The sequence below is a fragment of the Amblyomma mixtum genome, chromosome 10, assembly GCF_055824585.1.
Source record: "Amblyomma mixtum isolate Tamu chromosome 10, ASM5582458v1, whole genome shotgun sequence".
Lineage (NCBI taxonomy): Eukaryota > Metazoa > Arthropoda > Arachnida > Ixodida > Ixodidae > Amblyomma > Amblyomma mixtum.
The window spans coordinates 37,113,884-37,258,062 of record NC_143021.1 but is presented as its reverse complement, the minus strand read 5'-3'; the positions used below and the strand labels follow the sequence as shown (position 1 = coordinate 37,258,062).

The window sequence follows — 144,179 nt, the reverse complement described above, 5'->3', positions numbered from 1 at the left end:
TAAAACAACTCAGCGTGTAAAAAAAGTGAATGCAAAAATACACTACTTTTGCGCAAAATTCACAGGAAGTGCACTTAAATTGCCACAAGTGCATGGCCAATTAAGGAAAAAAAAACAAGGGCAAAGGATGGAGGCGCACAACAGGAACACAGGACGACGCTGTGTTCTGTGTTCCTGTATTCTGTGTTCCCAGTTCTGTGTCCCCGTCTTTTGCGCTGGTTTTCTTTCTACAATCGTGAACCAATTAACTCGCCCAGCTCTCCACTCTACTGGACAAATAAGGCATCAAGCTTCACAGTGCATTAGTGTTATATCTTACGCTACATATTTTCGAATTGTTTTTGCTCGGCACACACGTCTTTCATTTGCTTAGGAAGAAAGCAGCGCAGTCAAGAAAGTTACTCCTTCCTGCCAGCGAAAATTTAAAAAATGCGGTTTTTTCAGCGCCAGTATAAAATCTTTGCATGCTGACGGCATGTTGAAATTTTCGTTAATGCACCGTAATAATTATCTCATGAAGCCCCAGCTCTTGTGGCCCAGGACGAAGAGTACGATGATTTATGGCAATATTTGAAGTGCATTTATGAACCAAGTTCTTATTGCTCTAACGTTCTCCGAAGCAAATAAAACTGAAAATTGTGATAATTTTGATAATGCTTTGTGGAGCTAATACTACCAGGACGTGGTAAATAAACAAAAAAAAATTCTTTGATAAAGGCCTGTACGCTGCACTTGTGCTGCTCATTTATTTCATGCTGTCCATTTTCTCAGTGCAGTGTCTTCTTTGATAGGCGTATTTCTGGCTCATTACATACTTTGCTTCGGTTCACAATTCTTCTTTTAGCGATATTTCATCCACTTTCCTGCCATGATCTCTATTCAAACGTAATTTGTGTAATTTTGGTTTGTCCGGGCTCCTGCAATGTTCTAGTATATATGAATGATGTGAAGACCTGTTTCAAGCTATTGCACTATTATTCAGTCTAACCTCCTCGATCACGATCACCTAAGCCTTTCCTTATCTGTTGCCATACTTTTTTATGGAAACACTTAAAAACAAAGCACCATGACCTATTTCAGTATTGTTTTATTTGCCGATCTAATTTTTTCGAAGTTAACACGGAATACCAATTCCCCTTTAAGGTCCCCGTTCTCGTCTCGAAGTCGCGAATTTTTAGATGTGCGCTCAGTATTCTCGTTAGTACATTTGTGCTCACAAGGGACTAAAACAGCCAACGCGGCTAATACGCTAGATTTAATCCTGACAAATCGATCTGACATAGTCTCACCTATTACATACCTGCCAGGCATCAGCGACCACTTGCTAATGCACTCTGACATTAATCTAGCCACTCCGAACACTAACAAAAAGAAAAATAATAATAATACGTAACTACAACGGAGCAAATTTTCAGGCGATAAATAATGAACTATTTTTTTTATCGATGCTTTCCCATAGCTTTGGTGTCCGCAGCATTCAAACCAACTGGAGCATGTTCACAGCTATAGTCACCCAACTCACAGAACAATTGTGCTCACAAGGGACTATAACAGCCAACGCGGCGAATACGCTAGATTTAATCCTGACAAATCGATCTGACATAGTCTCGCCTTTTACATACCTGCCAGACATCAGCGACCACTTGCTAATGCATTCTGACATTTATCTAGCCACTCCGAACACTAACAAAAAGAAAAAAATAATAATACGAGACTACAACGGAGCAAATTTTCAGGCGATAAATAATGAACTATTTTTTTTATCGATGCTTTCCCATAGCTTTGGTGTCCGCAGCATTCAAACCAACTGGAGCATGTTCACAGCTCTAGTCACCCAACTCACAGAACAATACACTCCTGAACGCACTGCCACCACCCACTCAATAGCTCCCTGGTGTAATAATCACATTAAACGTTTATCTAACAAAAAGAAAGCCTCTACCGCATCGTAAAGTTCTCGCCAACTAGTGAGTGTTCGGACTTCGTATTCAGCGGCTTCCAACATGTATGGTCAGGCGCTCAAAAGCGCTAAAAGCACTTCCACTCACATGTAACCACCAATGGCAAAAATTCTGGCGGGTCATTAATCCTTCCACTGACGACAGTTTTGCGTAATCTGACCTGTTAGGCGACCCCATCCCTTCCGAGGTTTGCGTCACGATTCTTAACCGCGCAATCACTGACACCCATATCTGATGTATGCATATACCTACAACTCACCACTTCAACTATGTTTTCATGCCACCTATAACTGTTGCTCCTGCTGGTGTGAATAAGCTTATTGATGGACTCAGTGTTCATTCCGCTCCGGGTTATGACTGCGTTACTTAAAAAGCACTGCAGCTTATTCGCACATTATACTAACCAAACTTTTCCAGCATTGACCAGTCAACGCTGCTACTGAGTGGAAGATCAGAAAGGTGGTTACAGTCTACAAATCCGGCAGCAAAGCATCCCCTATTAATTATCGTCCAATATCCCTTACCATTACTTGACCCAAAATGTTCAAAAATATAATATTCACCAACCTTGTTAACTTCCTTTCATTGAACAACTTTTTTATGTCAGCGCAATATGGTTTTCGAAAATCTTACTCTTGCGAAACGCAGTTGATATAGTTTACACATGCATTGCACTGTATACTAGACCTACCATCACTAACTGACTGTATATTTCTGGATTTTTCGAAGGCTTTCGACGATGTATGTCACAACCTTTTGGCTCACAAACTAAAACATCTGAATATTGACTGTAACTTATTGAAATGAATTGAAGGCCTACTTAATCGCTCACAATAAGTTTTTGCTAACGGTTACAACACCTGTTTTACAGAGGTGTCTTCCGGAGTTCCACAAGGATTAGCTCTTGGACCCTAGCTACTGTTCCTGATTCAACATTAATGATCCCCGCTCTCTTATGGATTCTCATATTCACCTATTCGCTGATGTTTGCGTCATTTTTAGAGAAATAACCAACACTAACAACCTTACATTACTTCAGTCAGTGGCGGTCACAGAGAGTGGTTTTAGGGGGAGCGGACAGACTGCTGTATATAAAAAAAGAAAAAATAGAAACAACAATTTTTTATTTTATTCGCACAAAATTTTTTTTGCGCTTTGTTATTGAAAAATAAATGGCGAAAGGTATAGACATTATACCATTACTCAATCTTTGAATGTTAACGTTTACGCGAGCAATATTCATTTCGATACCAGGGGAAACGAGTTGACGTCTGAGATATCCCGCCACGACATGTCCACTAAGGTCAAAGCACCTGCCCGGACATTTCACCGGTGGGGTTAGCGGCCTTCATTTCTCAGTTCTGGGAAGTGGCTTTGTTCCGCCCTCAGTCTCCTCCTTCAAGGCGGCTGGTCGGCGCTCCTTGTCAAGCCAGAAAGGGATGGTCCCCTCGCTGGCGTCGCAGTGTCCCATGGTGGGATAAAGACATGAATGGGTGGCTCCCTTCCCCCCCTCCCCCGCCGACGAGGTTGCTGGCCACCGCAACCGCAGGTGAATGGCACCGCCGTCGCCGCCGCGCCGGCGGCATGGCCAGACAACGGTGGCGGCAAGGTAGGAACACGATTCCTCGACAATCACAACGAATTGAGCTCGTATAACTATCAACGTGTAGAACGTGGCATTGTGTGAAATAAGACAGCCGCTAACAAGGTGAACGTACAAAGCAGGGGACTACTTGACGAGACCGCCACTGACTTCACTGCGAAGAATGGTGAATGCAGCTATATATGAACAAATGCAAAGTCATGCGTGTATCTAGAAAAACTTCCGTCCCACCTCACTACTACATCGATAACATTTCGTTGGAATCAGCCTCATCATATAAGTGCATCGGCATCCACATTACTTATATCTTAACTGGTCTCTTCATACCGAGAGCATAATTGAAAATGCTAATCGCATGCTTTGCTCTTTACGTCGCAACTTCTTTAACGTTCCTTCCAATTTGAAACTATTGCTTTATCAAGCACTAATACGATAAAAATTCGAGCATGCAACACGTGTATGGCACCTTGCTCATGACAACTTCATTAATGATCTTGAGCTGGTGCAAAATAACTCTGTGCGTTTAATCCTTGTTAACTACAACCGCACAGCGAGTATAACTACTATGAAGTATAATATCTGCCTCCCATAACTGACATCGCGTAGAAAATTGTTTCGTATCACCCTGTTCCACAAGCTGTACCATCATCCCGCTCTTCGTGATCACCTCATCCCCCATACAATTTCTGTATCCCGCTGCATTGATCATGATCACAAAGTCGGAAGTATGTCATGCAACAGAAAATGCTGCTCGCAGTCATGGCTGCCGCGAACCTCATGCGACTGGAACCACCTTCCCGCAGAAGTTGCCGGCACTGAAAATTATGAGCAGTTCCGCGTAGCACTAGCTAACATTGTATATTCAGGTGCTGTTTAATATTCATGTAATCAACTGTATTTTTCTCTCAGTTTTCGTATATTTACCATTCCCCCTGAGTAATGCCACTGGCCTTGAGGGGTAACATAAATAAATAAACAGAGTATTATGCAAGCCTCTTACACAACATTCACTAATATTTCTTTCTTTCTGTAATAACGATTTGTAGACAGCCTAAAGACTCATATTTCACTGACGTTAAGGTTCATTTTTCGCAGTCACAGTTCCATACTGTAGAGCGCAGGACAGCGCTTGTGCTGCATCGTTCTTCTTCTGTGTGTGTCATTGTAGGCGCTATTGTGTATTTTCTCAAGTACCATGCACCATGTACCCCAAACTTCTTTCATATTAGCAGTTGCAAATTCAAGCCTTCTGCAGGATTTGAAGGAGGCCCAAGGAGCCGAGGACTAATTTTATGCATTTGTAAATGTAAACAGCTAATCTATCTGTACTATTGTAACTTGCATTCTCTTTTTTGCTTTATGTGCTGTTTTTATATTTCGTGCCATAGTGCTGAATGTCGTAATTTTTATATGTATTATAGTGTAAATTGATACTGTATGTCTGCTGTCAAAGTGTTTTCTTTTTCTTTACTGTAATGCGCGATTGTAATGTTTATCTCTTATATTGTTTGGTGTACTTTCCATGTTCTTTTAAAGTACGAACTTGTTTTTCCTACGTTCAAAACTCATCTAATGGTCCCATGGGCCTTATCAAGCTGTGTGCACAGCTTTTAGCCCAGGGTGACCAGCCAGATTTTTCTGGTAAATAAAGTGCATTGACTGATTTATTAATTCATTGATATGCAACTTACAAATGATTGGAAATGAGGGGAACATGTGCACAGGGCGGAAAGCGCGTGGTCTCCCAGGAAACACTGAGCTGGCCCCGAGAAGGGCCTTTAGCAAGGACGACATCCGTTTTGTGCCTCTTCACTAAGCAGCGACGACACTGCGTGCGCAGTCCTCGTTTTGCCCGAGCTGTCGGAGCAATCCTTGTTAAAAAAAACACGAGGGAACAAAGTCGTGCTGTGTATGCAGATGCGATCGCCTCGTGGTTCCATTCACGGCGAACAATCATCCGGCAATCCCGGCTTTTTCGAAGGATTCAGGAAACGACTGAAAAGAACAAAAGTAAAGAGCGAAGAAAGGTGCACTGCTTACAGGTTAGAACACAAAAAAAAAGCAAAGCTAGGCGCTGCACTCGGTTAACCCATTCAACGAGGCGTGGCGTGAGCTTTAAATCCGATTTCGACAAGGCATGAGAAGTCGCTAAAGAGGCAAAGGCACACTGCACTGGATGAATGATATAGCTAGACTAAGCGCAGGTCATAACTTCTCTAAAGCCACACTGCACTCGTTTAACCCTGCAGCGAGGCCTAGCGCGGGTTCTGATGTCTGGCGCCGATTTCGACAAAGAGAGGGAACACGGCCGCGAGATTGGATGTCCGCAATCTTCCAGGAAGCAATGAAGCGGCCCTGAAAAGGGCCGTTTGGAGCAGCTCTTCAACGTCAACCTACAGCGGCGTGGCGGCGAGCAGTAGGCCCTAAAGAAACTGTTCATTCTAGCTTTTTCTGACTTGTAATCTGGCAACCTATGTAACCTATACTGGCTCGACAAGGAGCAGCCTTACGGCAATAAACACCAGTCGTTGCTTATAACTCGAAACAATAGTGTCGTCATTTGTGCGCGTCTCTAAGTTTACACAAATTTATGGTGCCGAAACCCGGGACTAAAGAGCTGCAACGATCCGTAAACAGCAAGGCCATCAAGTCTTGGCGGGACAACGAATTCTGGGCCATCACCGCAACGATCCTTGGAGGTGAAACCACCTCCGACTGAAGATTCCAGGAACGAGGCCAATAGGAAAGCCACGCCCGACGCTCTAAAACGAGGCCTGGAGACGCCACACCTGAAGCCAAGCTTGGCGCTAAGACGACGACCGACACTACACCGAGGCTGAAATGGAACGGCTGAAGAAACGAGGAGCTTTGAGATCCCAGGTGACAAAACTGATTTCCGAGGGGGATTCATCGCTAGAGGCGCACGCTGACGAAAAGGCTCTGAACATACTGTCAGCGAGGCTTAGCGCCCTTCAAATACAGCTCAACGAGGTGGACGCTGCTATCGAGCCACTTGTGCCTGACGAAGAAGCCGAGGAAAACTTCACGCGTACAATCGCGTACAAAGACAGAATCGTCACCTACGCTGCAAAACTCAGCCAACATGCCGAAGCTAAGCGAGCGAACGCCAGTCCAGGACCGGATGCTACACGGGCGCCTCGCGACGGTAACCGGAGCGCTGCCGGCTCAAAGGTCAGGTTGCCGAAACTCGAGCTGCAACGATTCAGCGGCGCCGCCACGGAGTGGCAGCCCTTCTGGGAGCAGTACCAGCAAGCGATTCACAGCAACGATGCCCTTTCCAACGGCGAGAAGTTCTTATATTTGCAGTCAGCGCTCACTGGGAGGGCTGCATCAGCGGTGGCCGGGATTCAAGCTACCGGAGCCAATTACAACACTGCCATCGAGCTCCTAACGGAGCGCTTCGGACGCACAGATGTGCTAATCCAGGAGCACCTCACCCAACTGCTGGACCTCCCGACGGTACGAAGCGAGCAGGAGGTAAGGGACCTACGTCGACTCTATGACCACATGCAGCGCAACATAGCCGCTCTCACAGCGCTTGGCGTCAAAACAGACAGCTACGGCGCAATACTTGCCTCCGCGTTGCTAAGAGTGCTGCAGTAAAGTTTCACAGGTTCGCTATCTTCCTTCTTTGCACCAGCGGTGCCCCGCCAGAGACGGTTTATCTAACTCGAAGACTGAAACGTTATCTTCGCACCAGGGGTGCCCCGTCAGAGACGGTCTTGTGATCAGTTCAGATGCAGGGATAAAGGGAATACTTATGTACAGTTTATGTACAACAATTTACAATAGATACAAGTTTAGGCACTCGAGACATTAAGCAGCAAAAGGACAAACAACAAAAAGGGAGGAACTGGCTAATACTAGGGGAGGCCCCTACTCGGCATGGCCGAAGATGCATAGCATCTCACATTAGCGCAGAACCCCGCTTCCCACTCCGGTGCCCGGTTTTAAAACCCTAAAGGCCCGGCCCACATTTCGTAGCACCCAATCATTCTACATTCTTCATATCCTTGGCTAATGGAGAGCATGGTCAGCCCTCCAACTACCGTAGGGTAACACCCTTTCCAGAAAAACAAACGCACGGTCGTGCCAGCATGTGCGGAGTAGAACGTTCTCTCTGTTATGTATACCCACAAACACAACTAGGCTTCCCATCTTGTGGCGCCATCTCTACGTGGCCACCTCGTCCTAACAAGGCTCCACAGCCAGCGCCACCTACGTAACAGCAACCCAAGCAAATCCTGAATAAACCTCAGTTCCTTTTCTGTTCACAACTGGGCTGGTCCGTGTCGTCAGTCTCTCCGACAATAACCAAACATAACATGGTGTCAGAATAACCTAGAACCCCGTAAATATGGCCAGTGTGTTTCTGCAACCACCTCCTCACTTCGAGCCCGGCGACAACCCGCACCAAGCATGGGAGGACTGGAAAGACGCCTACAACATCTACGAACTCGCATGTGAGTACGCCAGCAAGCCTCCCGCTACTCGCAAGGCCCTACTCCTCCATGTGCTCGGGCCCCGCGGCCGCCGCGTCGCCCCGACATTCCCCCCTCAACCTCCGAGCGCCGACGGCGCCCAGACGCCGGATCAAGTTACGTACCTCCTCGAGCAGTTCGACGCTATGTACAAGCCATACAAAAACGTAATACAGGCGTCGGCTGTCTTCAACAGCATGCAACAAAAAGAAAACCAGCCGTTCGACGACTTCGTAACTGACTTTCGGAGGCAAGCAGAAAAATGCGCGACTTTGGAGAAAAGGCAGAGAGGCTCATAGGGGACCGCATCGTTGTCGGAATTAGAGACACAGCATTGAGGGAGCGACTTTTCCGTGAACGGGACCTCACGCTTGACAAGATAATTACGACATGCAAAGCAGCAGAGATTTCTAAGAAGCACGTAAAAGACTTGCAAGAGCCCAAGCTTGAAGTGCAAGCCATAAACAATCAGAAAAGATGGAACTCGTCAAAAGAACCAGCTTTGAGGATCCCGCATTCGATCCCGAAGCAGAAGCAGCAACGCGAATGCTCGCGCTGTGGAAAAGCGCACAAGCCGCGAGCCTGCCCCGCTTACGGTCACAACTGTTACACCTGCGGCAAATTCGGGCATTTTTCGAGCATGTGTAAACAACGCCAACGAGGCAGCAACTCCTCAAGTCAGCGAATCGGGCTCCTTGAAGGTCCTCAGCAGCAGGGTCAGCAACAAGAATTCTTCCTGGAGACCCTCGACCTCCTCAACGTAAACACTGCCTCAGAATGGTTCGAAACAGTCTGCGTGAATGGTCACAGCATCGGGTTCAAGTTAGACACCGGCTCCGACGTGAACATCATGCCCATGCATCAAATCAGAAACTGGCGTATGCAACCAGACATGAAGCCGACGCATGCACGAGTGACGACGTACAGCGGGCAGGAACTTCCTATAGATGCTGAATGCCAACTGCAATGCTCAGCGGGCGAAAACTCCTGCATCTTGAATTTCCTCGTCGTCAACCAGCCGTTAAAGCCAATCTTAGGCGCCGACGCATGCAAGGCATTGCAGCTCATCAAAAGAGTACAGCCGCAGCGAACAACTGTAGCTGCATGCACAGCAACCCAGACCACAAGGAACGTGCTCGACGACTTTTCTGATGTATTTGAAGGCATTGGGAAATTGCCTGGGGTGTACTCCATACAACTGAAAGAAGGAGTGATTCCTACGGTGTCAGCTCCACGCCGAGTACCCTGCGCAATAGAGCACAAAGTGAAGGCCGAGCTGCAACGCATGGAAGAAAACGGCATCATAATGAAGGTGACAGAGCCATCCGAGTGGGTTCACCCAGTTGTCATTATTCACAAAAAAGATGGCAACGTAAGGCTGTGTTTGGACCCTCGCAACCTGAACGCAGCTGTGAAAAGACAGCACTATCAGGTGCCAGTCCCTGAAGAGTTGTTTTTTCTGTTCTCGATGCTAAAAGTGCATTCTACCAGCTGGTCCTAGACGAGCCAAGCTCGCGCTTGTGCACTTTCACGACGCCCTGGGGACGCTATCGTTTCCTTCGGGTTCCATTCGGCCTTGCAACAGCTCCTGAACTTTTCCAACAAGCCATAGACAGGGTGTTTGAGCAGCAACTAACTGTCAAGCCCTATTTTGGCGACATCCTTGTGGCATCAAGAAACCTTGAAGAACATGCGGCCGACCTGAGACAGGTGCTGACCATCGCCAGAGCCAACAATCTAAAACTTAATAAGGAAAAGCTCCAGCTGGCTTTGACGTCCATTACATACCTTGGACACCAACTATCATCCCATGGGATTGCTCCAGATCCAGCGAAAGTGACAGCCGTCGAATCTATGCCACTGCCAACAAACAAGCAAGAACTACAGAGATTTCTTGGAATGGTTACCTACTTGACGAAATTTATTGCCAACTTTTCGGAACTCACAAGCCCTCTTCGTGAACTACTGAAGACGGATGTTCACTGGCACTGGACGCAACAACATACCGACATCGTCAAGCTCGTGAAGTCAAGGTTGATTACGGCACTCGTGCTGCGCTATTTTGATCCATCAAAGCCCGTGACAATTTCTACGGACGCCAGCTCCTACGGAATGGGATCAGTCTTACTGCAAGAAGGCAGACCCGTGGCCTACGCTTCAGCAGCTCTCACAGCCACCCAGCAGCAGTATGCGCAAATCGAGAAAGAACTGCTAGCCGTCGTGTTTGCGTGTGAAAGATTTCATTACTACACGTTCGCACGAGAAGTGACCATACAGTCGGATCACAAACCTCTGATTGGCCTGCAGAATAAGGACCTGAACAAAATGTCACCCCGACTTCAAAGGTTACTACTGCGCCTCCAGCGGTACACCGTGACTTTGACTTACGTTCCGGGAAAACAACTAGCAGTTGCAGATGCCTTGTCAAGAGCTCCCGATGGGTCAACAAAATGGAAACAGCAGATCACGACCCCGGACTTGACGTTTCAAGTTTGGTTCAAGCAACTCCTGGCAGACTTCGCGAGATTGCTGAGGAGACATCACGAGATTCGACTCTTCAAACAGTAACCAAATACATCAAAGAAGGGTGGCCTCAAAAACTCGCACAGGTAGACAACAACGTCAAACCATTCTACCATGTGAGAAGCGAGCTCTACACAACGGAAGGCTTCGTGTGCTACGGCCAACGCTTGGTTATACCAGCCGCATGCCAGGCAAATGTACTTCGCACGCTCCACCAAGCACACCGCGGAATCGTTGCGTGCAAGGGTTTGGCAAGCCAGAGTGTGTATTGGCCAACTATAAACCAAGACATCGAGACTTTGGTCAAGAGCTGCTACATATGTCAATCACATCAAATTGGCAATCCACACCAGCCTCTATTGGACCGAGCCCTTCCAGATCAACCTTGGCAACAACTCGCCATGGACTTCTTCCATCTGCAGGGAAATACATACCTGCTTATTGTCGATTATTTTTCCAAGTATGCAGAGGTCCGGCAGATGAGGACAACCACAGCAAGTTCGCTGATACAGATACTGAAGGAAACATTTGCCAGGTTTGGCATTCCAACGACAATCGTATCTGATCAGGGACCTCCCTTCGACAGCGACGAGCTCAGGAAGTTCTTCCGTGATTGGGACGTGACACACCAGCCGTCTTCTACCTTGTACCCTCGTAGCAATGGCCAAGCGGAAAGAACAATACAGACCATCAAGGCAATGATGACTAAAGCAGCCGAGGAAGGCAAAGACCTAGCAGTAGTGCTCCTCAACTACCGCTCCACACCAATACCAGGAGCAAAATCACCGGCTGAACTCCTGATGGGTAGAAAGCTTCGCACATTCCTACCAACACTACCAAGTGCCTTGAAACCAAGCTTTCCAACTGAGGCTCACCAGAATCTTCTGCAGGGAAGGCAGAAACAACAACACAAGCATGCTGACCTGCACACAAGAAACCTTCCCCCGCTTGTTCCTAACCAACCCGTATGGCTCCGAAATACCCGCAACTGGCAAAAAGCCACCGTGGTAAACGTGGGCCCAGAGCCTAGAAGGTACACTGTGAAAACAGACACCGGAGGCATCCTTGTAAGAAATCGAATCCACCTGCGACCTCGAATGGCGGAACGTCCTACTGCCCAAACTTCGCCAGAAGACTACGAGGTAATCGATTCAAGCACTCCTCAACAAAACCCAGAATATCCGGTCCTTCCTCCCCAACCACTTCAAGTACCTCCTCGCCCACCTCATACTACTCGAGCAGGAAGAAGGATCAAGCCTCCTGCACGTTATCCAAGCACAATCAGTGACTTCAGATAACCAGGATATTCCGTGTGCAACCTTCTCAATTTTCGTTAAAAAAGGGCGTGTTATGTATACCCACAAACACAACTAGGCTTCCCATCCTATGGCGCCATCTCTACGTGGCCACCTCGTCCTAACAAGGCTCCACAGCCAGCGCCACCTACGTAACAGCAACCCAAGCAAATCCTGAATAAACCTCAGTTCCTTTTCTGTTCGAAACTGGGCTGGTCCGTGTCGTCAGTCTCTCCGACAATAACCAAACATAACACTATCCACCACAAAATAAAAATAAAAACAAACACAAATACACATTCGTGCCAGAACGTGCGCGAATCGGTTCCGCGGGGCGGGCGGACACCCGTACTTCCCGGCGCGTTCGCGAGCGGCCGCGTTCCAAGAAAGGAGACGCTCCGCTTTGAGTGCCCCCAGCCGCGTTCCAATGACCCCCGCGAACGCTACCGATCCCTTACACGCCCTTCCCAAGATTCTACAAAGGGCTCAAATGGCACTTTTAGAATTACAAACAAAAGGGATCGGTGTCTGACATGAAACTACCCTTCGGGTGACATAACAAACAAAACGTACACATTCAAATGCGCGTTTCACACCTGTAAAACCAGCGCATTCACCGAAGTCCAAGCTGTCGCGCTGCGACCAGTTGCACCAACAAAACCAAAAACAACAAAATGCACACGGGCACCAACACAACATCACGCAAAATGCACACTTCAATACACACAGTGGCATGCCTGCCGTGCGCCGTAACACAGCGTCCAAGTTGGTGCGTTGCACCCAGTTCACCAGCATGCACACCCGCGTCCTGCTCGACACACACACCGACACTCGCAACTAGAGCGTTCAGTAGCACTCGCACGACGTCCGTAAGTGGCCACATGAGCCTCCTTAGTCGCACCGAGCGTCCTTGTGTGCGTTCGAGCCACTACGCGTCTCAACACAATTAACACCTAACTGCCACTCGGCTCATTAGGCTGGTGCCACAGCGGGGCAAGAATTCAAAAATGCTGCCCTCCAGGATCGAAAACAACGTCCTGATCCTCGATAAGTCCAAATCTTTGACCATGCGACGCCCCTAAGGGAACGCTCTCTCCGGCGCACCAGTACGAACAGCGTACTGCGTAAGGAACATTAGCCTTGTCCAGTCTAACTATAACAGTGCGGCCGGCTTTGCTACATCTAATTTGACATACCGCAGCCCGGAGCGTACTGTTCCTCGAACCGACTTTCAATTTGAAAGCCACGCCCCTGCCTCCTGTTGCTTCGCCTCGCTTGGAGCCATTTGCCCCGTTCCTGCACGGGCATGCAATGAAATTTACGCTCCCTGTATTATAGGCGCTTGCCGATTTCGTGGCATTATATAACTCTGAGGCTACCTGCGCTCTTTCGCAGCCACTTAATCCTAATTTGCCTTGTGGCAAGTCGCCACGAATTTCCCTGTCCTCAAATGAAAGGACTTTGCCATCAATACTGCTACGTGGCGCTTCATGCCACATGCCTGGCACAGTGTGCCGCTGCGGCAACGTTTGACCTCCTCCTATCTCTAGCTCGCCAGTCTGACGTCTGTCGTCGCTGGTCGTTTCACGCTGAACCGACTGCTCTTTTTCGCAGCCCGCTTGAGACCGCGTTTTTGGAATTAAAGTGATTTCCAACAATCCTGAACTCGCGTCCGCGTCCCTGGTGTCATTTGGGGTAGAGCTAACTTGCGCAGCTGGATCGTCGGAGTGCGCGTTCACCGCCTCTAACACCGCGACGCTGCGTTCCGTCAGGATACTTTCTTCACGAGAGATTCCAGTTTCGCGGAAAGCTGGCTCTCTTTTTACTTCTCTCTGGCTGTTTTCTTTTCCTGTGCTTGACAGGCTTACGCCTTTGCCTTCCAGCACTGGCGACCTCTCTGCTCGGGACTCGGAGCAGTTCTCCCTGGCTAGTTGGCTAGCTCTCCTAGACTCCTTGATCTTAGAAATCTCGAGCTCTACCTGCTGGCGTCTGGCTTCGATTACCTTCAAGACATACTTAACCTCCTGAGGTTCTTCCTCACGAAGCAGCGCCTTTCCGCCATTCACTTTCGCGAGTTGAGCCTGAAGGTCCGCTAAGCGCGCCTTCGCTAACTCAACCTGGTACCTCACATCGAGTGAGGGCCGGCATGGATAGCCCTCCATACCGCCGTCTGTACTCCTCAACTGTCCTACCGGCTCGAACACATGCACAGGGACGCTAACAATGCGACGAAGGAAACTCACAGTTTCGATGCATCGATCCGCATTGCCAGCTCCTTGGCGTCGGACTCCACCGCCACTTTCACCGCATGCTGCGATGAGCTGTCGGACGCCGCTGGTCCTGTGCCCGCTGCTGTCGCCTTGCTGCGCGACGCCGGTGACTGTCGAGTTATCGACGCGCTGCTTTTCTGGACCGTATGCAGTCCCGCGTCGCTGTACTACTGCCGTGGTCCTTGCATCCTTGCCGCCGTCTCTCCGCAGGTCCGTTCTCGAACGCTGACCTGCTACCTTGTCGTCGCCTTTCTCCCTGCCTTCAAGTCTTCTTCCTGCGCCGTCTTCCGATGGCCGCAGGATCCTGTCGACTGCGCCAGTAAAGTTTCACAGGTTCCCTATCTTCCTTCTTTGCACCAGCGGTGCCCCGCCAGAGACGGTTTATCTAACTCGAAGACTGAAACGTTATCTTCGCACCAGGGGTGCCCCGTCAGAGACGGTCTTGTGATCAGTTCAGATGCAGGGATAAAGGGAATACTTATGTACAGTTTATGTACAACAATTTACAATAGATACAAGTTTAGGCACTCGAGACATTAAGCAGCAAAAGGACAAACAACAAAAAGGGTGGAACTGGCTAATACTAAGGGAGGCCCCTACTCGGCATGGCCGAAGATGCATAGCATCTCATATTAGCGCAGAACCCCGCTTCCCACTCCGGGGCCCGGTTTTAAAACCCTAAAGGCCCGGCCCACATTTCGTAGCACCCAATCATTCTACATTCTTCATATCCTTGGCTAATCGAGAGCATGGTCAGCCCTCCAACTACCGTAGGGTAACACCCTTTCCAGAAAAACAAACGCACGGTCGTGCCAGCATGTGCGGAGTAGAACGTTCTCTCCACCACAAAATAAAAATAAAAACAAACACAAATACACATTCGTGCCAGAACGTGCGCGAATCGGTTCCGCGGGGCGGGTGGACACCCGTACTTCCCGGCGCGTTCGCGAGCGGCCGCGTTCCAAGAAAGGAGACGCTCCGCGTTGATTGCCCCCAGCCGCGTTCCAATGACCCCCGCGAGCGCTACCGATCCCTTACAGCTGCCAAGCGACCTTGTAATGAATTATCACAAGCGTTGTTCAGCAGAAAAGCGGAAGGATATCCTTTGCATTGCAAGTCTGCAAGAATTTCTAAAAGAGGAAGTTGAGAGCAGGGAGAAGGCGGTGCAAGTTGGTCATCGGGAAAGCAAGAACATTTTAATGCAAAACCACGATTCGATAATGAAAAGCCCAGAGCTTCAAAGATTTCGGCGGCATCGCTCTTTTCCGCCAGTGATCTGAAGCGGAATGAGCCCTGTGCATTTTGTGCCGGCAAAGATCACGTGACCAAAGAGTGCAAGACCTCGCTTTCTCTCGAAGAAAAGAGACGGGCATTGCGTCAGGCAGGCCGATGCTTTCACTGTTCTCTCAAAGGGCACACGTCGAAACAATGTCGCAACAAAGGAGTGAAGTGCAAGATATGTGGCAAAAGGCATTTAACTCAAATGTGTGATCCTGCGTGGAAACCAGTTAATAGCTCAGCAACCGAACTGCATTCATCTACAGGGAAGAAGAGCGACAAGGCTCCCACTGTGCTGCTCCAGACTGCTGTAAGCATTCGGGTCTCCCCCTATCTCCGAACGCCTAGCGCCAGCTAAGCGATATCACGAGAGCTAGAAGGTGAGAACCACGGCCACCTGGATCGGCGCGCGCGCGTGACCTGAGTGACCCGAGCGGCCGCGTGAAAACGGAGACGGGACTGGAGAGAGGGGGGCAGAGAGAAAGAGGGGAGCAGCAGGGAGAGCGACTCCGAGCGTCATGTGATGGAGATCATGTATCCGAGAATTGCCTTGAATAAACGTGTTCAGTTGGAACGGGTGTGGTCGATCAAGGCGACCAGCGACTGACATGGCGACGAGGATTATTTAGCGAACCTTCAAGCGAACCTTCAAGCGGACCTTCAAGCGGACCAACGGCAGCCGAAAACGTTATACTGAACTCCGAGCAAGTGAATGAGAAGCTGCAAGTGCACCAGCAATGGCGACCGGCGGGGAGAACGCTTCAAACCCGAGAATCTCAACGCCGATACCGAACGAAGCTGGAAACGGCACACGGGAGTTGCAGACAAAAAAACCTCGGACCCCGGGTATTTTCGGAATGCAAACGCCGCTTAGAAATCCATCGGAAATCGGACTGTCGACAACGCCAGACGCACCTCGTACAGAAACAACGATGCAATCCGGAACTATAAGTGCAACGACGGAGCTCGCTGTGCTCAACACTACGTTACAGATGATGGCTCGACTCCTGGAACGGCAAATGACATCATCTAACCTGCTGAACGACAGAACGGCGCTGCAAATAACAACAACGCCTGATTTGACAGGAACGCTACCGACTTACTCCGGTACTGAAAGAGAAAACTTTCAAGATTGGAAGACATCAGTGGAGTCGATGCGAGATCGTTGTTGGTGGACCGATGCAGCAACTTTGAATGCAGGAATATCACGACTCCGAGGGCGCGCATCATCATGGCATCAAACCACAGGCAACCAGTACAACGACTGGACAACCTGGGTATCAGCGCTAAAAGATGAGTTTGACAAACCACTAGTCTTCTGCCAGTGGGTTGCCTCAGTTGACGCAAGAGCGCAACGAGAAAACGAAAGCATGACCGACTACATGTACGCCCGGCTCCAACGCATCAAACGTGGCACATATGGCCTTTCCGACGACGATGTGGTTGACTGGCTCATTCAGGGAGTGCAACAAGACAGTGCGAAGCCCATGCTCGCTGCCTTCCACGATCTCCGCCGCGGAAGAATTAGTGAGTTCTTGCACTACGTTCAACAGCTTGATCGACGAGATGCTGGACTATCGCAGGATAACACCAAACACCAAACCTCCCCCAAGACTTCAAAATTCCCTGAAAAAAATTCGGTGGAAGCCCCGAGTGCAACGTACCCGAAGACCCAACGTCTACCGCCAGACACCTGCGCAAGATGCAGAACGAAGGGACATCGAGCCAAAGATTGCCCCCAACCAGACACGAGGACCGAAGAGCAAAAGAAGTCTGCAGCGCGCCGCAGAGAAGCAAGAGCAAGCGAAGAGTACACCAACTGCATTGTCAAAGGAGAATCACCAGGAAAACTAATTCTCCTACCGGCAAAAATCAACGAGATCGAAACGTCAGCGCTCTGGGACACTGGTTCAACAGTCTCCTTAGTGTCTCACGCATTCGCCACACAGCACAACCTCGAAGTGGCACCAGAAAAAGGCATTCTCCTCAAAGGACCTTTCGGAACATCCGACATACCAGTAGGCGTCACGCAAGCACGCATCACGATCGGGAAAACCTCAGCAACAATCGAGGTCAAAGTCGTAAAGGACCTACCCTACAACGCAATTGTGGGAACCGATTGGCGCCAGTGCGTACCATATGACTACATTGAACGATGCGCAAACGGCATTCACAGCTTGGAATGGATTCCAAAGGAGATCGTGAGGGGAGCAGAAGAAAACGTCGTTCCGCAGAAGCTACCGCCCAATCGGACGAAAGGGACAAATACGACACCGACCGATGACAAAACTGTCGAACACTCCGAAGCGACTAATGACACCTGCATATGCCCGACATCAACGACATGCGGAGCAGTCACGGACGTCACAACTGTAAGCAGCAGCAAAGAACTTCCATCCCGTGAAGAAATCGTTCAGCTCATCACGCAAGTGAAACCTGAAGACTTCACCACAGATGAAACAGGCAGGTTTCAATCCATTCTACTTGACAACATTGGAGTGTTCACAAACCCGGAGAATGACCTCGGACTGTGCACTCACGTGGAACACACAATCGAGCTCTCCGACGACAAACCCATTCGCATGCAGCCGTACACCGCCAGTGAAATCAACAAAAAGTTCATACGGCAACAAACGCAAGACTGGCTGAACAAAGGGATCATACGTCCATCGAAATCGCCTTATGCATCACCCGTCATCGTGGTTGAGCAACCTCATCACGAATCAACTCCTAAACGACTGTGTGTAGACTATCGCTTCCTGAATGCAAAAACTGTCAAACACGCATATCCGATGCCGAAAGTGGACGCAGCAGTCCGCAAAATTTCTGGATCGCGGTACTTCACAAAAATTGACGTGAAAAAGGCCTTTCTGAACATTCCGCTTCGTGAGGAAGACCGAAAAAAAGCCGCATTTGTGACAGAAGATGGTCACTATGAACCGACTCGTATGCTCTTTGGACTATGCACGGCACCCTCAACAATGCAGAGCGTAATGAACGAAGGTCTAAAGGCGCTGATGGACAAAAACCAAGTCATCGTCTACATGGACGACATCTGTATCTTTACGGACACGTCGGAACAGCACATCAAGACGGTGAGTCAAGTGCTGAAAACTCTACAGAACTTAGGACTCAGAGCAGACTTCAAAAAATGCCTATTCGCAGTGCAGTCCATCCCTTTCCTTGGTGCGATAATATCCCGCGAAGGAGTAACAATCGATCCGGGAAGAACCGCAGCTATATCGGGATATGGCAAACCGAACACAAAAACCGAAGTACGATCTTTCCTCGGGCTGACATCGCATCACCGAAAGTATATAAAGGACTATGCGAAGATCGCCAAACCCCTGACAGAACTAACGAAAAAGGACTCCTTGATAACGTGGACTACTCAATGTCAAGAAGCCATGGACAAACTTAAGGAATGTTTGATCAAAGCACCCATACTAGCTACCTTCGACCCATCACTTCCAACCGAAGTGCATGTCGACGCTTCATACACGGCATTTGGTGCAGTCTTGTCCCAAAAACATGGAAACGAAACACGCATAATCGAATATGCAAGCAAGAAAGTGCCGGAATCGGATAAGCACAAGCACTCAACAGAGCTTGAAGCAATTGCAGTGCATTGGGCCGTCACCGACAAGTTTCACCATTACTTACAAGGACTCGAGCACTTTGACATCTACACGGACAACTGGGCTGTCTCGCACATTATGTCAAAGAAAAATCCGAACAGACGTTTTGCACGCATTGTGCTTGACCTGATGTCTTACAACTTCAGCATCCGCCATACATCAGGAAAGACAAACGTAGTGGCCGACGCCTTATCAAGAACGCCTGAAGACGCGCACGGAGTTTTCATTCTCATAGCCGAGGATGATCGACTGAACAAAGCGCAACGAACCGATCCGAAACTTGCATCAGTCATTCAGCAAACGCAGCAGCCGCAGGCAAGCAAGTCACAGTACAAGCTTGTCAACGACAGACTCGTACACGTGACGAATAACGGAGAAAAGGAGATTCATCGCATTATAATACCCGAATCGCTGAAACAAGATGTACTCCAATCGTACCACGACAACGACGGTCATGGCGATGTTACTCGGACACTGTCTAAAATACAGCGACGCTACTTCTGGGAAAACATGAAGAACGAAGTTGAAAACTACGTGAGAGGATGCGAAACCTGCCAAAGATTCAACTCGCAGACGGGAGTGCAAGCTGGTTCACTAAACCCCCGTATGCCATCCTCCAACCCATTCGAAACCATCGCAATGGACCACGTTGGACCCATCAATTCCCAGGACTCCAACAAATATTTTATAACCGCTGTTGACGTGACAACGCGATTCATTGTAACACGCGCCGTACCCGATAAATCAACGGAACATGTACTACGTTTTGTCGAAGAAGACATCGTTCTCACGTTTGGAACACCGAAGACCGTGATAACGGACAACGACAAAGTTTTCACGTCAAGAGCTGCAAAGAGATACTTCGCCGAGAAGAGCATCACGCACGGCCTCACAGTACCTTACGCTCCGGAAACAAACGGTCTTGTCGAAAGAGCAAACGGCAAAATCTTGTCCGCACTGCGAAAAAACGTGAACGGCGACATCGACCACTGGAGCGAATACATGAGAGAAACAACATTTCAGGTGAATAACCAGCCTCACTTTGGAATAAAATTCTCTCCATTCGAATTGCTTTTCAACTACGTCCCACGCAAGCAACTGGTCAACGAAATGAACATCCCGCAAGACCCAACTGACGACATCGAAGCAAAACGTGCGCAAGCCAATGCCACATTAACGGCCTATCTACGCAAAATGAAACGGACGCACGACGCTAAACACCGCCTATCCAATTTCGAAATAGGTGACGAAGTATGGTACCAAAAAGGAGCAAGAGATGCCAAGCTGGGACCTCTCTACGACGGGCCATACAGAATTCTTCATGTAAACAAAGACACGATTGCGATCGCTAAGGAAGAAAACGGCTACGAAGGTACCCGACTTGCCACAGCTAGACAACTGAAGCACTACCATGTGCAAGACAGCGCGGTGACACCATCGCCTGAACTACAGAAAGCACAAGAATCGTTCACGCAAGACTCGCCGCGCTCAAGATAACTCGAAGAGGCACCGGAAGACTGTTCAGATCGCCGAACGCGCCTAAGGAAACCGCCTAAGTGGCTCGAAGATTATATTACCGAATAATACGCAGCAGCGACAGGGTCTGCGCCATTGCGAGGACGCAATGTTTGGGAGCCCGGTCGTGTAAGCATTCGAGTCTCCCCCTATCTCCGGACGCCTAGCGCCAGCTAAGCGATATCACGAGAGCTAGAAGGTGAGAACCACGGCCACCTGGATCGGCGCGCGCGCGTGACCTGAGTGACCCGAGCGGCCGCGTGAAAACGGAGACGGGACTGGAGAGAGGGCGGCAGAGAGAAAGAGGGGAGCAGCAGGGAGAGCGACTCCGAGCGTCATGTGATGGAGATCATGTATCCGAGAATTGCCTTGAATAAACGTGTTCAGTTGGAACGGGTGTGGTCGATCAAGGCGACCAGTGACTGACACTGCTCAAGTATGGGCAGAGGGACCGCAACGAAGCACTTTAACTCGTCTCCTGTTTGACGGGTGTAGCCAGAGGAGTTTTGTGACCGAAGAGCTCTCGCACCAACTCCAGTTAGAGGTTGTGGGAGAAGAAGACATCACCATTTACCCCTTTGGAGGAGCCGGAAACGTTATTAAGCAGAACCGGAAGCGTGTCCGCGTTTGGCTTAGAAGTCAGTGAAACCGAAAGCAACACTCTATCGAAGCTTTAGAGATACCCGAGATCTGCTCTGACCAGCTGACTCTTCCCGAAAAGGTCATCGAAGGAGTTCAAGCAGAGATAAATGAGCTTGCAGATGTAACCGTACCACCAGGTCATCTGACGAGAAAAGGCATCGGCATTCTTATTGGTTCTGATTATTATTGGACTCTCGCATCTGGCCACGTGCGAAAACTGCAAGGTTCATTAATGGCACTGAAGACGGAATTCGGCTGGACATTGCAAGGTCCTATTCCTTTTAGTAGTTCGACCGCTAGCTGTTCATCTGTGGCTGTGCTGCGTGCCAGCATGAGTGACGAGGCCCAGTGTCTTTCAGCTGACCATAAGTCGTTTTAGGAGCTTGAGAGCATCGGCATTGTTGAGCCTGTTGCCCAACAAAACGAAGACAACGACATCATCAAAGAATTTGCCTCATCTGTCAAGCTTGTTGACAGGCGCTACGAAGTCGCCCAAGCACAGACTTGTCTCATAAGTCAGGTGCAGCGGGAGGCCTTCGGTGAAGAGCTGCAGTGCGTACGTCGCGCATCACGCTTGCCCTGCAGCTCTCCGTTGCAGGATCTGAGACCTTACTGCGATGAGGACGGAGTGCTAAGAGTTGGGGGACGTTTGAGTAATGCTGGCCTCTCCTACAACATTACGCATCCAATAATCCTGCCTGCCGGTCATCATTTCACCGAACTTTTAATAACCGCCAACCATCGCCGCCTTCTACATGCAGGCGCACTTGAGACTCTAACAGAGCTGAGGGAGCAGTTTTGGATAGTTCGGGGAAGACAGATGGTGAAAAGGATCATGAAGAAATGCTTGATTTGCAACCGTTTCAACAGCTGCCCTGCCACGGAGCCAGTTGCCCCTTTACCTCGTGACAGGGTAACCCAAGCTCCACCATTCGAGGTGACAGGCATTGATTTCGCCGGGCCGTTGAACACAAGGGATCAAGGCAACAAGAAATCATACATCGTCATCTTCACATGTGCAGTTACCCGCGCAGTGCACCTAGAACGCGTGACTGCAATGTCTACGCCCAATTTTCTGATGGCATTCAAGAGGTTCATTTCCAGAAGAGGAGTCTGCCGAGTGATATTTTCGGACAATGCTAAGACGTTTCAGCGCGCTTCGAGAGACCTGAAACGGCTGTGGGCAACGCTGCGTGGCACAGAGATACGAAGTTATTTCTCAGACCACCAGATAAAATGGAAGTTTATCGTTGAGAGAGCCGCCTGGTGGGGCGGATTCTGGGAGCGAGTGGTTCGTTCAGTGAAGACTTCTCTGAAGAAGGTTTTAGGCAGCAGCTTCTGCACTTTCGAGGAGCTCGCTACAGTCTTGTCCGAAATCGAGGCCGTGATCAATTCAAGACCCCTAACCTACGTATCCGCAGAAGCTCACGAGCCGGAGCCACTCACTCCATCCCATTTTCCCGTGGGAAAACGTTTAACGTCCTTGCCCCCGGGCTGTAGCACCGAGTCAACGACATCAACACCGGGTCAACTAACTCGTCGCTGGCGATATCATCAAAGTTTAGCTGATCACTTCTGGCGCAGGTGGCAGAAAGAGTACCTCACAGGACTTCGCTCCGCTCATTTTGCTGTGCCAAGCTCATCTAGTGCCTTGAAGAAAGGAACTCTTGTGCTAGTTCACCAGCCTCATCTGCCAAGACAGCTGTGGAAAACCGGAGAAGTGGTGGATGTGCTCGTCGGACGGGATGGGTACACTAGAGCCTGCATGGTGCGCCTACCTGGTGGGACCATCCTAAGAAGACCGATCCAGTTGCTGTACCGCATGGAGACTACCCACGAATGATCTGAAGCTCATTCCGGGGGGAGTATAAAGAAACTGTTCATTCTAGCTTTTTCTGACTTGTAATCTGGCAACCTATGTAACCTATACTCGCTCGACAAGGAGCAGCCTTACGGCAATAAACACCAGTCGTTGCTTATAACTCGAAACAATGGTGTCGTCATTTGTGCGCGTCTCTAAGTTTACACAGGCCCAGCGTCCGGCGAACAATGACATCGGCTTCCGAGAAGCATATCCAGGGAACGATGCTGCAAAAAAAAAGTTTCGTTACAAGCACCGCAATTTGGTGAGTCCTCAATGCACGAGAAAACTTGCGACAATGTAGTTCAGTCCTTACCTCGGGGTTGAGAATGCGCACGCCCGACAAGCGCGTCAGCGTGGCTGTCAAACGGCGGTCCTCAAAGCGCGCTTGATGCGGATCCTTGTAGTGCCGCGGCAAAAACTTTAAATACGAGCACGACACTAGCCACGTGCTCCTAGCGAAACAGCGAAAGCCGCAAGCAAAAACTGCACAGAAATTTCAGCTGGCTGTCGCCGACGAGCGCACCACGCACGAACGCCATATCTGCACACGCCACGAAACGAGCGCGCCGAGGATCACGAAACGAATGCCCGCTCACCACGCACGCGCGGCGCGGCGGGTGCACCTAGCGATTCCCCAGGCGCTCTAGGGAGAGGTCGAGAAAGGCGCGCTGACGCCACGTCCGGTTGAGAACGAGGGCGAAGTCAAAAAACGTCACGGAGAAGCGCATCCCATCGACCAATCAGCGTTTCCAGCCTGCCTACCCGCAAACGCTTCTGCAGGGCGTCCGCTCACAAGCGTTTGCGGGTAGGCAGGCTGGAAACGCTGATTGGTCAAAGAAATATGACGTCATACGCGTGACGTCATAGGTCACGTGATATTTAATGACGTCATGTCCGGTTGGGGACAGGCATGTTTTCCTTAGATTTTTCCCCGCCACCGCTCCTCAGCGGACGGGGCTGCTCGTGTTGGCTGCTCGCGAGGAGCCGAGAGGCGAGGAGGCAGCGTGCACTGCAGCGTTGCCTCCTCGGCGTGTCCCCGTCATGTCTTTCGACCCGCCGCGGTGGCTCAGTGGCTATGCCGCTCGGCCGCTGATCCGAAAGACGCGGGTTCGATCCCGGTCGGGGTGGTCAAATTTCGATGGAGGCTAAATTCTAGAGGCCCGTGTACTGTGCGATGTCAGTGCACGTTAAAGAACCCCAGGTGGTCGAAATTTCCGAACCCCTTTCACTACGGCGTCCCTCATAGCCTGAGTCGTTTTGCGACGTTAAAACCCCAATAAACCATAAACCCATGTTCTTCAGTGCGCGCGCGAGATTAAAAAGCGCACCTGTCGCGCTGCGCTGTCACACTGCATGCCTGCTTCCGTGCATTTCTTGCGGACTCCTTTCAGTCATACTTAGCTATACTATTGACCAAAAGGCTTCTTAAACAGTTATTTCAAGTTTTATTGCTATGTATAAAGAATATGTTTGTAGCAGGTGCGTGAGCCCGAACAAAAGAAAACTTTTTATTGCCCTTCAGTATTCCTGCTTATCGAGACTTGAGCATTTATATGTTGCAGTACAACTTTTTTCAGGCATCACAACTGATGTTTTGATGTGTTTGGTAAATATTCATCTTCAGACATTTCATGTCTGTTGGGTAAAAAAAAATATACGAAATAATACTTGACTGCATCAATTGTGACTGAGGCAACTAGCATCACGTATAGCATGCTCTTGAAATTCCTCTAGCTGTTGCACAGAAGTCTGTAATTGACTTCATTGTAGCTTCATACTTGCACCATTTAAACTCTGCACGTAGCTCTTTTTTCACAAAAGGAAATGTGATTAGGTTTCTGAATAGAGCTGTGCACGGGCCGCAATTTCGAACCCGCGCCTGGCCCGGGACCCAACCTACCGACAGGAAGCCCGGCCAGACACTGAAGGACCCTGAACACGCTCGTGCTCGGCCCGACCTGCAAAGCGGCGACGACACAAAAAGAGAATTTCAGGAAAATGAGTTTATTTCAATGACATTCAAATTTTGACCTCGCATTGCAGATCACAGTTTGGGATTATACACAAGACACAACGCATAAAGGTATAGATTTATCACTCTAAATATGCAAGTTGTTCATTGATGATGGCTTGATCGAAACAAGAGCGGCGCTCTTTCATTACGAATCCTGCGGCGCTGAAATTTTTCTAGCTGCTTGAATTGGTGGCCGCAACGGCTAATACTTTCATAGCAAGAAGAGAAACGCTTGAAGTACGAAGGGGAATGACAGACGTGGTGTCGTAAGCCATGGATGGCGTGCCACGACACGGAGACTTTTTGACTTCTCAGAGGATAAGTGAGCAAATAGCGACAGGGCAGCGCTATCCTGCGAATGCCGATGTGGCCGCGACGTCCCTGCTTCTACTATTCACGGGAAGGCACGGTGCTGTGTTCACTTCGCTGACAAGCGATTACGGCGAAACGCAGCACTGCGCCAGAATAGTACGAGCTGAGCCGTAGTGGAGGCGCCAGTGACATTCTTCTAATGCCATTCATGTGGTGCCCCCCCCCCCCCCCCCTTCGCTCTCGCCCGCGACTATTGTCCGTCTCCCCGGCCGGAACCTGCCGGGTAGGCGGACAAGAGAGAAGGCTGCCGGTTCTGCGGTGCGCTGCGAGTGGCGAGTGGAAGAATTTAACCTTTTCCCGATGTGCTGGTGCAGCGCGACTCCGTGACCCCGCGACCTCGCGTGCGCCGTACGCAGCCCTGCCTCCGCTTCCCAGAACCATCCTTTCTTCTTACAAGGCGCCCAAAACTGGTTGTTTTGCCCCAACCTTGGTATTTGCTAGAACGAAAAATGCGTTTCCAGCCCCAGCTAGCTTTTTATTTTAGCGTTTGTACTATCCTCCCGTCCTTGTACATTCCCTCCTGGATGGTCTAGACACAAATCTATTCCTGCTGTGCATGCAAGACGCCCAGCGCACCACAGCCATATTCGCACTTCCACATATATGATACATGCTTTGCCCAACTTAGAGAGAGCCCTGCGCGTTTGGTTGTGAGTAACACCGTATGGCGCGTAATGCATTCCCATCAGGCAGAATTAAAATATGAGGAAATTCATCGCAAGATATATTTCCTTGTATTGTCCAAGTAAATTACTTCTATACTAACTCCTCCGTTCTGAAGTGACCAAAAGATAAAACAACTCAGCGTGTAAAAAAGGTGAATGCAAAAATACACTACTTTTGTGCAAAATTCACAGGAAGTGCACTTAAATTGCCACAAGTGCATGGCCAATTAAGGAAAAAAAAACAAGGGCAAAGGACGGAGGCGCACAACAGGAACACAGGACGACGCTGTGTTCTCTGTGTTCCCAGTTCTGTGTCCCCGTCTTTTGCGCTGGTTTTCTTTCTACAATCGTGAACCAATTAACTCGCCCAGCTCTCCACTCTACTGTACCAATAAGGCATCAAGCTTCACAGTGCATTAGTGTTATATCTTACGCTACATATTTTCGAATTGCTTTTGCTCGGCATACACGTCTTTCATTTGCTTAGGAAGAAAGCAGCGCAGTCAAGAAAGTTACTCCTTCCTGCAAGCGAAAATTTAAAAAATGCGGTTTTTTTCAGCGCCAGTATAAAATCTTTGTATGCTGACGGCATGTTGAAATTTTCGTTAATGCACCGTAATAATTATCTCATGAAGCCCCAGCTCTTGTGGCTCAGGACGAAGAGTACGATGATTTATGGCAATATTTGAAGTGCATTTATGAACCAATTTCTTATTGCTCTAACGTTCTCCTAAGCAAATAAAACTGAAAATTGTGATAATTTTGATAATGCTTTATGGAGCTAACACTACCAGGACGTGGTAAATAAACAAAAAATAAATTCTTTGATAAAGGCCTGTACGCTGCACTTGTGCTGCTCATTTATTTCATGCTGTCCATTTTCTCAGTGCAGTGTCTTCTTTGATATGCATATTTCTGGCTCATTACATACTTTACTTCGGTTCACAATTCTTCTTTTAGCTATATTTCATCCACTTTCCTGCCATGATCTCTATTCAGACGTAATTTGTGTAATATTGCTTTATCCGGGCTCCTACAATGTTCTAGTATATATGAATGATGTGAAGACCTGTTTCAAGCTGTTGCACTATAATTCAGTCTAACCTCCTCGATCACGATCACCTAAGCCTTTCCTTATCTGTTGCCATACTTTTTTATGGAAACACTTAAAAACAAAGCACCATGATCTATTTCAGTATTGTTTTATTTGCCGATCTAATTTTTTCGAAGATAACATGGAATACCAACTCCCCTTTAATGTCCCCGTTCTCGTCTCGAAGTCGCGAATTTTTAGATGTGCGCTCAGTATTCTCGTTAGTGCATTTGTGCTCACAAGGGACTAAAACAGCCAACGCGGCTAATACGCTAGATTTAATCCTGACAAATCGATCTGACATAGTCTCACCTATTACATACCTGCCAGGCATCAGCGATCAGTTGCTAATGCACTCTGACATTAATCTAGCCACTCCGAACACTAACAAAAAGAAAAAAAATAATAATACGAGACTACAACGGAGCAAATTTTCAGGCGATAAATAATGAACTATTTTTTTTTATCGATGTTTTCCCATAGCTTTGGTGTCCGCAGCATTCAAACCAACTGGAGCATGTTCACAGCTATAGTCACCCATCTCACAGAACAATACACTCCTGAACGCACTGCCACCACCCACTCAATAGCTCCCTGGTGTAATAATCACATTAAACGTTTATCTAACAAAAAGAAAGCCTCTACCGCATCGTAAAGTTCTCGCCAACTAGTGAGTGTTCGGACTTCGTATTCAGCGGCTTCCAACATGTATGGTCAGGCGCTCAAAAGCGCTAAAAGCACTTCCACTCACATGTAACCACCAATGGCAAAAATTCTGGCGGGTCATTAATCCTTCCACTGACGACAGTTTTGCGTTATCTGACCCGTTAGGCGACCCCATCCCTTCCGACGTTTGCGTCACGATTCTTAACCGCGCAATCACTGACACCCATATCTGATGTATACATATACCTACAACTCACCACTTCAACTATGTTTTCATGCCACCTATAACTGTTGCTCCTGCTGGTGTGAATAAGCTTATTGATGGACTCAGTGTTCATTCCGCTCCGGGTTATGACTGCGTTACTTAAAAAGCACTGCAGCTTATTGGCACATTATACTAACCAAACTTTTCCAGCATTGACCAGTCAACGCTGCTACTGAGTGGAAGATCAGAAAGGTGGTTACAGTCTACAAATCCGGTAGCAAAGCATCCCCTATTAATTATCGTCCCATATCCCTTACCATTACTTGACCCAAAATGTTCAAAAATATAATATTTACCAACCTTGTTAACTTCCTTTCATTGAACAACTTTTTTATGTCAGCGCAATATGGTTTTCGAAAATCTTACTCATGCGAAACGCATTTAATATAGTTTACACATGCATTGCACTGTATTCTAGACCTACCATCACTAACTGACTGTATATTTCTGGATTTTTCGAAGGCTTTCGACGATGTATGTCACAACCTTTTGGCTCACAAACTGAAACATCTGAATATTGACTGTAACTTATTGAAATGAATTGAACGTCTACTTAATCGCTCACAATAAGTTTTTGCTAACGGTTATAACACCTGTTTTACAGAGGTGTCTTCCGGAGTTCCACAAGGTTCAGTTCTTGGACCCTAGCTACTGTTCCTGATTTAACATTAATGATCCCCGCTCTCTTATGGATTCTCCTATTCACCTATTCGCTGATGTTTGCGTCATTTTTAGAGAAATAACCAACACTAACAACCTTACATTACTTCAGTCAGTGGCGGTCACAGAGAGTGGTTTTAGGGGGAGCGGACAGACTGCTGTATATAAAAAAAGAAATAGAAACAACAATTTTTTATTTTATTTGCACAAAAATTTGTTTGCGCTTTGTTATTAAAAAATAAATGGAGAAAGGTATAGACATTATACCATTACTCAATCTTTGAATGTTAACGTTTACGCGAGCAATATTCATTTCGATACCAGGGGAAACGAGTCGACGTCTGAGATATCCCGCCACGATATGTCCACTAAGGTCAAAGCACCTGCCCGGACATTTCACCAGTGGGGTTAGCGGCCTTCATTTCTCAATTCTGGGAAGTGGCTTAATTTGTTCCGCCCTCAGTCCTCAAGGCGGCTGGTCGGCGCTCCTTGTCAAGCCAGAAAGGGATGGTCCCCTCGCTGGCGTCGCTGTGTCCCATGGTGGGATAAAGACATGAATGGGTGGCTCCCTTCCCCCCCTCCCCCGCCGACGAGGTTGTTGGCCACCGCAACCGCAGGTGAATGGCACCGCCGTCGCCGCCGCGCCGGCGGCATGGCCAGACAACGGTGGCGGCAAGGTAGGAACACGATTCCTCGACAATCACAACGAATTGTGCTCGTATAACTATCTACGTGTAGAACGTGGAATTGTGTGAAATAAGACAGCCGCTAACAAGGTGAACGTACAAAGCAGGGGACTACTTGACGAGACCGCCACTGACTTCAGTGCGAAGAATGGTGAATGCAGCTATATATGAACAAATGCAAAGTCATGCGTGTATCTAGAAAAACTTCCGTCCCACCTCACTACTACATCGATAACATTTCGTTGGAATCAGCCTCATCATATAAGTGCATCGGCATCCACATTACTTATATCTTAACTGGTCTCTTCATACCGAGAACATAATTGAAAATGCTAATCGCATGCTTTGCTACTTACGTCGCAACTTCTTTAACATTCCTTCCAATTTGAAACTATTGCTTTATCAAACAGTAATACGATAAAAACTCGAGCATGCAACACGTGTATGGCACCTTGCTCATGACAACTTCATTAATGATCTTGAGCTGGTGCAAAATAACTCTGTGCTTTTAATCCTTGTTAACTACAACCGCACAGCGAGTATAACTACTATGAAGTCTAATATCTGCCTCCCATAACTGACATCGCGTAGAAAATTGTTTCGTATCACCCTGTTCCACAAGCTGTACCACTCTTCGTGATCACCTCATCCCCCATACAATTTCTGTATCCCGCTGCATTGATCATGATCACAAAGTCGGAAGTATGTCATGCAACAGAAAATGCTGCTCGCAGTCATTCCTGCCGCGAACCTCATGCGACTGGAACCACCTTCCCGCAGAAGTTACCGGCACTGAAAATTATGAGCAGTTCCGCGTAGCACTAGCTAACATTGTATATTCAGGCGCTGTTTAATATTCATGTAATCAACTGTATTTTTCTCTCAGTTTTCGTATATTTACCATTCCCCCTGTGTAATGCCACTGGCCTTGAGGGGTAACATAAATAAATAAACAGAGTAATATGCAAGCCTCTTACACAACATTCACTAATATTTCTTTCTTTCTGTAATAACGATTTGTAGACAGCCTAAAGACTCATATTTCACTGACGTGAAGGTTCATTTTTCGCAGTCACAGTTCCATACTGTAGAGCGCAGGATAGCGCTTGTGCTGCATCGTTCTTCTTCTGTGTGTGTCATTGTAGGCGCTATTGTTTATTTTCTCAAGTACCATGCACCATGTACCCCAAACTTCTTTCATATTAGCAGTTGCAAATTCAAGCCTTCTGCAGGATTTGAAGGAGGCCCAAGGAGCCGAGGACTAATTTTATGCATTTGTAAATGTAAACAGCTAATCTATCTGTACTATTGTAACTTGCATTCTCTTTATTGCTTTATGTGCTGTTTTTATATTTCGTGCCATAGTGCTGAATGTCGTAATTTTTGTATGTATTATAGTGTAAATTGATACTGTATGTCTGCTGTCAAAGTGTTTTTTTTTCTGTAATGTGCGATTGTAATGTTTATCTCTTATATTGTTTGGTGTACTTTCCATGTTCTTTTAAAGTACCAACTTGTTTTTCCTACGTTCAAAACTCATCTAATGGTCCCCTGGGCCTTGTCAAGCTGTGTGCACAGCTTTTAGCCCAGGGTGACCAGCCAGATTTTTGTGGTAAATAAAGTGCATTGACTGATTTATTAAATCATTGATATGCAACTTACAAATGATTGGAAATGAGGGGAACATGTGCACAGGGCGGAAAGCGCGTGGTCTCCCAGGAAACACTGAGGTGGCCCCGAGAAGGGCCTTTAGTAAGGACGACATCCGTTTTGTGCCTCTTCACTAAGCAGCAACGACACTGCGTGCGCAGACCTCGTTTTGCCCGAGCTGTCGAAGCAATCCTTGTTAAAAAAAAACACGAGGAAACAAAGTCGTGCTGTGTATGCAGATGCGATCGCCTCGTGGTTCCATTCACGGCGAACAATCGTCCGGCAAGCCCGGCTTTTTCGACGGATTCAGGAAACGACTGAAAAGAACAAAAGTATAGAGCGAAGAAAGGTGCACTGCTTACAGGTTAGAACACAAAAAAAAACAAAGCTAGGCGCTGCACTCGGTTAACCCATTCAACGAGGCGTGGCGTGAGCTTTAAATCCGATTTCGACAAGGCGTTAGAAGTCGCTAAAGAGGCAAAAGCACACTGCACTGGGTGAATGATATAGCTAGACTAAGCGCAAGTCATAACTTCTCTAAAGCCACACTGCGCTCGTTTAACCCTTCAACGAGGCCTAGCGCGGGTTCTGATGTCTGGCGCCGATTTCGACAAAGAGAGGGAACACGGCCGCGAGATTGGATGCCCGCAATCTTCCAGGAAGCAATGAAGCGGCCCTGAAAAGGGCCGTTTGGAGCAGCTCTTCAACGTCAACCTACAGCGGCGTGGCGGCGAGCAGTCGGCCCAGCGTCCGCGGCGAACAATGACATCGGCTCCCGAGAAGCATATCCAGGGAACGATGCTGCAAAAAAAAAATTCGTTACAAGCACCGAAATTTGGTGAGCCCTCAATGCACGAGAAAACTTGCGACAATTTAGTTTAGTCCTTACCTCGGGGTTGAGAATGCGCACGCCCGACAAGCGCGTCAGCGTAGCTGTCAAACGGCGGTCCTCAAAGCGCGCCTGATGCGGATCCTTGTAGTGCCGCGGCAAAAACTTTAAATACGAGCACGACACTAGCCACGTGCTCCTGGCGAAACAGCGAAAGCCGCAAGCAAAAACTGCACAGAAATTTCAGCTGGCTGTCGCCGACGAGGGCACCACGCACGAACGCCATAGCTGCACACGCCTCGAAACGAGCGCGCCGAGCAGGCGCCGAGGATCACGAAACGAATGCCCGCTCACCACGCACGCGCGGCGCGGCGGGTGCACCTAGCGATTCCCCAGGCGCTCTAGGGAGAGGTCGAGAAAGGCGCGCTGACGCCACGTCCGGTTGAGAACGAGGGCGAAGTCAAAAAACGTCACGGAGAAGCGCATCCCATCGACCAATCAGCGTTTCCAGCCTGCCTACCCGCAAACGCTTCTATGACTGGAGGTTTGAGGCGTGTATTAGCCAGTTTTCCGTTTTTTGGACCAAAATTTCAGGTAATTATTGAGGCTCCTACTGCATGTTGGTTGCGTAACGAAAGTATTTTTTTTAGGTATTCAGCAAGGTTCCAGCAGCGGCAAACACGGATGGCACATGCGGCAAGTGAAAGTAAGTGGCAGTCGGTAGTCCTCGCCTGGTGTGTGAGCCGTGTAGCGTGATTTCTAGCTTTTGAAGTAATTTTAGCGGCGGTATTAAAGTTCAGTGACTGATGCTGGCTCAACATGAGCAGAAGCTTACTGGGGGCCAGTATATTAATCTGGTGACAGCATAATGGCGACGGTGCCGAGGAGTACTGCTTTCAGGCGTGCACGCCGAGAGGCACGTCGTGATATTGAGCTAATAGCATCGGCTGCTGGCGATGGTGTTGCATACGACCCTTCCTGATCCGTGTACTGCTGCAAAGTCGCAAGAGCAACTAGATCCTAGCTCGTCGCATGTTCCGTGCCTTCAACATTCGATTGAATATGCGCCTAAATTTCCTGTTCTAATTTTGATTTGATTTATTGGTTTGTTTAGGTTGAACGTCCCAAAGCAACTCAGGCTCAGAGGGACACACCGTAGTGAAGGGCTTCGGAAATATCGACCACCTGGGGTTCTTTAATGGGCACTGACATTGCACAGTACACGAGCCTCTAGAATTTCACCTCCAACGAAATTCGGCCGCCGCGTCGTGGATCGAACCCGCACCTTTCGGGACAGCAGCCGAGCGCAGTAACCACTGAGCCGGGGCGGGGCTGTTTTAATTTTGTATTCTGTTTATAACTGTTGCATGCGCACAGATTTTCTTTTATTGGTTTGTAACCTAGATATATATAGTATTGAAGAGAACTATTGCAATTTCATTTGAACTATATATGTTGTTAGGGGCATCCAAAAAATGAGGTCATGCATGTTTTTACATATGAATTTTTTGCTGGCGAGGGCCAAATCTGCCCCTGTGTCATATGGACGTCTCATAATGGACGGCATATGCATGTTTTGTTGTACCACCTAGGGACACCCCACAACAGCATGCCAGCTGCCTTCAATATGATAAAAACTGACTATAGCAATAGAGTTCCCCACTGTTAACTTGAGAAATGCTGATTTTATTTTCTTGGTCTCATTTCAAACCTAATTCTGTTTTGATCTAGAGAAATCACATGACTGTGCAAGATGGAGACACTGCAAGAGAAAAGACATCTCGCATTCTGCGAAGTATTCGAACATCTGAACTGGCTCCTAGCTACAGCTGGTATGGTGCCAAGGGAAGAACAGGCTCTGTGAGCTGAATACATGCAAAATCATGTGCAGTAAGTATTATTTGGAGGAAGCTATTTCAAATCTTAAAGGAGCACAGATATAAAATTTTAAACTCAAATAAGTGATCCGATCTGTGTCCTGGGCACAAAGGGTTTTACTATTCCAAATTCTCTGATTTCACTGATTCCACATGCCAAAAATCATTGACAGAGGAGCTGTTAGCCAATGCTGACATCTGTCATCTATATATGGACTGGTTGGCAGAGTCGCTAGCAAAACATGGGGTAAGTCCTAACCATGCCATCACATGATGCCATAATGGACTCCAGCACTGGCATTGACCTGACAGAGACCAAAAGTACGCATATAAAACATTTTAACTGTTCACACTGTGGACTAGATATTTAAGCTTATTTCCACGATTAATAGGCTTTTACGTCTCATTAAAAGCAGAAAAATGAACACCTCAAAACACTGTGTCTGTATCCCTTTAAGACTTTGAATATAAATCAGATCACAGAATCAATATCTACATTAAGTGTTTATAATTGAATTTGTAGGCCTTGCTAGGATTGCGTCAAGACCAGTGATATTTGCTTCGAGAAAAAAAGCCAAATTTTCATTGTTTATTTTCAATCCTACTGCTTCAAGTTTGAAAACGTGATAATTTTGGCTCATACTAACCAGACAAGCTAAACAAAATTAATGAAGCCTATTACACACATTGCGAAGGAAGGTCTATGTGCACACCATCCATGACCTTGCTCTAAATAATGAGAAATGCCTGAGAGGAGCTGTTAAAGCTGTGTTAGTGCTTCCTTTATGTGAGTTGTTCTGTTACATGTGCTGTTATTAAAAAATAAAATTCAGCTGTGAATCAGCATGCCCCATATATTTGAATAAAACTATTTTAGCCAAAGCTTTGTGTTTTAAATCACTGTGCAGCATAATCCAGGCCTGTGTTCTAACTTTGTGTTGTTTTTACTATAGCATCGCTCTCGGCCGTATGCAATTGGCCGAAATGCCAGAAGCGGAGGCTGGTTCTGTTGCGGCTATGAGGCACTGCTTCTGCTTCTGGTATTTTGGTCAGTCATGCGTGACCAGTAGCGACACTTTTGAAAAGGACACGAGGTTATATTGGGTCCTGGCCAAGGAAAAAATAAAAATAGTGACGTCCTATTGCAGGCCTGCGAAGGTCATAAAAATGTACTCGTCAGACATCCGAAGGACTTCTTTCGGCGTTTCACTTCGGATGTTTTCAGGATTTTTTCGGGACATCCGCGGGATGTGCGTAAAGTCCTGCCGCGGACTTCCCAAGGACGTCCTTAGGATGTAGGTGTGTTGTCTGGGAAGTTAAGCTACAGCTAAGCCAGCAGACCCTTTGAATTGCTCACCTCTCCCAAAACGGCACTTCGGCCGTCGGCACCAAGCACGGCTCTTGGACTCACCCGCTTGTCAAGTAATTGCACCCTCTCATAGGTTTGTATGCTTTAATTCCTTGGCCTGCCAGCAAACATAAGCCGTGCACAAGGTGGGCCTCGATACCGGTGAATTCAACGCGCGGCAGCAGTCCTGTACGTCGCACACCGCGCCGGCGCCTCCACTTTCCTACGGATCAGCCTTTTCACAAACTGGAACCTTTTAAGCGTGCCCGCTCTTTTCTGCTTCGCGCAGTTCACGGAATATTCACTCAGTGTTTCGGGTCGGACAGAAGTTATCTCCGGTGAGACGCGAAATACACTCACATTTCACATATCACCATGCAGCTATTTAAACGCTGCGGCTGGCTGCGACAGCCGCGCGCGCGACCACCAACATGGCGAATGCCGCGCCGGCCGATAGCGCCCCTTGCGGATGACGTCATGTGAATACCTCCTATAACACATTTGACGTCATATAAAAAAAAACAGAAGAGGGAGGAACGCGCGCGCTGACAAGAATAAAGGAAAAAAAAGAATGAAGGAAAAAAGGAAAAACAGGTAAAAACTACGCGCGCTTACAACAGCCGAAGTTGAGCAGTTCCCCCTAACATCACCGAAGGGGAGCTGACGCATTGCTCCCCCTCGGTGCGACGAAAACGTCATTTACAGCATTCCGATCAGCTGCCAACGAACTTACGTAGGGCAAACGTGAAGATGCCTTAACAAGAGGATGCGGGAACACGAAAGATCATGTGAACAACTTGCAAAATCCAGGAATCTGGCACCTCATTGCGCACACTGTAAATGCACACCCTTACCCCCTTACACACCCTTGCACACCCTTACAGGACCGCGTCTGTAAGCTTGATGCTGGATCACGATTACATTTGCCATCTATGGTGGTGCGACGTCATGGGACTTTACTTCACCGGCTACGGCTTGGCGTTGCCTACACCAAACACTATCTTCACAAGATCGGCATCGAAAGTAACCCAAATTGCGCACAGTGCCACACTCCAGAGACTATTGAACACCTTCTTTGCGAGTGCCCGAACTATACTGCTGCAAGAAGAACATTGGAGGTGATCGTGAAACAACTGGACTCTCGCCCTCTCTCTGAGGAAACTCTTCTGGGCGCCAGGACGAGACGTTCTGATTGGTGGCGTGTGATAAAGGCCCTGCTCAACTTTTTGTGCGAAACAAGCCTGGATACTCGTCTGTGACTGTCTGTGCGCAACCTACATGGTTAATGACGTGTCGGTGTTTGTGTTGCAGACACCAGTTTTATGAGTTTTATGTGCGTGTACTAACAGCGATGCGAGTGCCAGCCAGTGTGGTGTGTGTGTGTGTGTATAGACATCACCCGGCCGTGAAACTCATTGTATTATGCCATCAGCCTTCATTCGCACTTTCCTTTTCCTCCTCTTCCCTCTCCCCTGTGTGGAGTAGCAGGCCAGGGCCATGTTACCACCGGGCGACCTCTCCACCTTTCCCTCATTAAAGTTCCTTTCTCTCTCGCACACCCTTGCTAAAAAACACCAAGGTATATTTAGAAGTACAGAAAGGTGGGCAAGTTGGTTATGGTAAAACAGCGCGGAAAAAACACGAGGACGGAACAAACACGACAACACGAGCGCTGACTTTCAACTGACGATTTATTACGCACATGTGTACATATTAGCATTCCCGCCAAACACTAAAGAGAACAAAAAACACTGCATCATCACTGAAAATACTAAATCTACATATCTACAAATGCATGCTCCAAAAAGGTGATTTCGCGGTTAGCCAGTGATAATGAGGGCTTACTAATGCATGCTGTACCCCCTTTGTCAATGTGATATGCCTCTACTATTTCCCTTACTATCTGATCCTTATGTTTGAAGATGACGGATGTCTGATGAAGCAATGGGGCGCACGTGTGCTCGGGTTGCCTGCAGTGAAGCGCCAAATTCGAACCGGCTGCCTTGTCCAAATAATTATGGTGCTCCCTCAGGCGTTCGTTTAGACATCTCCCAGTCTGGCCAACATACCACCCACCGCAAGAAAGGGGAATCTTATAAACAACACCCTCTCTAAGTGTGCTGTGGTACAACCACCACCGATCCTCCTTCCTAGTAGGGCCTCTCGCTTCCGCTGCACAGCTCGGCAAATGTTGCACCATAATTCTTTGGACAAGGCAGCCGGTTCGAATTTGGCGCTTCACTGCAGGCAACCTGAGCACACGTGCGCCCATGCGTGCGCCCCATTGCTTCATCAGACATCCGTCATCTTCAAACATAAGGATGAGATAGAAATAGTAGTGGCATATCACATTGACAAAGGGGGTACAGCATGCATTAGTAAGTTTAACAGAGTACACTGTAGGGCCAGTTGGTCATACATAATCTGAACGAACAAACGTAGCGTTTGTTCCTGTCCTCATCTTTCTGTGTCCTGTTTTAAATGCTACGTTTGTTCGTTCAGATTATGCATTAGTAAGCCCTCATTATCACTGGCTAACCGCTAAATCACCTTTTTGGAGCATGCATTTGTAGATATGTAGATTTAATATTTTCAGTGATGATGCAGTGTTTTTTTGTTCTGTTTAGTGCTTGGCGGGAATGCTATATATGTACACATGTGCATAATAAATCGTCAGTTGAAAGTCAGCGCTCGTGTTGTCGTGTTTGTGCCGTCCTCGTGTTTTTTCCGCGCTGTTTTACCATGGATACCACGGTAATAGGTAGGGCTAGAAATAGACGGCAACGAGAAATTATCGAAGCTTTTGCAATGCACGTTGCTCCAGATAAGCAATGCATCAGCTCCCCGTCGGTGATGTTAGGGGGAACTGAATTAACCTACCTCATGAACAGTAATCTTCGGCTGTTGTAAGCGGGCGTAGTTTTTACCTGTTTTTCCTTCATTCTTGTCAGCGCGTGCGTTCCTCCCTCTTCTGATTTTTTTATATATGACGTCCAATGTGTATAGTCATGTTTCTATTGAGATTAAACAGTTGTTAGAAAGCGCTTCGTCCTGTGTGTTAGTCCCTTTTCCGTGTTCTTATAGCGCTCACCAATTCCTTCAAGTTTGTTCTATAAACCAGTTCGCCACGGCGCGCGCAGCCGAGCTCCACAGCCACTGAGACATTTTTGTTTTCTTTATTGCACCATTCAGCCATCGTAAGGGGTTTTATTTAGTACCTGTTGTCTGAGACGACAAACGCTTACAAAAGAAAGTGTTGCACTGCCCACTGTGGTGACTCAGTGTTTAGGTTTATTCGGCGTACCTGGGATCGAACTCGACCGCGTTTCTTTGCAGGTGAAACGCAAAAGGCACCCGTGTGGTGTGTGATGCCATATGCACATTAAAGAACTCTAGTTGACCAAAATTATTCCCGAGCCCTCCACTATGGCATAGGTGTATCTCTTTCTACTTTCATTTCCTTCCTTCCCTTACGGCGCTGTTGAGGTGTCCATCAAGAAGTGAGACTCGCCATTTCCTTTCCTCAAAAACAACCACCACAATGCTGTTAGGTCGTTTATTTCATATATTTGTGGTAAATGACACAAAGAAAGGCAAGGCATTCTCAATCGGTGCCTAAAGGACTATGCACAACTAATTTTATTGCATTTGCTCCTTTCAAATGATGCCCTAGATATTAGAATACATGGATCATCGTGTGGTATATTCAATTACGGCCGCTGAATAATTTAGAAGGGAATTTATTCTCTCATGCTGATTCAGTTTCATCAGCCGACACAAACGCTGATACGTTGTTTTGGCTCGATCATTACTGCATATAAACCAGCCTGCTTCAAAAGCTAGAGTTACAAGAAACGACACAAATAACAGTTATATTGATTTTTTCCTGCCTCACGTAACCTATATATGTCACAGCCATCGTTCTGTTCTGTTAATGAAACCGAACTAGTGTCAAGAAGAAAGTCGAAAGGCAGAACAGCGCAATTGCTACACATGGACAAGACAGACGAGACACACACACAGCGCTGTGTGTGCCTCGTCTACTTTCTTGACCGTGTGTAGCTTGCACTGTTCTGCCTTGTGATGAACCAACTAGACCGCGATGTGTTATTCAAGAAATTCAAACAAATTATTTATTGGCCACAGGCGAATTATTACAACAGGGTGCTCCATGTATACCAATGTCGAAAGCATCGTTTGGAGGAAGAAAACACGCAAGCAAAAATTTGGTACCTATCGTCCTTTATCGCCATGATTTGATTAAAACCATACGCAAACATGCAAGAGGGGAGTAGTGATAACTCAAGATTTCTCATAAACCTGGCGTACAGTGTTTTAGAACTGGCGCTAGTACATTGACTTCATTCAATTTTTTTGTTGTCGCACATACTGGGTGCCATTTTTGCACTTTCCACGCAGACAGCTTCGGATGGGTAAACCTATGCGCTAGACCATCTCATTTTGTTTGAAAAAACAAAACAAAGTATGCGGGGTTGCCAAAGAAGTGGGACTGAACGAAGTCCTGAACCGGTTCAGAACGGCTCCTTTGAATAGTTCCAGTCCGGGTTCTGTTCAAAGTTGGTGAAAAAAAAAAAAACATGGGTTCGGTTCGGCTCCGGGTGAAAATCGGGTTCGGCTCCGGTTTCGAGATAAGGTTCGGTTCCGGTTCGACACTCTCTCAAGAGCAAAAAACGATGGTGTTCCAGAATTATGGGGTCTACTACAGCAGAAAATGTACAAAGTGAGGCATAATTTTGTTCCCTCAAGAATATTAACCGGTGGATAAAGCAGAAGTAATCCATGGTTTACAAAACAGTTCCATTGTCTCACTCGAAAAAGACAGATGTTATGGTATTTTTAAAAAGAAGCCGGTCACTGAAAACTTGAATAAACTGCAGGAAATAACACGGCAAGTAAAACCGGCTATACGGGCAGCTAAGGATTTGTTTTCCGAATCATTTCATACAAGGCTACAAGAAAACCTGAAAGTGTTTTGGAAGCACTTCAAAAGAAATGGAAAAGATAATCTTTCGATACCGCCTTTGTGGCTGGATGATAACTGTGTGCACGAAGACGTCGTTCAAGCTGAATCTTTCAGTCAGTACTTCAGTTCCATTTTTATGCCAGTGATGGAGCAGGATGACTCAAGTGGGCAGGTTGCCAACATAGAGATAACTGATATGGTGGTGGTGGTGAAAATCATTTATTTAGTATTTTACAGAGGTGCTCGGGGAGAGGCCCCTAGTGGGTCTCACCGCCTACAATACTAGGCGGAGTCCCTCATTCCGGGACCCCGTTGGTCATGACCGCTACACAAGTCCGCCGAACGAGGGCCTGTAGGGCCGATAGTTCCTGGCAGCTGAGCAGGGCCTCCTCCCAGTCCTCTCGGGTAGGGGAAGGGGTGATGGGGGAAGAGAAGGATTTTTTCTGCATGCCCAACCCGTGTGGAAGGTGTCGGCCACCTCCCCGCAGAATGAGCAGTGGCCATCAAAAGAAGGATTAAAGAAGGATTAAAGGTCGCCAGCTTTAGCCAGTCCTTTCATAGGAACTGCAGGGTATCGCCGGTGTTCGTCACGATAGTGCTCAGTAATGTCTTTAAAAGAAAGAAGAGGGCTGTGATCTGGTTGATATGGAAGACATTGTGGTCGGAACATATGTGGGACTGAGGCGTTCCAGCGGCAATTGAGTACTTCAAAAGGGCCGGACAGATTGACAAATAAGTTTGTACAAGCTGTGCGTGCATTCGCTTGCATGTTCTTCAAGATAATTTTCGCTGTGGGAGGCATCCCTGCCAAGTGAAGTGCGAGCGTTGTGCATAAAGCAGGTGTTCTAAACTACTGCCCTATATCGATGACACGTGTAAAATATTAGATCGCATTTTGTACACAAGTGTTGTCGCGTATCTCAATGTGGACTCATTACCTAACACTCGTCAACACGGTTTTCGGAAAGGGTTGTCCTGTGTCACACAACTCACTCAATTTGCACACGAATTAGCAGATATGCCTTGGACAAGTGGCTCTCAGTGGACTGTATGTATCTTGACTCAGAAAGCATTCGATACTGTACCCCATAATTTGCTTAATCAAAAAATGTATGCTGACAATATTAATCCTCAAGTAATATACGTTGGGTCGAGAATGCTTGTGATTAACAACCCAGTTTATTGTTGTGATCTCAAGCGGCATATTTGTGTTCCGATTGACCCTCTTGGTAACACAAGCAAAATGAACGGGTTTCATTTCATGCAGGATGACGCGATGGGTAGATGCTCGAGTGCTGCCTGCGGCAGTTGATGACACAGCACGGCAGGATAACTCGCATCACCCGTCTTGGGCCCACCACTATTCTTAATTAAAACTCTAATTTGGGCGAGTTGGTTCATAGCTTGAAAGGAATATGAACTTGCGTGAAAGATGGGACGTAAACAAGGAAACACAAACGACATGTGTTTCTCCTACATTGGGCACTGTTCTGTTCACTCGGAAGACTGGAACCAGCCATCACGTGCGTTAATTTTATTGCCAGCACGGTCTGCCCAGCAAGATTTCTTACATATTGCATCCAAAGGAAGCAAACACCACTGGAAGTTGTGCCTTGTACATGTCGTTTGTGTTTCCTTGTTTTCGTCCCGTCTTTCGCGCAAGTATGTACTCCTTTCAATACTATTCTTGCCTTACGTTAATGACTACAATGATGGAATTGAATCCCATATGAGGCTGTTTGCAGGTGCTTTACAGGACAATCATTTCCGAAATGGACAGAATTCAACAGGATCTAGACAAAATATTGTCATGGTGCGCAAAATGTTGTATGAAACTTAACCTGCGTAATACTTGTTGGGGGGCTAGTTGGTGCATGTTTCCAGAAAAGGGTTGTAGAGCCGAAAGGGTTGTAGCGCCTGTCCCGTCTAGCTTGCTGTGTGTCGTCTGTTTCGGCGCCACAACCCTTTTCTAGAAACTTAACCTGAACAAAACAGTATATATATATATATATATATATATATATATATATATATATATATATATATATATATATATATATATATATATATATATATATATATATATATATATATATATATATATATGGTATATACACAAAGAAGAAACCCTCAAATTCGAACCTACACCCCAAGTAATTCTTTGTTAAGCCATGTATTTGAGTGCAAGTATCTAGGTGTGTATTTTACCCCAGAGTTAAACTGATGATGATGAATTTTTATGGCACAAGGGCATCGGCGGCCAAAGAGCAGCACCAGGGCACAAGGTGTTTTCAGTAACACCATCTGCCTGGCTAGTTGGTTGCGACCCATGTGTACCAGCAGCGCAAACACAACACAGGAAGAAGAAGGAGAAGATAGCTCAGAGCGCTGAACTTCCAACTTTTATTTGAACAAAACTGAACCTGCACTTATATACACACACCAGGTAAAATCCCACCAGGGGGGATAATCAAGGCGCGCGATCGAATTGGGACCACCACGATGTCCAGGGCATCAAAATCAAAAAGATAACTAGAATCGCACTATACAATGAGTTCCAAGGTATTTTCGTTTACTCAAGGTAGTGTCAAAGACCCATTTCCCAAACATCTCACCCTGAATAAGCCGAGCAAAGCTTGCACCCATTGGTGGGTGGGGACTGAACCCTCCCCCATGCAAGGCGGATGCTCAAACCACCACTGCGGTGGAGTTAAATTGGCACGGTCATGTCGACTATACTGTAGCCAAGGTGGGTCGTGCATTGGGCTTTCTTCACACGAAATTTCCCATTAGCCTGTCGGGATCTGCTTTATACGACCAGTATGTAAGATCGGTCCTTGAATATGCCTGCACTGTTCGGGATCCACCAGCTCTACAAGATAAACAAAAATAAGAGCGTATACAGAACATGGCTGCACGCTTTGTCACTGGAAACTACAAACGGCAGTGCAGCAGTACAAGAATAAAACAAGAATCAGATTGGAAGATGCTGGACGTTAGACGATGAAAATTACAACTAAAGTTATTTCATAGTGTATATCATTCATTGGCAAAGATAGATAAGAGATAAATGTATTAAAGGACTCTCTTAAACATGAATGCTTTTAAAATAGCGTTTGGAAATGTAAAACCAGCAGCTAGCCAAAGACCCCTGTAGTCTACTGTAGTCTCGAGCCCTTGCTAAGTGATTCTTCACATGCCGCTGATTTGTAGTATAAAAAATTGGCGGGGGCTTAGGTTTGGTTAAGCCTGGTAGGTTGCGAAAGCAAAAGCGCAGCGCCTCCAACTGAACGAACGCAGTGCGCCGCGTCTACAGGTCATGCGTGGCTACCGGCCGCTGCTGCGCGACGCTTCAAAGCATCTTCGGTAATTGTTTTTATATTTTGTTTTTGACGTTGTTATGACTGAGAGAAAGAAAACATAATTTACAGCTGGTATGACGTCACCGCGGCAGTAGCGTCACAGGTGCGCAACACGGCGTACCTGCCGCCGGGCTATCTGAAGGAGCGAGTTGGTTGCCCATATTCACTCTGCTAAAGGTCAAACGAAACGACGGCCGGGTCACACGAAGGCTTGAAAGTGCGAGTAGTATTGCTTTCGCAATAAAATTGCAGAGAGATATTTCGGACGTGATTAATTTTTGTGGAAAACCTGTTCCCTCCTTCTTTCGACGCGGCCGACCCTCTTCATCGCCGTGTGTCAGGACAGCACCAGCTGTGCGAGCAGGAAATCTCCTTCACGGGACGGGAGCGCCACCTCCAAGGAGCTCCGCAGAGCTGGTGAGAGTCTCTTCGGGCCAGTGACGCGAGTGGTTGCAGCCGCATGCTCTCGTCACCTCCCCCAGCTCAGGGATGGCTCTGCCCCAAGAATGCGGTGTGCACGAGAAGCCGCCATTGTCGGCACATTTGCCGCCGATATCTCTAAAGTTGCGCCCCTGCCCAGCCGGTAAGACAGAAGCCGTTCTTACGTAGCCTTCTACCTCCGAGGAATGCCTCGTCGATGTTTTGTAGCTAGCTGGCTCACTCTATGTATTCATCATCATCATCAGCCTGACTACGCCCACTGCAGGGCAAAGGCCTTTCCCATGTCTTTCTAACTAACCCTGTCCTTCGCCAGTTGCAGCCACTGTATCCCCGCAAACTTCTTAATCTCATCCGCCCAGCTAACTTTCTGCCGTCCCCTGCTACGTTTGCTTTCTCTTGGAATCCACTCCGTTACCCCTAAGGACCAGCGGTTATCTTGCCTTCGCATTACATGCCCTGCCCAAGCCCACTTCTTCCTCTTGATTTCAACTAGGATGTCATTAACCCGCGTTTGTTCCCTCACCCACTCCGCCCTCTTCCGATCTCTTAACGTTACACCTATCATTTTCCTTTCCATAGCTCGCTGCGTTGTTCTTAACTTAAACTGAACCCTCTTTGTTAGCCTCCATGTTTCTGCCCCATAGGTGAGTACCGGTAGGATACAGCTGTTATATACTTTTCTCTTCATGGATATTGGTAAGCTACCATTCATGACCTGAGAGAACCTCCACCCCATTCTTATTCTTCTAGTTATTTCCCTCTCATGATCCGGATCTGCGGTCACTACCTGCCCTAAGTATACATATTTATTTATTTATTTATTTATTTATTTATTTATTTACCCTCAAGGCCTAGGAGGCGTTACAGCTTACTTTGGTTTTCTTACTTTGGTTTTCTGCATGTTAATTCTTAGCCCCACCGTTCTACTCTGCTTGTCTAGCTGATTGATCATGCTTTCCAGTTCTTGTCCTGAGTGGCTTAGCAAGGCAATGTCATCAGTGAATCTCAAATTACTCAGGTATTCTCCATTAACTCTTATCCCCAACTGTTCCCATTCCAGTCCCCGGAATACCTCCTGTAAGCAGGCAGTGAAGAGCATTGGAGAGATCGTGTCTCCCTGCCTGACACCTTTCCGTATTGGAATTTTATTGCTGTATTTATGGAGAACTATAGTAGCTGTGCAATCGTTATAAATATCTTCCAATATTTTCACATAACACTCTTCTACACCCTGATTCCGCAATGCCTGCATGACAGCCAAGGTTTCCACTGAGTCGAATGCTTTCTCGTAATCAATGAAGGCTATATATAGGGGCTGGTTATATTCTGCGCATTTCTCTATCACCTGATTGATAGTGTGAATGTGGTCTATTGTCGAGTATCCTTGACGAAAGCCTGCCTGATCATTTGGTTGACTAAAGTCCAAGGTTGTCCTAATTCTATTAGCGATTACCTTAGTAAATACCTTTATTCAGCAATACTTATTCAGTGAAAGCGTAATAAATAGCATATGAGTGTTCACACAGCCCCTCCGCGGTTAGTGAGCGGAAATGCTGCATCCGCGGAGTGGAAATGCACGGCTGACCCCCCTATTTCCTCATTTTACAGACCTCCCACAGAGTCAGTGCATAACCGTGGATGAAATGGTGGACGTGTAGCTCTTAGCAATCGCAAGTACGAAAGCCAAAGCCAACAGAGCGCTTGCTTTGGACACACTGATAGTTATCTCTTATCTTGTCACTTTAGTCTCTATTTCAGGCCCTCCATATGGGAAGCACAGCGCTGTTCCTGTGACACAGGATCCCTAATTATAGGTTGCCTAATGTAGTTGACTTGTTCTATTGTACCCATCAACAGCATACGTTAATTCTTGAACTTGTAAGAATTTCCAACATATTCTAGGTTTCCAAATAGTGCCACCCTGCTTTGGAGCTCCAATCAAATACTAGTGCATTATTTGCTTTGATGCACTACAATGCGCTCGTACATCCCGACCAGATAGTGAGGCACTGACTTTGCTCAAAAGAGAAAACCTCGAAGCGCTGTTCTGACTGCTGCCCTGTGGAGACCTCTGGAAACAAGCTGACCAGGTGCAGATCAACACAAAGGGCAGAGTGGAGTCATGGAGGATGGGCCCTGGGAAAACACGCCCACACTGGCAGTGGCCCTGCCTGGTGGTGCTGGTCTCAGTAGTGACGCCATGCTTCCCTCAGGCAGACAGAGGCCCACGGGTGCGGGGTAGTAGTGCCCACCACGCACGGCACCCAGAAGACACAGCTAACTGTGGCACATTCCAAACTGCCACACAATACATGGTACACATAGTGCAGCAAACACGTTGCCCCATATTTTAAATAAGTTCCAAACTGCAAAAGTTGTACTTTCACATGCATGCTGCCAAGTTATATGTATTTATTTATTTATTTCAAATACCTTACAGGCCCATTGGGCACTGTGTAAGGGGGCGAAAAAAAATAAAATACAGTGCATTAATAACCAAAGGAAACAAAAGGAAACATACGATCATGATAAAAAAGAAATAAATCTATACAGTGCATTAATAACCAAAGGAAACAAAAGGAAACATACGATCATGATAAAAAAGAAATAAATCTATACAGTGCATTAATAACCAAAGGAAACAAAAGGAAACATACGATCATGATAAAAAAGAAATAAATCTATACAGTGCATTAATAACGAAAGGAAACAAAAGGAAACATACGATCATGATAAAAAAGAAATAAATCTATACAGTGCATTAATAACCAAAGGAAACAAAAGGAAACATACGATCATGATAAAAAAGAAATAAATCTATACAGTGCATTAATAACCAAAGGAAACAAAAGGAAACATACGATCATGATAAAAAAGAAATCCTATCAGTGCGCAAAAACCTATATCGAAAGCCTGTGTGCGGCAAAACACAAATTCTTTTCAGTTGACCTTCTCAAAATCCTACAGTCCAACCCCAACAAATTTTGGCGTATTCTCTCTCCTAGGTCTCGGCCGAACCAAATAGAACTCATGGGAACTGATGGTGACCCAGTGGACCTAGATCAGTGCGCTACCGTACTGAACCAATATTTCACATCGGTTTTCACTCCCACACACAACTCTACCACCTCACTTCCACCAGAAACTTCACCGGTTACGATGCGTAAGATACTGATTAATCCCGACGGTATCAGCAACCTCATTGATTCTCTTAAACTGTCTTCCTCGGCTGGGTGTGACCACATCAACAGTAAGTTATTAAAAAACACATCATCAACCTCGTCCCAGATATTAGAATTAATCTTCACCCAGTCTTTGCAATCGGAGGAAGTCCCGGATGATTGGAAAGTTGCCCAAATCATTCCAGTCTTTAAAGCAGGTGACCGCAAATCAGCCTCTAACTACCGTCCTATATCATTAACCAGTATCCCATCCAAACTTCTCGAGCACATTATATCCACGAACCTAATGGCACATCTAGAATCTAACGACTTCTTTTATCCTCACCAGCACGGTTTTAGGAAACACCTTTCATGCGAAACACAGCTTGCCGAGTTCATACATGACTTACTCGAATCTATGGACAATAACCTTCAAGTAGATGCCATGTTCCTCGATTACTCTAAAGCATTCGATCGCGTCCCCCATAACCACTTACTTCAAAAGCTTTCATTGCTAGGAATTCCCGCCAACCTAATCCACTGGATCGAAAATTTTCTTTCAGGACGCAAGCAGTTCACTTCCGCAAACGATAGCCACTCACCCTTCACCAGCGTAACATCAGGGGTCCCTCAAGGCGCTGGACTGTCACCGCTTCTATTCCTCATTTACATTAATGATCTCCCTTGTAACATAAACTCTAATTTACGGCTTTTTGCAGATGATTGCGTCATATACAGAGTTATTGAGGCGGCCAATGATTCATCTTTACTGCAAACCGATCTTAACACACTCGCGTCATGGTGTAATACGTCCCTCCTGTCGTTAAACATTAGCAAGTGCAAATCTATGTCTTTCACGAGAAAACGCACTATGAATCCGCATCAGTACAGCATTGGTTCACTTCTTGTCGACCCCACATTATCATACAAATATCTTGGCCTCCACCTAACACCATCACTATCATGGGTAACCCACATTCAAAACATTTGCGCAGAAGCCTCACGCACACTCGGCTACTTACGACGTAACTTGAAGGACGCATCCCCTGAAATAAAGAAACTAGCATACATGACATTCATTCGCCCGAAATTAGAATATGCGTCATCCATTTGGCATCCATCGCAAGCTTATCTCGCCGCCGACCTCGAAGCCGTACAGAACCGCGCCATCCGCTTTATAACATCTTCCTATTCAAGAAAAACCAGCATCACTGCACTGAAACAGTCCGTCTCCATTCCATCGCTCGTGTCACGCCGCATCATATCTCGCCTCTGTCTTCTGCATCATTTCTATTATCATCCGCGCTCACGCCACGCAAAACTAGAACCCCCCCATAGGACGTCTAGCCGCTTGAACCACAATCATAGCATCGCTCGCATCAACTGTCGCACGTTAGCACTCAGTTCTTCTTTTTTCCCGCAAGCAATAGCTCTATGGAATGCCCTGCCAAACACCATTGTATCATGCACTAATCGCAAATCATTCCGTGAAATACTAAAGGACCATTTTTCGTGAGTGCAATCTTTTCAATTATATGTTGTGCTTGAGACAGACAAGTGTCCTTGCTTTTTTCATTCCTTAGCCTTTGTTTACTCATGTGTTAAATTTTTTTTTACTTGTTACATATTGTATAACCTTTTCGACGCCCCTTACCTGTTGTACATCTCTATTCCTTTTCAATGTTATTTTTTTTTCTTTCTTTGTAGTGTTCTTGTCTTGTTCGTACAAATCTTGAGTTTGCTCCCCCCTTATGTAATGCCCTCGGGCCTTTAAGGGAAAAATAAATGAAATGAAATGAAAATCTATACAGTGCATTAATAACCAAAGGAAACAAAAGGAAACATACGATCATGATAAAAAAGAAATAAATTTATACAGTGCATTAATAACCAAAGGAAACAAAAGGGGAACATACATCATGATAAACAATATATCAACAAATTAGTAGAGAAGAAGAAACGACGTGGAAATAACAACAGGAAAAGAGAAAAAAAAAGAATATGTGGCACAAAATAAAGCACTACAATAAAGGATAATGAGCTCACCGAACATATACACGATGTATGTGCTACTTTATAGATTCATTGCTTCTTTATCTCTTTCATTTCCGTATAGTGTTGACCTCATTTGAGTAACCAAATTCCTGTTGTTCGATGACGTGTACTTTTCTGTTTCCTTTTTTGTTACCATTTTTTGTTGTACACTTCATTCCTTGTCATTTTTCTAATAATACGCAGAACCATTTTTGATAACTGTTGTTTGCATTTTGAGATGCTACTTGTGTAGAACATTCATAGGCTACCTGCTGCCCTGCAATGTAGGGGCCGAGGGGCACGTCAAGCCACAATTTCTGGCTTTTTTCCCCTCGGCCCTCACCATGTGTACGTGGGAACAAATTGAAACTGAAGGGAGCTCCCCCCCCGGGAGGAGTGGAGGTCTCGCACTGAGACTCTGCCCAGAGGTGGGCAGCGTCCTAATTCACTGGGTATGCCTGGACGAGCTCCTTGGGCCCCTTGGCCACCTCGTAGGCCCCCTGGATGAGCTGGCCCCCTTCGAGGCCCCCGGAGGCCCAGCGCTGCAGCTGCCGGGCACTCGCCACCAGCCGCGAGAGGGCCACTCCCAGGGCGGCCGGCTGGACACCGCCAAACAGCGAGCTCATGCACAGCACCGCCTGCACAGTAGTAGTCATTGGTTTCATCAACACCATCTGGAGAGACAGACCGTGCGCAAATTACGCCCTAAAAAAAAAAACTCTACCGAGTTCATAACGTGCAATATGTACCTAGGGCCCCTCGTTTTAGGGTTTTATTTTTGCCAGAACTCAAGGGGGGGGGGGTTAAAAAAATCAGGCCATATTTTTCGAGCTTAAATAAAGGTAAACATCAGGTTATTCAATAAAAGAATCCGTAGTTCGGGTTTTTTCCAAATAATTTTTTGCACGACAAGACAGTTTGTTTTTTTGCTAGATATAAGATGCACTATTTTTTGCTCATTCTTCCATAAACAACATGGAAATTGCAGGCACCTATAAAAATTATTGACCAAGTGTTATTCTTTTCAAGTCTATTAGTAATATTTTTTTGCATACATTACAAATCTCTTGAGGAGCACTCCCAAGTGTCAGCAAGACTGGCCTGTCTTTATTTGTACAGAGCAGACATTCAACATCTCAGCAACCATTTTAAACGAGCCCGGTCCTTGGAACAGGGTGTCCTGAATCATGGATAGCACTTAATACAGTGATTCCGATAAGATTTGTGTTCGGTAGCTATGTTCTGGCCTCTTGCTTTACACCCTTTCTGAACTCATCCTCAAATGCAATCTCCAGTTGACCGTAGGCACATCTCTGCAACAAGCACGAGACATCCACAAATTTTTTTTGCAGTGTCTTCAGCTTCGTGACCTAGAAAACCAACATTATTAGAAGGCTGATTTTTGGCGTCTAACCTGATTTTCAAGAAACACGTTCGGGGCGCAAAAGTATTGTGTGAAATTGGGTTTTACTCGAAAACGAACGAATCTACAGCACAGTCCACTTAAACGGCATTGAGAAAAATCGACTGTTGGGCGAGCTGGTGCATGACTCAATGATACAAGGTACAAGAGTGAGACATGGAACAAAGCCAGACAATCCAATCGTTACAACCGATCATTGTTGTACCTGGACCGGCAGAACAAACACACATACATATTCCCACAAGCCTGTAGGTATTGCCCCATGCATTTAGCCAGCGCGACCCGTGCTCCTGTCAAGGACGCATGGCGCCTTGAACGGTAAGGTACTTGCGCGAAGATGACGGGACAGGAACACACACGGAGCGCATGTCACACTGCTCGATTCGCTGAGCGAGCCCCTACCGCAGGAGCTCCCATCAAAAGATAAACACGCAGCCAGCGATGTTACAGGCCCACAGCATCTTGGCGTGTTGCCAAAGCAGACAGCACAAGACACCCCAAGAAAAGCCAGCACTTGAAAAAAAAAAAGTAAATTCTCAACGACAAAAATGGATATCACCTCATGCTTAGTCGATGTCATTTTTAGCCATTTCACCAACACAAAAACGGGCAGAAACAACGGAAACTATACTTCTTCCCATGACTACAACCAAAGGCAGAGCTGAATCGTTTTCGTTAGCCTCCATGTTTCTGCCCCATAGATGAGTGCCAGTAAGATACAGCTGTTGTATACTTTTCTCTTCAGGGATATCGGTAAGCTACCATTCATGATCTGAGAGAACCTGCCGTATGCGCTCCACCCCATTCTTATTCTTCTAGTTATTTCCCTCTCATGATCCTGATCTGCGGTCACTACCTGCCCTAAGTAGACATATTCCCTTACTACTTCCAGCACCTCGCTACCAACTGTGAACTGCTGTTCCCTTGTGAGACTGTTGAACGTTACTTTGGTTTTCTGCATGTTAATTTTTAGCCCCACCGTTCTGTTCTGCCTGTGTAAGTCATTGATCATGCTTTGCAGTTCATCTCCCGAGTGACTTGGTAAGGCAATGTCATCAGCGAATCGCAAATTACTTAATAACTTTTCAGGAGGACACAGGGACGCAATAAAGAAGCAGATAGGGACGAGCGCTTACTATCAGCAGGCTTTATTCGACGTAGACCGTTCATATACCTTCTCTTTACCCAAGCGCCACTGTGCGAATCACAAGCACGTGGGTACCAGAGAACACAAAAGAAATCCAAAGGCAGACGATTACAGAAATCTATCTAAGAAAACCATTTCAGATCGGCGAAGTATCACAGATGAATCACTGATGCAGTTATCTCCTTTTTTTCTAATGTAATAGGCTTCCACCAGTTCCCATTCAATCTGATCGCAGCTTCTCAACAATACTCCACAGTCCGATAAGCGTTTGGGAAAACAGGCGACCTTATTCTGCTTAGTGCATTTTTGGCAATGGTCCGGGAGATAGGAGCCAGTCTTCTTTAAAGCAGAATAAGGTCGCCATTTCCATCCCACACTTCTTCATTCTCCGCGTCCTCTCTACCCTTAGCAAAAACTAATACGTTTGGAATATACGGAGGTCTATTTAAAATGTATTTTAAACATATTTTGTATTCATGAATGCACTAAAAATATGTAGGAAATACGTTTCTGAGATTTCATGCTTGGTATTCGAAATATATTTTTAAAATGTGCCAAAAATACCTCACTTAAAGCATACTTCGAGCACTTTTCAAATACATGAAAAAATATGCATGCAGTTTTAGCATCTTGTCAGTGTATTAAAAGTGTATTTTCGGAAATATGAAATTAATTCATCGAAAGTATACTTCAATTCTAGAAAACGGGCAGCCCTTGTAAACGTATATGTATGCAGTTTTAACATCTTGTCAATGTATTAAAAGTGAACTTTCGTAAATATGAAATTAATTCATCCGAAATATATTTCAATCCTAACAAACGGGCAGTCCTTTTAAACGTCTTTGCACACTTCTAGCTGCCATGAACAGTCGAGTGCTCGAAATCGTGTTTCGGGAAATGGCATTTGCGTGTCGTCAATGTATTTGAAGTGTACTTCCGTAAATACGTAATTAATTCGTCCAAAGAACACTGAAATTCTAGCAAATTGGCAGTCCGCATTAGCATATTTGCAGCGCACTACGAGCTGTCGTTGAACAATTTAATGCTCAAAATCGAGTTTCGGGACATCGCATTTTGGTGCTGGCCATCTATTTAAAGTGTACTTTCGTAAATACGCAATTAATCCGTCTGAAGTATATTTAAATTCTAACAAATGGTTTGTCCGCGTAAACATATTTGCATTACACTTCAAGCTACCGTGGAACAATCTAGGGCTCGAAATGACGTTTCAGCGAAGAGTGAAAACTTTCCCTTTCTTGTCATCCTTTCGTTTATGGTAACTTCTAGCAGGAAGGTGATCACCACTTATACCCCTGCTACACGGGCGCTTCGAATGCCTTCCAGCCGAATGTCATCTAACGATGCTACATGTGTTCTGTCTAAGGGAGTGCTTGAAGATAATATTACGCCAATGAATATTAACCGCGTCAGCATGAAATTTCCCCGGGAGTGCGCCGATGAGGACGACTGCACTCATACTGTTGTTTACATCGCTTGTTTACATAACATAAAACGCAATCTGCGCTTTGGTTCTAATAAACAATCTGTTTTCTTTTTTACTGGTTGTACTCGTGATTGTTTACGCAGTGCTACAATGTGTGGGAAGCGATGATGCGATCGCACGCCTGAGAAAGCCGGGTTGTTGGCATCGCGCAGGACTGGCGCTTCTCGCTTCTTGTCCCGGCTTTCTCCGACGTGACCAGTACTTTTTTTTTAAACTACTTTATCCAGAAGTATGTATGGCGACTGTTCGCTTTAACTGAAACGGCCTAACTTGTTACCCACAAGCTAGCGACGGCGACGACTGCTGCTGGCCGTAAAGCACGGCTCGGCAGTCTAGGTCACACCGGCGATTCCCGTTCATCGTACGCGTGCCCTGCGATGTAAGCAATAGTTGATTTCAGGTCACTGTTGCCAAAACTACACCTGGTGACCATTTTCATTCGCTAAAGCTTGTGATTCGCTCTTCACAACCGCCGAAATCACAGATCCAACCCTGCGAACTCGCTGGGCCTAGTCGTCGCGGAAGGGAACAGAGCCGTCGTCGATTGAAACTGATTTGGCAAGCGCTTATCGCTGGTGAGTGTTCAGGTATGCACACGTGAAATATAGCCGTTCGTTTCGCTCATTTAGAAGCGCGAGCATGCACACACCGCCGCCTCATCACCGTGCTCACGCTCAGCCGCCGACAAGGCTGACCGTCCGCCGACCGGATTCGTCGGTGTCGTTGGCCTGAAAAACGTGTCCCTCTAGAATCATATTATAGTAAACTAGATATTTCACTATAATTACATGCTGTTGTTCAGCGTGATATATACTGTCGTTGTCGGACTAGTGTGACCGCCGTCGTCGTCGTCGCTGTACACTGAAAACGAGCTGAGGCTTTCGAATGCGTTTCGAAAGTGTCGTGCAGCACCGCGGCAGTCCATCGAGTCCGAATGTCATTCCTATTCTCGAATGCCATTCCACTCAATGTCATTCGAACATTTCCGTGTGAGAACGTGATAGCATTATACCAGCAAAAGCGCCTTGGGTACTTCTGGGTCCGAATAAGCCAGCGGAAAGAACCCCGTGTGGCAGGGCAGACCGGCTCCCTTACACGCCCATGTATCTGTTGGTTGACAGTTCGACTCCTGACCTGTGCCTGACGCAAGTTTCAACTAGCAATTCCGTTCTCAATTAATCCCAGATTCGAACGCGACCAGTAGGGTACTTCTGCGATAATTTGGAAGCCCACAGTATTTGCGCAAAAAAAGGTATCACCGTGCAAAATAGTGCGTCGCTTTCGCTGGGTATATATACGGCAAGCCAAGTATAGCGCTTGTCGTAGGATTTGTTGTTTGCTGTGTCGCTGTCGTCTTGGTATGCTGTATGTAGGTATCTGCCGTTCCCATTCAATCACGTGACCTTATAATATCAGACTCCTGTTGATTAATGATAAATACCCGTGTACGATTTGTTCTCCAGTTGATGAATTAACCCGTGTCATTCCATGGAGCCGCCCAGTAGACTTTTTTTTAAGCCCGAGTAAACACATTTTTAATGTATTAAATGTATATTTTTAGTATATTTCTAATGTATATTTTTATTATATTTTTAATGCATTATAAATATGCTAAGCGAGCAAAAATGTACTTTTCACGTATTTTTAAGAACGTTTAAAATATTATTCCTAGTATACTTAGAAAGCATTCGTATTGCAGTTTAAGCATAGGGACAAAAAAATGCGAAATAAATATGAAATTAATGCAATACGTTTGAAATGCATTTTTAGCACATCCTCTTTTCGCTAAGGGTATTCATCACTTTCAGATACGCCTGACACGCCTTCCATGCTGGTTGACATTACCCTGCTTGGCCGGCATGTCAGGGCATGTCAGGAGCGGCTGTCAACGTGTTGGACAAATCGCTGGTTGCCAACGCCCCCCCTCCCCCCATCTGCTTTTTCCAAAACCTGGCTCTTGGCCTTTAACGGCACCCCGGTGGAGCAGGTCGGCCGTGCCACCTCAACGCTGCCTCATCTCGACGACATGCTGGACCAACTGAAAGGGGCCCACTATTTTTCCACCTCGGATCTACTCTCGGGCAGCTGGCAGGTGTCCATTCACCCTGACAACGCTCAAAATACTGCGTTTGTGACGCCCGACAGCCTTTACCAGTTTAACTGCATGCCCTTTGGTCTGCAGTTTGCCAATAATTTGAATGCAAAGATTGCACGCTGGTCCCTCCAACTTCAAGAGTACGATTTCATGACAGTGCATCAGCGTGGCTCAGCCCATCAAGATGCTGATTTCCTGTCTCACTAACTACCCTTGTTCTGTGACCGCCTTGACTGCGCAAATGCAAGATCCTGACATTGACACCATAATTCACTCCCTCAGCAACACTGCCAGCCCACGCCACCGCAAACTGCATCGGATCTAAAGGGAGGAGAATGCCCTTTTGAAATCCAAGGTTTGACGAAATCTCGCCTGGTCGGGTGAATACATGTTAAAATTAAAGAGGCCTATTGTCATCTGTTATTGACTACACCTTTTTGGTCGGTGCCTCTTTATTTTTAGAATGCCCTTTTATATCATGTGAAGCGGCTCCATGGTCGAGCTCCCGTGTGGTTGCCAGTGGTGCTGGAACCACTGCGATCGCTCCCACGGTGGGTCACCTTGGCTGCGGCAAGACCTATGAGCGAGTGCCAGGGCGATTTTGGTGGCCTAACATGTTCAGGGACGTTAAGCAACACACGGCATCCTGCCAGTCATGCCAGTATAGGCAGCCATCCACACGAGTTCCCAAGCCACCTCTGCAGGCTTTTTCGCCTCATCACGGACCATGGCAGCTGCTTCATGTCACATGAGTTTGAGCGAGCCCTCCACTCTTTCGGCATTGTGCATTCCACTACGTCCGTCAACCATCCGCACCGCAATGGCCTCATGAAGCTGCGTCAACCGTACCCTAACAGATATAGTTGCGTCCTACGCCACTCCGCCCCACACAAACTGGGACCGTTTTGTTCCTGCTGAGACTTTCGCTGTCAACACTGCGGCGCAGGAAACTACACAGGTGGCGCCATTCTCCGTCGTCTGCAGCAGAACGCCCTCCATCCTCCTCGACACAAAGCTGGGACTGTCCCACCCTACTGCATCCCACCTGACTCCACCCAATGGCTTCGCTGCGCCAGCCTCGATGCCCAGCGCAACATTCTCACGGCTCATGCGCATGCACAAGCGGTCAATGAGGCCGCTCCACCACTCCCCTCCTTCCGACCCGGCGACTTTCTCCTCGTTTGCCGCACCATCCGCGCTACTGGCCACGCCGGAAAGCTTTTGCCCCAGTACCACGGCCCTTATCGTGTTGTGGCCCAGCTCGGTCCCATGACATACCGTCTCGAAGATCTGCCCAAGCATGACCCACGCGACAGTGCATCTCGTTCTTCCGCAGCATGTGTCACACATGAAGCGCTATGTCTCCGGAGCCCGCAATAAGCCCGACTTGGCTACCAGGCCCCGCTCGTCGGTTGCAATGACTCCTGTCTCCAAGCCTTCCTCACAGCAGCGTACCACCCCATAACGGGGACTGTGTCGCAGGCTCTTCCTGCACTCCCGACATTCCTGATGTGTGCCTGCGCGAGGTCCAGAGCTCGGAGGCCGGTGGCCAGCAGAATTGAGACAGAGACAACAGACAGTGCGTGGTGCAGCAGACACTAGCTGCTTGCAGGGCACACCCCTCACGTGCGGCGACATCGTATCACTGGAGCACTTGCCACTGAAGAGAAACCTTCCCGTCGCTTTTGGCTAACGCCTTGAAGAGCGCCCACAGCAGCACCGGTCCCACTGGATTGAGATCCGCCTCCCGTGGGACTGCATCGCTTCGGGACCTCATGGTAGTCGGACGGCCTCCCCGGACTAGGATTTTTGTTCTGCCATTCCCTGGGTAGTCTGTGCTTTTGTGTCCGAGTGTGTCCGGGCACATGTGGCCCTCCTCCACCCCCTGGCCAGTGGACAGATGTAACGGACAAAGAGGAAGAGGCCGTGCCGCAGCAGGAGGACAAAGCGCGGGGGCCACCGTGTGTTCGAGGTAACGAGCGGCAGTTTTGCTGTCTTTTTGTGCCGACCCCCACTGCAACAGTATGAAGGGTGGCTAGTTTTCCCAGCAGAATCTCCCCTCTGCCCTTCAACAGATCTGCTGTTACCTGATCCTCAGCCGCGGCCAGGATCGAACCTGTGTCCTTTGGGTCAGCAGCCCGAAGGACGCGAGTTCGCAGCAGGCGACATGCTGGACGCCGGTGTACTGTGCAATGTCAGTGCACGTTAAAAGAACCCCAGGTGGTCGGAAACTTCCGGAGCCCTCCACTACGGCGTTCCCATAGCCTGAGTCACTTTGGGATGTAAAACCCATAAGTCAACCAACCAACCAATCAGCTGCTTTACCCCTTTGCATTTCCTCTTTCATTACTGGCGGGATGTCCCATAGCTGTGCGCTACTGCTTCTCTCATCAATGTTCTGATTACATTGTCTACTATATAGGTTTGTATAGAATCCTTCGGCTACTTTAACTATCGTATTCATATTGCTAATGACACTGCCCTCTTTGTCTCTTTTCGCATACATCTGGTTTCTACCTGTGCCTAGTTTCCTCTTCAGTGTCTTTAGGCTACCTCTGATCTTTAGAGCATGCAGGATTTTTCTCCATGTTAAACTTTCTTATGTTGGCTATCTCACACTGATTTATTAACTTTGACAGCTCTGCAGTTCTATTCTGTCTGGAGGGTTGGGTGCTTTCATGCTTCGGCGTTTCTTAATCAGATCATCAATGGTACATATTCCTCCAAGAATGCGCCCATGACGACAACTACATCTCGGCGCTATTTTTGTTTACATATATCTGCATCTGTATACAGGAAGCAATTGCACATTAGTTCAGCACGAAATGCAAGCTGTGTTCTACTTTGTTTAAACAGACTCTTCTCTTTTGTGCTGGTTGTGCATTTATGCTACGCTTGGGTGGAGTGTTTGCCTGATTTGGTCAGAACTGATCGGAATTCTTCATTGTCTGTGGTGAGAGCAAGCCAAAACTGCGAGCTTTGCAGCAATCATGCCAGTGGTGCCATCTTGCACTCTGCCATGCAGGGAGGCTGCAAAGAAAAGGTGTGGGGAGAGGGCCATGTGGGTGCAACAGCGTTTTTTGCGTTTTGATAAAATAGCCGAGAAAGCACTTTTAAACCAAACGCAAAGCCACCCCCCACCCACCTCCTTGCGTTTTGACACAGCCTCAATGGGAGAGTGCTCATTCCTCTGGCGAGCACAGATGGCGCTACCAAATGCCACCTTTGTGCAAATTTTGAGCTATTTTGTGCAAGTTTTGGGCCGAGGAAGGTTTTTTTTTTTCCAATTTTCTCTGACTGACACAACAGTCAGTAGTCGCTTATTCACAGTACAGAGAAGGTGTAGACAAGAGTCTGACCGATGTGAAAGTTTCGCTTGGCCGTCGATGCTGCATGGCTGGTGCATCAGCCAGAGCACACTGGCCGATCAGCACAGCGAGTCGCCCACCTGGTCAATGCCGTGATGCCACTACTATTCCCTGATGTCATTCCCACAGCCCTATGTCTCAAACTGTCGTGCTAGTGATGGGTCTCGATCGTGAGAAGGAGCATTTAAGGACTCCTTGGAGCTGAATTACAATATATTTTAAGTGTCGGCTGCATCCAACACTTCATGGTCATGGATGACTGTACATACAGAGGAAGCCTATAGCAGACTGAAGTTTTGGCTGGGGCTATCCAGCGGTCTGACGAGTGTGGCTGACGACACCAGCTGAGGAGGAGGAGTGCCCCACCCCTGACCTACCTGCAGGATGGCGTGGGTGCACGGCAGAAAGGCGTCCTGCTTGCCCTCCTGGGCACACACCAGCAGCTCCTGGATGCAGCGGGTGATCCGCTCCGTCTGGGCCAGCACCTCCTGGTAGGTGGGCAGCTGCTGCTGCTGCTGCTGGGAGCTGCACAGGAGACAGACCCATCTACTACTACTCCCTCCCGTGGGGGAGGAAGGGTGCAAGTACACCATCAACGGGAGCCCCCTGCGTGATGTCATTTTAGTGCTCTGGTCATTGGAACAGTGAAAACTGCCGTAAATCCAAAGAAAGTGCTCAGACTTAAATCGAAGTTGAAAGAGTAAAAGATTTCTGTCTCTGCCTTGCCACTTTACATGCCAGAGAAAAAAAAAAAACCCATAGAATTCGCTAAGCCAACCACACCAGAACAATCATTTAAACTATGCTATAACAAGCTTCACTTAAAGAGCATATGTTACATGTACTGTCCAGCAACCGACAGCATCCATGATTAAGACATATATGTCGAGTGTGCATGTCACAATTTTTTTTCATAGCCAAACGATTCGCAGAACAACATCACCGTCCTCTCCACAAACATACGCAGCGCCATTTGAAATCGCAATGAACTGTCCTCCACTACTGGCGCTACCTGCACTGATATCGTTATCTTAACAGAAACGTGGCTAAATCAATCTGTTTGAAACGAAGAAATTTTCGTACTAAAAATGCTTCTTGGCATTTCGCTGTGATCATTCCTTCCGGCAGGGAGGTGGGCTTTTGATTGCCCTTTCTGATAACTTGGAATGTTTGCAGTTTCATCAATGTTGACACTTGGCTCAAATTCATCTGTGTTCAAATCGGTGTTTATCAACAATCTAATCAAGGGTTCGACAGAATCCTGTCTGGCGAGGGAGAGGCATAGTGGTAAAATAAAACATACACTCGCCAAAAGATGGTTTTTTAAAAAACTTGACGTTTCGGGACCCCTACGGGTCCCTTGTTCACAATGAAAGATGGGCGGAATGGGCCGCTGCTTATATGCGCACTTTACAGCGCAGTCAGTGGGCGTAGTTATCCGGGAGATTACCCTTCGTCCTGTTAATGACATGATCCGTGGTCTGTATATAAAAAGATTCTAAAAGCAGTCGTGACGATGTGGGTTTCATGGTATCTAATATTGTGGCGTTCTCCCAGTCAATGGCCAGCGGGTTCGATGAGGTGCGACATTTGTTGACGTCGTTCTTGTGTTCTCTTAATCTTCTTCTGAAATCGCCTGATTCACCAATTTATGATGCATCGCAGTTTTTGCAGGGGATTTTGTACACCACTCCGGGGAAACGTGGGCGCTCCAGACGGTCTTTTACATGACAGAGCTGTTGTTTCAGCTTGCTGGACGGCACGTGTGCAATGCGCACGCTGTATTTTGAAAATATCCGTGCCAGAGCCTCACTTGTCCCCCGGGCGTAACGAACGCTCGCGCGCGCTTCTGTTGTCCGATGAGTCGGGGCTCGGCAGGTTGCAGAGAGCGACTCTGTTCGTTGTGCAGCAGTTGTCGAGGAGAGCCATTCTTCTCGAGGTCGACGCGGACTTTTTCCTGCTCGGAACAGCGCAGACCGGGACTGGAGCAAAGACGAGTTGCACGGTTGTATAGAGCTGACGCGACGGAACGTTTGTGGCCAATGGGGTGGGCGGATTGAAAATCCCAATGTGTGTGGGTTTCCGGAAAACAGTAGTGGCAAGACCATCGGGAGTGCAGAGAACAAGGACATCAAGAAAAGCAATCCTTTCGGAAACTTCTTCCATTGTGAATTGAATTTTCGGTTGAAAAGAATTTAGGTGGTCCAGAAACGGTTTGGCATCCTTGCGGGGAATTACACAGAAACAATCGTCCACATACCGCAAGAAGAGCTTCGGACGAGTACGGAACGATTGCAGGGCCGAATTTTCAATAGATTCCAGAGCGAGGTTGGCACAGGTTACGGATACCGACGCACCCATAGCCGTGCCAAAGATTTGCCTGTAGAACTCGTTGTTGAAAGTGAAATATGTGTTCTACAAACAGAATTTCAGGAGACGGCACAGATCAGCTGTTTCAAAAGCCGTTCGGGATGGCAGTGATGCGTCTTCTTCCAGTACCCGCTCGCAGCATTCGACAGTGAACTGAACAGGAACGCATGTGAACATGGATTTCACATCAAAAGAAACCATGATGTCATCGTTGTCAACCGCCACAACCTTAAGCTTGGTAACAAAATCAGCCGAATCTTTCACATATGTCAGTGTTCGTGCAATGAAGGGCCTAATGACTTGATGCAGATACTTGGACAGGTTATGCAATGGCGAACGCGTGAAATCAACAATAGGCCTGAGAGGCACGTCCGGTTTATGAATCTTCGGTAAGCCGGTAACGGCGCTGAGCCGTTGTGGCATACCAATTTGTAGTAAATGTACTTCTTTGAAGGAGGGACAAACTTGAACACATCGGTTAGCAGTTTTTGAAGCTCTGCTTCTACTTTTTTCGTGGGATCCCGGTTCAGCTTGGCGTGTGTTAGTGCATCCTGCAGCAGGTCGGACATCTTTGAAATACATTGCGTATGGTCTAATATCATGGTTGCGTTTCCTTTGTTGGCCGGAAGGATTGCTATCTTTCGATTGTTCTTCAGACTCTTGAGCGAAATGCACAGGAACGCATGTGAACATGGATTTCACATCAAAAGAAACCATGATGTCATCGTCGTCAACCGCCGCAACCTTAAGCTTGGTAACAAAATCAGCCGAATCTTTCACATATGTCACTGACATATGTGCATGCATGCTTCTCAGAAGTGGGTAAAGTGCTGGGCATGCGCTCCCCCCAGGTTTTGCAAAAATCTTGGTGACACCTTAAATACCGTTAGCAATAGATTTCCTAATCTTCTGTTTGGCGACTTCAATCTTCCTGATATTAAACTGGTCATGCACCAGTATTACCGCAAGTGACAGCCAATCACTGTCTGCTCCGACTTTTCCTTGGCACAGGCAGTTATTATCCAGCCAGCAAGTTTCCGCATCTAATACATTAAGACCTATTGCTAACAAATGCACCACACTTCATTTCGAACACCAGATACCTGCCGGGAATACGTGACCATTCGCTACTTGCAGTCATATGTTGAATTCACCATCACCCAAGAAAAAGAAAATTATATACCATTATGAGCGTACGTTGTTGGGCTAGTCGGTCAATCATGGTGAATACAAGGGGGGTAGTGCGCACAAAAAGACAAGGACAAGAAGATAACACAACAAGCGCAGACTCGCGACTAACTTTATTTGAAAACACGACACTCCTTTTATAGTTTCAAAACTGTCACATCACAGACATGTGGAAACCAAAAACCTGTTTTCATTCTGATACAGTTTGATTGAAAGGTCACTTACGCAGTCTTTGCCCTTCTGTTTGATGCAAAACGCCTCCGCCAACTCACGCGCCACCTGGTCACAGCTCCTCCTCAAAACTTTTGTATCTGTCAGCAAAGGCAGGCAAGGGTTATTGCACGTAGCATCCGGGCATGCGCCACAATGCAGGGGTAAATTCGACCCTGTCCCTGATTTCATGGAAAGCTGGTGTTCCCTTAAGCGCTCATTCAGACATCGGCCTGTCTGACCGATGTATACCCTGCCACAGGTGAGGGGAAACTGGTAAACGACACCCGTCTGGCACCTGACAAAACGAGTGGCATGACGCTTCTCGCAGTCCGCTTTCCTCTTCCCTCCGGACATGACCTGAGGGCACAATGAGGCCAACTTGCATGGGGCGGTAAAAACTACCGGCACGCCGTAGCTTTTCGCCACGTTCTTCAAGTTGTGGGAAATTCTGTGAATATACGGTAGAACCGCTGGCCTCATTTCCTTAGAACGGCCACTATCCCGGCACGTCCTATTTTTCAGTTTGCGCAGAAGCTTCTCTGCCACTGCAACAATGATTGAAGCAGGAAAACCAGCCTTCGTCATCCTAATTACCTGATTATTGAGGCTCTCGTGCACCAGGTGAGCGCAAGACTTAGACAAGGCGCCCTGCAGGCAATAGGTTCCGATAGCTCGTTTAACATTCTTGGAATGTGCTGACCTGAACGGTAACAGGTCTTTCCGTGCACGTGGTAAGTACATCCAGCAAACGTGATCTGGTGTTAAAGTCAGGTTAATATCTAAAAACTGTAGCTACCGGAACATGACAAGCTACAGTTTTTAGATATTAACCTGACTTGGGCTAGTTGGTAGTTCCGAAATGAGGCTCCGAAATGAGGCTCACTTCGGAGGCTTGCCATATCAAGAAGCTAGGTAACACCTGCATCAGCAGCCCATCGATAAATCTACTATCAAAGGAACTTGCGTATCTTAATCAGTGACGTGCCTTTCTTTAGTCAAGTTGTGTGGTTGTGCGGTATCTTTCTCTCATGCCTATTTTGTGTTTTTACTCGTGCCATTTCATATATATGCTGCCTCACCTGTAGCAACAAACCATTTGGTTGTTAGTCAGCGCTGGTGTTTTGTCCTTCTCTTGTGTCTCGTCTTTGATTGCGCTGTTTTTCCAATTCGGAAAACAACCCTGTCCTCCCCCATTAGACTGTTGGAGGAGGAGAGCATGTGTGGTGAGTGAGGGGGCTTCTTCTAGCGCTTCTTGGCAACTCAAGCGTGCTGACTTGGGAGAGGTCTCTGCCACTAGTCTCGCCCCGAGTCGGGGCAGAAACAGCCAGGTCCCGCACAGTTGCTGGATAGCTGCAAGCGTCCACAGGAGGCCCAGCGGGGACTCCTTGGAATCGAGGGCAAAGGTGGTCACCGTCACTGAGAGAGGCTGATTGACCTCTCTGATTGCGGTGGCACCGAACGCAGCGGCCTCCGCTAACAGCAGTATTCATACTTCGCAGGTTAGTTGGGTTTTTCTGTAGTTTTCCTTGCAAACTACCTGCCCCGCCACCGCCGCTGTTGCTGAAGTACATTCTGTGTGTCTTGCATCTTTTGCTTTGTTACACATGGCTGCAAATGACTCCTGCTTGGTTTGCAATGAGCTGCTACCGGAAAACGGCACGTATCCGATGTGCTGTGAATGTGCTTACGGTTATCACTTAGGATCCTGCTCCGGAGTTTCTAAAACTGCCTTTAAATCTAAAAGTCTCGCAGATAGGAAGGAATGGACGTGTCAAACATGCGTCATTCTATCGGCTCGAGGCACTGCATCACCTAGGAAAGAAAAGCCGGAAAAGGAACCGGCCTTTCAGGACGTTTTACTACAGATAAATAAGAAGCTGGCAGAAATAACGGAGATAAAAGCCAAGGTCGAGACACTGCTGCAAATTAAAGAAACTGTAGACAGAATGGAACATTCTGTTCAACATATGTCTGAGAAGTACGATGAGGTACTTGTAGAAATGAAACAGCAGTCAGCTGAAATCGCAGTTCTTCAAAAGAGGGTGGAAAAGGTTGAGGCTACTAACACCGGACAGGAAGTTCAGGAGCTCAGGCAAGAATTGAACAGCTTAGAACAATACAATAGGCGACTGAACTTGGAAATTCATGGCTTGAAGCACGATAGTAATGAAGACCTGCTTGGTAAACTAAATGCACTGGCAAATGAACTAGAACTTCCTCTGCTGTCCGAACATGAGCTCGATGGCCTGCACAGGCTGCCCGAGAAAAAAGGAAAATCGCCGGCGGTACTTGTTCGCTTTGTGTCACGTACAACACGGGACCAGTGGATGGCGAAGAGGCGTGCTCTCAGTGACACGAATACAGGTGTGCATATGCTCGACAATCTGACAGCATATAACAAAAAGCTGCTATGGGCAATGAAGAGGAAGGCTGCTGAAATGGCTTATCAGTACGCTTGGCAAAGCAATGGAAAGTTGTTTGTGCGCAAGGCACAAGGCGTTGCAGCTATTCGTATTGAAGGTCATGCAGATCAAGATAAGATTCGCTGAATCTTTTCTATTTCCTGCTGTGTTGTTCATTCTAAATTCTGATGTCACAGCCCCGAGTAAATACTTATCATGACTGCTCGTCTTTTACACGCATTGCACAGACTGAAAGTGGAAAGATGTCATTGTTTCATGTTAATATCAGAAGTTTAAAAAACAAATGGAACGATACTGAGTTATCTTTGAGTTCTCTGAACCACGAGTTTGATATTTTGGCCTTCACTGAAACGTGGTTTTTAGACGAAACTGAGGTTGTCGGGGTCCCAGGCTATAAAGAAGTAGGCGTGCACAGAAGAACTCGAAAAGGGGGTGGAACTTCACTCTACATTAAAGATAAACATTTGTATGAAGTCTTGCCGGAGTTTTCTGTTGTATGCGACCACTATGAGTCTGTCGCCGTAATAGTTCATGGGACCCTAATTGCTTCAGTTTATCGTCCACCTTCTGGTGATATCAATCACTTCTTGAATTTTGTTTCTAGTATTTTCGAACATGCCTTACTTCTCAATGTACCTATTGTTTGCGTTGGTGATTTCAACATTGATCTGTCATCTGAAAGCCCTCTTTGCCTACGTTTCCGGGATACATTCGAGTCGTTTGGCTGTTGTAACGTTATAAATGCACCAACCAGGATAACACCTAACACAGAAACACTGCTTGACCTGTGCATAACTAGCCATAGTAACAAGGAAACTATTTCAGGAATTTTAACACTGCCACTTAGCGATCATCTACCCATATTCTGTTTTTTTTCCATGGGCAAAAAGAAGGGGAGGTCGTAACCGGTTCGCTCCAATCTTTCATCGTAATTATAGTGCTGAGGCGCTAGCTACGTTCCGTACTGGGTTAGAAGCGACAAACTGGGATGATGTTTACTCGGAGGAAAACCCAAGTTTATCCTATGATATTTTCCTACTTAAGGTAAAGGAAAGTTATAACAGAGCATTTCCTTTGCAGCCGGTCAAAGTTTGCAAGAAATCCAGAAAACCCTGGGTAACCGAACAGTTATATAAAAGAATAAAGGCACGCGATAAACTGTACGACAAGTTTGTTCGGTCAAAGAACCTTGATCTCTTAGCTGAATATAAACGAACCAGGAACAAGCTCAGTTCAGATCTCAAGAAGGCCCGGTTACAATACTACACGCAAAAGTTTGAAGCCATCTCCAGTAATACTAAAAAGGTATGGAACTGCCTCAAAGGCATTATTGGAAAAACTAGCAACAAGATACCTAACGTTCTTAAAATTGATGGTGTTGAGTATAAGGACACTTGTTTGGCCAATAAATTTAACACTCATTTTGTAAACTCTGGGGCTACGACACAACAGGTGGTAGATATTGATGGACTTGACAAATACATATCTCCTAGTGTGGTTGATTCATTGTTCCTTACTCCATGCAGTGAGCTTGAAATTATTTGCTGTCTTAGCTCTTTAAGCAAAAATGCTGCCCCAGGGAACGATGATATCAAGGCTCTGCCTATAGCATCTGTTGTTGACCTCATATCTCGTCCTCTGCAGCATATATGCAATAGCTCGTTAGCTACAGGAATCTTTCCAAACAGCATGAAAATAGCAAAGGTGGTAGTTTTGCATAAAGGTGGTGCGCATGATGACATTAACAATTACAGACCTATTTCAGTTCTGCCATTATTTTCTAAAGTGCTTGAGAAAGTGAACAAATCACGCCTAAGTAAGTTCTGTATTGAAAGAGAGCTTCTTGTGAGGCAGCAATATGGTTTCCGTCCAAATAGCTCAACTGAAATAGCCCTTCTGAATATTAAAAACAAGGTTATCAATAATTTTGAAAATAACCGATTCACGCTAGGTCTGTTCCTTGATTTCAGAAAAGCGTTTGACTCTATTAAACATCAAATATTATTTTATAAACTTCCTTTTTTTGGAATCCGTGGCGTTGCTCTCAATCTGATTCGCAGCTACCTGACGGACAGATACCAATTTACAAGCCTTAATGGACATTCTTCTATTCTAGAACCGATTGCATATGGTGTTCCACAAGGTTCAATCCTGGGACCCTTGCTGTTTATAATTTATATTAATGATATTGTCCTCATACCAAACACACCCGATATTATACTTTATGCAGATGACACCAGTGTGTTTTTTTCAGGAAAACAGTTATCTGCACTAGAAACCTTCGCGAACACCTGGCTACATGAGCTTTCATGCTGGCTCCGGATAAACCAAATGCAATTGAACGTTCGGAAAACAAAGTACGTAATGTTTAAGCCGCGAAATAAACCTGAAGATTTTAATATCCAGGTCAAGTACCAAGACTCAGCCCTTGAACGCGTTTCCATTTATAAGTTCCTAGGTGTCTTATTTGAGGAAAACGTAAGCTGGACTTCTCATATAAATAAGGTTCACACAAATATCTCTAGATCTCTAGGCATTTTGTATAAAGTGAGATATTTGGTTCCCAGCTCTATTAAACGTCAGTTGTATTTTGCTTTAGTACAGTCTCATTTACATTACTGTCTGTTAATCTGGGGCACCACTACCAAGACAAACTTGCACAGGCTTGAGATATTGCAAAAACGAGCTCTGCGTTGCATAGAAGATGTAGGTCCGCTAGAACATACATACCCATTATTCTTAAAACATAATTTACTCAAGATAAACGAACTATTTCAACTAAAGCTTGCATATCATGTTTATCATGAAGTCACCCGTGACCCAGTTTCCTTTTATGCTTTATACTTCCCTAACAATAAACCTTATGATTTCAGGTATAGTCATTTTCAAATGCCTCTGATGAGAACGAATTATGGTATGCAGCACATTGATTACTTAATTCCTGATTTACTTAATAAACACCCACGTATTATGGAACTTCTGCAGCAGCCTCGTTCCCCCCGTAACTTCAAGAACAATGTTAAAATGTACCTTCTGTCCCTATCTCCTCCATAAAATGTCCAGTTTCTAGTTTTTTTTTTTTTTTACTCGCTGGGTGTATGTCCAGGTTCGCTATTTTTGGTTTTGTTGTCCTAAAGACGTAGGAGGCATGCAATGCGGTTTTCATTGTTTTTGGTTTGCGTGCTATTTCTCCCCTTGCCTGTAGTTAATTCTATGCATCTCATTGCTATTTCAATTTTTTTGTTTTGTCCTAGCTACATTTTAGCTATGCGTTGTTTTTTCCTTTATTTTTCATTGCATCTGTGTTAATTATGTGTAAGTCATTGATCGTTACATATAATTCATGTAGTACGTATGCGATGTTGTTACTTTTCTTGTTTTTGCTTTGTGTACTTTACTGTGTAATTTGCCACCCCCCTGAGCAATGTAACGGGTGACGGGGCCACGTCAGGCAAAAAATGAATTGCCTTTTGTCCCGTCACCTCTGACAAATCGATGTCAAAATAAACTTCACTTCACTTCACTTCACCTGTGGTACACCCACGGTGGCCCCTTCTTGGCGTCTGGCAATGGAGAAGAACAGCACCCTCTGTTGGCCTGCAGCCTCTGTCTAAGCTGTCTCAGCAGCACTGCAGACTTGGGCAAAGAACATCCAGAGGCGTCCTTCCCATGAGCATCTCACACGGTGCTCTGCCTTTGACTTCGGTGTGGTGTGATTCTGTAATGAAATAACAACTGTGAAATCAGGGTTTCAAATGATCCAGGTCCACTCTTCTTGATCTTGTTCTTGACAGTCTGTATGGCGCGCTTTGCCGCATCATTCGAAGCTGGATGGTAGGGAGGCACAAGCATGCGACATATTCCATTACGTGTCAGGAATTCCAAATAATGCTCACTTGCAAAGGCAGGTCCATTACCGGACACGATAAGGTCTGGCAGTCCATGCAGTGCAAATGCTGTCCAGAATGAATTGATAACAACACCCGTTGACGTCACTGGGAAAGCTTCGACCCATTTTGGGTAGGAAAGTATGACCTATGAACGGACCCCAATAGCCTATGTGAAGCCTTGACCAGGGCCTCTGTGGAAATGGCCATGGCGTATGCTCAATGTGCACACAAGTAAGCTTGGCAGGTTGCACAGCTCTTAGTGATGTCGCCATCGATTCCTGGCCACCAGACGTGGCTTGGGGCAGTTGTCTTGCTTCTCTCAATGCCAGGATGCCCAGCATGAAGTAGCACTTTGGCTTGCAAGGATTTTGGGACAGCAACTCGGGACAGCAAGCAACCTTCGTGGAGTTCCCTGCTGTGAATGGATTTCCTGCTGGCAGTCCTTCCTCTCGCAGGACACCACAGGAGTGAACCATTTTCTGTAGCTTGGGTGGCAGCAATCCTGGGTTCAAGCATGCACATTTCAGCAGGTGCAGGCTGTCGTTTCCTGGCAATCGCAACCTACTCAGAGCATGACCCATGTCCAGACCAGGTAATTGCTGACGCTTGCACTGGTACGGGTTTGTCATCACTCAGTAGTAACGGCTTATGATCCGTATACGCAGTGAAAGAAATGCCCCACAAGTACTGGTGGAATTTTGCAACACCAAATACGCAGGCTAGTGCCTCTTTGTCGAGTTGGCTGTAGTTTTGCTCTGCACGAGACAAACGTCTGGAGGCAGAAGCAATGGGCAGTTCTCGACCATCCGATTCTCGGTGTGCCAAAACTGCGCCGATCCCCCATGGACAGGCATCGGAGCTGAGACACGGTGGCTTCCCTGGGTCGAAATGCACTGGGGCGGACACTGCTTCACTGCACTGAATGTGTTTTCTTGCACTTTTTTTCCATGTCTTCTCGTACATAAGAAGGAAATGCAGAGGAAGCAGGCGACCAGGAAGGTTTGGTAGAAAACGCCTAACATCACAGGGTGCAGGTGGGCGACAAAACAGACAGCCCCTGTTTGCTCATGATGTGCTCGAGGTATTCAACCTGTTCGGCAAAAAAATGGCACTTGTCGAACTTCAACTTAAGCCCAACATCATGGAGTCGAGACAGGACATCGCTGAGGTTGGGGAGGTGCTCTGCACCATTCGAGCCAGTGACGAGGATGTCATCGAAATACACTGCAACCTGTGGCAGCCCCCGGAAAAGGTTCTCCACCCCCTTTGGAACAAAGCTGGTGCTGATGGCACACCTAAAGTGTGTACTGGAATAATCCCATGTGTGCGGAGATTGTGACATACTTTCTGGAGTCTTCATCAACAACCATTTGCTGGTAGGTGTGCTTCAAATCCAGCGTGGTGAACTTCTCACCTCCTGACAGCATGGCCCATAAGTCCTCAGTTCTTGGAATTGGATACTTTTCCACCACAGTGACTGGACTGATGGTAACCTTGAAATCTCAACAAATCCTGACGCGTCCATCAATCTTGGCCACTGGAACCACAGGTGCAGCCCAGCCCGCAGAAGCAGCTGGCTCCTGGACGCCTTCCCTCTGTAGGCGCTGAAGCTCTTGTGACACCCCATCCTTCAGTGCAAAGCGCAGTGGCCGTGGCTTGAAAATCTGGGTACCGCATCTTGTAGGACGTGGAGTTTGATCTTTGGACCCCCGAAAGTTCCAAGGCTCTGTTCAAACACCTCAGGAAATGCTTGAACATGACCCTCAACATCAAAAACAGCATGAACGTCAGCTTGGACGAGAGCAATGTCAATGCCCAGTCCTCGAATCCAGTTTCGCCGCATAATTGCAGGTGAACGTTCCCCAGTCAGGAATAAAGGTAGCACTGCTTTTTTGTCGCGGAACTGCACTGTGACATCACCAGAGTAGCTTCGCAGGGGTACGTCAGATGGCATGACTGGTACTGACGGTAGCAGCTCTTGAAGACGTTTTTTTGCCCATGACTGAAACGCTTGCACCGGTGTCCAGCTCCATATGGAGTGGCTTACCGCAGACGCTGATGGACATCGTGAAGGATGGCAAAGGTGTGATGGTGTTGACTGGCCACATGTCAAACACGTCGGCAGAAGCGCTGCTGTCAACAGTGTTGACTTGATGCGTTACACATGAGTCGGAGGCGCGGACGCATGCTGCTTTGTGAACTTTCCTTTCCGTGATGAACCCTGCTTTTTCTTTGATTTGCACACACGAGCAATGTGTCCCTGCTCCCTGCAGTAATTGCAAGTACTGCTAATATGCTTGCACATGGTTGCGAGTTGTTGGTCCCCGCAGCGGTAGCATGTGACACGCCCCTTTGTGATGCCACAACTTGATATGTGGGAAGTGAATTGCTGCTTGAGCCCGCTATGTCGCCAGCATCTTTCTCGGCACCTTCCATTGCAAGTGCAGCTTTCTGCTTTCTCGAGCAGCCTCGTCTGCACGGCTGAGTCGTTGATGCCGCACACGACGCGGTCCCTCATCCTGTTGTTAAGCTCAGAAGGGCTTTTGAGCGATGCCACAAAGTCGCTGACAGACTCGCCCTGTACGCGAACAAGCTGCACAACAGCAGATGGCTTGGGGCAGTAATGGTCACCCAGAACAGAAAGAACATCGTGTAAGGTTTTGCCTTGCGGTTTGGCAAGCTTAACGAGATCCCGCAACAGAGCAGACATTTTCTGTCCACAGTGACTAATGAAGACTGACTTCTTTTTCTGTTCTGCGATGCCATTTGCGTCGAAAAAAGCTTTAAGACAATCAATGTAGCAAGGCCACGCATCTCCACCTCCTCCGTCGCACACTTCGAGGTTGCCAAACATTGGCACGATGAATTTCTAGTGCATTGACACCCGAAGCAGAAGAATGAACTCACGTGTGCGGAATGGGGGGCGCGGTGCTCGGGCCATGAGTAAGTCGCCACTAAGATGTCGTCGATATAATGGTCTACATTCTTAAGGCCTTGCACCACCTTCCTCATTAAAACAGCTGCTGCAGTTTTCGGACCAAAAAGCATGAACTTGAAATGGTACAGTCCACGCTCGCAAGAGAACGCAGTCTTTTTCTTTGAGGTCTCCTCCATGGGTAGCCCTTCACTAGATCCAGCTTCGAATATAACTTGGTTGCAACTTCAGCGAAGACAACATCAAGTCTCGGAATAGGTTCAGCATCCGCTACCAAAACATAGTTCAAGCACTAAAAGTCAACACACAGTCGGTTTGAACCGTCCGGTTTCTTCACAACCACTAGAGGAGCTTTATACAGTGAATTTGACCTCTCAACCACGCCAAGCTCCAACATTTCTTTTGCTTCCTTCTCTATTCTGTCTTGTACAGCAAGTGTTAATGACGGCTTGATCCGTAGAGAGTTGCACTCTACCGCTGATAACATTAGTCTGCCCAGGACCGTCTGCAGCAATGTCTGAATACCGCTGCAACAGTTGCTTTATCTCCGAGATCTTTTCCCCATCCAAGTCTGAACCTTCTTCCAGCCCATTGTCTTTCTGGTGTCAAAGACTGCCTACATCTTTCTCTTCGTGAACCACACTGCACGCCATTCCTGCCCCACACCTTTGTTCTTCATGAGCACGTTTACGTGAAATAATTTCTTCTGGTTGTTAACCAGGAGTCAACATCATTCCTTCGTTGTGTCACTACAAACAGCCCTTTCCACTGCATCAACAGCTTGTTGTGTTCAGTAGAAAGCAGCATTAACACCTTGTGGCCAAGCTTCAGTGACCGCACTTTTGCGTTTGTCAAATATCTTCTTATATCTCTCCTTAGCTTGCACTAAGTTCTGATGCGCAATTTTGCAAGTCTCTTGGAGTGTTTCCCTCAACTCAAGCACGTAGCTGTACGTAGTCTTTGAATCCTCTACAACTGTCTGTTGCTCCAAATCTCTTTGAGGATTGCCAAGGGACCACGCACTCTTCGTCCATACAACATTTCAAAAGGGGAAAAACCAAGGCTCCCCTGCGGAACTTCTCGACAGGCAAACATGAGTGCGGGAAAATACCCATCCCAGTCCTTTGGCTTTTCTTGGCACATCTGCCTCAGCATGGACTTGATGGCACCACTGGACCTTTCTGCCACATCATTTGCCATGGGCTGATACGGTGAAGTGAATGAGTGCTTAACAGCCAGCCGGCGATCAATCTCTTTCATAACTTCAGACCTAAAGCTGAATCCACGATCACTAAGGATCTCATTTGGCACCCCGTAACGCGAGAACATCTCGAGGAAAGCTTCTGCCACCTGCACCGTGTCAAAGGCACTGCTTCCGGAAACCTCGTGGCCATATCCACTAGAGTAAGTATGCAATGATTGCCTCCACTGGATGCCGCTGTTATGGGTCCAATATTGTCCCCAGCTACTCTCGAAAATGGATGGCCAATGATGGGCATGGTTCCCAAAGGTACTCGACCCAGCCTTCCCTTCTGCATTGCATGTTGGCAGATGTCGCATGACTTCACATATCTTCCAACTTCACTTTGAATCCCTGGCCAATCTTCCATTATCTTGCATACGGTGTTCTTCACCCCCTGGTGCCCAGCTAAAATCGAGTCATGGCCCAAGCGTAAACCTCCGGATTCAAATTTTCTGGAGGCACTAACTGCGTGATTTCTCTTCCTGCCTTGAAGCAGGAACTGATGTGTCGTGTGGCTCCCCTTTCTTTGCAGTGCATCACCAACTCTGCTGAAGCAGTCACTCAGCGATTTGTCCTCTCTTTGCTGTTTGGCAGGGACCTCCAAAGTGGCATTTAGGTGTAGCCCTATTGGTACATTCAACAGCTTCAGCTAATAAGGGAGTATTTACTCATTGCATCCACCCGAGCGCAGCCGTATGGATGTCAGTGAGTAAATACTCCCTTGTTACAAATCTACTCCACCTTGGGGGATTCCCCTCAACATTTGTCCAACTGCTTCAGCTCCATTCTTGGTCTGGGTGTGGTGGTCGATCCCAGCCAAAGAGAGCTCCGCCCTCCTCCCCTCTTTTCCTCCTGATGACCCTTGTCCATCAAACGAATGCTCTTCACTGACATCCCTGTACGTACTGGCATCTTACAATTCACTTCGGGATCATCAGCACTTCGAGCCCCAGCAATATTTCCAATAATCAACTCATACAGCGGGTTCTCTACACACTTCACTGTTAGCCATCCTTCATACCCCGCTGTGGTGGCTCAGTGGTTACGGCACTCGGCTGCTGACCCAAAAGACGTGGGTTCAATCCCGACCGCGGGGGTCAGATTTCGATGGAGGCGAAATTCTAGAGGCCCATGTGCTGTGTGATACGTTAAAGAACCCCAGGTGGTCGAAATTTCCGGAGCCCTCCACTACGGCGTCTCTCATAGCCTGAGTCGCTTTGGGACGTTAAACCCCAATAAACCAAACCAAACCATCCTTCATGATGTGGGGTCGACACCATGATCCTGGCCTCTGGAAACTGGCACACTGTGTTGTCAACAAGGACCGTACCCGCTTCATGTCCCGTGAATTCTGGATCGCGCACAAGACCCCACTAAAACCCAATCAGCCCCGCTGTCTCTCAGCATAGAGACGCGTTTAGGGTGGATCTCTCCCTCACCAACATGTTTTTAGCGTTGGTACGCATGCACATACAATTTTGTTTATTTTCTGTAACCATATATTCTTCCCGTAATAAAAGCCAGCGCTTGCTTTGTCCAGTTTCCCTGGAGTGAATCACGAAGCCCTTGTGCTCGACCCCAGCAGGGACAAACACTAGCCGACCGTGCAAAGCCAGCTGCTGCTGCACGGGGTGAGAGCGGCCTCTGTGACATCACGAGAGCAGCAACGATCAGCAGCAATCCGAGAGGAGGAGGGGAGTCAGTGATTCTGCCAGAGCTTTCATCACAGTGTCCTTACAGCATGAAATGTTTTGGCCCACAAAAGAGAGAAGGATCAGGTGCCACACTGCCCCCTCTTGGCATGAGCTGCCCACTGAATGGCTGCAGAAAAGAAAGGGAGCGCTCGTCCCTGTCTACTTCTATGTCCGTGTCTTTTGTTGCGCCCCTGTGTCCTCCTGAAAAGTTATGAACCAACACGCCCAAATACAAGTACTTCTGAAAGGGAGGTGTGACAAAAAAAGTCTGCAAGCATCTGACCACTATGGCGTTTTTCCTCAGCTCAGCAGTGAAAAGCCAGCTGGTAAAAGCTCTGGGGATTAACCGCCAGAGAGACCCAAGCTAGACCGTAAACTGGACAGCACTAAGCTGAGTCTGCCACTGTGCAACCGTAGGGTTGAAAGCACTTGAGCATGCCCTGTGCTTGTCGTGTAAAACCTGTGCCCAGTCTCCCGTATGGTACATGGCCAGGCTCCCTTCAGCAACCAGACTCACCTCAAGATGTCCTCTCCATCCTGGTCCCTATGTGGATGATGGCCAGTTGTCACCTGACGGCTCTGCAAGAAATTGGAACAATGGCATCTCTCAGGTGGCTTCCACACCCAAAATGGCTCACTCAAATCCTTCCTGCCATGAGAGATGTTTCAAGACCTCTTTCTTGGAGAGTTATAATGTTTTTTTAAGCCTACGGTAAATGCCAAATGAAATTGGACAACATCTTGCACCAAAGCACCTCTGCTTTGCTTAGAGTGCAACAAGTCACCACTTACACAACAACTATGGCCCATATTGATGAAAACAAAACAAACAAGTGCTTCACACACACCACAGTGGCAGCAAAAAAGAACCATCAGCTGCTCAAAACATATCCATGTCTCGCTCAAAGATGAAATAAATGAAATTAAATAAAATGCACTTATCCCCTACAAAAATGGCGCCAATGTTGTGGCGTTGACGGTGAGCAAGAAATCCATCCCCAGAGAAGCAACCTAAGTGGGTGACCTGCCCACCACCAGCAGACTGCCCACCAGCAGACCATTGATGCAATCATCGGTCCACAAGGGCAACCTGGGTCACACAAGCAAGGACCACTGGGCCACGAGGGGTTAAAGGTGCACTCTCGCCCGTGGGAACTTATCTACATGCTCCAAGCGTTCTTTATTGAAACTTGCAATTATTGTCGTGTGTGGCCGACTTCCCCATTAAATTGGAATGAATGTCCCGGCTCCCGTCTTCCTTTTTTTTTTTTTAATTGACCTTCGATAGTAGGAGAAGTGGACCAACGCGTGAAGTGCCTTTCAGCCAGTCACATGGTGGCTTGCCATCCTGTCATCGGCAGAGCCACACGTAGTGTGATGTGGGGGGGTTCAATCCCAGGGCTTCCTTGCTGAGCCAGAAGAAGCTCTGTGTGATCCTCGGAGACGCTGCCACCGCTTCTCCTTGTCTTCTCAGCTGTCTCTCTGATGCCAGTCTCATCCATTACAATACCCACCCGCTGGAGAAGAAGAAGGCATCTTGGAGGCTTACGACAGGGCGTAAAAAATGAGCGGGTCAATAATAAAGTTTAAGGCACTCAATGTGTACAGTTTCGCAGTTGCAGTGACGACGATCAACAATATAGTTCACTGGGGAGGTTTGTGTAATGACCCGATAAAGGCCGCAGTAGCTGGAAAGCAGTTTAGTCAATAAACCAGGAGTGGTGGAAGGGACCCAGAGGCAGCCAGGTAGATACATCAGGGCAGGGTCGGTGTGCTGAGTGGCGAACAAGCTGGCAGCGCTCTTCGGCGCACATGCGGGCTAGGGAAGCAGTTTCAGAGGAGTCAGGGCTGCAGTGGAGAATAGCAGACGTGGACGCACGCCGGCCCCAACAGGCCGGCATGCGTGACAAAGGGACGAACCTGGCCCCAGTTGGAGTGTCAACACAGATGGCGAGCATGTAATTCAGAGTGCGGCTGAAGCGCTCAGTTAGTTTGAGGGTGGTATGCTGCAGTGGATCAACGAATGATATTGCACCTCTGGGCTTCAGCAGCATTGGAAAGAAGCGCACATCACTCAGCAGTTCTGGTGGGGTGCAGAGTGAGACAGTGAAGGACCCAACGTCGTCGACTGAGGCAGAGGCGACATTTCCACATAATGCATCCGATCATCTATGGCAATGATCACCCAGCGACTGTTAGCGGCAGTGGTCAGAAGCAGACCATAGAGATAACTTCCTCAGCCAGGGCAAGGCAATGGCTGCAATGTGTGGTCACTGACATGGGCGGACGAAGTGACAAACAAAGTGGTACATACTGCGCCAATAGTACAGCAGACGAGCATATGTCTTCGACACGCTTACGTGTGGGGGGTCAGAGTGAAATGAGGCACAGAGATGTCAGGGAATGACCAGCAGCCCTTTCCGCCCGTCGAAGAGGTATAGAAGTTGGTCGTGGATGGCAAAGTGGTGTTTGATGGAGGAGAGAAGACAGGCAGGCGAAGATAGGGGGGGCCAGGATCCTTCCGCTTCTCGGCTGGCGTATCAGCAATGTCAAGTGAAGAGAACAGATGACGACCAAGCGGGATAACATGGGAGTGGTGAATGGCAGAGGGTACCCACGCTGGAATGCTTGCGTCCAGTGCACATAGATGATGTACTCCTCGAGAGGCATAGCCCAACGGGCGAGATGGCCAGAGAGAGAACAACCAGCACAGGGCGTGATGGTCTGTGACGACGTCAAACGCGCGGCCGTACACGTAAGGGTGAAATTTGCTTAGCACCCAAATGATGGCTAGACATTCCTTTTCAGTCACAGAATTGTTAAATTCCACTTTAGTTAGTCTGCGGCTGGTGTAAGCAACAACATATTCTGTAAATCCCGATTTTCGTTGGGCGAGAACGGTGCCCAGGCCCCCGCCGCTAGTGTCAGTATGCACTTTGGTCAGTGCATTGGAGTCAAACTGGTGAAGGATTGGAGGAGAAACCAGGAGACAATGTAAGGCATCACCAGGATGAGAGGTTCTGGCTGCCGGAGAGAAGCTAAGGGTCCCATCACATTTGGTGGAGGTCGCACCTTGTCCTCATCCTAAAACTTGGGAGCTGCACACTACCCTCAACTTGCATCCTACGCCACTCCGCCCCACACAAACTGGGACCGTTTTGTTCCTGCTGAGACTTTCGCTGTCAACACTGCGGCGCAGGAAACTACACAGGTGGCGCCATTCTCCGTCGTCTGCAGCAGAACGCCCTCCATCCTCCTCGACACAAAGCTGGGACTGTCCCACCCTACTGCATCCCACCTGACTCCACCCAATGGCTTCGCTGCGCCAGCCTCGATGCCCAGCGCAACATTCTCACGGCTCATGCGCATGCACAAGCGGTCAATGAGGCCGCTCCACCACTCCCCTCCTTCCGACCCGGCGACTTTCTCCTCGTTTGCCGCACCATCCGCGCTACTGGCCACGCCGGAAAGCTTTTGCCCCAGTACCACGGCCCTTATCGTGTTGTGGCCCAGCTCGGTCCCATGACATACCGTCTCGAAGATCTGCCCAAGCATGACCCACGCGACAGTGCATCTCGTTTTTCCGCAGCATGTGTCACACATGAAGCGCTATGTCTCCGGAGCCCGCAATAAGCCCGACTTGGCTACCAGGCCCCGCTCGTCGGTTGCAATGACTCCTGTCTCCAAGCCTTCCTCACAGCAGCGTACCACCCCATAACGGGACCGTGTCGCAGGCTCTTCCTGCACTCCCGACATTCCTGATGTGTGCCTGCGCGAGGTCCAGAGCTCGGAGGCCGGTGGCCAGCAGAATTGAGACAGAGACAACAGAGAGTGCGTGGTGCAGCAGACACTAGCTGCTTGCAGGGCACACCCCTCACGTGCGGCGACATCGTATCACTGGAGCCCTTGCCACTGAAGAGAAACCTTCCCGTCGCTTTTGGCTAACGCCTTGAAGAGCGCCCACAGCAACACCGGTCCCACTGAATTGAGATCCGCCTCCCGTGGGACTGCATCGCTTCGGGACCTCATGGTAGTCGGACGGCCTCCCCGGACTAGGATTTCTGTTCTGCCATTCCCTGGGTAGTCTGTGCTTTTGTGTCCGAGTGTGTCCGGGCACATTTGGCCCTCCTCCACCCCCCGGCCGGTGGAAAGATGTAACGGACAAAGAGGAAGAGGCCGTGCCGCAGCAGGAGGACAAAGCGCGGGGGCCAGCGCGTGTTCGAGGTAAAGAGTGGCAGGAGGACGGTGGTCAGCGGTTGGCCGGAGAAACGGGTTTCGGTGTCTTCTTGTTCTGACCCAAACTGTAACAGTATACAGGAATACCATAGTTAGCAAAGACAATAAATTCTGGTAGATGCAGTGTGCCATATACGCGGAAATGGCCATATCTGTCTGTGTGGATTATACCACCGAATTATCATTCCGTTCGATTCAGCTGCACTACATGAACTGGTTCTCACTCAGCCATTTGTTTCACCAGTGCCCTCTGCACGATGCCATTCATTTGAAAAAATGCAGAGAGGGAAACTCAGTGCAGTCGCCATGGGAGCCTAGAATAGCCACACCTCAGGTTTGCTCGAGAAGAGTGCTCCTCCCGATTCATAAGGAGTGGGGCTTATCAGGGCTGTAACTACCTGAGGTAATACAGCACAGTGAGCTGTGCCATCCCGTGTGCGCATACACCATGTGTGTACACACTTCTGCGCTGCAAACATTACCATGCCCCGCCTGCTGGCCATCACAGTCACACTGGTGGGCGCACACCTCAGGGGCGTTGAGTCAAAGGGCCCCACACGTATTGCACCAGCCGCTGTGAGGTGCCCATGCATCGAGGCTGGTAGCCCACAATGTTGTGTTCGGAAATTCTTCACGCGGTCTGGAATGCTGGTGGCCGTTGCAGTGGGTGGCACTTTGCTGGCGATGCCAAGACTAGCGGACGGCCAGGCCTGCACTCAGCTTTGGAGGCAGCCAGTGCCCGGCTGCACTTGAACTGGAGCAGCACACTCGCAAAGCGGCACCGCTTCAGAGAACTGGTGCAGGTGAATCGAACGCGCCTTATATCTGCACCACAACTGCAACGCTACAGCCTTCGATCGTTTCACTCATACTAGGCCTAATCGGTATCCCAGTCAGAGTCCCGACGATGAAAGAGAGATTCTAAAGACATGCAAGTCTGAGGACAACAATTGGCCCACATCTCGATGCAAGTGCTGCTCGGGTTTTGTTAGCAAGAAAGAAATGCACAGTGGCTCAAAAACATGCATCAAAACTTCGCAGGTCTAAAGAAAGCTTGCGCATGCATATAACAAAAAAAATCACCATAGCAGTCCGTATTGCAACATTTGTTTTTGTCCACTTACTGCAAACTTTGTTCGTTATAAGTGGACTTCAATAGACCTCACCGACCTTAAGTCCGATTTATCACAAGTCACTGGTTGTCTTTACAGATTCCAGCACTTGATTCCATCTTGGATGAAGCAGACACTATATTATTCGCTATTCTATTCTAGAATAAGTTATGGTATTTTAGTCTGGGGTACCACAACTGATTCTAAATACAAAAAATTAATTACTTTACAGAAGAAAGTGTTACGCATATGCGAAAATTATCATGGCGAGAAAAGGGAACTAAGAACACATCCACTTTTTTAAAAATACAATATGCTGAGCGCAGATAAGGTATACTACTTTAAGTTGCTACAATGGATACATAAAAATCGTTTGTATGTCACATCCACAGAAAGATCACTTAGTAAAACACGTTGCGGGGCTAGTTGGTTATGCAATTTGAACGAAAGAAAATCCACAGAAAGAGTAAACTTGTACGCTATCAGGGACCCGAAAATAGAGATGCCGAGGATAAGGACAAATTGTGGTCATCAAGCACTGTCTTTTCAAGTTATCAGAATGCTCAATACAAGAGATATAGATATTAATTACAGCAAACCCTTCTCCACTTTCAAAAATGAATGTAAGGGAGCTCTTCTCTGTAGCGATGTCACCTATAGCAATCGCTAAAATTTCTTATGCAAGCAAGTTGTAGTCCTTTTTTTTTTCTTCACAGTTACTGATTCTGTGTTCGCATCTCTGTACTCTTGTTTGTGCTTATATGTCAATAATGCCTTGTGTTTCATTTGGCTAATATAAGCCTTAAGTAGAACTTTGTTATTTGATGTAGTGTTTCATGTATGTCTTGGTCTTTGTTTCCTATTCATGTACTCATCGTACATTTATGATGCGAATTTTTGTCAAGCGCTTCTGTCTTTTTTTGCTGAGTGTGTATATATTTTCCTCTGTATGTATTTTCTTCCGTATGTATTTTCCTCTGTACAGCGCTTACTTTTGTGCCTACTTTTCTTTGATTTTGTTTTTTTTTTCTTCCTTATCAACGATACTATTCTGTACTGGCCCACCGGACTTTTATAATTTGTAATTTGTACGTTTGTTTATCATGTAGTAGGGGGCTGAGGCCCTGTCAGGCAACATCGTGCCTTTAGCTTCAGCCCCTTCTTAGGCAAATGTCTAAGCAACAAATAAAAAGAAAAAAAAATTCTCCGTGGAGGCAATGAAAAAAAAAACGGCACAACACCAAAGGCTATGCCAGCCTGCATAGTTGGCGCACGGTGCCGCCCAATTTGAAAGCATCAAGTCTGGAGCAATTTGGCACAATTTTCGAGATGCTTATCAGGACGGTGCAGCTTATCTGGTTTGGCGCAAGGTGGGGTCAGTGCCAATTAATTATCCCTGTCCTTCTTAATCTCATCTGCCCAGCTAACTTTCTGCCGCCCCCTCCTCTGGCAATCCCCTCCTTGAGGGAATCCCCTTGCCTTCACATTGCACGCCCTGCCCACGTCGTCCGCTCGACTTCACCCGCACTGGTTCCCCGAGAGTGAGCGCTGTGCAGTGCAAGTGCATAGATAGGCGGTAAGCAAGCGATGAGCACTGACCGGAAAGTCGCAGGTGCTGCCGCCGGTCCTGGCCCTGGCCAGGTGGCGCCACTCGCACATGGACTGGGGCCTGGAGCTGCGCTGCGCCTGGGGGGACGATGACCCTGCACCAGCAGCAGCCGACAGCACAGACTAAAAAAAGGACAACAGCCAAGCTGCTCCCACTGCACCAGGAAGTGGGCAAGTAACCTGGACATCTTGGCTTCAAAATGAGACTAGTCCCAGTGGCCACTTTGTGGGGATGGATGGAATGCGTAATAAAAAAAAATGAAAATTGACTTTTGAGGAAAGGAAATGGACAGATAAAGGAGGAAGTGAAAGAAGAAAGAAGAAGAAGGACGCTTAAGCTTCAGCTTTCAGAGTGGACCCCATCACCTGTTCAGTGTGCCTTGCCCTTGGATAAATTAAAATTTTTTTTTTTAGGAAACAAAATGCCACAGTAACAGAGTTTAGCACATGGTAGTTTTTGTTGTCACCGGTTCAAATCTCTGCTATGAGCTAGGCTCTAACTTAACTAGTAAGTTTATTCTGCAGGAAACGCTGACTCATGTGACATCATCCAGAATATTATGCGGCAAACGGTTGGCATGATATGAATGTTTTTACGCAGCCCCCGATTATTTCCGACACGTTGTGCCAACTACTACAACTAGGACGTTGACGGCTTTCTGAGCAAACGAGCTTTATCTGCTCGCATGTGGGACAAAGGGGAAGACAGGAGCTTCCCCTTTGAATTGGTGGGGTGGTTGTGCCCTGCTCCGATGCGTAAACCCCTTGTGATGCATGTGGGTTTGTGCAAAGTGAAATAAATAAATATAAGTAAAAAGAAATCAAATAAACACTGTCGTGACTGGGATTCGAGCACGTGGTGATGCAAACAGTTCAGCACTGCTGGCCACTGCACGAGAGGCTATCGCCGCAGCCAATCACCCCTTGTGTTAAGACACTCGCGCAATACACCTGCTAATACCAAACTAATATGCGCACTTTGAGCTAAGTGGCGGTAGTGAGAGAGAGAGAGAGATGCCAGAAGCATAGAGCATTGACATCAGCTGCACAAACATGGCAGTATGATCTAGCATCAACGCATGGCTGCATCTGCTCATCTTATCAATGAGCGCATGTCCACTGCTAAATAGTAAATCACACTCCATGGCTGCCGCTCCTTTGAAGCAGCATGTGCACAGCAATGTCTCTCTCTGTGTGAGCTTCCTTTACTTCCCAAGGAGAAAGCCTCGATCGGGGCAAATGTAGGAAGCTGACTGAAACTGCAGCTGCCCACGCTGATTTTGCAGCATGCATTCTGTGTCCACCATCCCCTGTGCCTCTCTATTGCTCGCATCCAGTGCTTTGACAGTGCCTCTTCTGAGTGGTGTGACCATCCATCTTCTTATTTTCCATGGTACCACAAGGAAAAGGTAAGACATTTGTCGGCATTTCTGCCAACATGCACAGAGTGAACAATACGAAAGAGTGGCTGCTTTCCAGCTATGTAGTTGAATGGTTGCCTGTGATGAGTGCTCAATCTCTGGAAGGATGTGTGAATGATGACAGGAGAGACTGCTATGCTGCCAGCCTCTCTCTGCACAAAAGCACTATTCCGTTGGGTCTGCTTGTGGTCTGGGATGCCAACTTCATCACCTAGCCTCATGTTAAACTGCAACACGCTGTGCACTGCACATCTTCATCCTCTAATACCAAACTAATACTGGCGCTTCGAGCTATGTGGTGGCAGTGACAGAGTTAGGTGGACAAGCAGAAATGCAGCACTGGAGCATAGGCGTAAATGGGGAAACGGACGATGAAAATGTTAGAGGCGTGGCTTCCTGGGTCAGTGGACACCTCAACCACACTTTCAGGTACAGTGTCCACCTGCAAAAAACCGTGCTTTCACACAACATTTCATGCTCAGCAACTCAAGCTGAGCCCTCTCTGGTTTTGATCTGTTGCCCTGGCATGTGCCTGTCCATCCCTCCAGGGGTACACTATAAGTCGACTGATTTTTTTCCCAATAAAATCAGTTGCAAGTAGGGCTCTGTCCCGACTTCACGTGTCGTCTTTTTTGTGCACTAAAAGATCTCTGAGAATGCAGTGCACCTTCAGTGGTCACGGCACTCAGCTGCTGGCCCGAAAGACACGAGTTCGATCCCGGCAGCGGCGGCTGAATTTCCTTGGAGGAGAAATTCTACAGGCCTGCCCGTGCACGTCAGTGCCCGTCAAGGAACTCCAAGTGGTTGAAATATCCGCTAATTGAAATATATCCGCTGACTGAAATATATCCGCTGATTGAAAATATATCCGCTGATTGAAATGTCCGCCATGAAAGTTTATTCCTAAAGGTTAATTACGGTTGGTTGGTTGGTTGGTTTATGGGGTTTAACGTCCCAAAGCGACTAGGCTATGAGAGACGCCGTAGTGGAGGGCTCCAGAAATTCATTACGCTGATCACAATTTCATTCTGGGCGCACTGTATAGGCCTCCAGATTCTGGTACTGACTATATGCACAAGCATTCTGGGTTTTTTGCGCAAAAGAAACGAGGTAGACAGGACAAGCGCTTACTAACAGCTCGGGTGTTTATTGACGGAACATTTGCTTAAATACAGCAGCTGCTCTTACCAAACAAGAAGAGGGAAAGAAGCGCAGCTGCTGTATTTAAGCAAATGTTCCGTCAATAAACACCCGAGTTGTTAGTAAGCGCTTGTCCTGTCTACCTCGTTTCTTTTGTGTCATGTCTTTTGCGCAAAAAAACACAGAATGCTTAGGCACCAACTAGCCTGCAAAAACATACTCGCAAGTTATATGCACAAATTGCAGGATCACATGCATGGATTTAGGGACAGTAAAATCATTATTTGTGGAGACTTTAATATTCCAAACATGAATTGGTCTACTGGATCTTTTAAAACTTCTGAAAATGCAGACTTAATTTCAGACCTAATGATTGTTCATGACTTTTTATTTATTTATTGTACCCTCAGGGCCCGAAGGCATTACAGAGGGGAGTGGGAATACATAAATTCAACCTAAACAGCAACAACAAGGAGAGAAAACAAATATAAACCAGGAATACATAAATAGTGAAAACACAGGAAGGCAATGAGATTAGAATGCAGTGGGGATATATTAAAACAGTGTGTAGACAGTGAAAGGCAATTTTTATACAGTAATAAACGACACATACTCAGAAAGAAACATTAAGGACTTTACGAAATGCATTGTTATCAGAAATACCTGCGATGTCGTGGGGAAGGTGATTCCAGCTGACACAAGTTCGGGGTATGAATGAGTCATGAAAACATTTGGTGTGACAAGATGGGATTCCAACTTTATGACGGTGATCAATGCGTGCTGATATGTAACATGGTCTTGACAATAACTTAGGGTTGAGAAAGCTGTTGTGGCAAATTTTATGAAAAAGACACAATGAGGCTATTGATCTGCGGTGGGAAAGAAGTGGTAGGGACAAACTTGATTTCATGGCGGTAACACTGCTTGTTCGGTGATAATTAGAAAGAATGAAACGGCATGCGCGGTTCTGCACAGCTTCCAAATCTGAAACGAGTGAATCGATGCCAGGGCTCCAGACAGATGCAGCATATTCTAACTTGGACCGTACCAATGTTTTATAAAGTAATAATTTTATTGAAGTAGATGAACGTGAGAAATTTCTGCGAAGGTACCTAAGCATGCGATCAGCGTTATTTATTATGTATTCAACGTGAGTTTTCCAAGACAGGTTACAAGAAACGTAAACACCCAGATATTTATAACATGACACGGTTTCGAGAGACACGTTGTTAATGTGATAAGAAGAAGGGGCATTAGAGAGATGAGAAATGCGTACATGTTTACACTTATTAATGTTTAGTTGCATGTTCCAAGTAAAACACCAGTCAAGAACCTTGTTAATATGGGATTGAAGACAAGAGACATCATTACCATCTTTAATTTTGCGGTAAATAACACAATCATCGGCAAAAAGATTAATTGAAGAAGAAATGTTAGCCGGTAAGCCATTTATATAGATGAGAAAAAGGAGGGGCCCAAGAACTGACCCCTGAGGCACGCCGGAACGGACAGGCAAAGAATGAGAGTTTATATTGTTCGCTGTTACGAATGGTGAACGGTTAGAAAGAAAGCATTGTAGCCATGCAAGGACATTAGGGTCTATGTTAAGATTGCTTAATTTAAGAAAGAGAAGCTCATGTGAAACAGTGTCAAACGCTTTCGAGAAGTCCAAAAATATGCAATCTGCCTGAGACCCGTGGTCAAGGATGCAATGAAGGTCATGTGTGAAACATACTAGCTGAGTTTCGCATGAAAAAGACTTACGAAAACCATGCTGGGCAATGCTGAAAAAGGAGTTAGATTCTAAAAAAGAGATGAGATGAGAATATATGACGTGTTCCATGATCTTGCACGGAATACTAGTGAGCGATATAGGTCTAAAGTTATCAGGAGAATGTTTACTTCCGGACTTATGCAGTGGAATCACCTTCCCAATTTTCCAATCATTGGGAATACAACCTGTTGCAAGGGACTGTTCAAACAATTTAGTAAGAATTATGGAACAATAGTACTTTGTATTAATTAAAAACTTCGAATTAATGTTGTCAACACCGCAGGAAGAGGAAGCCTTAAGATTTTCTATGATGCACTGGATGCCTGACGCGTCGAATGTAACTGGATCCATAGGAAGAGCATCAAAAACAGGGCACACGCGATGAACAAGAGAAACATTGGTAGAAAATGCCGCAGCAAATATATTGTTTAGAACAGAAGCACATTCGTATGGAGGAAAGGCAACACCATCAGAAGAAGTAAGTAGTATTGTGGAAGGGTCTTTCTTGTTAACTGCATTCCAAAATTGTTTAGGATTATTGACCAGCATAGCAGGCAGTGTGTGGTTAAAAAATGTGTCCTTTGCGTTTTTTAGCGCACCTTTGTACTCTGCAGCTGCCGAAAAGTAGGCCTCCCATCGTTGTTTAGAATTCAACAACTTCGCAGAGCGGAACAAGCGCTTCTTTTTATTGGAGAGTCTTTTTAAAACATTATTAAACCAAGGTGATTCCCGATCGCACTTCAAAGATCTTAATGGTACAAAAGTGTTAATGAGATGTTCAACGATATCCTTGAACAAATCCCAGTTAGCGCAAAGAGAACGCTGTGAAAAGCCTAGTAAGTAATCATCCAAAAAACCAGCTAGTTCGCAGTTAGTATCGTTAAAGTCAGCCCGTTTATAATCTCTAATGTGTTTAGTCTGACTAACTCGGATACACGCAGGAATTTGTACATCAAAATGCAGCAAAGAATGATCACTGAGACCAGGTAGGTAAAAAAATTGAAGGGATAAGATCAGGCACGTTAGTTAGAACAATATCTAAAACATTCGATGAGGATAAAGTAATTCTAGTAGGTTTAGAGACTATCTTTAAGGAACGAAACAGCGCAACTAAAACGAAGGACCAAGAAAAAGAGACACGAACACGCGCTGACTTACAACTGACTGTTTTAATCGGAAAACCACATATAAATATAAACCACATATCTCTAATCGCGGCGTCACAGGCTCACGTCATCATCGCAAACCACTAACATAAAAAGAAAGGAAAACCATTGGCGAAAGGTAAGCACCTACAGGCTCCCACGCTTTTCCAACAGATATATCTCGCGCTTAGACAAGGCTATCGAAGTGCTGCTCACACAAGAGTCACCTTCTGTGCAGATATGATACGCCTCTACCACTTCCCGTACCAGTTGTTCTTCATGGCGATACAGCACAACAGTGTTGTCAAAGTACGGAGTGCATAGGCAAGATTTGCAATGTGCAGCCAGTTTTGACGAACCGGAGCCACGCAAAGAATTAGCGTGTTCCAAAAGGCGTTCGTTCAGGCACCTGCCTGTTTGACCCACGTAGAAATGGCCACACGAGAATGGAATCCTGTAAACGACTCCAACTCTGCACTGCACAAACTGAGTGGCATGACGGACTCCGCACCCTTCTGTGGCGTTGCCGTTTTCTTTTTTGCGTTTCACTGACGCCGGAACCTTGCTCAGCCTATTAGGCGCTGAAAACAAGACCTTGCCCCCAAACTTCGCCGCTATCTTCTTCCATCTGTGAGACAGCCGATGCACATATGGGACTACCACCCCTTTGTTCTTACTTCCAGTGTCATTTTCAGCTACTTTTTCTTTCTTTGTTTTCATTTTCAAGAGTAGCCGTAAGTCAGCGCGTGTTCGTGTCTCTCTTTTTCTTGGTCCTTCGTTTTAGTTGCGCTGTTTCGTTCCTTAAAGATGCAATACCAACTCGCCCACTATGCTATGCTGCTTTAGAGACTAACTGCGAAAGATTGAAATCCATACAAGTTGACAAAAACTTTTTACACTCAGTAGAAAAAGAGCTGAGATAAGGTGATGTACTAGTCCACACGATACTAGGGTAGTTAAAGTCGCCAGCTAAGACAATAGGTGTACTCGGAAATTGTACAGTGATCATGTTAAGGGAATCATGCAAATAATCAACGAATGTTGGGCTAGAGGACGGGGGACGGTAACATATACCCAAAATTATTCTCTTAAAACGTACACTAAGTTCCACCCAAACCAGTTCCAGGCTAGTTGGAATATTAATAGGCGATGCTACAAAGTTATCCGCGACAGGTATTAAAACACCTCCTCCACATCTCTCACTTCCGTCAGATCTAAACACGTTATAGCGTTTTTTGCAGTCAAATAGTTCAATGTCCGCTATCTTCGAAGAAAGCCATGTTTCGGTTCGTAAGACGACATCAGCATCACACGAATCAATGATAGGATTAAGTTCATCGCGCTTGGGTAGTAAGCTTCGTATGTTGGAAAAAAGAAAAGAAAGCGAGTTGCCAGTATTGGACACCGGCCCACTGCCCCTCGCGCAGCCCTACGGCGTGTAGGTCGAGCCAGAGGTACCGTGATTTGACTGCTGATTGTGGACTGGCGAAGGAGACAATCGATCAGTCTGCTCAGCATGTGACGAAGCAGCGACACCGTGACTTGAGTTACTATCAGGAGAGGTTGGTGATGCCCGAAGATTAGCTTCCATGAAAACGCAGTCGCGAGCAGGGTTATAGCTGTAGCATTTGCTCTTAATGTACAGTTTGTTGTACCTAAGCTTGTAAAATGAGTCCTGACCCTTAGCGAATTGAAGCAGCTTTTTCCTGGCCTGACGCGTTTCCAATGAGTAATCTTCACTTACGGTGATACCTTCATCTTTAAGTTTGGCTGACCGGGATAGAATTTGTTGCTTTGCTTTAAAGGAGCAGAACTTCACGATGACCGGGCGACATTTATCATCCGTAAATGTACCAATCCTATGGGTACGTTCAAACGCATCCTTCGTAAGCGCCGGACTGAAGCAGTTAGAGAACGCTCAAAAGCTCGTCTTCCGTTCCTTCCCATGTTTCCGTTGGACTGTCACGTAAGCCAAAAAACAATAGATTGTCTCTTCGCTGCCTGTCTTCAAGCTGTGACTGACTAAGCCGGAATTTGGCATTCTCGCTAATCAGGTTATCAGCGAGTTCGCGCAGGGTCAGCAGCTCTTGTCGAGCTTCGTCAGAAGCAGAAGCTTGAAGTTCAACTGCCGACAGCCTCGCATCGATATCGGAGATATTCTTTTTCATAGATTGCTGATTTTCTTTTATTTCAGATATGGAAGCAATTAAGCGTAACTGTTCGGTTTCCATTCTAGCAGTGCGTGAGTTAACGTCCTGTAGTAAAGTTAACACGTCATTAAGCTTTTCCTGTACAGAGTCATCCGTTTCACTGTTCTTAGAACGCATACCAGGGCCAGGGTTAAGTTCGACATCACCCGACTGCAGAACCAGCTGAGCACACACATCAAATGACTGTACAAACAAACCTAATAGCACTTGTGGGCGTGGGAACAGCACAAGACAAACATTGCTAGATTTCTTTGCAAACATAGGAACGTCATTACTAACCTGCATGAACAAACGCATGCTGTCAAGCAACCGTGCCACGATGCTGTTCACACGCCCACTGGAAGGCGCGGGCCGCTGGCGTTCGTTTATATCCAGAGGAAATGGTGATGTCGTAGGCGATGAGCTGAACTTCTGCGAAGGAGCCACGGTCCAAGAGGGTTGCCAGGACGGGTCATATGAAGCCAGGTCAGCATAACAGCAATAAGGTGCAGGAGCAATCCATGCGGTGTCTGTTGGAGCGGTCGATGCCATGTAGATCTGAAGATATCCCGCTATCTGCATGAACAAACGCATGCTGTCAAGCAACCGGGCCACGATGCTGTTCACACGCCCACTGGAAGGCGCGGGCCGCTGGCGTTTGTTTATATCCAGAGGAAATGGTGATGTCGTAGGCGATGAGCTGAACTTCTGCGAAGGAGCCACGGTCCAAGAGGGTTGCCAGGACGGGTCATATGAAGCCAGGTCAGCATAACAGCAATAAGGTGCAGGAGCAATCCATGCGGTGTCTGTTGGAGCGGTCGATGCCATGTAGATCTGAAGATATCCCGCTATCTGCATGAACAAACGCATGCTGTCAAGCAACCGTGCCACGATGCTGTTCACACGCCCACTGGAAGGCGCGGGCCGCTGGCGTTCCTTTATATCCAGAGGAAATGGTGATGTCGTAGGCGATGAGCTGAACTTCTGCGAAGAAGCCACGGTCCAAGAGGGTTGCCAGGACGGGTCATGTGAAGCCAGGTCAGCATAACAGCAATAAGGTGCAGGAGCAATCCATGCGGTGTCTGTTGGAGCGGTCGATGCCATGTAGATCTGAAGATATCCCGCTATCTGCATGAACAAACGCATGCTGTCAAGCAACCGGGCCACGATGCTGTTCACACGCCCACTGGAAGGCGCGGGCCGCTGGCGTTCGTTTATATCCAGAGGAAATGGTGATGTCGTAGGCGATGAGCTGAACTTCTGCGAAGAAGCCACGGTCCAAGAGGGTTGCCAGGACGGGTCATGTGAAGCCAGGTCAGCATAACAGCAATAAGGTGCAGGAGCAATCCATGCGGTGTCTGTTGGAGCGGTCGATGCCATGTAGATCTGAAGATATCCCGCTATCTGCATGAACAAACGCATGCTGTCAAGCAACCGTGCCACGATGCTGTTCACACGCCCACTCTAACAAGTTGTAACTGAGCCAACAAGGGTACGAGGGATGAGCAGTTCCGTTTTAGACTTGGTATTTGTCAGCCGCTTGTTTTCTGTGCACATGTCGTCTGTATTGGAGGGAATATCAGATCACAGACTGGTACTTGTTTCTCTAATATTTTATTCTTGTGATAAACCATGCAAAAATTTGCTTAAAGTTGTAAAAGACTTTTCACGTGCAAATGATGAATGAGTACTTGATTATTTAGACATTGCTTTCGACAGACTTTTGGGTGAAGGTGTCTCGGTTTTGAGGGCTACCTTCAACGAGCACTGTGAATTTTGTCAGCTCAATTTCATTCCAGACAAGAAGAAACGCGTCAAGAAAAAGAATCCGTGGATGAATTGCCACATTATTCATCTCAAACGTAAAGTCATGTGCCTAAAGCGTTCGAAACAGCCAAACACAGATCTTTTAGTAGAACCTGTGGCTGAACTTTCTTCAAATATGAGAAACGATACTTCACAGAATGTCTCCCGCAATTCATAAAAAGTAATCCTGCTAAGTTTTGAAATCATATCAGAGATTTTTTGGAATCATATCAGAGTTTTGGAATCATATCAGAGGTCGTTATTGTGCAAAACTGAAATGCGAACTTGTTCATTTTTGTTCACTTTTTGCTGCTCCCCCCCAAAGAATTACAAGAGAGTAACTTATCACTTGATGTTAATGAAATGAAAATGTTGAACACATGCCGACCTGCTTGGTCTCCTTGAGAACGCAGTACTTGTAAATAAATAAATAAAATAAATCGTTTGGGACCCACATGCAAAAAAAGACATAAGAGAATTAGAAAAAATACAGAGGCACGCAGTACGTTTTTTTAATAAGTACAACAGAACTGATTCCCCATCTTCGTTAATGGCAGCAAATGATACTAAACCTCTCCACATCAGACGCAAGACAGCCCGCCTATCCTTCTTTCACCAACGCATCCATGGAAAACTAGGCATCTCTCCAGCCCCCTATGTGCAGTTCTCAGAAACGCGCAGAACTCGTCGTCATCATAATCACACTTTAGCACCATACTTCGCGCATACTTTTAAATTTTCTTTTTTCCCAAGAACTACTGACGAATGGAACGCCCTGCCTCTACAAGTGATATCGGCTGTTGATTTTGACAACGCCCTTTGTGAGCTATTTTAGATTGTATATGTGCTACACTGTTGTGTGAATGTGTTTTTCTGCCCTCTCTGCCTGGACCCAAATGAGGGTCTGCAGTATTGTGGAAATAAATAAATAAAATAAAAACCCTTCACTACGGCGTCCCTCATGGCCTGGCTTGCTTCGGGACGTTATTTATTTCAATGTGATACCTACAGTGCCCGTTGGGGGCATTATTGTAGGGGGGATACAAGGGAAAAAATACAGTTCCATAGAGATGACACACTATGTAGAAAAGAGTAAAGAACACAAGTAAATATAACAATACAACACATCCTAATCTGGCAACAAGTACTAAGGGAGGGTAAAAAAAAAGAAGGCAAGGTAAAGTTAGGTTGTCATACGCGAGCAATTAAAACTCAAATGCAGTACCGGCTTATCCGAAAACAGTCAGCTAAAATGAGACGGTACCATGTCGCTCGTAGATAAAAACTGTGTTTAGAAATTCCACACTAAGGCAAAATGCATAGCAGTGAGAGAAATACTATTTTAAGAAAAGACAGGCCAAAGTATTGCCAAACGTAGATATGGTGACAGGGCCTCCTCTGGCAATCTATTCCAATCACGGACTGTTTTGGGAGAGAATGAGTGAGCTTCCTTAGTGTGGTCTCATGGCTGGGATCTTTAATGCATGCATCTTTCATCAAACCTGTGGCACCTATAAAGGTAACAGCTTCAGCCGTCTGTCTTGCACGAGGCGCCACCCCAGAGAGAGGAGCTGTGGGTAATATCGTAGTTTGCGGACACAAATCGTGCCGCATGTTTCTGAATTCACTCAAGTTCGCCGGTAAGCATTTTTGTTTCAGGGTCCCAAGTCGCATAGCCATATTCTAAGATGGGACAAGCATTTGTCAAAAAGAGTGTGCCTCTTTCAACTTAGAGGGCAGCTGCCTGAAACTGCGCTTTAAAAAATTTAATACACAACTAGATTTAGCAGCGATGTGGTAAACAACTGAGGTGCTTCTCTTGGGTAGAAAATGTTGGGTAGCTATAGGTTGCTTTTGTTTGTGAATTGAACAACACGGCATTTTGAAAAGTTTAGCATTGCCCCATGCTAAGACAAGAGCTGAGGTCAGACTGCAATGGATGGGAGTGACGTCGCGGCAGATGCACTAGACACCTGACCAGCTATCTCATTTATAAATATCAAAAACAGAAGAGGGCCTAAAACTGATCCTTGGGGGACTGCAATGTCCAATGCCTCAGCCCCCTTGACAGTGATGTGTTGCTTGGTCCCCACAAGATATGCTTCCAGCCGTTTCAGCAGGACACGTGGAATTTTGACTGTAGACAACTTCAGTAACAGGAAATTGTGTGTGGCCAAATAAAACGCTCTTTGAAAATCCAAAAAAAACAAAGTCAACCTGATTACCATTGTTAATTGACACGGCAACTTCATGTGTGAATTCTATCAATTGCATATTGCAGGAAAAGCCCTTCCTAAAAATGCTGCACGGGGAAAAAAAAAGTTGTCTTGAAGATGGCTAATTAAACTGGTGTGAGAAATGAGTTCTAACAATTTACATATTACACTTGTAAGAGGTAGGTAGTTTACAGTTGCCAGTTTTGTTGCCACTTTTATAAACGGGGACCACACTGGCACTTTTCCAATCATCAGGTGAGGCGCCAGTATAAAGTGATATATACTAAAAACGGTGCAACAGAAGCAGCACAGTTCTTTAGAACGTAATCCGGTATGTGGTCTGGGCCAGGTGCCGAGCTCACTTAGAGTTTCTGCAGTAGCAACACTATTCCATGTTCTGATAAATTGATGTCACCCAATAAACCATAAACCAAGCAATGGATCAACTAGCCCCACAACGCAATTTACTCTGATTTACGTCTAATCTCGACTGGACTTCTCCCCTCAAGCCCAGAACCACATTTCCAAAAGTAAGCCCCGGCACCATGATTCCTTTCCCAATGCCTCTTTGTACTTCATATTTGTTGTACCCCCATAATGCCCCATGTTTCATTATCCCAGCATGCCCTTCGTTTAGCCATATCCCGAGATATTTGTATTCGGCTACTCTGGGTATTTCATGGCCTTGTATTAAGCACTTGATCAGTTGTATCGTTACGACAGATTATAACCTAGATTACTTTCTTCTACCCTTCTTTCCATATTTATCCCACCAAGCATGAACAGCAGCGGTGATAGAGGACAGCCTTGCGTTAATCCTTTGTGCACCCCCACAGTTGTGGTACTTTTTACCCCTTCCCATGGCATTTCAACTTTATTATCTTGTTAGATTTCCCGTATAAAATCGATTAACTCATGACCACTTCATCTTTTAAAATGTTCCACAAGAGTTCCCAGTTCACAGTGTCGTATGCACCTCTGACGTCCAGGAAGACTAAAGACAGAGGTCTGTTTTCTGACTTCTAGGCATTGGGTAAGCATGAATAGGCTATCATCTAAGTGGGACGGCAGATTGGGCGAGTTGGTGTTTCATGATGGCAAGAAAATCCAAACAGCGCCAGACAAGAGAACCAGAAAGAGGAGGAGACTAAACACGGCACTGAACTTACAACTGAATTTATTTGAAGAAAGATGCCAATATGTATATACCTACCAAAATGGGCACACGTGTGCACAGTTATACACTGAAGTTCACATAAAAACTACAAAATGCCACGATAATTGCACGTGTTGTACCTGCCGTGTTGTATAATTGCACGTGTTGTACCTGCCTGCCAAGCTACCCTTTGTGCAGCAATCTCATTTCTTTCGCTGACAAAACTAAAGAAGTTTTGCTGACGCAACCGTTTCTGATTTTCTGATGATGTGGAATGCTTCGGCGACTTTTCTGGTAGACTTGTCACTATGAAAAAATAACAATTCTATGTCGTCAAAGAATGGTACGCATTTACACACACTGCAGTGACTGGCCAGGTTCGTGTCTTTTTTCTGCAATGAACTGGCATGCTACATAAGTCTAATACAACAGCCGGTCTGGCCTATGTAGGTACGACCACATGATAATGGAATTTGGTACACAACGCCCATCTTGCAATTATTGAACTTGTTCACCTTGCAGACAGTCTTCCGTTCGACGCCTTCCTGATTTCTCTCAACTGCTGCCCCTAACGCACCCAGCTTATGAGGAGCAGAAAAAACAACCTTAAAACAATGTGTGCACATAAGGCATGACAACAATTTTTCCTTCCCGGTCAGCACTTTCTTTGGGCTGTCCCGAACACCTCAGTGCTCTAAGAATCTTATCTGCACCAGCCACAAGTACGGAATCAGGATACCCAGCCTCCCTACATCGACTGCAAGACTACTAAACATCTGATGCATACAAGATTTTTTTGATGGCCATACCAATACATCCTGTTACAATTCCGAATGTCACAAGCCAAGACGCGAAGTTTACAAGAGGCTTTTCACTCCTGGAACCAGCACACATGGTTTGACAAGAAGGACAAACTCAGGTCTAAGAACAGGGATCTCGCGTGTAAACCTCAATCCAGACCCATGGCGTGAAAAAACATCAAGTACCTCAGGCACACATTCAGCACCCAGAGACCTAACTAGAACCAGGAAGCCGTCCACATACCGAAAATTTCGAATGTACCTTCCATTTCAGTCACTCTCTCCTTTCCTGTCAACATAACTTAGAAAAATGCTGCTATGAACTGGGGCAATTTTGGCACCAATACACACGCCCGACTTTTGCTTAAAAACTTTACCTTCCCACATTACATAGGTGTTCTCTAAATAAAAGGATAAAAGTTCCAGGAAGGACCCAATGGAAATGCCACAATCATTTTGGAATAAGCACTCATCATTTTGCTCTGAGATGCACACAATACAGGAGTTGATTATGGGGAAGAGAATAAAATAAATCGACCACGTCTATGCCAAACCCAGAGCACTAAGCCGGGTTCTCTTTCAAGAGAAAATTTACAACTGCCTCCGAGAGTGACGACAAATGTTTATTAAGGTATGACGATACCACTACTTGCCAAGTTTGACACACTGAGACTATCGCTCTAAATGGAACGCCAGGCTTATGCATTTTAGCCGAAAAGAAGATTTCAAGCACAGAATGCTCTGCATCCTTAACCTTATTTGCAAACTTAGAAGCCCAAAGCCTTTCAATAATGAAACGACATTTTTCTTATTCTGTGCCGGATCCTTTCTAGTCGCTCTAAAATGTTTCCTTATGGCCTCACATGATTTATCTGAAAATTGCTTCTCGGAAAGTACAACAAAGACGCCTTCATTGTCGCATTGCCTGATGCACAAACGACTCTCACACTAGAAATCCACCAACAAGCGAAACCTATGGTTAAGGCACCTGCTACTGGCTACCGCGTCAGCACACTCCGATGCACACCTTGGTCTGTCGTCAGGCTGAGCCTTCGATGACAACTTACGGGCGAAGGCCAATGTCAATATATAGCTACGTGCGATTATTGTGGCATTTTGTAGTTTTCATCGGAACTTCGATGCACTACTGTGCACACGTGTGCCCATTTTTGTAGGTATATATTGAGATCTTTCTTCAAATAGATCAGTTTTAAGTTCAGCGCCATGTTTGTATCCTCCTCTTTCGGGTCCAGCTCTCTAGCGCTGTTTCAATTTTCTTGTCACTATCATCTAAGCGCCTCACCCCTCTGAACCTGTTCTGAAGTTCTACGAGTATCCGATTACCTTCCACCCACGACTGCATTCTTAATTTCACCGCCTGCATTGCCAGCCTGTATATAACAGATGTGATCGTAAGCGGTCGGAAGGATTTCATGTTCATCTCAAATTCTTTTTACTCTGTCTACTTTGTCTCCAGTTGTGCTCTTTGTTACGACTCTCTCCAATGCTTTTATCTTGGGCCAAGTTCATTAATCAGCTTGATTGGAATTTCGCCTATCCCTGCGGATGTCGATTTAGGCATATTTGCTTCAGCCTAGTCAGTCAAAGCACGGAGAGGGGAGCTAGTTGGTGCATGGCAGGACTGAACAGCGCACACAGGACGAGGACACAGAGAAGAAGCGACCAGACACGAGTGCTGACCACCAACTCAACGGTTAATTGGAGTAACATGTATATGCACAAAATAACATTCCGACAACCAGGTGCGCATGGTTCGCTGATAGGATCCCTGTCATCAGGCAGCTTTGTTTAAAAAATATGCAATTTCGCGGGGTTGAATGATGACCGAAGGGGTGCTTATGCAATGAGGCAGGCTTCTCTCAATTCCCTGGTCAATTTTTCTCTGTGCTTGTACAAAGCTCACTGAACGAAGGCATGCCAGGAAGGTGCAAAGGGGGCTTGTGGCTGCATTCCTGATGGTGTAGTGCTAGGTTCGAGGAGGACGCTGTTCCCAAGGAGTTTTCACGTTCACCTTCCTATTTGACCGATACAGTTCTTGCCACGTGTGAATGGAACTCTGTACGCAACCCCTTTTGCACGCGGAAGAAAGGATACTTCGTGTTCCACCTGGCATTTGCCATTCTCTGCACAGCTTTTCTAGACATCTATTTTCCCGTTTACTTTAGGACAAATGCTGCCTAGCTTAATGGGTGCAGAAAGTGTAACTTCTGCTCCGTACCTATGTCAAACTTGTAGGCGATGCGACATACTATGGACATACGGTATGACTGCGACATTTTGCTTCTTCTTTTTGACAGGTTGTTTCAGATGCCTGTCGTCTAGTAGAACTGCCTTAACTTTCTGCAGGACCTTACTGCATGCGAGCAAGATCACATCGTCAGGGAAGCCTGCTGACCTCAATTTGTGCACCTGCTCATTAAAGCTACTCTTAATGGCATGCTCGCAGGATTTGAAGACTGCCGAACCTATGCATGAAACGGCTATGCCGCACTTAACTAACTTGGAATGGCCGCATTTGAAACTGAGCACAGGCTTCTTCGATTTTGGTGCATACAACCAACAAACATGGTTTTTCACTAAATTCAACCTTAAATCAAGAAACAGAAGCATATCCCCAGACGGGGTTTCGAAAGCGAAATTTAAGCCTTTTCCACATTCGTGAAATATCTCCAGAATGCCTTCGACGCATTTCGAGAGGTCAAGCGTTCTTACGAAAAGAAGGTAATCTTCGATGTACCTGATTACTTTTTTTACAATGGCGGGTATGTTGTTATTGACGCCCTTGTCAACAGATAAATTTCACTCAAAGCTGGTGCCAAACTTGACCCAATGCACACGCCAGTTTTCTGTAAATACAATTTTCCTTCAAACTGAAAAAATGTGGACTGCAAGTATATGGACAACAGTTCCAGGAAAGATTCCACAGATATGCCAACAATGTGGATGAAGTTTTGCCCATCATTGTCATCTGTTATACATTTGCGAACACATGCCAAGAGATGGTCATGCGGAAGCGAATACTACAGGAACATCTACACTGAAGGCCCTACAGGGTTGTGGCATGCCAAATATTCCACAAGAGCAGACGAGTGTGACACAACGAAAGGGTCCTCGACTGTCAGTGCCCCAAGGCCCTTCTGCAAAAACTGATAATGCATCGACAAGACACAGCGCTCGTGTCTTGTCGCTTCTTTTCTGTGTCCTCGTCCTGTGTGCGCTGTTCAGTCCTGCCTAGTCACTTCTAAGCTGTTCTCTATTGTGCTGTCCTGTGCTGCTCCCTCATTAGGGGAGGTTACCCTATCATAGCTCCTAAATGACTCAGCTATAACTGATGTAATGTAGTTCACAGCGTTGTCTTCCTCTAAACATCTTCCCTCAGCATCTTGAATCCGTTCCTCCTTTCTTGGATTCTTTTTACCCAGCCAGCTTATACGGTTCCACAATTTTCTTGGACCTCCTTTAGTTGCACTGTGAACTTCAGCCATCCAGTGACCACTGGAATGCTTTATTTTAGCCTAGACTAGGACCTGAACTTGCTGTTTCTTTTGTCAACAAGATTCCATTTTTTCGCCCATTTCCTCTTCAGATAACTGCGCCCTCTTTGCTTCTCTGTGTTCCCTTGAAGCCACCCGTCGTTGTTCGATGGCCTCCTTAAGTTCCATATTCCACCAGCTTCGTGGCTTCCTCTTTCCTCTCCAGCGGTTTACTCCTTTCACTTGTTTCATTTTTGTAGCGATAGGTAAAAACCAGATGTATGCGCTAAAAGACAAACAGGGCAATGTCATCAGCAATATTTTATAAGATAGTTGAATTAGCCGAAGAGTTCTACACACATCTATACAGTAGCGAATGTAATCATCAAGTTACTGAGGGAGGCAGTCGAGCACAGCAATGGGACATCCCGCCAGTAACGAAGGAGGAAGTAAAGAAAGCCTTAGGAGCAATGCAAAGAGGGAAAGCAGCTGGTGGGGATCAGGTAACAGCAGATTTGTTGAAGGACAGAGGAGGGATTGTGCTACAAAAACTAGCCGCCGTGCATACGCAATGCCTTGTGAAATGAACGGCGGCGCAACAAGGACACAACAAGAGAGGGGACACCACATGCGCACACTACCAACTGTTTTATTGCATGGAAAGGAGGCATATTTAAACATACAGCTCAGGCATGACACTAATCGCATTATCGCTCAGAACCCAACACGTGGAAAAGAAACAGCAACATCAGGATAAAAGACAAAAACCCTTAACCTGTGCACAAAAAACTAAAAGATTTTGATAACAGAACTTTGAGCAGGCCATCTCGTAGCAAAAGCAGAGTCAAACAATCGTAGCAAAGGCAGAGTCAAACAAGAGAAGCAAAAGCAGTAAAAAAAATACAATCGTAGCAAAGGCAGAGTCAAACGTATTAAGCAAAAGCAGTCAGAACCCGAGAAACAACAAAACGGAAAGCAAAAAACAGTAACAAAGTTAACAACGCGCCTAAAACAAACAACAGACGGCCGCTAGAAATGCAGGGCTGAAAAGATGCACAGCACATGGCGTTACAAAAAACTGTCAAGAAAGGACACTTCATTTCTACGGAGGGATACTGAGGAGTCGCTAACACAAGTGCTTCCCTTCTTATTGATCATAAAGGCCTCAAAAATTTCGCGTGCCACCTGATCGCGACTCCTGCCGAGAATCCTTATTCCATTAAGCACTGGCTCTGCCTTTGCTTCTCTTGTTTGACTCTGCCTTTGCTACGATTGTTTGACTCTGCTTTTGCTACGAGATGGCCTGCTCAAAGTTCTGTTATCAAAATCTTTTAGTTATTTCTGCACAGGTTAAGGGTTTTTGTCTTTTATCCTGATGTTGCTGTTTCTTTTCCACGTGTTGGGTTCTGAGCGATAATGCGATTAGTGTCATGCCTGAGCTGTATGTTTAAATATGCCTCTTTTCCATGCAATAAAACAGTTGGTAGTGTGCGCATGTGGTGTCCCCTCTCTTGTTGTGTTCTTCTTGTTGCGCCGCCGTTCATTTCATCATGCACCAACTCGCCCCTCAGGCCATTCTTCTGCAATGCCTTGTGACCTCGAGAGTACCAGAAGCTTGGAAGAACGCTAACATTATCTGAATTCATAAGAAAGGAGACGTCAAGGACTTGAAGAATTACAGACCGATCAGCTTATTGTCCGTTGCCTACAAGGTATTTACTAAGGTAATTGCTAATAGAGTCAGGACAACCTTGGACTTTAGTCAACCAAATGATCAGGCAGGCTTTCGTAAAGGATACTCGACAATAGATCACATTCACACTATCAGTCAGGTGATAGAGAAATGCGCAGAATATAACCAACCCCTATATATAGCCTTCATTGATTACGAGAAAGCATTTGACTAAGTGGAAACCTCAGCTGTCATGCAGGCATTGCGGAATCAGGGTGTGGAAAGAGTGCTATGTGAAAATATTGGAAGATATTTATAACGATTGCACAGCTACTATAGTTCTCCATAAAGCCAGCAATAAAATTCAAATACGGAAAGGTGTCAGGCAGGGAGACACGATCTCGCCAATGCTCTTCACTGCCTGTTTACAGGAGGTATTCCGGGGACTGGAATGGGAACAGCTGGGGATAAGAGTTATTGACGAATACCTGAGTAATTTGCGATTCGCTGATGACATTGCCTTGCTAAGCCACTCAGGACAAGAACTGCAAAGCATGATCAATCAGCTAGACAGGCAGAGTAGAACGGTGGGGCTAAGAATTAACATGCAGAAAACCAAAGTAATGTTCAACAGCCTAGCAAGGGAACAGCAGTTCGCAATTGGTAGCGAGGTGCTGGAAGTAGTAAGAGAATATGTCTACTTAGGGCAGGTAGTGACCGCAGATCCGGATCATGAGAGGGAAATAACTAGAAGAATAAGAATAGGGTGGAGCTCATATGGCGGGTTCTCTCAGGTCATGAATGGTAGCTTACCAGTATCCCTGAAAAGAAAAGTATATAACAGCTGTATCTTACCGGCACTCACCTATGAGGCAGAAACGTGGAGGCTAACAAAGAGGGTTCAGCTGAAGTTAAGAACAACGCAGCGAGGTATGGAAAGGAAAATGATAGGTGTAACGTTAAGAGATCGGAAGAGGGCGGAGTGGGTGAGGGAACAAACGCAGGTTATTGACATCCTAGTTGAAATGAAGAGGAAGAAGTGGGCTTGGGCAGGGCATGTAATGCGAAGGCAAGATTTCGGTATTTCGGTATTTCGGGGGGAAAAAATAAAAATAAGTCAGCCAAAAGGATTGCTCTTCATGTGTGCATAATTTTGGCCACCTGGTACGCTACGCTGGCAGCTAGTGGACCACAACTGCCTGCGACAATATGTCGCCTCACTCCGCCTGGAATCATGAGCAGGCCGTGCTGCAGAGCTGCTAACGCGTCCTGTATGCATGGCGTTCGCCCCAGAAAAGACTATGCGCTAGCAGAACATTTCTTTGCATCGTCATCAGAGAAGGGATCAAAACTGCACTGGGTCTTCCTCCAAACACTTCGACACTAAAGCTTCTTCAGTATCTCCGACACTCTGAATGAAGCCGCCACGGTGTCACAGCATCACACACTTTCAAGAAGCACAACTGGAAGAGAGCGCCTGGGGTCAAAAACCCTCGGAGTGTTCAATACGGACAGATAACGCACCTAGAGCAACTAGAGATAGACTCAGAATTCCATCGCTGCCAAAGAATGTGCATCGGTATTTCACGAAAGCAGACGCAAAGATAGGCCCTACAGGTCAAATTTGAAGGTAGATCCGATGTGCTCCACACAGACGCTGCTGAATATGATAGCAAGGCAGCACACACAGCGGTAGTGGTTCGTGAGAGTGGAGACCCGGTCTCATTCATGCTGCACAGTTAAGAAGAACACAACTGCAACTGATGCAGAAGTTACCATTGCTCTATTCATAACACAAAATGATACAAGGCAGCAATTAAGAATTATGATATGGACAGAATCTCTGCTGGAGCCGCCAAAATTCTGAGAGAAGGGCAAATACCAGCAGAGTAAATCTCACAGACCTGGTCCCCAGCTCATCAGTGCCTGCGGGGTAACGAGAAGGCGCATGCAATCACTCAAATTAGGACATTCCACAAGATCATTTCTTGTTATAAGCCTGGTCATAAGACAAAAGAGGAAATCATGAGGAGGGTGTTTCGAAACCCTCCTCTGTACAGTAAATGGCATCCCTGTAATCCTAGATGTACGCATTGCACTTGTATTGACGATCTAGTCCACATGGTCTGGTCCTGCCCTTCCTATAACGACCCGGATAGAAATCTTGGGAAACCTCAACCACAGAGCAGGACAGCAACGCAAATCATCGGTCTCACTCTGACCACCCCGAGGGATTCCGGCCAATGGTTAGAGGAACGAACGGGTGTTTAGGCTGAAGCCTTCTCCCCCATCATATTTAACGGGTGCGCACAAAGGTTATTTCTCTCTCTCTCTCTTTGTGGTGTTGTGCCACCCGCCAGGCTCAGGCGCCACAGTAGTGCGCCGTTTACCCAGTATCATTAGGCCTAGCGTGCTTCACATCGAAGCTGCATCAGAAGTGCTATGAATCTAATCACGGTTTATTATAAAAGGCCTAACGTTACGAGCTCACTATCACACAATAACCTGAGGTTAATATGAACGTGTAATTGACTTCTTCACGGCCTTCGATGGTGAAGCGTGCCAGAAAACAGTCCAGGCAAGCGCCACCTCACGCTGACGGCCGCAGGTCACACGCCCGGTGTGCCGCACGGCTCCAAACCATCGGTCAGTCGAGCGCTAGATCTTTGGAGGATCCGGATGCTAACTTAAAGGAGCTATGCAATAAATCAATTGAGGGTACGCAAGGCCGACGAGAGATAGGCATTCCACCACACGTCACAAGAATTTTTGAGCTAGCATCAACAACAACACAGTCATAGACTTCGATTAAAAATTACACTCCTTTTCTCCCCCCTCAACTTGTACACGCGGGGCACCAGAAAAAAAAAAACAGCTCTGGGACTGGGCCCCGCCCATGAATACGTCATTCACTCGGCTTGCGACCGCCGGTTATCGCACCCAGCAGCAGCGTGGGCAGTGTTTCCCCGGTCTCTTCCTGGATTGCGGCGGGATTTCTTCGCTTGTCACTGCGACAAAGGCACTGCGAGTGGCTCCCGACAGAAAGAGGCGGCAGGGGTAAATTGAAACCATATGCGCGAAGGCAATGCCTAGCTGGCTCACGCTTGCCCAAGGGGACGAGCTGACGATTTACCGGAAGCGTGCCCGTGGCTGCCGTGGCCCCAGCGAATGACAGCGTATGGTGGCCTGCCGACGTCACGGCACTAGTGACGTCAGTTTTCCCGATTTTAGTTTCAAAGTCGGTCACTACGAAGACATCAATCCGCCCAATGAATTTTAAAAAACACGGTTTTTAAAAATTCATAGTAAATTGCCGGCTCCGTTCTGAAGACTCATACTTGGTGTGAATCCTTCTTAGCATCATTTCTAAGCACTGAAAACATATACAAGTGACTTTTAATTTGTTCCACAGCCCCTTTAATCACATGACGTCTGCCAGTAAATTGACCTAGCAACCTGTTTTAATGTGCGCGATTAATTCCTGCCGGCCGTCGGGCACGCATCCTGTCATTTATATTTTTGATGCATTATGGTTTTGGTTTTGCATTTCACGATTGAGGCTCCTTTGTAGGAGAAAAAATTTTACGGAAAAATGCTGGTACGGAAAAATATCGTCCTTGAAACACTTAACTTGATCCTTGTTTTCTTGCCTGCATTTGTCCCCTGTCCCTAAATAAACTACCCCTAGCCATATGGTTCAATAAAACTTAATGCTGGGCTAGTTGGTGACACATACTGGAATAAAAAAAGTAGCACAAAAAAGACTAAAGGAGGAAGACAGCGCAAACACGAACGCTACTAACAACTGGTAAGTTTAAAAGAGTGGGTTGTTGGGCGAGTGGGACAGACATATCTTCACAGTATACTGCACACACAAGAAGTGCAGACTCACCACTGAACTCATATTAAAGGAAACACATCTTATATGTCTTCGATTCCTCATATCTAGGACCATGGGCAGTTCAGATATCTGCCTTCTTTTTGATACAGGTTGATAAAGGTCACTTGCACAATCATCCCTACGCTTACTGATGAAAAACACCTGCGACATAAACACAAACACGCAGCCCCTCCTCAGAAGCCCAAGTTAGAGGGAAAAAAAAAATGGAACGGTAAGCATCAAGCGCCACTCATCACTGTGGAAGAATCAGTTAAAAAATACGTTATCAGAAAAGGATGTCAATGCAATGCTGAGGCTAAGAAGCCGATTTCACGGTCTGCCATGGTAACAGAGGGCTCGCTGATACACGGATTCCGACATTTCCTAATATGATATGCCTCCCTTACCTCGTGTACGCGCTGATTGTGAGGTCTGAAAAGTATGAGGGTACTAGAAAAAAACCGGTGCACAATTTTTCTTCTTTTGCTCTTCTTTTTTGCTGCATTCTCGGCAATGCTCAGGAAGATTCCCGTAATGATCTTTCAGGGAATTACGGTGTTCACTCAGCCTAACGTTGAGGCATCGCCCCGTTTGCCCTACATAGACAGCTCTGCAAGACAACGGTAGTTTGTACACTACACCCAAGCTGCAGGGTACAAATCCTTACCATTCCTTTTTTTTCCCTCTGATTTGGGCTTCTGAGGAGTCAATGGAGTGCATATTCAGGGGTGGAAGCAGGCTCCAGTTTTTTGGAGCAGGCACGGGAGCAGCAAAAGTCTTATTTTGGAGCAGCTTTGGAGCAGCAAAATTCTTATTTTGGAGCAGGTTTGGAGCAATTTTTAGGCTATTTCGGAGCACTTTTGGAGCAGACTGGCGACATTTAAATGCAACTGAGAGCAATTTTCTTTGCAACTAGTCCAAAAACTGCATAGACATTTATCACGGATCCCACAGGCCAGAATTAATTAAAAGGACAGCAATTCGTCTGAAGATATTTGCTAGGGTTCATAAAAAAAAGACATGTGGCAGCTATTACGAACAGTAGTTGCAGTACATTAGCTATTATTAACTTCAGTTCAGAAAAAAACAACATAATGGGGATAGTTTTATTTGTATTAAACAAACCCAGAGCACTTCACTCCAAAAACACCACATATGTGACTATGACGCTAGTGGTAAAGCATTAGCCGAGACAATTACGGTAAACTGTTTCAGACTGGTTTACTACTAGATGTATCAGAGAAAACAAGTGAAAAATGGATCACAGATGGCAATTGGCTTGCAGTAGATATAATGACTAGACGCAAAGTGGACTAGAACTAGCTACTGCCATATAGAATACAAAGATATTGCCGTTAAACCTTAAAAACAAAACCAGCAACAAGTGTCAGCTAGCTCACCACAGAAACAAGTGTAGAAATAGGTTTGATACCAAAATTTGTGCCACTCAATCCACTTAATTGTATCATGCCAGTGAGAGCTATAAGGAAAAAAGACCTGCGCTGTTCGCCTGATTCTGTCACAGAACAATGCGCCGAGAATTCGAGCCACAGGACTTGCTTAGTAAACTTTAAAGCCTTTCAGTTCTGCATAACTTTTTAATAGCCACAACCAAACCGTCAAAACAGTGCAGCAGAATCTCGAATATACTATGTCAGAACCAAAAACAAAATGAATCAATACACGCCAACCGATGGATTTTAAAATTAGGAAAATTGCGCAGCTAAACCAACGAGGGGGCTAACTTACCCTATTTACTGGCATAACCTACGCCCTCGCTTAATTGCGCACCCACAATTTATTGCCCAAACATATATGAAAAAAAAATGCACCAGCGTACACACGGGTGCACGCAAGGCAGGCTGTGGAAGAACGGCGCGAACGCGTTGCCGTGTATGGCTGTGAACGGTGCGAGCAGCGAGGCGACGCCGGCCGCACCACTGTGAAGACGTAACCACGTAACTGGCCAGGCCAAGTCAAAGCAATTTCATAAATGCTGCGTGCGAGGTGCGAGCACGACGGGTAGAAAGCCGCTGCCCATTCCCTCGCAGCTCCACGTGTAAGGAGTTCGTAATTCGTTTGTTAAATTAGCTCCGGTAAACGAAATTATGTTCGCGCGCCGTTTACCCGGCCCACTCGCGCCGGCGGTTGCTTTCCAGGACAAGGTGTCCAAAATTCTAAACAACCGAACCACTGGCGGTTCGGTTTGCCGCTAGCGGTTCGGTTTGCAGCTAGTCAGCCGGGCCTATCGCGAAGACGCCGTTTTAGCGCCGTTTATCTTCACTGGCTCTGCGGTTGTATCGCTGCGCGTTTATTGCTTAGAGCTGAGCACGCGGCGTCATACCATCGCGTGGTGACGGGGGTTGCGTCGACCTGTATATGGAATTTTTTTTTTTTTTGACCAGCGAGAGGTGCGAATGGGAGTCGACGTATGCGCAACAATGTAGGACATATATGCGCATTGTAACGGACACGTGTCGTGTTCGTATCAGTGCCGCGCATCAGTGATTGCATCGCGCCGATGCGCAACAGTAATGCGCAGTAGGTACAGCGCTCTTGCTCGTGCCTATAAAAGCTGTGCCTTCAATAAACAGTGGTTCATTCTTGCACTGACCATGCTGCTGTAAGCGTCGTCCCTCCGGCTGATTACAGCGTCCCGCTCGGCTCGCCCAGAACGCCGGCACGCGTCCCGCTCGGCTCGCCCAGAACGCCGGCGCGCGTCCCGCTCGGCTTGCCCAGAACGCCGGCACGCGTCCCGCTCGGCTCGCCCAGAACGCCGGCGCGCGTCCCGCTCGGCTCGCCCAGAACGCCGGCGCGCGTCCCGCTCGGCTGGCCCAGAACGCCGGCACGCGTCCCGCTCGGCTGGCCCAGAACGCCGGCAAGCGTCGTCCCTCCGGCTGGTTACATGGTGTCAGAAGTGTGTAACCAGCCGGAGGGACGACGCTTGCCGGCGTTCTAGTGCCTTATCATCGATTCTTGCAGCGTGCCAAAGTTGCACTGTGCCGCTTGCTTTTTCAAGTCACGAACAAATTTTTCAAAAGGTTCTCCCTCCGCTTGCTTCCTTGAACGGAATACGTATCTTTCATGTACTTCATTGCTAACTTCGGCACAATAAGCATCAAACTTGCTCACCAAGGTGCTGTAGTTCGTCTTGTCTTCATTGTCGCCAAACTGGAAGTTGTTGAAGACGTCCAAAGCGTCGTCGCCAGCGATGCTCAACAGGAGTGCCGCCTTGGATGCATCCGATCTGGGCTGGTCCTTAGTCTCCGTCGCCTGCAGAAATAACTCGAATTTCTGCTTAAAACGCTTCCAGTTTTCTGTTACGTTACCAGTCAGCCGCAATGGCTCTGGCACGCTGCAAGAATCGATGATAAGGGACCAGATTGTATTTGGCACGTGTAATCCTCGACTACGTGAGAAGATGCTGCGGGACAACCAGCTGACGTTGAAAAAAGCAGAGGAAATGTGCAGAGCAGCAGAGACGCTAGCACAGCGGAATGAAGTTTGGCACAGAGGGGACGACAGTGTCGACGCGATTTCGAGGCGCGCGGCTCCCTCGAAAGAGGGGAAAGAAGCAAAAAAACAGTTTCGTTGTCGTAAGTGCAACCGCTGGCACAAACCTAAGCAATGCCCAGCTTTTGGAAAGAAGTGTCGTTTGTGTCACAAGCTGAACCATTTCGCAAGTTGCTGCGCGTCAGCCGGGGTCAGTGAAGTGCGAGAACAGCAAGACGCGGACTTTGACATCCTAGAAGTCACCACGGCGAAGCGCGAGAGGGATTGGATGGTCAAGGCTCAAGTTCGTAACTGTGCGATCCGTTTTAAAGTGGACACCGGATCGCAAGCAAGCTTGTTTCCTATGTCGATTTACCAAAAACTGCGGGGAGCAGAAGAACTGAAGCCGACTAATTCGATCCTGCGGGCGTATAACGGAGGCATCATAACGTGTTTTGGAACGTGTACGCTTGAAGTCCGTCTTGGGAACACTTCTGCCACAGTGAAGTTCTTTGTGGTGAAAAATGGGCGTCAAGCCATACTTGGGCTAGAAGCGAGTGAAACTCTGGGGCTAGTCCAGCGTAGGGTATGTGCCGTAGACAAGACCGCAACTGATGACCTTCTGAAAAATTTCGGGCACATATTCCAGGGCCTCGGGTGTTTGCAGCAGGCGTACAGTATGGTCTTGTCACCTGAAGCGATACCAGTAGTGCAACCAGCGCGACGAGTTCCGGTGGCGCTAGAAGAACCCCTTAAAAAAGAACTTGACCGAATGGTACGTGCTGGCATCATTGTGAGGGTGAACGAACCTACCGACTGGGTCAGCCCCCTAGTTTTGGCAAAGAAGAAAGATGGCACGCTAAGGGTGTGTATGGATCCCAGGGCTATAAACAAGTACATAAAGAGGCAGCATTTCCCGCTTCCTAGGCGAGAAGATTTGGAAGCCCGTTTAACAAATGCCCAGTACTTCAGCTGCCTTGATGCAAATTCGGGCTATCATCAGATACCGCTTGATGAGCGGACTTCGAGGATCTGCACTTTTTCTTCGCCGTTCGGGAGATACCGTTTTCTCCGGCTGCCCTTTGGCATTTCTTCCGCACCAGAGGTATTTCAACAGAGTATGAGCCAAGTCTTTGATGGCCTACCCGGCGTACTGGTATATATTGACGATATTTTAGTATGGGGTTCCAGTAGACAAGAACACGATGAGCGGTTGATAGCAGCGCTAAAAGCCGCCGAGAAAGCCGGCTTGACTTTCAACATCCAGAAGTGCAAGTTTAGGGTGAAAGAAGTCAGATTCCTTGGCGATATCATAGGCCGAACGGGCATATCGCCTGACCCCAAGCTGATCAAAAACTTGGTGAATATACCAACACCAACGTCCAAGAGTGACGTTCAGCGAATGCTGGGTGTACTTAATTACTTTGGTAAATTTGTCCCACGACTGTCCGAGCGAACAACGCTTCTACGTGAGCTTATCAAGACGCGCTCAGAATTCCAATGGACAGATAACCATGCGCAGGAGTGGAAAAAACTAACACAAATCCTGACCACCGCCCCCCTTCTTGCAATCTTTGATCCGCAACGAAAATCCAAGATTACCTGTGACGCATCAAAAGACGGCGTTGGTGCAGCATTACTGCAAGACTACAGTGGTGAGTGGAGGCCCGTAGCATACGCATCTCGTGTTTTAACGCAAGCCGAGAAGAATTATGCCCAAATTGAGAAGGAAGCACTTGGGATATGTTTTGGCTGCGAAAGGTTTCACGAGTTCGTGTACGGTAGAAACGTGCTTTTCGAAACGGACCACAAACCGCTGGTAGCGATAGCACGGAAAGAAATTGCTGACATGCCACCACGAGTGCAACGATTCTTTTTGCGTTTGCTAAAGTACGACTTTGTCTTGCAGTACATTCCAGGAAAACATCTCGTTCTCGCTGACATGTTGTCACGGTCAACAAAGGATCAGGTCGAAGAAAAAGGTGGCACAACACACGACGTTGAGGTTCACGCCGTCCAGTCCTTGGGCTACATGGTCACCTCCGAAACGCTGCGGTCGCTACAGCTGGAAACTGCACGGGACTGCTACCTCCAGACTGTGATAGCATGCTTGGTGGACGGGCAGCCAGTGACAGGTGAACTCAAGCCATTTTCGCACGAACTCTCTGTCGTTAATGGAGTAGTGCTGAAAGGCACTAAAGTCGTCATACCGAAAAGTATGCGACGAATCATGTTGGAAAGAATTCATGCGGGCCACCTTGGGATGCAAAAATGTAAGGAGAGGGCTCGGAAACTTATTTTTTGGCCTGGTCTGAATGGCGACATCACTGCCCGTGTGGAAAGCTGTGCAACGTGCAGAAAATACGCGTACAGGCAGCCAGAAGAACCCTTGCTAATGCGACCCGTTCCAAAATGTGCTTGGTACAGGGTTGGAGTAGATATCTTTTCCTATGCGGGCAAGTCGTACGTGGTTGCGTATGATGCATTTTCAAATTTTCCCGAGGTCGCCACGCTCGACAACACAACTGCGGAAACCACGATCGCAGCCCTTAGCGCCATGTTCGCCCGGTATGGTATACCAGTGGAAGTATGCACGGATAACGGACCCCAGTTCTCGAGCCATGAATTTGCCACGTTTGCCAGAGCATATGACTTTCATCATATAACATCGAGCCCCCGTTATCCGCAGTCGAACGGCTTGGCGGAAAAAGGAGTGCAGATCGTGAAGAGGATCCTGAAAAAGACCCTCGACGCCCGGGAGGACTTCTGGCTTGGTCTTCTTGCATATCGCTCTACACCGCTGGAAGATGGGCATTCTCCGGGTGAGCTTCTTCAGCGAAGGCGACTTCGTTCTAACCTTCCCGACTTCGGCAGGGTGACTCGTACTACAGTAAGGAAACGCCACCAAGCCAGGGCTGGACAGCCTTTGGCAGCACTACACAGAGGCTCAACGGTGCGACTTCAGGATGCTGCTGGTTGGTCGCGTAAAGCGAAGGTCGTTGCTGAAAGCGCTCCAAGATCCTACTTGGTACAAACCAAACATCAACGTATGCTGCGGCGGAACTGCCGGCATCTGCTTAGGACGGCGGAGCAGTACACCAGTGAAAGCGACGACGACACTTGTTCGGGTTCTCAGCCCCGTACACAGCAACCTACGACACCAGCTGAATCAGGTGCACAATCCTCTAGAGTGGCCTCTGCTACAAACGGTGAGGAATCTTCTCGACCAGCAAGTGGATACAATTCTCCGTCGAGCATCCCATCGTCGCCCACCGTGAGAAGATCAACTCGGACCTCCCGGCCCCCACAGAGGCTACGCTATGACGAACACTTTAATCAAGTGCCCTAACTGTGACTGTTATATTGAAGTGTCTCATTTTGTTCTTTCCCGAGGGAGGATGTAACGGACACGTGTCGTGTTCGTATCAGTGCCGCGCATCAGTGATTGCATCGCGCCGATGCGCAACAGTAATGCGCAGTAGGTACAGCGCTCTTGCTCGTGCCTATAAAAGCTGTGCCTTCAATAAACAGTGGTTCATTCTTGCACTGACCATGCTGCTGTAAGCGTCGTCCCTCCGGCTGATTACAGCGTCCCGCTCGGCTCGCCCCGAACGCCGGCACGCGTCCCGCTCGGCTCGCCCAGAACGCCGGCGCGCGTCCCGCTCGGCTTGCCCAGAACGCCGGCACGCGTCCCGCTCGGCTCGCCCAGAACGCCGGCGCGCGTCCCACTCGGCTGGCCCAGAACGCCGGCAAGCGTCGTCCCTCCGGCTGGTTACACGCATTATGACGTTCATGAAGTTTTTTAAAGGACGTGTTCGCGAAATCTCCGCATCTCTTTTTCGAGCCCTTAATTACTGAAAAAGTGCACAAAATATGCGAGTGAACCTGGTATCTCGTTTTTTGCACAATAAATACAGCTTGCTATTGAGGTAAGTTCACAATACCGGCCGCGATGAAGTTATACTACCAGATAATAGTTAAAAGTACTTATTTTTGCTCATACTTGCACAAGCCATTTGTGACAGCCGCGCCGACAAGCACAAGCTAACGAAACTGTCGATGTGAATGCGGTTGCGTCCGTTTCATAGCGAGCGCCCAGTGTTGCCCAGCCGACAATAACACTCCGCTAAATTTGGCTCTGTATACTTGCAATGGGCATAAATTGCCGTTTAGGCGCAGCTTGGCGCAGGAGATTAAATTGGCACAGCATGGCGCAATTGGCGCAGCACTTCCACCCCTGATGCAACCGCGCAAAACGACGCAGCAAGGGAACTCAAGGGAACGCAGCAAGAGAACGCTCGCAACAGAAACAAAAACTTCATGTAAAAAAGACTGTCAAGTACCTTAAGCAGAATGATCTCTGATAAAGATCTCTGATAAATGATCTTAATGATCTCTGATAAAGAGGGCAGTTTTGTCAACCACCAAATAACCTGCCTTCACTTGTTACTTCTGAGGAGGGGCTGCTTGTTTATGTTTTTGTGTTTTCAAAGTGACTTGTATAAATTGCGCGTGTCAGCAATAAATCCCAGTTGCGAGTTAGCGCTTGTCTGCGTCGTTTCCTATCCGTCCCTCGTGTTCCTTTTGCGCTATTGTTACATCATGAACGTTATCCAACTTGCCCAACTTTCGGCATTGCTTAATGTTATTTCTAGTTCACTGGGCCCTTTTTCTTTTAATAACCTTAACTTCACTGACCCTGCTGCGATCTGGCACTCATTGCTTTGTGTGCCTGCAAGGCTAGGATGGCACCTTCGATACGGACTGTGTCCACCCGACGTTCAGGCTGTTTCTGGAGCCATCAGCGGGTCCCCGCAGAAGGTTATGCCGACTCTTGAGGTGTGAGTGGTTGTTTGCCGGCCTGTTTCTTCAAGGATACGGTTCGAGTCGCATGCGGCCAAACTAAGAAGGACAGGATCTTCAGGAACTGGTGCGCAACTTCACCCGACATCACGGAGTTGCTGTGGAATTCCAACACTACGACGATGAAATAAGGACAGCAATGCAAGAGGGAACGTCATCATCCTAGGTGATAGGGACATCCCAGACGAGCACAGAGATCTACTCAGACTTGGGCTGAAATTCGGCTTTGAGACTGTCCTTACGCCTGCTGAAAAATTGGCAGCAGCCAAGTGGGTATCCCGTCTTGCCCGTGTCGACATTCGGCCCAGGTGTGTTGCCTCGGGGCACTCAAAAAAGAATGGTATTGCGACGCCCTGCGTTAAGGCAGCCATCACAAAATATTGCATTCACTCCTTGCAAAAGAGCGTCTCTGCACAGGCGAACAGGCTCAAGGAATCACGGTTTCCCATCTTGATGACTTGTGGCAAACTGGCGCGATGGACTAAAGGGGGACACAAATCCCAAGATGCTAGACGGGAGCGCCAAAAGGTCGGCGTGGTGTCCTACGTGCATAGAATGGCACATGGGCTGAAGAAGGTAGGGAGTCACTGTGGCGTCCAAGTGGTTTTTTCCGGGCCAAATAAGTTGAGCAGTTTGTGCTCTCTGATTCGGAACAGGCAAGAAGGTGGTGACGACAAGCGAAAGAGGCATGGGTGCACCGTTAGGCACCGCATCCCGTTTGTACCCTGCAGCTTGGGTGTAGTGTACAAACTACCGTTGTCTTGCAGAGCTGTCTATGTAGGGCAAACGGGGCGATGCCTCAACGTTAGGCTGAGTGAACACCGTAATTCCCTGAAAGATCATTACGGGAATCTTCCTGACCATTGCCGAGAATGCAGCAAAAAAGAAGAGCAAAAGAAGAAAAATTGTGCACCGGTTTTTTTCTAGTACCCTCATACTTTTCAGACCTCACAATCAGCGCGTACGAGAGATAAGGGAGGCATATCATATTAAGAAATGTCGGAATCTGTGTATCAGCAAGCCCTCTGTTACCATGGCAGACTGTGAAATCGGCTTCTAAGCCTCAGCATTGCATTGACATCCTTTTCTGATAACATATTTTTTAACTGATTCTTCCACAGCGATGAGTGGCGCTTGATGCTTACCGTTCCATTTTTTTTCCCCTGACTTGGGCTTGTGAGGAGGGACTGCGTGTTTATGTTGTTGTGTTTTTCAAAGTGACTTATATAAATTGCGTGTTTCAGCAAGTTTCAGCAAACGCCAGTTGCAAGTTAGCGCTTGTCTGCGTCGTTTCCTTTCCGTCCCTCGTGTTCCTTTTGCGCTATTGTAGCATCATGTATCGCTAATGCACTGCACAGGCTCGGGCCGGCCCGAAAGCCGGGACATGATTTGTTTTGTCGGGCCTGGGCCGGGCCCGGGCCTGAAGTTGCGGGCCCGAGCCGGGCTCAGGCTTAAAGCTGCTGACTCGAGTCGGACTTGGGTCCGTACAGAAACGGCTGGTGTCCGACTATTCGTTCACTATTACAGAGAACTGCACAGTTGCGGCATTGGAGCAGCGACGCGGATGAGCCATGGGTTATGGTACGCGCGGGGAAAAAGCTACGCTTTATTCATTATTGTTATCATTATTTATTATTGACTTATTTATTTCCTTATTTCCACACCACGGTGGCTTAGTGGTCAAGGTGCTTGATTACTGAGCCGAGGAAGCAGGGTTTCCTCCCAGCCTCGGCGGCCGCATCTCTGTTTCGGCGGCACGCATGACAGCCATGTACTTTGTGGTATCGCTGCTTATTGAAGAAACCCAGGTGGTCGAAATGACCCGGAGCCCTCTGCTTCGATGTCTCTCACAGCCTGACTCCCCTTGGGCCCTGAAGCCCCCAAAATATAGCTTTATTTTATAGCTATATTTTTCTCCTGTGAGAAAATTCACAAACTCAAGCGCGTTTGGTTTTCTTTTTGATCAGCTGACCGGAACGTCTCGTAAATGAAATAGCCATAAAAGCTCTCGAGAGTTTGTAAATCCCGTCTCATAACCGCATCTATCCCTCCTCGCTTCATCAGCCTGGTTGACATCACAAGTGTTTTGTCCTGTAAGTTAATTATCACGTGGTTCGCGCGTTATCTTTTGCTCCACGAGCAAGAGTATAATTCAACCGGTCTTAATTGTCCATTCATCGTTCGTCCTCCCAAAACATACCTATACACTATTAGAAATGCATTCGGGAAGGACACATCAGTTTAAGACGCTTATAGTCTTCAAAACACACACCGTGAAATACTCAAGCCGTTTAGATTTTCGTTTCTGCTGAAAGGCGACCAGTTCGGCTACGAGTTCTACCTGTGAGATCGCGTTCACTAAAAAAATATCATCCCACTGCTTGCTAAGCAGCTTTAATGTTTATACTTTGGGGGCGGCAAAATATAACTGATTGAAATCATGGGGGAATGCAAAGTAGTGTATTACGCGCGTATGCAGCCCTTTTTATTTGGCTCTCGGAACTTCCGAGTTTATCTTTGCGCGCCTACACGAGATCACTGTCCAAAAGACGGGCCTGGCGAGCACTACTCTTAATCACTTCCTTCTGGGTTAAAAAGAACCAACTTTCTGCAAGCCAAACTGTGGTTTCAGAACCTTTGCCGGCCAGTTCCTTATCGGCCTACTTGCTCAGAGTGAGCAGTATATCTCAAGCGTTGCTGTGAGATGGGCTGGGCTTCACTCCGGGATTCACGGGCCGGGCCGGGCTCGCTAGAGCGATTATTTAGCAGGCCTGGGCCGGGCCCGGGCTTGAAGTCACGGGCCCAGGCCTCAGTGCAGTGCTCTAGTGTAATTATGAACATGCTTCTTTCGCGTAATTGTCATTTGTGCACACTTGGATGTGTTTAAAGACATTTGCCAGGACAGGCACCACCTCGAAACCCCCGACAGGTTTAGTATATACTATGATCCTGAGCACTGGGGAATTGAAATTCAAGTCATTTAAATAAACAGGGAACAGAGATGGACCAAGCACGGAGAACTAGGGGACTCCCGAGAGAACTGAAGCTGGTGGAGAACCGGAACCAGAGATCTGGACGTAAAAGGTAGGAGTCAAGTTACTGAACAAGACGCTGATTCTGCAGTGGAGGTCGGAGTCTTGCCATCAGCTTATGGTGCGAAACACGATCAAAGGCTTTCGCGAAATCTAGAAATATTGCATCTATTTGCCAACCCTCATCAAGGCATGCCAAGAAGTCATTGGTTGTGTGAATCAGTTGTGTTACAGTGGACAGGCCACACCAAATCCCATGCTGACTACTAGAAAAGTTGCTACTTCCTGAAAAAGAACTCAAGTGCTTGAAAATGAAATGCTCCATAATCTTACCCGAAGAACATACTAGTGAAACTGGCCTGTAGTTATTTACCCAAAGTTTGTCGCTGGATTTGTGAATGGGGATGATTTTTGCAACCTCCCAATCAGCTGGAACTTCCGAATTTAAAAGGCTTACATTGTAAACGGCCACAAGGTATTGAGCACGCCATTCTGCGTAGCGGGAGAGAAACGCATTTGGAATGGCACCTGGACTTTCTTGCGTTTAAATTAAGCAGGGCGGCAACAACTCCTTCGGCAGAAATGAGAAAGTCTGGCAAGATAAGGCATGGAGACTGAAATTCAGGGGTGTACCTACTATCCGTTGCAAACACTGAAGAAAAGTAATCATTGAAAGCTGATGCAATGCAATAAGGATCATTAATTTCCCTGTGATTCGAACCAATTTCACTAAACTGGATCCTTCTTCTGTGTTAAGTGTGTCCAAAATTTTGCGGGGCCTGTAGTGAGAAACTCGTGCATTTTACCATTAAAAAGGTTATACTTAGATTGTTTTATTTTCACGCCCAGCTCAGTGTGAAGGGGCTGTTCTAAATCGTGTGGATCCTGGGCGCTTGATGAGACGTTTAGGCTGGATCACTTCACGCGTAATCCACGGACTCGTGCGATTCATTTTTCTATATTTCTTCGGCATGTATCTTGCGATACGTTCATGTATAGTAGTGTTGAAGTGCACTCATAGGTCATTGATATTCATGAGACCAGCCGCATGCCTTCCGACGGATTGATCGCAGCCTTGCTCCAATAAATCTAAAATACTTTCGTCCAGGGTATTGTTAAAGTCAAGGAACGGCTTCCTTCACTCAAGGGCAGGCGGCCACACCATGTTGAAGAGCACTGCTTGGTGGTCGGAGATGCCTGCGATGATACTCTGAGGAGTCTCTCAATGGCATCGCTAATAAGCACCAGCTTGCACCTGATGCCATCCCTGTCGTCCCCTGCGCAACCTGCTTTTGCACTGAATGCAAAGGCAATGCCAGGCACAAGACCGGAATGGGAACCATACCTTCTAGTGACGACGCATCTTGACAAAAGCAAGCTAGCGCTCCACTATAAATTGTGCGGAAATTGCGTTCCACTTTTTGAGCAGTGCCCAGTCCTCAAATGCAGCAATGAGGGAAATCTGTGAAGCCCTTGTCACTGCGCGCTCAGGGGCTTCATGTACAATCACTGTCTCGCCACGAGTTGGCACATGTTAATTCATGATGCTTTTGCTGTTGGCTTCCCCTTCTTCCCTCGTTTCGTGTATTTACACGCACTAAATACAATCAGTTGCTAGTCAGCGCTCGTCATCATCATCATCATCATCATTTATCATCATCATCATCATTTATTTTCCCTTAAGGACCCCTAGGTGGGGCATTACATAAGGGGGGAGCAAAAATACGAAATCACAAACAATAGGAACATTTGAAATATGACAGTAAAGAAGGAAAAACAATTGTTAAAAGAGCATTGAAAAATGAAAAAGGGAACAATCACAGGTACACTGTGGCCGTCACGCTATATATACAGGAAGAAAACGGGAACACTGATTAGCAGACAAGGGTTCAAAAATGTAACATGTGCAGAGGTGGTACTGAAAATTGTCGGGCATTACACTGTAAGTGCGCTAACGAAATGGATGAGATAAAAGCAGGGTTTTGAATTTATTTGCATCGCGCTCAGTTACAACTGCCTCAGGCAGCTCATTCCACAGTTCAATGGCGGATATGGCAGGAAGGATTTTTGAAAGGCATTGGTGGAACCATGTAAACGCTGTAGGCTCAGGCTGTTAAAAAGACGACGAGATGTTCCATTGGGAGGGAGTAGAAGTGTGCAGTGCAATTGAGGAAAACTGTAGTATAACTTGTGGAAAAGGCAGAGTTGGGAAATTTTACGGCGAAAAGACAGTGGCGGTATGTCAAGCGATGATTTTATGCCAGAAACACTGGCCCTGCGTTCGTAACATGAAGTAATAAATCGGGCTGCACGACTTTGTACTGACTCTAATGCTTCAATTAGGTATGACTGGTGCGGGCCTCTTTCCAAATTTTCTGCCAACAACAGCGGCCCTTACCGCATCTTGGAGCGTACGTCACCTGCAAACTACACTACTGAAGTGGTGACACTGACGTTGTCCACACGAGTTGCCTCAAACCACATCACGGCCCCCTCCTCGCCAGGATGGCTCCCTCTTTCCGCCGGGGCAGTGAAGGGAAGCCCCCATGACCCTGTGTGGCCCCTGTCCCCATCTCTGCTCAGGAGCAGGCCAGACACACAGAAAGCAGCAGTGCCATGCCCCTTGGGAAGCCCTTCTGCTTCCTGCCATGAGTGCCCCCCCCCCCCCCCCCCCCTCATTTCATCCTTCTGGTCCCTGGCCCTCTTCTGGGCCCCAGCACATGTGGCGGTGTGGGTGGCGGACACGACACCTCACCACTTGGCCACTGCTCCCGTGGCACCCATTGGAATATCTGCTGCCCACCTTTCTTCTGCTGCCTGTTTCGTGCACATCGCGCTAAATGAGTACACGCTATTCACCATGGCATGAAATACATCTCCTGACCTTACTTCATCACCTGTCTTGCACAGCGCCCAAAGATGAGAACAACACACAGCCGGCTCTTGGCATGCCCACCAACTTCCCCAACGAGGCCCCTCCCATACTTCTCCCATTAACCCTGTCCTCTGCCCATCCAACTTTCTGCTGCTATGCTTGTCTTCCCTCGCAATCCATTCCGTTACTCTTACGGGCCTGTGGAGATGAATATATTTGTGGAGACCAGACGACGACTGGTGTCTGCGATTCGTCTCCACAAATTTGGTGACTCCGGACTCCGTGTCTTTGTTCTCTGCTCCTGCCCTGCACTTGCATCAGCCGCTTCGCTAGGCCTATCACTGCCCGGAGCTCGTGACCCCGCCTACCTTCCATCGCGTAAGCCCTGGCCATGGATCCCTCCACTCCTGTACCGTCTCCGTCGCCTCTCACGCTGCCACCTCATGAGTCCGTGGTCTCTGCCCTGGAGCTCCCCGAATTCTGGTCACTGGACTCTGAACATTGGTTCCTCACCATCGAGGTCTTGCTCTGCCAGCACCGCATCACATCCGGGTCACCAAATTTGTGGAGATGAATCGCAGACACAAGTCAACGTCTGGTCTCTACAAATATATTTGGCAGGATGCCAGGCAGGAACGGGACAGCATGCTGCTGGCATCCAGTTAAGCAAGCCATGCAATCCAGTCTGTGCGTGCATGGACTGTCGTCGTCTTCTGTGGCTGGACCACGATGGCGCGCTACAGGCCATTGGCTGATTTTAAATCCTGATTTTACTCTAAGTTGTTATATCCAGAAGTGCATTCAGGGACCGTTTGAAATAATTAAAATGATGTCGGCGCCCCTGCTGGCCAGATATCAGCATTGCTCGGCAAATCAGGTCAGACCAGCACTTCCCACTAATCGTTTGTGCAATTTCAGTTGATTTCAGGACACTGTGGCCGGAGCTACACTGGATCGTCATTTGCAATCATTAAAACTTGTGAACTCACTCTTCACAATTGCCAAAATTGCCCTCACCAATCCTCGCTAGTCTGCTTGTCGCAAAAGGGGGGCTGGTGTCGATGAAAACAGGAAACATTTATTGTCATGCCACCCTGGGGTAGAGGAGGACAAACGAGACTTTTTCTGTTGTGCCTCCTCGACCAACGAAAAACAAGTGCACACAAATCAAACAACCTCAACGCAGAAAAGGACTTGATCCACGGCTCCCTTCTCAGTGATGCCCCTCAGTGAAGCCACGAGCAGCCCATGAAGCTCTCCCATAGCATCACAGAGAAAATGCGCGACTAGAAAATATGCCAGGACAGCAGCATGTGCAATGTTTGATTCCTACTACACCTCGCTCTGCACAGAGGTCAAAAGAAATGCCTAAGGCATTTAAAAATGCAGTGTGCTAGCGATGCGTACCTCGCTGTGGCTGGTGGCCGGCCGGCTGGCTGCCCAGGGCGGCCCGCAGGGAGTCCACCTCCAGACGCAGGGCCACCTGCTCCTGCTGCAGGTCACTCAGCCGCTGCCACAGCTGCTGCCGGCCACCCTGCATGGGGGGACATGCTCTGTGCCACCACACACCCTCCTCCTGGGGGCACTCAACAGCCACAAACGAATTCCCAGACACACACAATTCATTCGTGCTTTCATTGGTTTTCGACAATACAAACATCTTTTGCAACCACTGAGACTGTGCTCCAATGCATTTACAGAACAATGAAACACGTTGCTGAGCATGCACTTCCGCATACTACAAAAATAAATACAACAGAGACAGACAGCGAAAAACACTCACAGGCACTACTTTCAACTTTTATTCAAGGTGAAAAGTATAGTATACACACATGTACATAACAGGGTTTTGGTTTCAAGAAGCTTAACGTACCAAAGGAGCTGTCCTTTCCATTGCAACTCACTTGGCAGCAGCAGCATAAACAGCGCTCATCGTACTCAGCACATTGCTAATAAGCGAGTACTTACTCCCTTATTACTTCTTGACCAACTCTGTTCCCACTTAGAGTTATTCACCAATTCACTCTCGCTCTACCAAAAGCTTGCCGTCCCAGTTAGCTCAATTCGTACAGCGACTACTCCGGTGAATCGCTGGTCAAGGGTTCGAACCCCAGACCAGAACGAATATTACTCTAGGTGGCGCGGAAACGACAGTGAAAGTCAGGGATCGTTTTTTTCCGTACCCTTTTATCACTATAGTTGACAGCAGTACAATCTGTCAGAGCACGACCCTAACGCGGCGGAGGTGATTCAGCTTTCACCCCATTTGAAGTCAGCCATTTGAAGTAGCTGTTTTTTTTATGTATGAAATCGTAGAGGGAAGAGCTACGTTGTTTTATGCTCAAAATTAGGGGTTTCATCGGATGTTTGTTTTTTCCTTATCTTAGACCAAGGCTATGGTGTCACTGAGTTAGAAATGACAGGTATCGATTTCCGATGCTACCAAGAGATAAGGGCACTCACAGGAGTGCAGCACGAGTAGAACTACGCTTAGAGTCGCGTAGACGGAGCGGTGATCTCTTGTTTGACACCTTACCAAAGGGGACACCACTGACGTACACTGGGATGACCTAAAAGATAAGTATTTCAGGAGCCTGAAGGGTGTGCTCGTGTCCCGACCCTTTTTTTGTGAAAAAACAGAGCTTGCAAACAAAGGCTCTTTGTCTGCAAGCGCTGTTTTTCACAAGATGTACCTCAACCAACTTGCCCAGCAACACACCTTGCTCTCCACCCTTGCTTCGGACCCCTGACTATGGTAGAGAGTTTTTAGCCCAGTGCGACGCCAGTGATGCAGAACTGGGTGCTGTTTCAGGCCAAGCAGGCGACGACCACAGAGAACACCCGGTTCTGTACGTCAACCACAAATTGACCTGTAGAGAACACGCGTAAAGCGCTTCAAAAAAATAAATAAATATAGTGCGCGTGTCTGGTTTGGGCGGCACAGAAGTTTTCGGGTTACCAGGGTTGCCTGCATGGCGCGAAGTTCGTTTTTGAGACAGACCATCATCTCAAACATGCTTATGACATTTTTCTCCCCCCCCCAAAATTGTCGCTTGCTTACACGGAGTCTACCTTTACAACACTACCATTTCACGGTGTATTACAAAAAGAGAAAATTGCACGGAAATGCTGAGGGATTGAGGATATTGTTGTAAACGGGAGAACTTAGTCGGATCATCTTCCGTGTTTCTTTTTTTTTTTACTTTGGTTCGAGCAGTCAGTCTTTGGTGAATTCAAAGGGGATATTTCTCCCTTTGTACGCCCAAAATGGCGCCATAATCAAATCACATTCTAGTAAACTGTTATGTGGCCGTTGTGGGAAGCCTGGAGGATCTTTGCATATTCCGAGAGCTTTCGTGTGGGTCAGTGTCCTGCCGCGGGGAGCAATTCACTGAAGCCTTCCTTTTTTTAATGTTCGACCTTGGATGAAGTTTCCTGAGACCAACCTTTCAAGCTCGTTCCAGCCTCATCTCTTCCTGCCCAGCGGTCGTGAACGCTAGCGATTCGAGATTTTTCGGGCCGCGGAGGAGCTCTGGAGTTCGGCCAGCACGGGCCGGGCCGGAATTACAAGAGGACTTGAGTCCTGCAACAAAGGTGCGGCTAGACTGGGGACAGCAGAAACATCAGCAACGGCGGCGGCGTCAGTTGGCCGAGTCTGCCCTCGGGTCGCCGGACGGAGTGCTGCGGTGAATGGTAAAGCTTTTGTTCTTACTTGAAAGGCCGCTGCGACATTGACAGAGGTCCCGCATTTCGGACCTCTTACGGGGAAGTGCAAGGCCCTTCATTACCCTGCTGAGAAACCGAGTGAAATTCCTTTCCCACGGAGGCACCTATCTTAACAAAGTGTTGAAGTCGACACGACAGCCTTCGACTGGGAAACGGTGTGTCATTCCTTTCCCATGGAGACACCGTCCTCAGTAACACAGTGCTAAAGTCGACACGACAGGTTTCCATGACGTGTCTTACCGGCTGGGAAACGGCATGGCATTCCTTCCCTCGGAGGCGCGGAAACTGCCAATTCGACACGACAGTGTTAGCGGACTGCCGGCTTTTCCCCCTTCCATCGGCCGATCCGCAAGAGAGCGAGATAGACCAGCCCCACCCCCTGACGTGGGTGGGACCGCCAATGCCCACAACTGTCCACTTGATTGGAGAACGTTTTCCGAACTTTATTTATAAGTCAGAAATCTGGGGAATGTGAAGGGTATTTAACGAGATTCATGATATTGTTCACAGCGCAACAAGAACGGGAAAAAACGAAAGACGGAAGAGTAACACAAACAAGCGCTGACTATCAACTAGTTTTTATTAAAGAACAAAAGGGGTATATATAGAAACACTTATCAAGCACACGAACGTTTTCTGGAAGGCACGTGGGAGTTCAGATACCTCAACTCCCTCTCGGATAAGGCAATCGAAGGGCTGCTGATACATAGACTGCCTATGTGATGAATATAAAAGGCCTCCATTATCTCTCGTGTGACCTTATCGCCGTGTCGGAACAGCATGCGCGTGTTCTTATAATCCGGTACGCATTTGCATTCTTTGCACAGAAACGTAGACTGTGCAAGGGGGCCACCTCTTGCCCTCCTTTATTTTATTTATTTTATTTTATTTTCGTCAAGTAGGTAAAGTAGGCAATGAAATCAGGTTTTCTACCTGGTCCTTAGATAGATGTAATATTTTTTGAATTGTTGTGCCTGAAATTATTCAAATCAGTGCCAACTCAGATTCTATGGGCAACGCCAAGCAGCATAAAAACAATTAATGGTTAAGAAAAAGGCAAAAGGAAAAACAACGGTCTCACTCTCGGTGCTCAGCTGAACCTCGCGTGATGAAAAAGCAGGAATAATGTAGCGGCAGTTCTGGGAGGACTACTGTGCTAGTCGACCATGGTTCAATCCTGGCCGCTGCACAGTGACCATAAGTCTTCATTGGGAAAGTGATAAAATGCCAGTAAGAAAGGGCATTGGCCAAGAAGACACAGTGGTACAGAGTAGGAATTTTGTGTCAAGTGCATGAAAGAAACTTTGGAAACCGAAGAAATGCTCGGTGCGCGGACAGTAGTGTGCACTCGCCTTTTTTGCCGTAAGATATCATGATTCTCGCCGCATTTAATCTTCTGAATTCAAATCAAACCAAACACAAAGCTACGTCAAACACGCCTAACATTTAGGTCCTAGTAAAGCACCTTGGGAGAAGCACAAGAAACGTGCCTATTGCCGCCAGAATTATATGTTCAAAATACGGGGTCTGTTCTGAAAGTAGTAGGACTAGTTTTTTCCTGGGAGAACCGGCGGACGAGAGGCGGACTGCGCGTGCAGGATCGTTGAAGCCGGACATAGGGAATGCTGGGGAAATTCAGCAGTCGGCTCTCGGCCGTTGAAGAGAGCAGGTCACTTCTACTGTGAACACCTGTCGAAACGTCTCGTCACGCAGAATCATAGAGCGTTTCTGGATCAGCGATACGCGATCAAATTTGGTGTAAATGTTGGTAAAACGGGCAAAGAGACTCAGACATGATTAAGAAGACCTACAGTCACGCTGCCATGGGTAGATCAGGTGTTTCTTTGAGTGGCACAAGCTGTTCTCAGAAGGTCAGGAAAGAGTGGCAGACGACGACCGCTCCGGATGCCCTTCGACCAGGAAGACCAACGAAATTGGGTAGCGAGTGAAACATTTATTGAACAGTGATCGTAGGCTGAGTATCAGAATGATTGCTGATGACTTGAGCATTCCTCAATCCCAAGTTTTTGAGATCGTGACAGAAAACGTAGCCATGAGGAAAGTGTGCGCGAAGTTGGTGTCTGGAGTGTTTTCACAGGAGCAAAAGGCCAAGCGGAAAGCGATCTGCCAGGATCTTCATCATGTGAATGAGGACCCCGATTTTTTCCCAGCACAAGGCGTCAACGCTGCTTCAGGCCCCCTACAGCTCCGACTTGGCCCCGCCATACTATTTTCTATTCCCTTGAATATAATCGATGCTCAAGGGGAAACATCACGGATCGGTAGAGGCGGTTCAACAGGCTGTGACGAGGGACCTATACAACATTTCGGTCCAGGCGTTCCTGGAGGCGTACGAAAACTGGAAAACTCATTGTAAGCAACCTGTTGGTGTAAAAGGGTGCTACTTAGAAAAACATTTAATCGTTTGTACTATTCGCTAGAATAAATATTATTAAAAATTTAGTCCTACTACTTTCAGAAGAGAACCTGTATACTACGAAGAACTCGTCGACAGGAAAGATGCAAAGAAAATAATCTCGACCTGCTTTCTTCTAACCCCTGATATTCTTTCGAGAAACCTCAGCTCCTGTAGTAAGCGAAGTCACGTAGCTTCATCTGTGGCCTGAGAATGACGCTGCCCCTTTGGCAGTCGCGATCAAGTTCTCAATTAATAATGTATCCGTCCTGAAAGCACGAGACCTGTTCCTATATGCATTGCGCTTGCCGACATGCTAAACAAGAGTGCTCGATAAGATAAATTTTATATGTCGGGAAAAAATGTAACCTCCGAACAGCGCAGGTGCATGACTGAACGAAGAATTTTTGATAATAACGCACATGGAACTAGGTATAGGATCCCTACGTAGCTCTGGTGTTTTAGCAATAAATGCGTGAGGCATTTTCATCAGCCTTGATAACGATACTCTGTGGATTTTTCTTTCTCTGCGCATTTGAAAGTGCTCCAATTCAGATAAGTGCGTTCGGTTCTGTCAAAAGATAACTTCCGAACCATATAAAAAAGGAAAGGGGCGTTTGCATCATTTTATTAGGACAGGGTTCTCTGCAAAGGCATTCCAGCACACCATAAAATCGTACCGTTTCCAAATGCGGCAAAAGTTCAAGAAGGCCTTTCGGCAGCCGCACTCGGAAGCTCTGCTCGCATAGAAACCTGCGAAGCCTCAGGGCCAGGAGCTCGAGACGAAAACAACGGTGGCAGTGAACGGCTCACTTCTTTGACCTCATCGGCACAGTGTTCATTTTCCAGACATCGACGAACAGCGGCTGAAAATCACCAGCATAGAAACTCTGCTTCGCCATGACATCTACGGCAGCGGCTAGACAGACTCTCTGTCTTCGTTTTCTGCTTCGCAGAATCCCGCTGGCATGGCTCCTATGCCTGGACGAAGTGAATATTTCGTGGCTGCGGCGGCTTCAGGGAGTGCCACCTGATGATATCCGCAATGAGATCTGCCTATCCGTGGAAGCGGCTGAGGATGGCGATGAGACCCTCCGGCGCATAGCGCAGCTACGTTGCTGCCTGTTGCCAATGCAGCGCCTAGAGGGGCTGCGGATCTACGCCCTCACGGTTTCCCTGGACTGGGAAGAGTGTCTCGAGCTGCTGCAGCTAATGGCACGTGTGTTTCGATTTGACGACTATGAAGCAACGTTCGCTTGGAGAATGTACCGAATAACACTTACTGCTTGCTTGCTGACCGAACCGCCGGATCTCCTGTCCCTTGATGAAAGCGCAGTCTACGTTGTCCTGTGGCCGGGGTGGCATTTCTTGGCAGTCCACTACATGGGGTTCAGCAATCAGCAGAGAGTGCAAGCCGCTCTGAGTGCAGCGCTGGGCTATGATCCTCAGCAGCTCGACGGCCTAGATGTCAAGAACATCGACACGGCCTTGCGCGTCATTGACAACCTGGAGCGCCAGCGCGACCGCTTGACGGAACAATAAGAAGTGCATTTGTAACAGCCCAGACATTTTGCGACGGATTCTCGCGGTGGAAGTGCTGCGGCTTCTTTGGCGGAAGACGACGATGATGTCCTCAGGCGCAAGAAGGCAAGTACATCTTGGTTGCTTAGACTTCATACTCCTCGGGAATCATTACGTTCTGAAAATATTTCAGGAGAATAAGACATTTGAACATTATCGCGCTTCTTGTGAGCCGTGGGACGAAACTCTTAATCTGAGAACAATTCTATCCATAATAGGCAGTTCATCAACGGCTACGAATTGTATATGGAGTGTATAAGTTTGTTTTATGCATGTTCGAAAGATGAATCGCAATTCACGTTCGCGCATACGCCCACAGGTTTTCGCCAGTTTGCTCAAAAATATGTTAGATTTCGTGACTGAGTGCACTAAAACATTTTTTGAGGCACTGTCAGTTTTTGAGTGCGTTCTCGTTAGCTATTAAATCAATGTAATACATGGGATTCATTTAAGCAATAGCATTAACTCTAAGCTATATTTAGCTACCTCATAGGTGCTCGTCTACCGCGAATGCCAGAATTCTAAAGAAAGTTTTGAATACAGGTCGCATCTCATTTGGTGACTCTTTGAGGTGAACAATCTCTTTGAGCATTCTATGTCAGCATGACACCTGCAAGAGAATCAACAAAGAATTTGTCGCCACTACACTTTGTGACCAGATATTTTGGCAAAAAAGGGGGAAAAGAAACGTTTCTGGACCTTTTCAGACTGTCATATCTGTCGATGCGATTCGGTAAGCTACGTTCTCGAGGTGGTGCTAAATGCTACACCGCAAGAAAAGCAATACGCAGGAGGAGCGGCGAAACATTTGTGATGTGCGCCACTATACAAGCAAAACAAAAATTAGCCGCTGATTTAGCCCAGGTAAGCGCGGAATATCGTGCAGTTACACCAGTTGCGGTGAGCTCGTAAGGTCATTACGTGCTATACGCATTTCACCAAACTGCCTTTACGATAAAAGTTTGTGCCTTGAAGGCCTTTACCGGGAAGACAGTTACCATGACGGCCTTCACAGTAAAAGCCTTTAAAATAAGGTCATCACCATAAAGACCTTTGTCCTAAAGGTTTTTACTCCAAAAGGGCTTTGAAATGAAGGCTTTTACCACCAAGTAAATTAAGGAATTTCACCCCGGTGAAGATCTGCAGGTGTGTACAGGTGCACACATGTATAGACCTGGCAGGAGGCCGCACCGTCTGCCATTTCAAGCGCGCACGTATGCTCGATATCAAAAACTGCTCCGACTAGAGCCACTGCGCTAAATCTTCGAGATTGCAGCTGTCTTCTGTCTGGGCGAACTTTCCAACTCTTGGTGTGTCTTGCTGGTGTATTGGCGACCAAAATTGCGAAATACTCATTTTGAACAGGCTGTAGAAGACACTGCCGCACATGCCTATTGTTCACTCGGCGTCCTTGCTATTTTGGCATGCACGTCAGGAGTCGGAGAGCAGGCATCAGTTCTATACCAGGCTAAGTGTAGAACTAAGAGTAATGCGACCTCTTTAAGACATTCTGCAATGAAGATAACTTTGATTCGTTCTCCTTTCATTCACAGAGGCTGGCGCTCACACCTGCGGCTATAATTTCTTACTGCGTCAAAACGGGACACGCATCAGTGGCACGAACACCAGCAGCGCTGCCCCGCTAGGAACGACTTCTTTCAGTCACTCGGGGCAAGGATTAGAGCTGAATCTGGTCTACCAGAAGGTTTTATTTTTCCAGTTATGACGATGATAATTATCAAATAAAGATATTTCACTAAGCCTATCTGTTGTCGCTAAACTACGTGAGTGCACCGGGCAGCAGTATTTTCACGCAACTCAGTTACGTTCGAAAACCGCGCCATATTCGAAAACCGAGTGTTCTGTTATATGTTTAGGACTGCAAAAAAAAAACTTTGACGAGACAGCGTACAGCGGTTGAGTGATGCGCCACTGCGCTGCGATGGCAGGCGGTCCCAGCGGCGGACATTGTGCGCCCCAGGTTGTTCTTCCTGACCAATCATTTACTAATGTAACTACCACCATCCACGTTGCGCAGTCTGCTTGCTATCCGTTGGCTAGGTTGTGATGACTCTACAAGTTTGCATGAATTAGAATGCGCTCTAAGGCGATTCTGGTCTGGGCTAGTTGGCTCACACTTTCTACAAAACAGATTAACACAGCACAACGGTACGAGGGGAAGAAGAAATATGAAGCACGGGACGGGCGCTGACTAGAAACTTTTTATTGCATCATAAAAACCAGCTCAATTTATACCATTTTCCTGGACCAGGTGGTACATTGTCAGCTAGTGGATATTACGAAGGAACACACCTCACAATCTTGGCGATCATTAAGCAACGAAAATAAAACTCGTGACAAATGCACGGTCCAACTTGCAATAGCATTACTAAGATAATGAAAAACAGACCATAGATAAAAGGTGCACATGTACCCGCCAGCTACAGGCCTTAGACAACTACAGCTCTGAAAAAGATAGAAAGTAAGCTTTAGTGCATGCTCTTGTCATGAGTTTATTTTCGCTGTGTAATGATTGCCAAGCGTGTGAGCCATTCCCTCTCAATGTCCACTGGCTGACGATATACAACGTGGTCCAGGAAAATGATATAAATTGTGCTAGTTTTTATGACGCAATAAAGAGTTGGTAGTGAGCGCCCATCCTGTGGTTCTTGTTTCTCCTTGTCCTCGTTACGTTGCGCTCTGTTAGTCTGTTTTCTAGAAATTAGGCTGCCCACCTCCCTCCGAGAGTTGCTGTCTCGGTGCCACCTGGCAAGGTCAAGCATGCGATTTTTCGCCCGCACCGAATTTTCTGAAGAGGGGCTTTAACGCTCTCGCGTTGCTTACATTGCGATCGCCCCGCGCATGAACGCTGTCCTGTAAAAGAGCAGGTCGGTGCGTGTCAAGTGTGCTCCTGACTTGCTGGAGAGAATAACGCTTAAAAGGGACAAAAAAAAAATTAAGCAGTTTTCAGGTTAAAAAATTAGAGCCTGGGATTCATCAATTCAGCATAGTATGACATCAATTCATCGCCACTAGTTATCACAACAGAGCACTCTTACCCATTCTATGAAGTTCACCTGAAAGCAGAGAGGCATGCTGTACTGTAGCGGGGAGGCACTAACCTGCTGCTCGACTCGCGCGATAGCTCTGGTTGGGCGATTGACGAAATTCGTTTTCCCCGTGCACCGTGTGCGACATTCCTTCGATGCTTCGCCGTTTTTTCTGTGCAGCCTCGTACCCCCTGATGACTCTGAAGCGCATCTGTTTAAAGTACGTGTTCTGTCCAAGAAGTGATACTACTAGTTGCTATGTTTCAAAAGATCTAAATAACGGGACCGCGACGAAGGCTGGCACTACCAAGGATGTCTATAAAACTGACGGCTCTTTTTCTGAGGGAGAGGTTACATGGCCTCGAATAGCAGAAAAAGAATGAAAGAAAATATGAAGAAGCTTTTGCGAGCCCTGCGCAGCAATACCAAACTGACGCACAAAGAGAAAAGACCAATAAGCTTCTACCTGCTTTCTGAAAATTGGCAAAACCACTGCCGCGAATCCCGCGTGGAATAAAGCTATGGGCTGCTCAAGCAAGATATAGACACAAGGTGAGTGTAAGGCACATCAGTAAAAGACAGAAAGAAACGACCAAAACTGCACACACCTCTGCGTAATTTTGATTGATTATAAAAGTAAGACTATGGCATAGGAGGAGGAATAGAAAAGAACCAGACAGGAAGAACGCTAAACATAAACTGAATTTTTAAGTTGACAGATGACACATATTTCTTTGCTTACTGCTTTTCACGGACAAGCTTGTCGGTGGCGGGGAATAAAACGTCCACTCTGTAATTTTCTGTCTTTCTTCAGCCGGCGTGAAAGCTGACGCACGTAAGGTATGGCTGTACGCCTCCACATTTTGCCGCCATTTTCGCCTGTCATGACTGAGTGCCCACCCGGCCTAATCTCTTTTACCAGGCATTCCACCACGGCAGTTAGTTTCGCAAGAAAAACCTGCTTTTCTCAAGCGCACCACTTGTCGATGCATGCTGTCCGCCATTTTGTGTTGGCACAACCTTTCAAGAGAACCGCGCGAGCATAATTTTGCATTCTCCGTTCAACCACCTTTGAATGGGCGGAGTCAAAAACTAAAGTATCCTTTTTTGAGCGCGGCTAGTATATCCGGCAAATGTACCCCTTGTCACACTTCGCTACTAACACAGACAGCAGTTGAAGCATCTTATGATTAAAAAATCAACAACGAAGTGTTAAAGGTCAAACACCAGTTATAAGCATAGCATAAGCTTTGTCGCTAAAAGTACCAACAGAAAAGATGTCTAAAAGTTTGAATATTATTTGACCTTTTTTTTTCGTGACAGTACTCGAGAACAATGTAACTAAAGTTAACACGTAACTGGGCTTCAAGTTAGGGAGAGTATACGAAGCTGAAAATTTCTGAACACTACGAAACTTGAGTAGCTGGAGTCCTGGTTAACAATTTTCTTTCCTTCAAATTTACTCAGCGCTAACATTTAGGACGAATACACAGACGACATGACAGGACGGATGCTGACTCCAACTATGTTTATTGAACACGTTATTCGTAGAGCATATAAGAAAATACGACCGTGAGCGCATGCGCATTTGCGACAGACCACAGAAGGAAAGGCCAAAGATGACAAAGTTGACAGCAAAGGAAGATTAAGGTGAGTGGAACGCATTTCGTCCCTTATTTTCAAGCAGTGTGAATTCGGTGGCATGCAAGGAGACAGAAGTGGTGCTGACACACATGTCGCCTCTTGCCTTGATGAAAAACGCTTCGGACAATTCCCGAGCTAATCTATCTTTGCTCCTGGTTAGAATTTTGATTTTGTCAAGCCGTGACAGTTCTGATCGTTTAGGTCCTTGCAAGAACGGAAATGGGTGGGTAGATTCAGGCATGAGTCTCATGCGTTACCCAAACTTCATTCATGTCCCCTGGCACGTTCGTTAACACAACGCTCTGTCTGGCCAACGTACACTTTGCCACAAGAAAAGGGGATCTCATACACCACACTCGTGGCACACACGACAAAGGGCTTAGCGTGTTTTTTTCCACAGCCGGATGTTGCAGGGCCACTACTGTTGACCTTAGGGCACACCTTAGCCAGTTTACAAAGCGCAGAGAACACCATCGGAGTGCCGTACTTGTTGCCCGCCCTTTTTAGATTATGGGACACCTTGTGGATGTATGGCATAGCCACTGGTTTGGCGTTCCCGGGTCTTTCTTTTCTGCGTGTCTTTTTCTGCCTTCCCTTGAATTTCTGTAGGAGTGCCTCGGTCACAGCTGTCAGCACGTGATCAGGGAAACCTGCTTTTCGCAGTCTTTCTACCTCGCCCCGAAAGCTATCTTGCATCATGTGAGGGCACGACTTAGCAAGTCCGGATTCTAGAGAAAGGGTCGCAATAGCCCTCTGAACAGTTTTTGACTGGGCCGGATCAAAAGAAAAAAAATCTTTCTTGGCTCTAGGGCGGTAGCACCAGCATACACACTTTTCTCCGAGCATGATGTTCAGGTCCAAAAACTGGAGGCGGTTAAGCGCAGGTAACTCGTACGTAAAAGAGAGCCCTTTTCCATGTTGCACAAATTGTTCTAAAATATTCATCGCAATTTCCTCATACCGGCCTTGGTCACTTTTTTTTTTAATTATTGAAAAATCATATACTTAGCTAAAAATCTTCAGCAGATTGCCTTCGTCAGGTATTGAAGCCAAAGCGTTGCCGAATGATGCAAGAAAAATGTTACACAAAACCGGAGCGACACATGATCCGATGCAAATGCCCTGGAGCTGTAGATAGCGCCGGTTGTCAAACTCGATAAAAGTAGCGTTGACATAAAATTCTAAAAGTGACATGAAGTTATCTACGCTTAAGCCGGCTGTATTCTGGAAGGCGATACTGCCGTTTGCTTCAATGCACTGTCTGACAGCTATAAACAGGTCGCTATGTGGTATAGAATAAAAACGACCTTCAACATCTATGGAAAAGGCATATCCAATATGCTCTCCTTTCAACACACTGGCAAGTTCTAATGAATTATTGGTGGCAAAGGGATCAGGAAGAACCAGATTATTTAAGTGCCTAAGCATGAAACCACTAATATGTTGCTGCCAGGTTCCATTCTCGCTAACAATCGTCCTGAAGGGTGCATCGGGTTTGTGAGTTTTCACCGCGAAGAACACGGACAAGGTGTTCACTCGAGAGTGCACAACGGCTCTTGCAAGGCTCTGGAGTTCCAAGAATTTACATAGGCCAACTGCGTTGGACTCGACACGGGTTGCGGCCGGTTTAGCTGCCGCAGACTTCTTCTCTACTGCTTGCATTGCCTTCTCGCTGTTAACAAGAGAGAAGAAAGATGCGTAGGGTTGGCAGAATACGGAAAGCATAAGCGTTTCACCTCAGAATATAAATATTGTGAAAAAGAGCCTAAAATTACCAATGCATCAGAAAAAGTCGATCAAATCTGAACAGCTAAATGGTGACGGAATAAATATTAGACGCTTTTTCCATGCTAAGCATGTGTTCTCGCTACTGTTGCCAAACCGCAACTGAGCCATTATGGCAAATCACCCCGCGTGCTCAGAGTGAAAAAAAACCGCAATCAGCTTTCCATTTCTCCCAAAAAGAGTGAGGAGAGCCGAACTACAATAACCTTAATGAAGTAGTCTTCAGGCTGACACAGGAAACCTACAGGTTTTCTCTTCTGTTACAAGCCGCCGCGGTGGCTCAGTGGTTATTGCGCTTGGCTGCTGACCCGAAAGACGCGGGTTCGATCCCGGCCGCGGCGGCCGAATTTCGAAGGCCCGTGTACTGTGCGATGTCAGTGCACGTTGAAGAACACCAGGTGTTCAAAATTTCCGGAGCCCTTCACTACGGCGTCTGTCATAGCCTGAGTCGCATTAGGACGTTAAACGCCCACAAGCATCTTCTTTGACAGAAAAAGATAAGAAGCAACCACCACAAAAAGCGACGCCTCAGTCGAAGTGAGACAGCACAAGGAAAAGCCAGTCCTTTCTCTAGAAAGGCGGAAACTTGCTCCTAATCTTAATAAACTTAGAAATTGAGCCATAGACGACATTTTTAGCCTGTCATACCTCTTTTCTTTAGATAAGTACAAACGACAATAACACAAAAGGAAGACTGATTGCGCTACGCGGCAATAAAAATGCTCTTTAACATGCGCTCAAGGCGTTGTCTGCTATATTATCATCATCATCAGCCTGACTACATCCACTGCAGGGCAAAAACCTCTCCGATGTCCCTCCAATTAACCCTGTCCCTTGCCAGCTGCGGCCACCGTATCCCCGCAAACTTCTTCAAGTCGTCCGCCCACCTAACATTCTGGCGGCCCCCTGCTACGCTTGCCTTTTCTTGGGATCCACACCGTTATACTCAAGGACCAGCGGTTACACTGCCTTCGCATTATATGCCCTGCCCAAGCTCATTTCTTCTACTTGATTTTGACCAGGATTCAATTAATACACGTTTGTTCCCTCGCGTACTTTGACCTCTCCCGGTCTCTTAGCGTTACACCTATCATTTTTCTTTCCATAGCTCACTGCGTAGTCCTTAAGTTAAGCTGAACCAACTTTGTTAACCTCGACGTTTCTGCTCCATAGGTGAGTACCGGTAAGATACAGGCCGCAATGCTTATGAGGGTTTCAGGAAGGGGAGGGATAATGTAGTACTAGATGAATTAAAGGTTTATATATTAATAACTCAGTCCCATTTAGAGCATTAATGAAATTGAGCCTGAAATACCGAAGCTTACGAATTGATTTAGTACAAATGAAATTAATGTGCTTAGACCAGGACATCTTGGGGGTAAATATGACGCCAAGTTACTTATACTCCAAAACACTACGCATAGATAAATCATCGAAGTGTCAAGTGTAAAGTGCAGTAAGGAAGATATCTTATAAGAAAATGACATTACCACAGTTCTAGTAAAATTTCTTTTCATTTGCCAGGTACTGCACCGGGTACAGAAACTGGCAAACGAGGCGTTTAATTGCAGATGATATTCTAGTGTGTTAATCTTACAATATAATACACAATCATTTTTTTAAAGGTGCATGGGTCAGGCGACATGCTGAGGTAAACATAATGAACAACAAGAGTTGAGGTGCGCCAAATGACACGTGAACACAACGAGTGTTAGATAAATTATTACATACGAACTGTGATCGGTGCGAAAGAAAACTACCAATCAAACTAACCAAGTAAGAATGTTTAAAATCATGTTAAGTTTTACTAAGAGATTAGCATGTTGTACAGTAGCAAAAGCCTGAGGAAAATCGGTGAATATAGCGTCGACCTGGGTGCCGATATCAAGTGCGCAGAAAATGTGTGAAAACTTAACGAATTGTGTTAAGGGGCTGAAACTTTTTCTAAAAATATGCTGAAGGTTCAAACGCATGCTATTAGATTCCATAAATTTCATTATATGTTTGTGAAATATATGCTCGAGCATCTTGCATAAGTATGTTGTTAATAAAAGAAGTGTAATTAGATGCAAGCTGTTTGTTACTAGATTGGAATAATGGAAGTACTTTGGCCAGCTCCCATGATGATGCTAGGGTTGAGCGACATTTGACCGTGCCAATGTTGAGCGACTTTTGAAAGATGACTGTTAGATATTAAGAAGTCCTCAGTTAAAAACGAACGAAAAAAATATAGGTATACCATCAAGGCTGGTCGATTTCTTGTGTACAATTGTAGTATTATGTTAAGTACATCGTGCTCATTAATTGTTATATCAGAAATCGAAGCTGCTTCACTTGGGGGGTAGAAGGTTGGAACCTCGGGGGTGTCCGAGGAGACAACAGATTTAAAGTAGACATTAAAAGTGTTAGCTATTTTTAGTGGATCATTTGCTGTTTCATCACTGATGATTGTAGGATCCAGACTCTGTTTGCAATACAGAATGCCAAATTTGCGAGGATTTGTTTTCAGATTTCCTAGTTATACGTTGAGAAACGATATTTAGCTGATTTCGTTAACACTCGAAGTGCTTCCTTTGCCATGTAAAACTTGATGGCACCTACTGCATCAGGTAAGCGCTCCTTGCGCCTGAGGCTTTGAACGCGGCGTGAAGCATGTAGGTAGTCACGAGTCATCCAATGCACTTTGGGATTTTCTTCTTATTTTTACGCGGAACAACCCGTTAAATGCAGTTACTGACAACAAATTCAAAGTAGCGGACTGGTTCCTTAATGTCACCCGCGTGGCTAAGCATGAGAAATGTTTCAAAAGAAGCAGCAGGACAGTCTATGATTGCAGCATCATCACCACGAGTGAAATCAGGAAACGTGGTAAAAGTTGACAGCGGTGCAAAAATAGGACAATTGTACAAAACAACTGAAATTCTATCCAAAATATTGCATTCGAAACCCCACTGATAAATATTTGGCCCCTCGAAAACGAGGACAAGCAGTGAATCACCTCTTCTACTGCAGTCAACTAATTGTTTAAAATCAAAGGCCTGCGAAATGTTCAGCAATGCCCGACAGATGCATGCATCCCGACCAGAGAAAAAAAATGACGGCCAATGGATGCCTGGAGCATTGAAGCCACCCGCCAAAATAACATTAGACAGGTTGAACGTTTGGCTGTCCAAATAATAATTAAGAATATGCAAGATGTCGACGGATGACCCTCGTGGGAGATAAAGAGTGCTGACTACAATGAACTGTTTATCAAGAAAGAGTTGGCATTTTGGCAGCAGCGGCAGCGGCTTTCGCACACTGGGCCTAAGAAATCTTCCTGCACGTTACAGATACGCACCTTCCTGGAACCCCTTCTGGACTGCCCTGGACGCTGGCATCGGACCGTGACGCCGACGATCTACTACGCACCTTGCGTGGAATCCGTCCTGCACTCCGCGGCTATCGCTGGGAAACGACGCTGACGCGAGCATCCCCAGGCAGGCTTCTGTCATCGGGCCGTGACGACGACGATCCAGGGCGGACAACACGTGACCACCGCTGCTCTCCTAGGCGCGGCATTTTGGCAGCGGCGGCAGCGGCTTTCGCACACTGGGCCTAAGAAATCTTCCTGCACGTTACAGGTTAGCCTCATCTTCAGTTCTCTAATTTGCATATTTTCTGCATTTCTGCACTGCTGCTGCTGCTGCTGCCATTCAAGAGTTTCACTGGTATCTTGCGAGTGCCTCTAAAATTGTATAGCTTTGTTTTATTTTCCTCAAAATGACCAAAGAAAGAGCAAATCTTTTTCAAGAGTTGCGCGATGACATCAGGGCTCAACTAAAGGCCTTCAAAGAGTCAATGGAACGTAACTGTCGCACTGAAGAGAGCGGTGTTCGTACTGACTTAGAGGAAATGAAAACAAGTATGAACTTCATCAGTGAGAGCTTGGATGAGGCAAACAAGCGACTTGACGCAACCGCCAATGAAAAGAAGTCGTTGAAGAATGAAAACGAAGCTCTCCGGCTGCAAGTACGCTCACTTGAAAAAGACCTTGAGGCATGCCAAACAAACCTAGTTAAGTCAGAGCAGTACACTAGAAACAGGAATGTCGAAATCAAGGGGGTCATTCAGGAGCAGAATGAAAAGCTTCCTGACATCCTTGATAAGATTGCCAATGCCATCGGGAAACCGATATCAGACAACGACATAGACGGCTGCCATCGAGTCGCCACCAAAGACAAAAATTAAAAGAACATAGTCATACAATTCCAGAAACGTGAGAAACGCGATAAATTTCTTGAAAAGGCTCGCAGAAAAAAAGTAACCAACAAAGACATTGGGCTGCTCACTGATTCTTCTGTTGAGTCATCCGAAGAGCAGCCAATCTATACCAATGAACACCTCTGCCCTCTGGTCAAAAAACTTTTGGGGCAGGCCATCGCTCGAAAGCGCCAACACAACTGGAAGTTCGTGTGGACGAGAAACGGCACCGTTCTTGCTCGCCGCACTGAAACATTGACTGTGGTACGCATATTGCGTGAAAGTGCTCTCGATAAGATTAACTCTGAAGACTAAATATGGCTAGGCAAGCTAGGCTTAGGCACTGAATACTGCATCTGGTGACAATGGTAATCGATCTTGTTCTTCCAGAATTTTTAGCTCGCATTGTGGCAGCGAACAAGGCAAACAAATCGATAAAGCTTTTTGACCTTAATGCAAGATCAGTGACCCCGAAACGCGATGACATTCTTGTTCTGCTTGAAACATGTCATGTCAAATTTGACATAATAATGTTCACGGAAACATGGTACACCACCGATTCAGAGTGCTTAGTACTACCAGATTAGTCATTTCTGCATGAACCGTAAAGATAGCAGAGGAGGGGGCGTATCCATCTTGATTTCTTTATCAGGGTATGAGATTTTAAATGAATAAAGTGTGATTTGCGACAATTATGAAGCTCTATGTATCAGAAACAATGCAAACATTTTTACACTTCTATACAGACCACCGAACGGAAGCCTTTCTGCATTCATCCATTTTTTTGACTCCTTATTAACATATGCCAATGAAACAGCAGGTATTCTTACAATAAGTGGTGATATGAATTTAGATATTCTAAATGAAAGCAGTTCCGCTACTGACTTCCTAGTCGTTATGCAAAGCAATGGTTTCCGGAATGTCATTAGTGGTCCGACGCGAATTACGTGTTCCACATCAACTCTACTCGACTTATTTATTACAAACCACAATGCTAAAGACAACGTGTCAGGAAGGCTGCTTAGTGACGTCAGTGACCATTTGCCAATTTTCTTCATTATTAAGAGTGTTAATGCTTCCAAACCCAACAGGTCAGATGTAATAAGATATCGTGAAATAACACCTCACACAATGGAAAATTTTCGGCACGCCATTATGCAGACTGACTGGAGATGCGTTTTCTTGCTAAATGATTCAAACGCTGCTAATGCAGAATTTATTAAAATTTTTAAGAAACGCTGGTACACCTACTTCCAAATCAAGTCATGTCGGCAGCATAAAAAGTCACGTAAACCTTGGGTCACTCGGCATCACGTTAAAATTATCAGACAGAAAAATAATCTTTATCACTCGTTTATTCAGTCTCGCGATGCAAATAAATGGGAGCAATTCAAATCCTTGAGGAATGTATTAAATGAGAGTTTAAGGAAAGCGAAAGACGACTATTATCCGCGCATTTTTCACAGCGATTACCTCAGAAGGAGCGATGTAGTGTAGAAAAAGCTTAATTACAGCATAAATAAAAACAAACAAAATGCAAGGATTGACAGCCTCATTATTAATGATACAGAGATAAGCGGAATGGATCTGGATAATAATTTCAATGATTTCTTTATAGAGGTCGGCAGTAGCACATACTGCTCTGAAGCCGCTAGAAATATTCCGGATGTGCCAAATACATTATTTTTCCGCCCAACATCTGTATCGGAGGTGACAAGGCTTTTTCAAGGTCTTAAGAACAATAGAGCTCACGATGTAGATGATTTAGAAATCAAACCTATCAAGCATGTGATAGATGAAATAGCGCCCGTTTTAACACATATTTACAGTGTTTCTCTCTTAACTGGTGAATTTCCACTACAGATGCAAGTTGCTAGAGTAATAATAATGCACAAGGGAGGAGATAAAAATGAAATATCTAATTACCGCCCACTTTCTATACTACCAGTATTCTCGAAAGGTTTAGAAAAGGTAATTAATTCACGCATTCTAGATTTTGCTGAAAAATACAGTTTAATAACTCGGCATCAGTTCGGATTTAGGAAGTTTCGCTCGACAGAAGACGCCCTCTTAGTTCATAAGGAAACAGTGTTGGAAAATTTTGAAAACAAATTGGCGACACTAGGAATCTATATAGATTTCAAAAAAGCATTCGATTCTGTGAATCATCGTATACTTATTGACAAATTGGAGCGCTATGGGTTCCGCGGAATCTCGCAGCATCTAATTCTATCCTACCTTCAGGGAAGACACCAGTATGTCGAGCTAAACCAACTAAAATCGAGTGTAAAACCAACAAAATCCGGAGTTCCACAAGGCAGCATTCTTGGCCCTATCCTGTTTATTTTTTATATTAATGATATTCTAAGAATTGCGGGCAACTGTAAGTACATAATTTACGCAGACGATTGCACGGTTCTGGTTTCTGGCAAGGACCTAACTCAGATTAAAGAAACAGCAGATATCTTCTGCTGTAGACTCCAGGAATGGTGCCAAAGCAATAGATTAATCTTGAATGAGAGTAAAACATTTTGCTTCTTATTCCGCACACCGGGAACATCAATTACACCTCCTGATAGCTTTCACTTAGGTCCCAATTGCACAAAAACAGTGAAACATATAAAAACTCTTGGAGTAGTTTTCTCTGAGCATTTTTCATGGAACGAGCATATTAAAAGAATTTCATCAAAACTGAGCAAGGTTGTCGGTATCCTGAACCGAAGTCGCCGAATGCTTCCTGCTAATATGAAGGAACTTATTTACAATGCGCTTTTTAACTCTCAGATTTGCTACTGCTGCTTAGTATGGGCAAATATTTCTATAACAAACATTAACAAGCTTCTACTACTACAAAAGAAAGCTGTCCGTGCTATAGAGATTAGGCCTAGGTTTGAGCACACACTACATCTTTTCCGAAAGCACAGGATCATAACAGCGGAAAATATTTACACATACAAACTGCTGTGTGCCTATAAAAAAGCAGCACAAGGTAGGTCAAATATTGTTTTAAATTTAGCAAACCTCAAAAGTGACAAAAACCTACTCTTTCAGGTACCAACCACCATGGTTTGTTCCTTTTTCACGGACTGGCTTTGGGGTTGGAAGGATAAAGTGTTCATTACCTTCTCTTCTGAACGATATTGACTTCCAGCTCATAGGTATTAGAGAGTTTTAGTATAGCGTTAGCGTGATAGCGGACCTAAGGGAAATTACGTTAGCGTGCTGCAAGCAACTTATCCCCACAGACAGTTTTAGTGTAGCGTTTTGAAAACGCTAAACGCCATCTGCTTGACATGGATGCCAACGGTCCTTCTAAAATGGTCGACATTGCCGCTAACTTGTCAAAGTAAAATATTTCCGAGTTTTTTAAACGAATTATTAATGCAGCGTTCATTTTCGTCGGCAAAATGACCCCGAAATTGAAATAAAATGAAATAAGAACGTAAAACAGTGGCGCCGTCTAGTAAAGGCAATGTTAACTACAAGCCGTTAGAGCAAGAATATTTGCCATCACCTGACGTCTAATGTTCACAAACTTAAGGAAAGTTTAATATAAACTCTCTTTACATAATTAAAGTTCACAAAACACCGCGAAAACCTCCAAATCTATTTTTGTCTCGTTCCAGACGTTTTTTTAGGTTTCTGCTGCGTTTCGGGTCGTTGCAGACGGTAGTAGTGCAGTTTGAGGTTCCATTAGGCTTGCGCGCTCCAGAATCGAGAGCGTATCTCAAAAACTGGGCTGAATTGCAGCTTAAACTTTATCGTCGAAGCAAGGTAAGTCATAGCGAAAAGCAAAAACACCAGTAGTTGCTCGTAAACATGCCGACCGGAATCGCAAGAGCTGCTGAATTGGCTCAAGCGGGCGGCTGTCGCTTGAAAGGACGCCGCCATGTTTCCACGCTAAGGGCGCAAAAGGCGCAACTGCCGCAACGCTAAATTCTGATAATTGCGTGCGTACGCTAACGCTATTTCGCCGTTAGCGTTCTGCGCATGCGCACTCTGGACCCGCTATTCAGCTATGCACGCAATTACCGAAAGCCCGCAATACTAAAACTCTCTATTATTACAATGACGCATAGGCACACAGCGAACCTGTTTGTGTAACGGTTATACTGCCTTCAGTTTTTTTTTTGTTTTTTTGCAATGCAATGTTTCTTGCTCGCCTTATGTTGATAAATTCCTTTCTGCAAATTCAGATTGGGCTCGTTGAAAATGTCTTTTAACGCATGTATTTGCTTTCGCCATGTCACTGCTGCTGATGTAAAGGTGGCTGAGCAGCTTTTACTTCAGCCACCCCTTTTCGCTCACTTGTATCGAGTGGTGAAAATAAACAGGATTGTTATTATTATAATTATTATTATTATTATTATTATTATTATTATTATTATTCCTGGCCGTAACTGCCGGGCCCAGTCACTCAAGCCTCTTGTTGGCTTTGACGGGCCTGAACCATATTGTATCATCTACAAAGTGGCAATAAACATTATTATTATTATTATTATTATTATTATTATAGTTTACAGCAGATTGATTTTGTTTCTGCTGTGCCTTCAATACAATAAACTGTATGTCAGATTCGCCCACCGCGGTGGCTCAGTGGTTAAGGCGCTCGTCTAATGAGCCGGAGTACCCGAAGCCGTCCGCGGCCGCCGCGTTTCAATGGAGGCGAAACTCAAAAGGCGTGCTGGTGATGTCAGTGCGCGTTAAAGATCCCCAGCTGGTCGATTGTATTCCGGAGATCTCCACTACGGCTCTTCTTTCTCCTTTCACTCCCACCTTCCTCCCTTTCCTTCAGGTGTCATCGAGATATGTCGAGACAGATACGGCACCATTTCCTTCCCTCAAAACCAATTTATTTTGTCAGATCGAAAGAGAAGAGAGATGCCTCCGCTTCTGCTATGCTATCGATCCGCACGTATAGATACGTAGCCGGGAGGTGTGAGTTCAATTCAATTAAATTCAGTTTTATTTGGAATCTCTTTTACGAAAAATACGAAACACTTTTTGGACCCATAGCCAACGGCTAGTTCGGGTCCAAGTACACAAAATATGTAAAAGCGAATTAAAAAACGGCAGACTTATACAAAATAACGTAAGCGCAGTACAAGATCTAAATAACACTGGTAGATAACATTCGGCGAGACAAAAAAGTAACAAAATAGCTTTGAAAACAGGACGTGCAAAGAGAACTTTCAGACTTCGAGTGTTAGTACAAGCTGTGTTACATACAAACTGCATAATAACAGAAAACTGACGAAAAATAATTTCAAGTTAAATCAATTATTTCACTTCAGTGTTTTTTAAATATACCAGCAAAATTGTGTGAAAGTGTCAGAGAAATGGGTATCGCCTTCCACATCTTTACTCCCGCTGACTGCACTAAACGCTCACCATATACATTACGGATGGGAGGGAGGTTGAAATTCCCAAAGGAGAGGTTCGTAGTGGACCGAAGCGTGGGATGAAGTATTGATGCATGAAAAGGGCGGTTGTGTCTTACTATGTTGTGAACACATACAGAGATTTTTAATCGGTACAATAAATCGGATGGAAGAATCATTGACTTGCAGAATAATGGTTTGCTGTGCTCAAAAGGGTTTGACTTGTTTATTATTCTTAATGCACGTTTTTGAAGGCGGATAATAGGGTCTAAATACGTATGGTAAGTTCCACCCCATGCTTCGACACAGTATGATAGATGGCTTTCAATGAAGGCAAAATAAAGCATACGTAATGTAGACGTGTCAAATAATTCTTTAACCTGATGAAGAGCACGACATCCGGACGCCAACTTCCTGCAGATTGCCTCAATTTGGTCTTGCCAGTGTAAGTGGCTGTCAAACGTGAAACCTAGATATTTAAATGAAAACGTGCGTACTATTAGTGTATTATTTACTAGGATTCTGACATGAGGTGGGTCAATTACTTACCTTCTTGAATGAAATATCAGGTATTTAGTTTTTTTCGTATTTATTGTCAGATAATTAGCTGAGGACCATTGCGCCATTTTATGGACTTCTTGATTCGCTTTTTCTTCTAGCTCTTTCATTGTGTCTGCTGTTATTATTAAACATGCATCATCTGCGTACATCAGAAGTTTTGAACAGCCGATAAATGAAGGTAAGTTATTAACGTATAAAGAAAACAACAACGAACCAAGAACGGATCCTTGCGGAACTCCAGTATAAAGCTTGGGCGGTGAGGATGTAAAGGAATTCAACACCACGACTTGTTGACGGTCATTGATATAACTAGTGAGTAGGTTGGAAATATTATGACAAAAGCCGTAGTTTTGTTATCAGTATAGAATAACAACTGTGTCGAATGCCTTTTTTAAATCCAAAAATATTACTCCAAGTAACATGCCATTGTGCAAAGTCGTGTTAATTTTCTGGGTTAAGTGATAGAGCTGCTGTGGAAGTTGAATAGTGTGGCCTGAAACCATGTTGGTGTGTACTGAGGATACCGTATTTATCTAAAAACTTCTTGAATCTGTTAGCAAGATTTTTTTCAAAGATGTTATTAATTGTGCTAAGAAGAGAAATTGGCCTCTAGCAATTTGCGTCTTTCTGGTCACCGTCCTTATATACTGGTATTACCTTCGCTGTTTTGAATACAGACGGATACTTGGAAGCATTAACAGAATGGTTAAAAAGCGAGCACAAGGTGGGACCAAGGATGTCAAAATTTTCTATCACAGCCCTATTGGTTATGCCGTTCAAACCCGTCGCCATATTCGTCGGCCTCGTTGAAACAACAGACTGTATTTCCTCTAGTTCAATTGGGACCATAACAAAACTATTCAAGGCCTATTTCATTTAAGTTCTGTAGGTTCCGCGCTAGGAGTAGGCCCATAGAGGCGAAAGTTGAGTGGAAGGTTTCCACTGTATTCCTGTCTACTGTTTCAGGGAGTATAAGCGATGCCTGTTTGCTACCCACAATGTCTTTGAAAATGTCCCAGAGTATTTTTGAGTTGCCATTTGCCCTCTCTATGCGCTCTCTGTAAAATTCCCTTTTACGAGCCCTCATCGTCGTTACCGACTTGTTACGCATCGCCTTAAATTGACGCATGTAAAAATCGTTCTCTTTCTTATGCTTTCATTTATAATACTAGTAGTCCTTTTTTTTAACAT

At 46.6% G+C, this 144,179-nt stretch overlaps 1 protein-coding gene across 1 annotated transcript; it reads right to left on the bottom strand.

Moving 5' to 3' along the window:
- Positions 1 to 46,714: 46,714 nt before the first annotated feature.
- LOC149325588 (uncharacterized) lies at positions 46,715 to 120,142 on the bottom strand. The gene is made up of 5 exons (XM_089564345.1): positions 120,010 to 120,142; positions 81,639 to 81,742; positions 75,209 to 75,270; positions 59,113 to 59,260; positions 46,715 to 49,836 (listed from the first exon to the last, which is right to left on the bottom strand). The coding sequence occupies exons 1-5, from the start codon at positions 120,140 to 120,142 to the stop codon at positions 49,639 to 49,641; spliced, it is 645 nt and encodes a 214-aa protein (XP_089420471.1). The 3' UTR covers positions 46,715 to 49,638.
- Positions 120,143 to 144,179: the final 24,037 nt, after the last annotated feature.

Bases quoted from the DNA above. Each gene is read 5' to 3' on its own strand.
- LOC149325588 (XM_089564345.1), bottom strand. From the start codon at position 120,142: ATGCAGGGTGGCCGGCAGCAGCTGTGGCAGCGGCTGAGTGACCTGCAG. The intron at 81,743-120,009 runs GTACGCATCGCT...CTGCTGGTGCAG, and splicing joins CGGCCACCAGCCACAGCGAG to GGTCATCGTCCCCCCAGGCG. The intron at 75,271-81,638 runs GTCAGTGCTCAT...AATTTCTTGCAG, and splicing joins GCAGCACCTGCGACTTTCCG to AGCCGTCAGGTGACAACTGG.